At 37.3% G+C, this 140,937-nt stretch overlaps 12 protein-coding genes and 1 pseudogene across 28 annotated transcripts; 3 read left to right on the forward strand and 10 right to left on the reverse strand.

The window, feature by feature from the left end:
• The first annotated feature begins 4,854 nt into the window (after positions 1–4,854).
• Positions 4,855–8,107, forward strand: LOC111798144. Its single transcript, XM_023681131.1, has 4 exons — positions 4,855–4,995; positions 5,082–5,158; positions 5,255–5,345; positions 7,897–8,107. Exons 1-4 carry the CDS (start codon positions 4,967–4,969, stop codon positions 7,925–7,927), a joined length of 228 nt encoding a protein of 75 aa, XP_023536899.1. The 5' UTR covers positions 4,855–4,966; the 3' UTR covers positions 7,928–8,107.
• Positions 8,108–13,556: 5,449 nt separating this feature from the next.
• Positions 13,557–23,768, forward strand: LOC111798874 (annotated as a pseudogene).
• A 6,380-nt stretch (positions 23,769–30,148) lies between these two features.
• LOC111798070 (myb family transcription factor EFM-like) lies at positions 30,149–33,298 on the reverse strand. Its single transcript, XM_023681025.1, has 4 exons — positions 32,730–33,298; positions 31,981–32,637; positions 31,505–31,581; positions 30,149–30,753 (listed from the first exon to the last, which is right to left on the reverse strand). The coding sequence occupies exons 1-4, from the start codon at positions 32,938–32,940 to the stop codon at positions 30,244–30,246; spliced, it is 1,455 nt and encodes a 484-aa protein (XP_023536793.1). The 5' UTR covers positions 32,941–33,298; the 3' UTR covers positions 30,149–30,243.
• Positions 33,299–41,360: 8,062 nt separating this feature from the next.
• Positions 41,361–44,965, reverse strand: LOC111798279 (probable inactive receptor kinase At2g26730). Its single transcript, XM_023681331.1, has 2 exons — positions 43,048–44,965; positions 41,361–42,104 (listed from the first exon to the last, which is right to left on the reverse strand). The coding sequence occupies exons 1-2, from the start codon at positions 44,315–44,317 to the stop codon at positions 41,455–41,457; spliced, it is 1,920 nt and encodes a 639-aa protein (XP_023537099.1). The 5' UTR covers positions 44,318–44,965; the 3' UTR covers positions 41,361–41,454.
• An 830-nt stretch (positions 44,966–45,795) lies between these two features.
• LOC111799106 (ABC transporter G family member 32-like) lies at positions 45,796–55,422 on the reverse strand. Of its 2 annotated transcripts, XM_023682512.1 has the most exons (25): positions 55,301–55,422; positions 54,909–55,196; positions 54,420–54,540; positions 54,242–54,330; positions 54,068–54,152; positions 53,773–53,932; positions 53,442–53,518; positions 53,307–53,360; positions 53,031–53,121; positions 52,637–52,938; positions 52,275–52,556; positions 51,571–51,887; positions 51,322–51,482; positions 51,138–51,241; positions 50,884–51,043; positions 50,176–50,298; positions 49,970–50,061; positions 49,563–49,895; positions 49,185–49,475; positions 48,411–48,494; positions 48,187–48,320; positions 47,875–48,102; positions 47,617–47,788; positions 47,285–47,539; positions 45,796–46,249 (listed from the first exon to the last, which is right to left on the reverse strand). In XM_023682512.1, exons 2-25 carry the CDS (start codon positions 55,181–55,183, stop codon positions 45,977–45,979), a joined length of 4,263 nt encoding a protein of 1,420 aa, XP_023538280.1. In that variant the 5' UTR covers positions 55,184–55,196; positions 55,301–55,422; the 3' UTR covers positions 45,796–45,976. The 2 variants fall into 2 exon arrangements, with proteins under 2 accessions (XP_023538280.1, XP_023538279.1); XM_023682511.1 differs by lacking the exon at positions 55,301–55,422 and having other exon boundaries at positions 54,909–55,283.
• A 7,576-nt stretch (positions 55,423–62,998) lies between these two features.
• Positions 62,999–67,031, reverse strand: LOC111798834 (serine/threonine protein phosphatase 2A 57 kDa regulatory subunit B' kappa isoform-like). 4 transcript variants are annotated; one of them, XM_023682176.1, is made up of 4 exons: positions 66,924–67,031; positions 66,753–66,813; positions 64,522–65,814; positions 63,305–63,682 (listed from the first exon to the last, which is right to left on the reverse strand). In XM_023682176.1, exons 3-4 carry the CDS (start codon positions 65,671–65,673, stop codon positions 63,326–63,328), a joined length of 1,509 nt encoding a protein of 502 aa, XP_023537944.1. In that variant the 5' UTR covers positions 65,674–65,814; positions 66,753–66,813; positions 66,924–67,031; the 3' UTR covers positions 63,305–63,325. The 4 variants fall into 4 exon arrangements, with proteins under 4 accessions (XP_023537942.1, XP_023537944.1, XP_023537943.1 ...); XM_023682174.1 differs by having other exon boundaries at positions 62,999–63,682; positions 66,753–67,027; XM_023682175.1 differs by lacking the exon at positions 66,753–66,813 and having other exon boundaries at positions 66,884–67,026.
• Positions 67,032–74,539: 7,508 nt separating this feature from the next.
• Positions 74,540–78,451, reverse strand: LOC111798693 (palmitoyl-acyl carrier protein thioesterase, chloroplastic-like). 3 transcript variants are annotated; one of them, XM_023681996.1, is made up of 7 exons: positions 78,214–78,451; positions 77,000–77,500; positions 76,752–76,885; positions 76,232–76,345; positions 75,770–75,938; positions 75,554–75,622; positions 74,540–75,363 (listed from the first exon to the last, which is right to left on the reverse strand). In XM_023681996.1, the coding sequence occupies exons 2-7, from the start codon at positions 77,492–77,494 to the stop codon at positions 75,091–75,093; spliced, it is 1,254 nt and encodes a 417-aa protein (XP_023537764.1). In that variant the 5' UTR covers positions 77,495–77,500; positions 78,214–78,451; the 3' UTR covers positions 74,540–75,090. The 3 variants fall into 3 exon arrangements, with proteins under 3 accessions (XP_023537764.1, XP_023537765.1, XP_023537763.1); XM_023681997.1 differs by lacking the exon at positions 78,214–78,451 and adding an exon at positions 77,634–77,884; XM_023681995.1 differs by lacking the exon at positions 78,214–78,451 and adding an exon at positions 77,649–77,883.
• A 3,374-nt stretch (positions 78,452–81,825) lies between these two features.
• Positions 81,826–84,346, reverse strand: LOC111798377 (glucan endo-1,3-beta-glucosidase 8-like). The gene is made up of 2 exons (XM_023681476.1): positions 83,729–84,346; positions 81,826–83,049 (listed from the first exon to the last, which is right to left on the reverse strand). The coding sequence occupies exons 1-2, from the start codon at positions 84,082–84,084 to the stop codon at positions 81,942–81,944; spliced, it is 1,464 nt and encodes a 487-aa protein (XP_023537244.1). The 5' UTR covers positions 84,085–84,346; the 3' UTR covers positions 81,826–81,941.
• A 1,016-nt stretch (positions 84,347–85,362) lies between these two features.
• Positions 85,363–91,108, reverse strand: LOC111798376 (tRNA (guanine(37)-N1)-methyltransferase 2). Of its 4 annotated transcripts, XM_023681473.1 has the most exons (12): positions 90,788–91,108; positions 90,502–90,599; positions 90,226–90,330; positions 89,454–89,516; positions 89,174–89,247; positions 88,132–88,606; positions 87,924–88,040; positions 87,373–87,570; positions 86,241–86,347; positions 86,085–86,159; positions 85,908–86,000; positions 85,363–85,454 (listed from the first exon to the last, which is right to left on the reverse strand). In XM_023681473.1, exons 1-11 carry the CDS (start codon positions 90,880–90,882, stop codon positions 85,938–85,940), a joined length of 1,470 nt encoding a protein of 489 aa, XP_023537241.1. In that variant the 5' UTR covers positions 90,883–91,108; the 3' UTR covers positions 85,363–85,454; positions 85,908–85,937. The 4 variants fall into 4 exon arrangements, with proteins under 4 accessions (XP_023537241.1, XP_023537242.1, XP_023537243.1 ...); XM_023681474.1 differs by lacking the exon at positions 85,363–85,454 and having other exon boundaries at positions 85,704–86,000; positions 87,373–87,531; XM_023681475.1 differs by lacking the exon at positions 85,363–85,454 and having other exon boundaries at positions 85,704–85,983.
• A 2,621-nt stretch (positions 91,109–93,729) lies between these two features.
• On the reverse strand, positions 93,730–103,242 carry LOC111798378. 4 transcript variants are annotated; one of them, XR_002815696.1, is made up of 16 exons: positions 103,110–103,242; positions 102,794–102,871; positions 102,484–102,533; positions 102,324–102,377; positions 101,803–101,855; positions 101,609–101,681; positions 101,387–101,448; positions 100,811–100,879; positions 100,428–100,533; positions 100,140–100,210; positions 99,650–99,750; positions 99,184–99,279; positions 98,833–98,900; positions 98,475–98,520; positions 97,972–98,104; positions 93,730–93,970 (listed from the first exon to the last, which is right to left on the reverse strand). XR_002815696.1 is itself a non-coding variant. In XM_023681477.1 (15 exons), the coding sequence occupies exons 1-15, from the start codon at positions 103,176–103,178 to the stop codon at positions 98,024–98,026; spliced, it is 1,077 nt and encodes a 358-aa protein (XP_023537245.1). In that variant the 5' UTR covers positions 103,179–103,242; the 3' UTR covers positions 97,956–98,023. The 4 variants fall into 4 exon arrangements, 1 of the variants encoding a protein (XP_023537245.1); XR_002815698.1 differs by lacking the exon at positions 93,730–93,970 and adding an exon at positions 97,620–97,855; XR_002815697.1 differs by lacking the exon at positions 93,730–93,970 and adding an exon at positions 97,620–97,863.
• Positions 103,243–105,000: 1,758 nt separating this feature from the next.
• LOC111798876 (3-hydroxyisobutyryl-CoA hydrolase-like protein 3, mitochondrial) lies at positions 105,001–112,325 on the reverse strand (the record flags this gene model as incomplete). The annotated part of the gene is made up of 10 exons (XM_023682225.1): positions 105,001–105,280; positions 106,345–106,446; positions 106,772–106,899; positions 107,472–107,650; positions 107,876–108,005; positions 108,375–108,471; positions 108,585–108,719; positions 110,321–110,385; positions 110,491–110,592; positions 111,989–112,325. Coding segments are annotated over 10 exons (1,374 nt in total), but the record flags the coding sequence as incomplete, so codon positions are not given.
• A 5,759-nt stretch (positions 112,326–118,084) lies between these two features.
• Positions 118,085–124,134, forward strand: LOC111798515 (probable ADP-ribosylation factor GTPase-activating protein AGD14). Of its 2 annotated transcripts, none has more exons than XM_023681721.1 (15): positions 118,085–118,344; positions 118,787–118,895; positions 119,135–119,196; positions 119,375–119,462; positions 119,573–119,634; positions 119,743–119,839; positions 119,985–120,431; positions 121,223–121,733; positions 121,815–121,921; positions 122,022–122,189; positions 122,300–122,404; positions 122,504–122,572; positions 122,928–123,099; positions 123,190–123,238; positions 123,534–124,134. In XM_023681721.1, the coding sequence occupies exons 2-15, from the start codon at positions 118,797–118,799 to the stop codon at positions 123,670–123,672; spliced, it is 2,175 nt and encodes a 724-aa protein (XP_023537489.1). In that variant the 5' UTR covers positions 118,085–118,344; positions 118,787–118,796; the 3' UTR covers positions 123,673–124,134. The 2 variants fall into 2 exon arrangements, with proteins under 2 accessions (XP_023537489.1, XP_023537490.1); XM_023681722.1 differs by having other exon boundaries at positions 118,085–118,314.
• Positions 124,135–124,787: 653 nt separating this feature from the next.
• On the reverse strand, positions 124,788–131,851 carry LOC111798516 (probable serine incorporator). Of its 4 annotated transcripts, none has more exons than XM_023681724.1 (14): positions 131,783–131,841; positions 131,576–131,666; positions 129,972–130,250; positions 129,497–129,570; positions 129,253–129,412; positions 129,144–129,168; positions 128,907–128,996; positions 128,407–128,578; positions 128,253–128,326; positions 127,856–127,925; positions 127,479–127,550; positions 127,236–127,375; positions 125,924–125,997; positions 124,788–125,200 (listed from the first exon to the last, which is right to left on the reverse strand). In XM_023681724.1, the coding sequence occupies exons 3-14, from the start codon at positions 130,162–130,164 to the stop codon at positions 125,139–125,141; spliced, it is 1,206 nt and encodes a 401-aa protein (XP_023537492.1). In that variant the 5' UTR covers positions 130,165–130,250; positions 131,576–131,666; positions 131,783–131,841; the 3' UTR covers positions 124,788–125,138. The 4 variants fall into 4 exon arrangements, with proteins under 4 accessions (XP_023537492.1, XP_023537493.1, XP_023537491.1 ...); XM_023681725.1 differs by having other exon boundaries at positions 131,816–131,832; XM_023681723.1 differs by having other exon boundaries at positions 131,576–131,851.
• Between the last annotated feature and the right edge of the window lie 9,086 nt (positions 131,852–140,937).

Consider the following 140,937-nt stretch of genomic DNA (forward strand, 5'->3'; position numbering starts at 1 on the left):
GGGTCCCTATTTCGTCACGTCCCAAGTTGGGTGTGTTTTTTTGTAATTGAAAATGGGGAAATGGAAGTAAGAATACAAAATGATGAAAGAGATAAAGGGCAAGATGGGTGTGTTTTTTTTTATCCTTGAGTTACCATTAACAATAGTTGAATAAGGTATGGAGAGTGACAAGTGCTCGATATCCTCTAATTTATGCTTCTTCTTGCTTATGCCTTTAGCACATGCTATCTCTGCAGAACATGTCCTGCTTCCTGTTTACAACAAATATTACAACCTTCATTCAATTGTTTTTTCTCTCATCATCATGTTTCCTTACCCTACCATTAACTTCTCTCCTTCTTTCTCTCTCTTGTTCTTTCAAATTATCTCTTTTTTGTATGCAAATAAACATGATGGTCTGTTTCCCTTGATGAGTCCCAATCTTCACAATTAGTACCCCATTCCCCACCATTCTTTTAAAAATTTGGAGTATGTGAGGGTAGATGGGTTGAAGGGAATAAAAACATTGGTAAAAAGCTTGAGAAATTTCCTCACTTGGATCGAGTCATTATGTCTTGCTTTGGAATGCTCAAAGGGCTCAACTTGGCAGCTGTTGTCTTCAAAGACATAGGCATATGGGCTATGAAAACTCATCAAAGAAAGCCACAAGGCACACATAATAACTTGAAAACAAATAGAAATCTGGTCAATGAATTGAAATTACCCTAGATTTAGGTTTTTTCTTTTTGGTTTATGTAATAGGCCGGTCCAAGCCCACTTCTAATAGATATTGTTCTTTTTGGGCTTTACTGGCCTTCACTTAAAAATTTTAAAAGTGTCTAGTATGGAGAGGGTTCTACAGGAATGATTTGTTTCTTTTTGTAATTGATGTGGGATCTCACAATACACTAGGTGGTGTGTCAGCGAAGACATTAGACCCCGAAGGGGGTGGATTATGAGATCTCACATCGATTGGAAAGAAGAATGAGTGTCAGCAAGGACGTTGGGTTCCGAAAGGGGTGGATTATGAGGCTCCCACACCCTTATAAAAAAATGTTTTGTTCCTCTCTCCAATTGATGTGGAATCTCACAATACACTAGGTGGTGTGTCAACGAAGCCGTTGGGCTCGAAGGGAGGTGGGTTGTGAGATCCCACATCGATTGGAGAGAGGAACGAGTGTCAGCAAAGACGTTGGGTTTCGAAGGGAGTGGATACTGAGGCTTCCACACGCTTATAAAAAAAATGTTTTGTTCCACTCTCCAATCGATGTGGGATCTCACAATACACTAGACGGTGTGTCAGCGAAGTTGTTGGGTCCCGAATAGGGGTGGATTGTGAGATCCCACATCGATTGGAGAGATGAACGAGTGTTAGCAAAGATGTTGGATCTCAGAGGGGGTGGATTGTGAGATCCCACATCGATTGGAGAGAAGAACGAGTGTCAGCGAGGACATTGGACCTCGAAGGGGATGAATTGTGAGATCCCACATTGATTGGAGAGAAGAACGAGTGTCAGTGAGAACGTTGGACCTTGAAGGGGGTGGATTGTGAGATCCCACATCGATTGGAGAGAAAAACAAGTGTCAACGAGGACGTTGGACCCAAAGAGGGTGGATTGTGAGATCCCACATCAATTAGAGAGAAGAACAAGTGTCAATGAGGACGTTGGACCCCAAAGGGGGTGGATTGTGAGAATCCCACATTGATTAGAAGAGTGAGTGTCAGCGAGGACATTAGACCTTCAAGGGAGTGGATTGTGAGATCCCACATCGATTGAAAAGAAGAACGAGTGTCAACGAGGACGTTGAACCCTGAAAGAGGGTGAACTGTGAGATGTCACATTGGTTGGAGAGGGGAACGAAACATTTTTTACAAGGGTGTGAAAACCTCTCCCTAACCGATGTAGTTTAAAAACTTTGAGGGAAAGTTCGAAAGTAAAATCCCAGACAGACAATATCTGCTAACGGTGGCGGGCGGTTACACTTTGACATCCATAATTCTTCTCTCACTAATTCACCATCTTATCTCATCATTTGCTTATACCAACAACCAGCAGGTAGCTAGCTACCAAATTGAAAGCAAAACAAGGCCCATTCATGATAATTAAACAAAGCATCAGAGAAAGCCAGGATATCAAAACACATATAGAAGGAGACCCTTTGAAAGACACACTTTGTGATATCAATTTTTAGGCATTGCCCAAAAAATGAGACTCAGCTGCCACTGCCACTGCCTACCGACACTGAAAACCACTCATTTTGCCCTTAAAAACCTTCAATTTCATCTACTCTCTCTTTCACTTTCGGACCATTTAATTTGATAGGGTAATGAAGCTGAATCCCCCACCTTCTAGGGTTTTTGGACACTGTCCTTTTTGGATCCGCCCCACATAATGTAAACATGATGGCAATGTTCAACATCCCCTAATTCATATATTTGAGGTTAATTCTAATTTGGAAATTATTTCTTTTATGACTCCAATGGGGTACCCTACAAATGAAAGGGAAGGTTGTCCATAGAGTTTCACAATTGTGACGATTCTGTTCTCGTTAGGTCTCTTAACGTAATGTTGCACCTATGTTGGTCATGTCTCGTACCTTAATAACATTTTAGTACACCATTTGCTAGCAAACACCTAAATCTACCAATTCCCGTTTGTAATTCTAATAGATGATCTTTGTCGGTAAATCCATTAGTTTAAATTTTGTATCTAATACATCACTGTTCTTACTTCCCTCCCCTAAACGTTTATGCTACCCTAATGGCCTAAACCTACTTAGATCCCACATGAGACCATCTTCTATCCTCTAACTAACACAATCAATTTACTATGTTGGTATTAAACAAGATCCGTCATATTATCCTTTTTCGGATTTCCCTTTCAAGCTTCCTTCAAAGTTTTTATAACGCCATTGCTAGGAAGAGGTTTTCACGCCCTTATAAATGATGTTTCGTTCTCCTCCCTAACCGATGTGAGATCCCACAATCCATCTCCCTTCAGGGCCCATCATCCTCAGTGGCACTCATTCCCTTCTCCAATCGATGTGGGACCTGGGTTTTTTGGGCTTTCTCTTTCGAACTTCCCCTCAAAGTTTTTAAGATGCGTATGTTAGAGAGAGATTTCCACATCCTTATAAAAAAAAATGTTTCATTATCCTCCTAAAACGATGTGGGATCTCACCGTTTAAATTACGAAAGTCGACTATTTGACACAATCTTCGAAGTTGAAAGACTAATTACGAGCTTTTCAAAGAAAAGGAATTGAATAAGAAGAGGTAGAAGGTTAAACACAACCAAAGATGTGTGATGATTTAGTGGGGAAAACGAAAGAGGTAGAAGGTTTGGGAGATGGGGTTGAAGCCGACACCGACAAGGACAAGGACAAGTCCTACAATAATAAAAAGAAAGAGAAAGGTGGGCCTTGTGAAGGGGTGAAGAAGATGAGATAATAAGGGTAGGGGGAGGCATTGTTGGGTGATTTGGAGGGTAAGTGAGAGACCCAAAAACAAGTGGGAATGTGTGATATTTGTACTTGTTCATTGATGATCATGTTATTCAAAACCATGTGGGTTTCACATGATTGGCACGAGCTGGCTAGGTTTTTGGTTATGTCGTGTTTCTTGTTCTTAAATGTTTTGTACTCCTAGTAGTTGCCTTTCTTTCTCTCCATTTTTAACTCTCTCTGTCCCCCATTAATGGCAGATTCAGGAACTTCACTGCCAAACCTCTGAGCCACCTTCTTCTCATCCATCGCTTTACATGTTTTTTCTTCGATATCGTTAAAAGTATCTAATAAGTTCTTGGAAATCTTGTATGAATTTAGCCTGTAATAGAACTCTAAGCTTTCTTTTTTCAACAAAAGTTGAACATGTCATGGCTCTATTAGATAAAAAAATTTAAAAACGTATATATTCAATAGTTTTTAAAGTTTCGAGACTAAATATATAAGAATTTGAAAACTTAGAGGTGAATTCTTGATGGAATTAGGGTAGTTGGCTACGGAGGCTGATCCAAGCCTTCTCCAAGCAGAATTCGTATTTTGGGTGAGTCTCGAAGACTTATTCTGACTGAAACTCTTAGCTATCGATGATTTGAGTTCCCTTGTTCAAATCAATATCTATGTCAAGCTTCCCACCTCTGAATTCAAATCCACTGGCAATGAGAATCCCAAATCGAATTTTTTGAATAACATATCGAGAGATAATTGGATTTGTACCAATTGTTTACTTACAATGGCTTGAACGAATCCGACACTCTTTCTGTTGAAAATTGTGATATCCCACATTGGTTGGAGAGGAGAACGTGAACCTTTCCGTTTTAAAGCCTTCAGGGGATGCTTGAAAGGGAAAGCTCAAAGAGGACAAGATATGTCAGCGGTAGACTTGGGCCGTTACAAATGATATAAGAGTCAGACATCGGACAATGTGCCAACGAAAAGGCTGTTTCCCAAAGGGGTAGACACGAGGCGGTGTGCCAATAAGGACGTTGGGCCCAAAAGTAGGTGGATTTGGCAGGGATCCCACATCAATTGGAGAAAGAAACGAGTGTGACACGAGGACGTTGAGCCCAAAGAGGACAATAAGGGTAAACATTGAGAAGTCACTTTTAAATTCTTTGACTTTCTCAGTAATAAAACCTTTGACTTTTGTATTTGTTTGAATTTCTTATATTTATAATTTTATAGAAATATCTATCGACGTTAATATTGACATCGATCAATTCATAATTTAATATTTTTCCATTAATGTATGGTTTTGCAAATCATATTACTTAAAAATTTTAACATTTCTTCACGGCCCAGCCCAAAGTGCTGCTTCTTGGTTTGGATCACTTCATAAATTTGGACCAACGGACCAATTTTTGGTGTAGCGCTTAACAAATAAGCAGATCTGATCAGCTGTAATCCTAGATTTTGTAGTTCCATTCCTGTGGGCTGAAGTTGATTTTCCAATAGCCGCCGCCGCCGCCCGCCGCCGCTCCTCCGCCATGGCCTCCCCCTACGATCCCACTTCTCGGTCAGTCTATGCAAATTCCTTCTCTGTTTTCTCATAGATGTTCGATTCATGTTCATTCGCATTAATATCGCTTATTGTTGAAAAAGGGAGGCGTTTCCTAAGAAGAAATCAGCCCCATTCAAGTTCTTGGTTCCTCTCATCTATGCCCCTGTTCTTCCTCTCAGTAAGTTTAATTTTCTGGGTTTCTCTTTTTTTCGATCATTTTGGATGATTTTCAATCTGGGTTTGTTCGAATTTGAGTTTAAATTATGTTTTTCAGTTAGAATTGCGCTGCGGAAGAATCCTGTTGTGAGGGATCGGCTTTTCACGGCGGTTTTAGCTGGTGCTTTTGCCCATGGCTTTTACCTGGTGTATCCTTTTATCTCTTGCATTTTCTTTGATCATTGTTCATATCATATTGCATTGCGAATTCTTGAATCTTGTGATTTCAATGTTTGTCCGTTTGGTTGTTGTTGATCTGAGAATTGTGTCTCATCATCATTTAGCTTAGAGTTTGAAATGAAATGGAGTAGTGTTACGGATTTGTTGATTTCGATTGATCTGTGCGATTACCAGTGATTTTGGCTTCATGCAAGCTAGTTGCAACCTACAATCCGGACTAGGGATGGGGTTTTGGGGTTATCTCACCCTCGTAGGTTCACGACCTTTTGTCCTAGCCATTGTAGCATTAGGGATGGGTTTTTGGAGTTAGCTCACCCTCACAGGGTCACAACCCTTTGTACCAGCCCTTCTAGCATTAGGGATGAGTTTTTGGAGTTAGCTCACCCTCGTAGGGTCATGACCCTTTGTCCCAGCCATTATAGCAATAGGGATGGGTTTTGGAGCTAGCTCACCCTTGCATGGTCACGACCCTTTGTCTTAGCCATTGTAGCATTAGGGATGAGTTTTTGGAGTTAGCTCACCTTCGTAGGGTCATGACCCTTTGTCACAGCCATTGTAGCATTAAGGATGGGTTTTTGGAGTTAGCTCACTCTTTCAGGGTCACAACCCTTTATCCCAGCCATTGTAGCATTAGGGACAGGTTTTTGGAGTTAGCTCACCGGGGACAGGTTTTTGGAGTTAGCTCACCCTTGCACGGTCACAACCCTTTGTACCAACCATTGTAGCATTAGGGATGGGTTTTTGGAGTTAGCTAACCTGTGCAAGGTCATGACCCTTTGTCCCCGCCATTGTAGCATTATGGATGGGTTTTGGAGTTAGCTCACCCTTGAAGGGTCACGACCCTTTGTCTATCCATTGTAGCATTATGGATGGGTTTTGGAGTTAGCTCATCCTTGCAGGGTTACGACCCTTTGTCCTAGCCATTATAGCATTAGGGATGGTTTTTTGGAGTTAGCTCACCCTTGCAGAGTCACGACCCTTTGTACCAGCCATTGTAGCATTAGGGACGGGTTTTTGGAGTTAGCTTACCCTTGCAGAGTCACGACCCTTTATACCAGCCATTGTAGCATTAGGGACGGGTTTTGGTGTTAGCTCACCCTTGCAGAGTCACAACCCTTTGTACCAGCCATTGTAGCATTAGAGACGGGTTTTTGGAGTTAGCTCACCCTTGCAAAGTCATGACCCTTTATCCCAACCATTCTAGCATTATGGATGGGTTTTGGAGTTAGCTCACCCTTGCAGGGTTACGACCCTTTGTCCCAGCCATTATAGCATTAGGTATGGTTTTTTGGAGTTAGCTCACCCTTGCAGAGTCACAACCCTTTGTACCAGCCATTGTAGCATTAGGGACGGGTTTTTGGAGTTAGCTTACCCTTGCAGAGTCACGACCCTTTATACCAGCCATTGTAGCATTAGGGACGGGTTTTGGTGTTAGCTCACCCTTGCAGAGTCACAACCCTTTGTACCAGCCATTGTAGCATTAGAGACGGGTTTTTGGAGTTAGCTCACCCTTGCAAAGTCATGACCCTTTATCCCAACCATTCTAGCATTATGGATGGGTTTTGGAGTTAGCTCACCCTTGCAGGGTTACGACCCTTTGTCCCAGCCATTATAGCATTAGGTATGGTTTTTTGGAGTTAGCTCACCCTTGCAGAGTCACAACCCTTTGTACCAGCCATTGTAGCATTAGGGACGGGTTTTTGGAGTTAGCTCACCCTCGCAGAATCCCGACCCTTTGTACCAGCCATTGTAGCATTAGGGACAGGTTTTTGGTGTTAGCTCACCCTTCAAGAGTCACAACCCTTTGTACCAGCCATTGTAGCATTAGGGACGGGTTTTTGGAGTTAGCTCACCCTTGCAAGGTCATGACCCTTTATCCCAACCATTCTAGCATTATGGATGGGTTTTGGAGTTAGCTCACCCTTGCAGGGTCACGACCCTTTGCCCCAGCCAGCCATTGTAGCATGTGCTTTCTCACCGATCTTTGAGTTTGTGAGTGCATAGGCTGTTGGGAAAGCCACCAATGCATATTACCATTGGATGAACATGTAGGTCAATCGTGGAGAATGTGGTTACTTTTAGGCATGATTGTCTAGTGTCTCGAGACTTAAGCGATAGCTCCCGAGACGTATCCATAGGTTTTTTAAGAGAAGCTCCATGGTTATTGCTTATTGTCGAATAGTTACATCCCGTGTGCAAGTCAGAACACTTCTCTCTACCAAAGACATTTAGTTATGTTTTATAGCCAAACGTCATCCCGAACTTAAGCTCGGGAAAAGGATTATTTGGAGCCTTGTGCATTTGGCTCTTGCAATCTCATTAAGCAACGAGTTGCGTGGAAACGCTTGTAAATACTCGAGCGTTGGTCTTTGCTTGTCGTGAAACTTCTCGGAAAGACATACGATGGTAGTTTTGAAATTTGGTTTAGAATTCAAACGCTTATAAAATAAAAGCTATTCCATTTGCATTGTCATTCATTTTATGTATAATATGCGAGTTCCTTGACGTTTGGATGTTCAGAACTGATATCTACGACGCCGAGAGCAAGTGATCCTTGGATACCCATAATTCTTTAGTATCATAGCTTACTCCAATGGTAATAAATACAGTACATTATTGATGGATGCTCTTTGTTTACTCAGTCTCTGAGCACTCTGCCTTTGAAAATTTTGTGTATTACTTGCTACACTTCATTATTGTTCAAATCAATTAATGCTTTCCTTTTTCTTCATTTTTGTATTACCTGTCTTCATGGATATAGTATATTACATATTACATCGTGCATAACTCCCATGCAAACAAGATATGTTCTTTAGAACATAACTAATAAGAGAGAACAAGAATCATTGTCTCTTCCTATATCCTACATCGGTTGGAGAGGAGAACGAAACATTCCTATGAAGATGTGGAAATCTCTCTCTAGTAGACGCGTTTTAAAACTGTGAAGCTGAAGGCGATGTGTATCGGGCTAAAACGGATAATATTTGCTAGTAGTGGGCTTGGGTTGTTACAGATGGTATTAGAGTCAGGCATCGAGCGGTGTGCTAATGAGGATGTTGGGTCCTTAAGGGGGTGGATTGTGAGATCCCACATCAGTTGGAGAGGGGAACGAAACATTCCTTATAAGGGTGTGGAAACATCTCCCTAGTAGATGCGTTTTAAAACCATGAGGCTGACGACGATACGTAACGGTTAAAGCGGATAATGTCTGCGAGCCATTTGTAACAGTCCAAACCCACTGTTAGCAGATATTGTCATCTTCGGGCTTCCTCTCAAGGTTTTTAAAATTTGTCTGCTAGGGAGAGGTTTCCACACCCTTATAATGGGTGTTTCGGTCTTCTCCCCAACCGATGTGGGACCCCAAATCCACCACTCTTCAAGGCCCAACGTTCTCGCTGGCACTCGTTCATTTCTTCAATCGAAGTGGGACCCCTCAATCCACCCCTTTGGAGCCCACCATCCTTGTTGGCACATTGTCTCATGTCCACCCACCTTCAGGGCTTAGCCTCCTAGCTGACACATCGCTCGGTGTCTAGTTCTGATATCATTTGTAATAGCCTAAGCCCATCGTTAGCTGATATTATCCTCTCTGAACTTTTCCGGTTGGTGTGCTTTTGGCAAAAGGCATCCAACCAACCCCTTTCGATCTTTAACTGCACCATCTTCCTTTGGTAGGTCCCTAAAAAGATGCTAAAAATCACTTTTTTAGCCTACTTGGTGAGCTAACGTTGGCAATGTGTCACGCACACCATGTTTGATGAGTTGTGTATGGAAAAAGTGCCATATCCTCGTGACACTTTGTGTTGGATACTCTTTGTTGCACTTTGCCCACAATCCTCCTCGTGTATTCCTTGTGCCTTCACAAGCCCTACCAGTTAACTTTTCCCTCTATTTAAACCCCCTTCTCTCATTCTTTATCAATAACTCAATAACTCAATCCAAATTGCTATCACTTATCCTCTCTCTCAACATGGCTCTCGTTTCTAAGTCCATTGATTCAACGATGAGGAATCATGTGTATGGAGATGTCGAACATAGACAATTTTTTTCTCCAACGTTTGTCTTAGGACAAGAAGGAGATGATGACGACGACGATGATGGAAGCTACGACTATGCTCCAGCAGCATGAGCCTGTAGTTGTCGAGCTTAAGAATAGACGTTGACACGGCATTGAGATTTTAAATGATTTCTTCGTTGTATACGTGTACGTGTCGTTTGACGCATACCATCCAATATGTGTAATTTGCCCTTTCATATTCTCAAGAGTCTCTTCCTTGTCAAGTGCTTTATAGTATGCTTTCAAAGGTATTTTGAGGTGAACATATTCGTTCACCACTTCAACCATCAATTGGGTATATCTCTTCTTATTTGGTCATTTTGGGACTCGTTTATATTAACATATTTATTCAAAATTGATTGGTTTAGTCAATCCGTTCAATACAAATAAGTTCTTCTTTCATTTTTTGCCATACGGTTGGTTGCGAGAGATGTGGATGAGTTGTGATTTATTCTTAATAACAAAGACTAATAGGCTATGCGAGAAGAAAAGAGAGACTAATATTCTTCGAGCTAAGCATTTGAACTATGAAATTTTTGTAACTGAGTCACCGAAATGAAAAAGAAAGATGAATCTTGCTGATATAAGTAATAACTATCGACTATTTTAACCAATTCTTGACCATCATATTTTCAAGATCGTTCCCATTTAGATGCGATATTGGTTCATTAGTTTACCCTTCTTTCATCCGAGTGTCACATGCCTCCTACTTTTGCCTTAGTTTGTCTTTGAGTGTCATCGTACTTGGAGAAGTTCTACTCTAAAACTAACTAAAACGAACTGTTACAACTCGATTTTCAACACTTCATAAAAGAATCCACAGAAGTTGTACTCTAAAACTAACTAAAACGAACTGTTACAACTCGATTTTCAACACTTCATAAAAGAATACACGTTGATCGCAGCTCAAGACAATTAAATAACATGATCATGTTGTAGAAAAAAAAGGGTATGTCAGGGTTATTAAGTGTCAAATATAAATTCCAAATCAATTGTAGTCAAAATATCTAAATTTTATATTTTCTATCCACCACTTGAAAATAGCGTAACGTTTATAATTCAGCACGAAATTAAACTACTAATTCTCGGTTACTAATTCTCAGTTAATTAATATAATTCTCTCTTTGATTTGAGCTAAGTAATGTTTTGAAATCGTATTAAAGTTGATAATTTTAAGTCACCACAAGGCTGTGATGAACGAGTAACCATAACAATAAAAATAGTTGTCATCACTTATATACCGTAATCGTAATGGTAACTGTAACCATGATCTTTCTGATATCTGGTCAATGTGAAACTTTGGTTTAGTTGCATTCTCAACGGTTAATATCTCGAGAAGTACCTCACATTTTTTCTTTAATTATATTTAATAGGGATAATCGTATATCTAAAAGTGGTTACCGTATCTCTTTACTTATAATTTAATATTGACTATTGGGAAGCTAAGGATCGAAATAGTAATGGAACAACTTCCTCATGTAGGTCCCTTGAAAAAGACTAAGAATCTCTTGCTCTTTTTTAGCTCACTTGGTGAACAAACGTTGGCAATGTGTTAAACACACATGTTTGATGTCTTGTCTATGTGAAAAGTGCTACATACATGTGAGAGTTTGTGTTGGACACTTTTAGTTGCTCATTATCCACAATCTTTCATGTGTATTCCCTACGTTCCAAAAGCTTACCAATTCCCTTTTCCCTCTATTTAAACCCGTTTAAGTTTCGATTCGTAGCTCAATCCAAACCCTCGAACATCTTTCTCTAGATCGATTCCCTCTCTATCTCTTAACATGGTTCCCATTTCCAAGTTGATAGCTTCAACGATTAACAATGATACCCATGGAGATGTCGAGTATAGACCTTTCACTACTCTAGCACTTGTAGTAGGATGGGAAGGAGATGACGATGATGACGACGACAATGGAGATTACGACTACGCTCCTGCTGCATGAACCCTAGCTTTTGAGTTTATGAATATTGACATGATCAATATAGAGATGTTATGAACTTATGCATAACTTTTTTTCTCGATATCTTACGTTAAGAGTATATGTAATTTGCCTTTTCATATTCCTAAGAGTCTATTTGTCCAATACTTTATGATGAGCTTTTAAAGTTGGTATTTAGATGTGACTATGTGCCTTACCTATGTTCTAACGACAATGAATACATTTCTCATTTTCTTTGGTCTTTAACAATAAGCTAGCAAATCTTTAAATGTCCTAACACAGTAACATAATCAGTATCATTCATATTGCAAGTTACTAAACTACTATGAGAGCGACTCATCATGACGGTTCACGATTAAAGTAGAATATAATAGCATAGCAACATACTAAAAAATTAAGTATGACAATTAGTCCAATGTATATTGTTAAGTGTTGGAATTAATCTCGTCGAGTTCGTTGGAATTAAATTATTGTGTAATTGACCATCACGCGTATGACTCACACGTTAATAGGAAACAAAAAAGTACAACGATTAACAACAACATTTAACAAAGAATAGAAATGCAACATTTAACCAAACATGTTCGATCAAGTTAAAAGCTTAGGATGATTGCAATTCTTAACAAGGTAAAATGACTACGACAACACTTAACAAAGAACAGAGAACTGAAGACAACCTTTAACACATTGTGTAACAGTCTAAGCCCATCACTAGTAGATATTGTTAGTTTTGACCCGTTACGTATCACCGTCAAATTGTGTATCAGTTTAAGCCCACTACTAATAGATATTGTCCATTTTGGCCCGTTGCATATCGTCGTCAGCCTCACAATTTTAAAACGGGTCTACTAAGAGGGAGTTCCATATCTTTATAAGGAATGTTTCATTCCTCTCTCCAACCGATGTGAGATCTCACAATCCATCTCTCTTGAGGGCCCAACATCCTCGTCGGCACACTCCCCGATGTGTAACTCTGATATCATTCGTATTAGTCCAAACCCACCACTGTATTGTCATCAGCCACACGGTTTTAAAACTTGTCTACTAGGGAGAGATTTCCACACTTTTATCAGGAATGTTTGGTTCCTCTTTCCAACTGAAATGAGATCTTGATGAAATTAAAAATTTAGATGTGTGAATTTTTTTGGTGTCTTCGTGCATATAGTATAATACATATTACATCGTACATAACTCCTAAGCAAAGAAGATATGTTCTTTAAAACATAACTAAAGGGACAACAAGAATCTTTGTCTCTTCTTCTACACTCAACTATCAACATGAAAACCATATATATTTTTTTGGCAAAAGGCATCCAACCAACTCCTTTTGTTCATTAATTGTGCACTCTTCTTTTGGGTAGGTCCCTAAAAAGATGCTAAAAATCTCTTTTTTAGCCTACTTGGTGAGCTAACGTTGGCAATGTGTTGAGCACACCATGTTTGCTGAGTTGTGTATGGAAAAAGTGCCATATCCTCATGACACTTTGTGTTGGATACTCTTTGTTGCACTTTGCCACAATCTTCCTCGTGTATTCCTTGTGCCCTCGTAAGCTTACCTTCAACTCTTCCCTCTATTTAAACCGCTTTCTCTCGTTCTCTCGAGCTATCACTTTCCCTCGATCTCACAAACATGGTTGTCGTTGCTAAGCCCATTGATTCAACGATGAAGAATCTCGCACACGGAGATGTCGAACATAGACACTTTGTTACGTCAACATCTATCTTAGGACGAGAAGGAGACGACGACGACGACGATGGAGGATACGACTATGCTCCAGCTGCATGAGCTCAAGCTACCGAGTCTTAGAATATACACCGACATGATCACTAGTGGGAATGAGATTTTAAATGGTTGCTTCGTTTTTTTTCCTTTTAGGGAAATACGAGATATGTCTCTTTGAGTTCACGATTCTCAAGTCTAATCTCAATTGTTAGACTGAATACCCGTTTGGGCTTTGTAAGCTATGATACCATATTAAATCATCAATATACCCAAAAGCTTAAATTGATCGGTTATATGAATTCTTCAACACTCCTCTCACTCGTCTTGTTTCGTATGTACGCTTTGCGTTAGCGGATTTGGGTTTTGATTTTTTGTAGACTATAGATTACAAAAATGTGTTTCATTCGATTGTATTCGAAGCAATGCTTCACAACTAGTGGTCTTGTGATTGGTTATGCTCTTTGTTCTAGCTTGCTTGCTTGTGATAAACAAGTTTGCCATTACCAAATTTAACTATCCTGGCCTTGGAAACCAGCCATGTCCATCTAAGCTCACATTTGTGTCATTGCTGATAATTATGGGTGGAGCAGTTGGGTATGTGGCTACAGATTCTGCATTTACTTTGACTGCTTGTTCATGGGCGTTTGCTTATTTGGTGGCTATTAGTACTGAGATGGTTTATATCAAACGCATGGTTACAAATCATGGGCTGAACACATTCGGTTTTGTTTTCGGCCCAGCCAACCACTAGCAGATATTAGGCTTTTCCTTTCAGGCTTTCTCTCATGATTTTTAAAACGCGTTTGTTTGGTAGAGAGAGGTTTCTACACTCTTATAAAGAATATTTCGTTCTCCTCTCCAACGATGTGGGATCTCACAATCCAACCCCCTTCGGGACCGAGCGTCCTCGCTGGCACTCGTTCCCTTCTCCAATCGATGTGGGACCCCCAATCCACTCCTTTTGGGGCCCAACGTCCTCGATGGCACTCGTTCCCTTCTTCAATCGATGTGGGATTCTCAATCCACCCCCCTTTGAAACTCAGCATCTTTACTGGCTGGCACATTATCCGGTGCCTGACTCTGATACCATTTGTAACAGCCTAAGCCAACTGCTACCCGATATTGTTTTCTTTAGGTTTTTCCTTTCGGGTTTCCTCTCAAGGTTTTTAAAATGCGTTTATTAGGTTAAGGTTTCCACACCCTTATAAAAATTGTTTCGTTCTCCTCCCCAACCGACATGACATCTCACAATCCACCCCCTTCGAGGCTCAGCGTCCTCGCTGACACTCGTTCCTCTCTTTAATCGATGTTGGATCCACAATCCACTCCCCTTCGGGGCCCAGCATCCTTGCTGGCACACCGCTACGGTGTCCATCCCCCTTTGGGGCCTAGCATCCTCGTTGACACACCACCTAATGTCTTCCTCTGATACCATTTGTAACCGTCCAAGGCCACCGCTAACAAATATTGTCATCTTTAAGCTTTCCCTTTTGAACTCCCTCTCAAAGTTTTTAAAACGTATCTTGCTTGGTAGAGGTTTCCACCCTTATAAAAAATGTTTCGTCCTCCTCCCCAACTGATGTGAGATCTCACATACAATAATCTGATTTCCTTGATCTGAGCTCTGTTGAAATGAATGCTCGCTCTGATACTAATTTGTTAAAATAAACACTCACGAAACTATGAAGGAGATGTAGAGAGGGAAGAGACAATCTGAAAAACCTTTTTCCATTGCTTTGTACTTTTGTTCTCTACACTTCTATTTGCTGTTTTGCTCTCCTTTTTACCATGCCAAAACAAATTAATTTATAGGTTTTATAAAGAATCCATAAACGGACACTTTCCTAAAATAATGATTGGTCTTTCATTTTTTTTTTCTTTTACTTTTTAGTCAATTTCAAAAACTTACTAAAATTAACAAAATTAAAACTACTTTTCACCATTTAAGTTTATACAAAACTACTCTATAAACTTAAATACTTTTTGCATCTGTGATGCCAATCATCTTCTTGTATTTGTCGAGAAGTACTTTCGGTAGCCGTTTTGTAAAGATGTCCGCAACATGATCCTGACTTGCCACATGCAGCAATTCCACGTTTCCTTCCTTCACATGGTTTCGGATAAAATGAAATCGAACGTCAATGTGTTTGCTTCTTTCATGGTTTACTGGGTTTTTGGCCAACTCAATTACTGATTTGTTGTCAACTTGTATTACGGTTTCACCTCGTTGCTTTAGCTCCATCTTACTCAACAAATTTCTAAGTCATATTGTGTGACACATACACCAAGATGCTGCCACATACTCAGCCTCACACGTCGAGAGTGTCACGATCGATTGTTTCTTTGAAAGCCAAGTAAATGTTGTGTTGCCCATGAAGAATACATAACCCGATGTACTTTTTCGATCGTCTATGTCTCCGCACCAATCACTGACAGAGTAACCGACTAACTTGTAATCTTCTATTTTTGAGTAGAATAGCCCAAGTGACACCGTTCCTTGAATGTATCGTAGGACTCGCTTCAACACCTTCCAATGTGAATAGATTGACTCCTCCATGAATCGGCTTATTATGCCGACACTTAATGAAAGATCTGGCCTTGTACATGTAAGATAGTGAAGGCTTCCCACCAGGCTCCAGTAACTATTTGCATTTACTTGTTCTCCTTCATCGTACTTTGAGAGTTTTGCACCTGGTNTGTGACACATACACCAAGATGCTGCCACATACTCAGCCTCACACGTCGAGAGTGTCACGATCGATTGTTTCTTTGAAAGCCAAGTAAATGTTGTGTTGCCCATGAAGAATACATAACCCGATGTACTTTTTCGATCGTCTATGTCTCCGCACCAATCACTGACAGAGTAACCGACTAACTTGTAATCTTCTATTTTTGAGTAGAATAGCCCAAGTGACACCGTTCCTTGAATGTATCGTAGGACTCGCTTCAACACCTTCCAATGTGAATAGATTGACTCCTCCATGAATCGGCTTATTATGCCGACACTTAATGAAAGATCTGGCCTTGTACATGTAAGATAGTGAAGGCTTCCCACCAGGCTCCAGTAACTATTTGCATTTACTTGTTCTCCTTCATCGTACTTTGAGAGTTTTGCACCTGGTTCCATTGGTGTTGATATCAGGTTGCAATTTTTCATCTTGTACTTCTTCAAAATCTCCTTTGCATATTTCTCCTGTGATATAAAAATGTCTGTCTCTCCTTGTTTAACCTCCAAACCGAGGAAAAACTGTCGACCCTTGGAAAAACGTCGACGAAAAACAAACGGCCGAAGAAAGTTTCTTCGAAGAAATAATAGCGGAAAGTAAAAAGTGAGAGGGAGAGAATTTGCTGAAGACCCGATGTTTATTTCTCATTCAATTGAATTCTTTAAATAACAAACCTAATTACAAAAATAGAAAAGTGGGCGAAAACTTCGCCCAAAGTTAGCCAAAAATGGCCGGCCAAATTTATGCTCTTCCATTAGCGTGAATTCAGAAATTTAAAAGGTCAAAACAACTTAACTAAATTTAAGGACCATAGCTTTTATTACTTATATCTACCTTATTATTTGAACTCCGATCTTTGAGCGTGGTTCTTCAAATTTTACCTGCGCCAGGGACTTGGTGAAAATGTCTCCAAGTTGTTCCTCTGTTCGGATGAAATCAATCTTGATGAGCCCTCGATCTGCACATTCTCGAATGTAGTGGAATCTGATTTCTATATGCTTGCTCCGATCGTGCAAAACTGGATTTTTTATCAAGGAGATCGTAGCTTTGTTGTCCACGTATAGCATTGGTGGATCNGTGTGATATAAAAATGCCTGTCTCTCCTTGTTTAACCTCCAAACCGAGGAAAAACTGTCGACCCTTGGAAAAACGTCGACGAAAAACAAACGGCCGAAGAAAGTTTCTTCGAAGAAATAATAGCGGAAAGTAAAAAGTGAGAGGGAGAGAATTTGCTGAAGACCCGATGTTTATTTCTCATTCAATTGAATTCTTTAAATAACAAACCTAATTACAAAAATAGAAAAGTGGGCGAAAACTTCGCCCAAAGTTAGCCAAAAATGGCCGGCCAAATTTATGCTCTTCCATTAGCGTGAATTCAGAAATTTAAAAGGTCAAAACAACTTAACTAAATTTAAGGACCATAGCTTTTATTACTTATATCTACCTTATTATTTGAACTCCGATCTTTGAGCGTGGTTCTTCAAATTTTACCTGCGCCAGGGACTTGGTGAAAATGTCTCCAAGTTGTTCCTCTGTTCGGATGAAATCAATCTTGATGAGCCCTCGATCTGCACATTCTCGAATGTAGTGGAATCTGATTTCTATATGCTTGCTCCGATCGTGCAAAACTGGATTTTTTATCAAGGAGATCGTAGCTTTGTTGTCCACGTATAGCATTGGTGGATCGCTTTCTCTCCCGATGAGTTCTTCCATTAGTTGCGCAAGCCAGACCCCTGTGTTGCTGCCATCAAAGCGGCGATGTATTCTGCTTCGCAGGAAGACAAAGCAACTACCTTCTGTTTTGTTGATTGCCAGCAGATCGCGCCGCCTGAGAGGAAGTAGATCATTCCGCTGGTGCTCTTACGATCATCAATGTCACCGACCATGTCACTATCACTGTAGCCGACCAGCTTGAGTTTCTCCTTTCCTCTAGTTCCGACTACGTAGCGCAGGATGCGCTTGACAGCTGCTAGATGCTCCTCCCTAGGTGCTTCCATAAACCTACTCACATATCCAACAGAATAAGCAAGATCAGGACGAGTGTTTACCAGATAGCGCAGACTCCCGACAATGCTGCGGTAATTGGTGGAGTCGACTGTCGTCGTAGTGCCGGCCTTCCTTAGTTGGAGCCGGGCCTCCATTGGTGTCCTTGTAGGATTACTATCGGCAAGTCCAGTTGTGTTCAGGAACTTCTTCACGTACGCACTTTGGCAGATGGAGATGCCGGTAGAATTTTGTTGCACTTCGATGCCGAGGTAGTAGCTGAGCACGCCGAGATCGCTCATCTTGAAGTTCTTTGACATCTCCTTCTTGAACCTTCCGAGGACTTCCATGTCGCCTCCAGTGATTATGAGGTTGTCGACGTACACTCCCACGATCAGTCGCTGCTTGCCATGGCCGTGCGTATACATGCCATGCTCAGAAGCACAGCGCTTGAACTTCAGTGACAGTAGGGTACTGTCGAGCTTCGCGTTCCAGGCTCGTGGGGCTTGTCGAAGCCCGTAGAGTGCCTTGTGTAGGCGCAGTTCCTTACCGGGGTTGTCGTTGTCCAGGAAGCCAGGTGGTTGTCGGACGTAGACGGTCTCCTTCAGCTCTCCGTTAAGAAAAGCAGACTTCACGTCCATATGGTGAACCTCCCAAGAGCAATGTGCCGCAATTGCCAGCAAAAGACGAACGGATTCTAACCTTGCCACCGGCGCAAATACCTCTTCGAAGTCCACTCCTTGCTTTTGGATGTAGCCTTTCGCCACCAGACGAGCCTTGTGCTTCATAACTTCTTCTTTTTCGTTGCGCTTCAGTTTGAAGACTCATTTGAGCCCTATGGCTCGGTGTCCCAGCGGCATATCCTCTAGACTCCACGTCTGGTTCTCGGTGATGGATGTCATCTCCTCCTACATTGCCTTCAGCCAGCACGGGTTCCTTTCTGCTTCGGCCAAGGTGTTCGGTTCATCTGTGCACTGATGGCATGCAGTTCGGCCACTTCTTCGAGCTCGTGCGCTGCCAGTATCGGTGGTTCTTCACCTCCTCCCACTAAGTCGTCCATCCTCTGATACCTGACCACTAGATCATCATCGTGATCGGCATCCAACGTCGAATCCGTAGTCCGTGGTGTTGCGAACTCCACTGGTTCAGGGGGTGCACCTGCTGGCGGCAGTGACGGTTCCTGATGCTGGGCTCCTCCTTCTTCCGGCTCGGTGACGAGGTACTCCACCGTGAATTGATTTGGGTTGTAGTCTGCCTCGATCACGTCGTTCCACTGCCAGAAGGTGCCTTCGTCGAAGATGACGTCGCGAGATACGTGAGCTCGCCCCCCTACAGGATCATAGAGTATGTACGCCTTGCTCCCAGGTTCATAGCTGATGAAGACGACCTTTAGCCCCCTGGGATCGAGCTTGGCGAGGTGGGGACGCGTTACCTTCATGTATGCGACGCAGCCGAACACGCGGAGATGATGTACAGCTCGCTTTTTGTTGTACCAGGCCTCATATGGTGTCTTCCCGTCGAGGCTTCGGGTCGGTGACCGATTGAGGAGATAGCCGGCCGTCATTACCGCCTCTCCCCAAAATATTCCAAGCATCCACCACTCCGTTCTGTTGGGGGAGTAGGGTGTCGTTGTATGCCAAACTCGTCGCAGTACTTACCGAAACTTGCCGAGGTGAATTCTCCACCTCGGTCTGTGCCCAGCACTCGCATCTTCTTCTCACATTCGGCCATATCGCCGTGTACAAGCTCCAACGGCTCATCGACGCGGTAGAGGATGTCCGAGACGAAAAGGTGTGCACCTCTGTTTGTCGACGATCATCGCAGGTTTTGAGTAGCTTGCGCTCGATAGAAATGAGAAGCAAGCGCCTGCCTCATCAGGTTGACCCAGGCTCGCTCACCCTTAAATCTCGACGACAATTGTCACTGATTATAGCTCCTCCTCGGAGGGAGATGCAAGCACACGACGGCGGCGTGGGGGAGAGTGTAAGTGAGCCTGCCTGAGATGGACACCATGATGTGTGTATTTTCGCGCTCTGCATTTTCTTCTACTCGAACCTGAGACCTGTGGGTTGTTAGATCGACGCTCTAACCACTTGAGCTATTCAACTTGACTATTGATAAGGTTGGCTCCTCCGCAATGATATACCACCGATGGCTTCAACCGGACTCTGATACCACTTGTTGACTCTTGGCAAAACGTCGACGAAAAATAAACGGTCGAAGAAAGTTTCTTCGAAGAAATAATAGCGGAAAGTAAAAAGAGAGAGGGAGAGAATTTGCCGAACACACGATGTTACAAAAAGAAAGAGTGGGCGAAAACTTGGCCCAAATTAGCCAAAAATGGCTGGCCGAATTTAGACTCTCACATGAGCTTGAATTCAGAAATTTAAAAGGGGAAAACATTAATTAGGGGACCAGAGCTTTTATCTAATAAAAACTTCAACAAGCCCAAGTCTGTCATCTCAAATTCTCGTGTCATTGTGCTTTTGAACTCTTCTATCATTTCATCATTGTTGCCTGAGAAAATGAGGTCATCGACATAAAGAGCGACAAGTATCACATTACCTCCACTCTTCTTTGTGTAAAGTGAATGTTCGTGGGGACATTGCTTGTACCCGTTCTCCTTGAAGTATGTATCGATGCGAGTATTCCATGCTCGCGGTGCTTGTTTCAATGTGTAAAGCGCCTTCTTCAATTTTAGTACCTTCTTCTCTTCTCCAATTTTCATGTACCCGGGAGGTTGTTCGAGGTATACTTCTTCTTCAAGCACACCATTCAAGAATGTTGACTTCACATCCATTCGAAAAATCGGCCATTTGAATTGGGCTGCTAGGAAAATGAGCAATCGGATTGTCTCCATTCTAGCGACCGGAGCAAACACTTCGTCATAGTCGATTCCCGCCTTTTTCTTGTATTCCTTCGCAACAAGTCGCGCCTTGTACCGCTCAATCTTGCCTTGAACATTCACCTTTTTCTTGAATACCCACTTCACACCTATGGGCTGACTTCCTTCCAGTAATTCTGTCACTTCCCATGTGTTGTTGCGATGAATCGCTTTAATCTCCTCATCCATGGGAGTTTGCCACTTCGTGTCTCGCACCGCCTCTTCAAAGCTGATATTTTCAGAATCTACCAGAAGACATACAAGGTGTACCTCATTTGTTGAGTCATACAAATCTCACAAACTTCGCATTTTGGGTTGTCGTTGTTCATCTTCATCATCATCGGAAGTTTCTGAGTCTGATGGTGCACTTGTTGGTGTAGCGACTAATGATTCTCCAACTTCGATATTAACTTCTGTCGAATTGTTCTAGTCCCATTCGCTTGCTTCATTTACTCGCACATCGCGACTCACGACACCATCTTGCTAATCGGGTCAAGTAGTTTGTATCCTTTTGTCTTCTCATCATATCCAATAAAGATATACTTTTTGCTTTTGTCTTCGAGTTTCGTTCTTCGTTGATCCAGTACGTGAGCATAAGCCACACTACCGAACACTTTGAGATGAGAGATTGTAGGCTTTTGTCCGCTCCAAACCTCTTGTGGTGTTTGATCATCTAACTTCGCATGTGGACATCGATTCTGTACGTAGATGGCACATTACACGACTTCTGCCCAAAATTCCTTCAGCATCCTTTTGCTCTTGAGCATTAGCAAACCATGACGAGAATGGTTCAATTCTTTCTCTCAGCCACACCATTTTGTTGAGGGGTGTATGGTGCGGTTAGAAATCGCCTTATGCCTTGCTCCTCGCAGTACTCCATGAAAGCCGTCGAAGTATACTCGCCAATTCTTTCTCTCAGCTTTCAAAGTCCATGTTTGGTAGCCCATGTACCATATTCTTTTTCGCTAACTCCTTTAGGCCCCCATGATGAAGGTGACCAAAATGGAGATGCCACAGTAATGCCTTGTCTTCTACATCGACTTGCAAACACTTTTCTCGTATGCTTCTTAAGTTCAATTTGTTCATCCGATTTCTTCCTATCTCGACTCGAGCAACCAAACGTTCTTGCTTATCCTTCAAGTGTAGCAGGCTGTCCTTTAAGAATATCGAGTAACCTTTCTCTGTGAGTTGCCCCATGCTCAATATGTTGGTCTTGAGGTCTGGTACATAATAAACATCTTGGATTGACCCCATTACACCATCCTTTTGAAAGAAATGTGTCGTACATTGGCCTTTGACCTTCACCTTTGACGCATCTCCAAATGACACGTGACCATCTTCATTCTTTTGCATCTCTTTGAATAGGTACTCGTGACCTCACATATGGTTGCTTGCCCCTGAGTTGAGGTACCACAAAGTGTGATTGTTGATGTTCTCTTCATCTTGAGCCATCAAAAGAAGACTTCATTTGTTATGTCTTCCAAGGCTAGGTTGGTTGTTTCTTCCACCTTTTCCTCGGCTCGATAATCTCTTGCATAATGATCCATTCTGCCACAATTGTAACATCTGTCGGAGTTACAATTATTTGCATAGTGGCCATATTTTTGACATTTGTAACATTGGATGTTGGAATTATATCCTTGACCGCGTCCTTGATTGCGTCTTCTTCCACGCCAATTTACTTGGCTCGATAGTCTCTTCTCCTCATAAATTTCTTCACTTCTGTTGCCTTGACTACCTCGACCATTCCCGCGACTTCCACGACCTCTACCTTGAATATTTTGAGAGTAGAGTACCTTTTCATCCTTTATTGATGCCTTAGTCTGAAACGCTTGATCGAGTGTCTCCTCCTTCTTTTTCTTACGTTGCTCGTGTGCCTCGAGAGAACCGGCGAGCTCATCAACTGTGAACTTCGCTAGGTCCTTTGACTCTTCTATCGCACATACAACATTCTTGAAGTTGTCGGTTAACGACCTCAAGATCTTCTCCACAACCCGCGTCTCGGGTAACATTTCTCCATTTCGATTTAGTTGATTTGCCACGGTATGTACGCGCGTAATGTAGTCAGATACATTTTCTGATTCCTTTATCTTCATGCTCTCCAACTCGCCACGTAGATTTTGGAGACGCACGTGCTTGACTCGGTCGGTTCCTTTGAACACTTTTTCTAAAGTGTCTCACACTTCTTTTGAAGTAGTTGCCCTTGCAATCTTCTCAAAGCCCGACTCGTCAATAACCCGGAACAGCATGTATAATGCTGCCTTATCCTTTGATCGCAATTCTTTTAGCGCCTTGTTTTGCGCCGCTGTATAACCCGTGGTATCCTTTGGTTCTTCGAAACCTTCTTCGACCACTTCCCATGCATCTTGAGAATCGAGAAGAGCTTCTTCAATTCTCGTAGTTCGTCTTCATTAATCGAGGTAGCGACATTTGTCTCATCATATTCGCCATCAGCTCTGATACCAATTTGTTGAAATAAATGTTCGATCTGATACTAATTTGTTAAAATAACACTCACGAAACTGTGAAAGAGATGTCGGAGAGACAAGAGACAAAAAATATTCAAAAAAACCTTTTTCTATTGCTTTGATACTAATTTGTTAAAATAACACTCACCAAACCTTTTTGGCCTTTCATTTTTTTTCTGTTGGCCTTTTACTTTTACATTTTACCACTCAATTTCAAAAACTTACTAAAATTAACCAAATTAAAACTACTTTTCACCGCTCCTTTTCAAGTTTATTCCAACAAGGTCCAACAAGTTCCTCCGTTCTGGTTTTTGATGTTTTTTCTGCCTTGGGTTCAAGTGGAGGAGATTGGTTTGAATACGATGCGTTTTATGCAGTATCCTTATCTTGTATATTTGGTTTGCTGCAAGAAAAGCCATTTCTTCTACTGCTTTCACAATTAATGGTGTGGTTTGGTCTGCCTCCTTTTCACAATTTCAGGTGGTGTTCTCTATCAGCAGTCAGTAACAACAGGAGTTAGAAGCGTCTCAGCAACAAGAAATGAGAATGATCTTGAGAAAAATCAAGGCAAGGGAGTTCTTCCCGGTAAACTTTCCTCTGTATAAGGGTTATAAAGAAATGTCTCTCTAGCATACGTGTTTTAAAAATTTTGAGAGAAAGTCCGAAAGAAAAAGCCCACAAAGGACAATATTTGCTAGTGGTGGACTTGGACTCTTACAAATGGTATCAGAGCTAGACACCGGGCGGTGTGCCAGCGAGGAAGTGGACTGTGAGATCTCACATTGATTGAAGAGAGGAATGAGTGTCAGCGAGAGGGGGTGTGTATTGTGAGATCTCACATCGATTATAGAGGGGAACGAGTGCCAGCGAGAACGTTGGGCCCCGAAGGGGAGTGTATTATGAGATCCCACATCGATTATATAGAGGAACGAGTGCCAGTGAGGATGCTGGGTCCCGAAGTGGGTGGATTGTGAGAGTCCATATTGGTTGGAGATCCCACCTCAATTATAAAGAGGAACGAGTGCTAGCGAGGACGCTGAGTCCTGAAGTAAGTGAATTGTGAGATTTCCCATTGGTTGGAGAGGAAAACGAAGCATTGTATGAAAACCTCTCCCCAATAGACACGTTTTAAGAATGGAAGCTCAGAAGTGGGCTTGAGTTGTTACGAGGTTGGTTTGGTGTGTTAGTTCTCCTACTCCGTAATACCCTAAACACAACCCACTTATATTCTCTTTGCTTTCTAAATAAATCTAGCCAAATTTGAATGAACCATATCTTATGAACTGGAGTCACGGCACAGCAACCATAGGACTTCACTTCTGTTGATATTTATGAATGATCACCAGAAATCTCGAGAGAACAGCTCCCATCCTTAAAATAGTGAAACATATTGCAGTCTGTACAACCTTTGAGATGGACTTTCTAGTCGTATGTTTGTGAAATCCCACGTAGATGTGGAAATCTCACCGTGAGCAGATATTATCCTGTTTGGACTTTGCTTGAGGGAACTCTCCAACCGACCTTGGATCTCATAAAATTTTGAAATCTAAGTTGTAATCCGTTTCTTTTTTAAACGAGCTCAGCTTAAGAATCGAGCACCCTAATCGTTCGAATTATAGTATGGAGAAGCGTCCTCAGAGACGGAGTGGGCACAAATCCCTTGGAAGGGGGCGCCAGAGAGTGTGAGAGTCCTATTGCGCTCGGACCCCGTCGCACCACGAGGTGCTGTCAACGAGTTAGGTCGTTTGAGAATGCAGCCCGAATTGTACCGTAAGTTATGTCCAAGGCTAAATATAGCCGAGAGACTAATAACAAACAACTTTTGACTCTACTACTTTTGATTACGAGGATATCAAACTTTAGGTAAGTGATCACCATGAGTTAAATCTCCCGCCTCTAAACCTTTTATTTATTACATCATCTTTGTTAACTATTAGGTCGGCTCATAATGATTGTGTTGTAATCCTTTTTTAAGAACATTTTGACATATTTCAAACAGTATTCCATGATGAGTGTCTCCATTAGGGCCTTCTCGAGAGGGTTAAGGTTGTCACGTCTTATAGACTTAGTACATGTTTTTTTTTTCATACTTATTTTACGCTTAGAACGATCTTTAGTGAATTTGGTATGATACTAAAATGAGAGAACAAGTTTTCTGAACTAGTTAATGACCGTCGTCTAAAAGAGGAAAAAAAGTGCAATGATACACCTATGGAAAATGACTCGAAAATGTCCCGAAAATGACAGTGTTTAAGTTTGATTTTTTTACTAATAGTATGTGTCAAATGCATCAAATTTGAACGTTCTTCAGAGTTTCGTTGAAAAATATTGAAAGAAACTTAGTTTTTTCACATAAGTAACTAAGAGTCTCCATTTGGGTCTTCTCGAGAGGGATAAGATTGTGAGGTCTTATAAACCTGAGTACATGCTTTTTTTCTTCCTTATCATACGCTTAGAACAATCTTTAGTGGATTTGGTATGATATTAAAATTAGAAAACAACCATTCTAAACGAGTTAATGACCCTTGTCTCAAAAAAGAAAAAAAGTGCAATGGTACACCTATGAAAAATGACTCGAAAATGGCCCGAAAATGAAAGTGTTTAAGTTTGGTTTTTGTACTAAACTTATGTGTCAAATGCATCAAATTTGACCGTTCCTCAGAGTTTCGTTGTAAAATATTGAAAGAAACTTAGTTTTTCACATAAATAATTAAGTGTCTCCATTAGGATCTTCTCGAGAGGGTTATGGTTGTGAGGTCTTATAGACCTGAGTAAATGCTTTTTTTTCTTCCTTGTTTTACGCTAAGAACAATCTTTAGTTGATTTGTTATGATACTAAAACGAGAAAACAAATTTTCTGAACGAGTTAATGACTGTCTCAGAGAGGAAAAAAAGTGCAATGGTACACCTACGGAAAATGACTCGAAAATGGCCCAAAAATGAAAGTGTTTAAGTTTGGTTTTTTTACTAAACGTATGTGTCAAATGCATCAAATTTGAACGTTCCTCCGAGTTCCGTTGAAAAATATTTAAAGAAACATATATTTTTCACTTTGCGGTATGTCAGTGAGGACGATGAGCCTTGAAGAAAGTGTGCCAAAGAGGATACTAGGCGGTGTGCCAGCAAGGCCGCTAGATCTTGAAGGGGGTGGATTATGAAGTCTCACATCGATTGAAGAGAGGAACGAGTGTTAGTGAGGACGCTGAGCCTTGAAGGGGGTGGATTGTGAGATCCCACATCGATTGGGGAAGAGAATGAAACATTTTTTACAAGGGTGCGAAAACCTTACCGCTAGCCGATATTGTTCTCTTTGGGCTTTTCTTGAGGAAACTCTCCCACCGAGGTGGGATCTCACAATTAGCACCTTCCGAGGTGCATTGCTTCACGCTAGTATTTTTCCAGCTTCTTTGAAGTTCTTTCCCATGAGTTCGCACCAAAATTTTGAAATCTAAGTTGTCCGTTTCTTTTTTTAACGAGTTCAGCTTAAGAATCAGGCGCCCTCAACGTCCAAATTGTAGTATGGAGAAGCGTCCTAAGCGATGGATCGAGTACAAGTCCTCTTGAAGGGGGCACCGAGAGGGTGAGAATCCCGTTGTGCTCGAACCCTATCGCACCACGAGGTGCTGTCAATGAGTTGGGTTACTTGGGAATGCAGTCCCAATAGACGGTAAGTTCTGTCCAAGGCTAAATATGGGCGAGAAACCGATACCATTACATGATCCTTGTTAACTATTAGATCTGCTCATAATGATTGCGTTGTAATCCTTTCTTTAAGAACATTTTGACATATTTGGAACCGTATTGGAGGATGGCATCATTAAAACTTGTGTGGACATAATTTAGGTCATGTTAATAGCAAACTTAGGTAAAATCTCATTCAAAAGTGAATTGTGGACAAGATATACTGCAAGAACATAATGGGATGCCGAGTTTGGGGTTCGACGAAAGTGGATGAGGAGAATATGCTTTGAGTTGTGATTGGCATAAGATGGTCATGGAAGAAAAAGTGTCCGTCCAAGTGCATCAAAAGGTACATTTTGAAAAGACATTTTAGAATTTTATGCTCAACCATTTTCTCTTGTTGATGGAGTTAATCATTTCTTAATGCTTCCAATATACAAGTTTCATGATTTGGAAGAACCAAAGTATCTTGCTTTAAAAAAATGTTTAATAAGTTCTTAAACTTTCAATTTTGTGTCGAATGTTCCTAATGTATAATGTTAACTGACTCGTTAAATATAAAGACCTATTAGACATAATTAAAAGTTTAAGTATTTATTAGACACTTTTAATTGTTTAGAGACTTAGTGGATATAAAGTTGCAAATTTAGACATTTATTAGATACTTTTTATAGTTTATAGACTAAATAGACACAAACTTAAAAGTTTTGGGACTACACTTGTACGTTGATGTGAGATCTCACATCGGTTGGAGAAAGAGGGGAACTAGTGTCAGTGAAGACGCTAGCCTCGAAGAGTGGTGGATTGTGAGATCCCACATCAGTTGCAGTGGAACGAGATATTCTTTACAAAGGTGTGGAAACCTCTCTCTAACATGTGTTTTAAAAACCTTGAGGGGAAACCGGAAAGAGAAAGCCCAAAAAAGATAATATCTGCTAGTGGTGGACTTGTGCTGTTACAAATGGTATCAGAGCCAGATACTGGTCGGTGTGCTAGTGAAGATGCTAGACCCCCAAAAGGGTGGATTGTGAGATCTCACATTGGTTGCAGGGGAACGAAACATTCTTTATAAGGGTGTGGAAACCTCTCACTAGCGGATGCGTTTTAAAAACCTTGAGGAGAAGCTTGAAAGGGAAAAGCCAAAGAGAATAATATCTGCTAGCGGTGGGCTTGTGTTGTTACAAATGGTATCATAGCCAGACACCGGTCGCTGTGCCAGCGAGGACGCTAGGCCACTAAGGGGTGTAGATTATGAGATCCCACATCGGTTGGAGAGGGGAACGAAACATTTCTTATAAAGGTGTAGACTGGCAGACGCATTTTAAAATCCTTAAGAGGAAACCCGAAAGGGAAAGCCGAAAAAGAACAATATCTGCTAGCGGTGGGCTTGGGCGGTTAGAAATGATATCAGAGCTAGACACTGGGTGGTATGCTAGCGAGAACGCTAGGTCCCCAAGGAGGTGGATTGTGAGATCCCACGTCAGTTGGAGCTGGGAATGAAACTTTCTTTATAAGGGTGTAGAAACTTCTTCCTAGCATACACGTTTTAAAACTCTCGAAGAAAAATTCAAAGAAGACAATATCCGTTAGTGGTGCCTTTTATATTTGGAGAATGACATAGAATATAGTGAATGTTCAGCCGGGAATGGTCCAGACAAGCCTTTCTCGTCGACAGCAAAATGAAAAGAAAGAAAAGTGACTGAGAGAATGAGGTGGTCTCGTGGTTACAAGTAAAGTTTGTGAAAGCAAAGAGGAAATTAAGGTGGAAAGTCTGAAGCCAAAGAGCTTTCGGTGCCTTAAAAATCTTCAGATTTGCTTAAACAAATGAGGCAAAGGTAAGCCACCCTACCCCATTTTCTCTTTTGCTTTTTTGATCTCTTGCATCCTTCATAATCATTGAGCAATTATTTACCATTGGACTTGCCTTTTCCTTATAGTTCCAACTAAGATTCACGTTCGTTCTACGAGATGTTAACCATTACAAAACGTTCCTTTCACTTACGTTTCCACTTATCTACCTATGACCATATTCCGACATCACGAGTTAGGTGACAAACATAAGTGATTGAATTGCTCGGATAAGGAAACGTTTAGGGAAGATAAACTAATGTTTGTAGGACTAAGAAACTCTCGAGCTATTTTATCTTTAACCTAAATGTATTTATGTAATGTAACGGTCTAAGTCCACCGCTAGCAGATATTGTCATCTTTGGACTTTCCCGTTCGGGCTTCCCCTCAAGGCTTTAAAACGCGTCTGCTAGGGAGAGATTTCCACAACCTTATAAAGAATGTTTCATTCCCATCTCCAACCGATGTGGGATCTCATAATCCACCCCTTTGGGGACATAGCGTCCTCGCTAGCACACCGCCCAGTGTCTGGCTCTGATACCATTTCTAACAGCACAAGTCCACCGCTAGTAGATATTATTCTTTTTGGGCTTTCCCTCTCTGGTTTCCCCTCAAGGGTTTTAAAATGTGTTTGCCACAAACATGTTTCTACACCTTTATAAGAAATGTTTCGTTCCCCTCTCCAACCGATGTGGGATCTCACAATTCACACCCCTTAGGGGCCTAGCGTCCTTGCTGGCACACTGACCGGTGTCTGACTATAATACCATCTGTAACAGCACAAGCCCACTGCTAGCATTTCGTTCTCCTCCCCAACCGAGGTGGGATATCACATGTAAACACTGCACAAAGAATTAAAAAAATTTTCTTCTATTTATGAAAATTGCACCGATACAAAATAGTCATTTTTTTTTGGTGCAATAAATACGAGAACAGAAAATTGATTCTTTAACCTCGGGAAAAGGTAATTAATATCTTATTCATTAAGGTATGCATATTTTTATTCTTCCAGAACAGAACCGTCATTATCGTTATCTATAAGGGTAAAAACGTCCAAAAAAGACAAAAGTAAATAGCATCAAAATCTAATATCCACTCTTTTGTGAATTGGAATAAATCTCATTATAACATACAGAAGGAAAAAGAATACAAATTCTCACTTTTTTTTCCTTTTTTTTTTTTCTTTTTCTTTCTTTACTTATGATTCCTATTTATAGTAATTCAACCAAATATTGCAAATAATAATTAATAATTCTAATATAAAATAAGAATTTAAATAAAATTAAATTAAAGAAAAAGAAAAGCACACAAAGATTTAGGAAGAAAAATAAAAACAAACATTTGGGCTTTTATTTTTATATTATGCCCTCATTTTACACTTTCAAAAGTTAATAAGAATTAATTATAAATTAAAATGACATATTTTAAGAAAAAAAAAGAAAAAAAAAAGACTCTCTTCCTCTAATATATAATATAATATATATTTATAATTCTAATTCTTAAATTAATTAGTCTAAATACCCTAATCACATCATAATTACTTAAATAACCTCAGAATTTGAGTGTAATTTCACTCCCGTTGCTTTCCTCACCGGCCTCTTGCCTCAGCGCCGCCAAGTTCCCCTTTCTCTCTCCGCCACCGTTATTTTCTCCGCCGCTCTCGGCTTTCCAGCTGCCGCTGTCCGACTTCCCGCCGTCCTCGATACTCTCCGATCGACCGCCATTTCCTTGCCCTTCGGATTGAGGCGAGCTTTGGGCTTGAGCGGCTGCGGCGGCGGCTGCCTTGTACATGTTCAGCTGCTGGTGGAGCGCGTGTTGGTGGTGGAGTTGGTGGTGTGGCAGCGGTGGCGGCGGAGGATAGAAATCTTGGTGCACTGGTGGTGCACAGTAGGATGTTGGGTGTGGTGCGTAGAGTGCCGGAGCTCCTCCGTGTGCGGCGGCAGCCGCGGCAGTAGCGTATTCTGGTGGAACCCATATGCCACCTAGCACCACCAGCTGCGGCGCCGGAGCTCCGGCCGCCTGTGGGCTTGGACTCGGTCGTCTTGTGTGCAACCTATACTTCTGTGTACATAAAGAAAAAAAGAGAGAATCTTTATGCATACAAAAACTATATATATATATATATATATTAAACAATAAAAACATAATTTTGTTTAAAAAGTTGAATTTTGTCAATAATTAGACAAAAGCTCAAACTAATTTTATGAATTCTCTTAAATAATCTCGATAAAACGGGTCTCACTTGTTGAGCTTTGAAACCGTTGACTCTGTTACCTGACCTTCTTGAACGAGACGACCTTGATTTTGATCTTTGTTTACAAGAGTTTCTAATAGATCAATTCGTAACTTCCTAAAAATGTGCTTAAACCATTTGAGGAGTCAAAACAGCCTTAGAAGTTCAACTAGAGCTCACGGAGTAGTTTCAGCACTTACCCAGAACCTATCGAGACATTATAACACTTCCCAAGACTTCCAATATCGATAGATTCTTACTGCATTAATTTAATTAGTTCAACACTTCGTAAAAGACTCGTCATCTCATTTTAATTAGTTAAATTAACTCAAGAAAAGTACAAATATCTTAATCCTTGAAGCATACGGGAACAAACAAGTAACAGATTTAATAATAAAATAATTTACCTCGTCCATAATATGGACGAAGATCGTGAACATATTATTTTTTTTTTTTAATATGCATAGATTAAATAGACACGAACGAGAAGATACCCGTTAAAAATTTATAATTAAACGTAATTATTTTTAAGATATATTTCAAATATATATTTGAAAATACATAGAGAGAGAAAGAGACCTGCAGATGGCTTTTAACTTCATCGTTGGTCAAACCATCAACCTTCATCAGCTCCCTGATTTGCTTTGGAGTGGCAACTATATATATTTTTCCATTTAAAGAAAAAAAAATACAAATAAATCAGTGAAAATTATTTTAAAACTAAATAATATGATAAAATAATGAGAAAAAAAATATAATATAAGCTCCCAAAATATCCTAAAAAAACCCTTAATTAATCAAAACTCTCCAACATCATGTATAAAAATCATTAATTTTCCCGAAAAAAAAACACAAACATTTAACTTCACAAGGACAAGACATACATGTTCTTCATATAATCCTACTTTAATTTTTTTTTTCTCTTTTTTTTGGTCAAATTGAATAAAACCTCTCCAATCTAAAAAGAAGAGAAATTTGATATAAAAATTCAAAGAACAAAAAGCTCAAATTAGAATCTCATAAAACCAATTCAAAAGCAATTTTCTTTTACTCACCTTGTGAACCACCAAGCATTTGAAGAGCATTAACAAATCGCCGGTGCAAATCCGGCGACCAGCACCGTCTAGCTTTCCGGTGAGTGTGATTAGTAGAATTGTTGGTATTGTTATTAGCCACCGTGGAGGAAACATTACTAGTCGTAATTTGTCCATCTCCAACCAAATTCACTTTTCCGGCCACCAAATTAACATTTTCCGGCTGGTGGTGATCGGAGTTATCTACGCACTTATTCTCATCAATCTCTTTCCGATCACCACCGCAGCCGGCGGCGAGCGCCAAATCGGGAAGCTGAGAAGAATTAGAATTTTGGGTATTGCTCAAAATTCTATCTTTTGAAAAGGGATGAAAAGCTCCACCATTATTGCTGTTGTTGTTGTTGTTTCTTTGAAGCTTTGGGATGAAGCCAATTTGATGATCAATAATTGCGTCTTTTGAAGAGGAAAGATTTGGTTTTGTTTCATCATTTGTTGTTTGGCTCCAAAGTTGAGCTGATATCATCCAATTTGCTTTATCAGAAATGCTTGAAATTGTTTCTTGCCCTTCTGGGGTTGATTGTTTGAGTGGAATGAACTCTTCAAGAACAGGCTTTGAACCATTTTGATGAATATTGTTTCCTTTGCAAGCTTGCAATTGCTGTCTAGAACTCTCCAAAGCTACAAATTCATTCAAAAACACCATAATTCAATTGAAATTCACACACCCAATTGAAAATTTGAGGCAATAATCATGAACAAAATGATAGTACCATTGGTTAAAAGTTGCATGCAAAGAGGAAGTTCACGTTTGAAAGCATCAATTTTGAGTCTTTCTCCTTCAAGACGAGATAGCAAATCTTCAAGTTGCTTCTGAGTATGATCTTGAGAAGGCATAGCCACCTGATCTGAAACAAATGATTTGAGTAACATAGAGTAGCTGTTAGGCTTGCAATCAAGGCTAAGTTCTGGTGGAGATGGCATTTTTTTGTTCCTAAGGTTCTTGAAATGGCTTACAATTTCATGGGAAACAAAAAAACAAGAGAGAAAGAGATTAGTGTTTGAATTGTTCTTGAGATTGTAAGGGTTTCTAAGTTTATTGCTTATGAAACTCAAGGAGGATCAAGAGGGAATAAAGGGTGTGTGTGTGAGAGAGAGAGAGAGAGAAAAGCAAAGGGGATAAAGAAGAAGGGTAACTTCTTGCAAAGAAGAAAGCTAAAAGAGAAAAACAAAGAGAGAGATGCTTTGATAGAAGGAATCAAGGAGTCTGACATTTAGAGGGATCATGTGCTTAGGGCCTGGTTTTGGAACCTTTGAGAAACATTAGGGTTTCTTTGTTTGTGTGTAAGAGAGAGAGAGAGAGAGAGAGAGAGAGAGAGAAGGGGGGAGAGAGAGAGAGAGATAGAGAGAGAGAGAGAGGGAGGGAGGGAGAAGAAACGTATGAAGAGGGGCGANAGGGGGGAGAGAGAGAGAGAGAGATAGAGAGAGAGAGAGAGGGAGGGAGGGAGAGAGAGAGGGAGAGAGAGAGGGAGGGAGAGAGGGAGGGAGGGAGGAANGAGGGAGAGAGAGAGGGAGGGAGAGAGGGAGGGAGGGAGGAAGAGAGAGAGGGGGAGAGAGAGAGAGAGAGAGAGAGAGAGAGAGAGAGAGAATTCAAAAGAAATCACTAATACAAAGCATGGATTCTTCTTCTTTCTTACAATTTGTGCCTTTTTTTGCCTTTTCTTTTTTGGCCATTCTTTAGCTCTTTAAGAGGCCTTAGGCTTAGTTTCAATTCTTCTATCTTACTTTTTTGATTTTTAACCAAAGGTATTATCTCTTGAATGTTTATGATAAATTATGTATTTATTCATATTCTCTTTCTCTCTTTTTCACCCAAAGTTTCAAGTTGTCATTTTTCTAATGCATATCTACAAGCTTATCTCTTCAATGTTTATGCTACATGGCTAGATCCAAATGAGCCTTTTGCCTCACTATGTGTCTATCCAACCCATGCATGCAACTTTCTTTTGGGTTCCAAAAGTTGTTTCCTTCTTAAACTTTGTGTATTATATTAAGTACAAAGGTTATAGGATTGAGTTCTTGCTCATATCTCTATGTTTGTATGATGTTATCGATGCTAAATGTGAGTTCTCACATCGATTGGAGAGGAGAACGAATCATCTCTTATAAAGGTATGGAAACATCTCCCTAGCAAACACGTTTTAAAACTGTAAGGCGGATGACGATATGTAAAAGGCCAAAGCGGACAATTTCTGCTAGTGGTGAGCTTGGGCAGTTACAAATGGTATCAGAGCCAAACACCAGGAGATGTGACAACGAGGACGCTGGCCCCCAAGGGGGTGGATTAAGATCCCACATCGGTTGGAGAGGAGAATAAAGCATCCCTTATAAGGGTGTGGAAACCTCTCTCTAGCAGACGCGTTTTAAAACCATGAGGCTGACAGAGATACGTAACGAGCCAAAGTGGACAATATCTACTAGCAATGAGCTTGGATTGTTACAAATGATATCAGAGTTAGACACCAAGGACGCTAGGCCCCCAAGGGGGTGAATTGTGAGATTCCACATCGGTTGGAGAGGAGAACGAAGCATCTCTTATAAGGGCATGGAAACCTCTCCCTAACATACGGGTTTTAAAACGGTGAGCCTGATGACAACACGTAACGAACCAAAACGGACAATATCTGCTAGCAGTGTGAACTTGAACTGTTACAGCATAAGTTAAGTTTTTGCGCTAAAAGATGTTATCTTTAAATATAGACCAATGATCTCCTTCCATCGAGATGATCCTCGATTACTTAGGTCGTTCCATAACAAGAGTGAGAATATCGTATCTTTACCAAAACATTCATAAATACAATATAATTAATATCTTCTCTCTAAGAAAGGAATATCTAAGTTCCAATTGTAAGGCTCTAAATCAAGAGCAACACATACACAACTCAACTCACAAAGCTTCAAAGTAACACAAAAATGAAGCACTATTGTGAAAAATCTACCCTAAGAGTTGAAGAATCTTCTCCAATTTTTGCTACTACTTACTTTTTAGGAAGTGGGTTGGAAGGTAACAAGATTCTCACTCACATTTACATTATATTCCTTCTTTTGAGTTCATATGTTCTAAACAAGAGCTCCTACTTTCTTCAAGAACCTTCATCATTCATGAGTTTCATCTTTAATTCCAAATTGATTTTGTGTTCTTCTTTTCAAATCTTGTATCCTAAAAGATTGAAATGAACAGCTACAAAAAGTAAGTGGCCATGCATTCTTCATACCCATTATTAATTACTTCTTTTCCCTTTCCTTTTTTTAAATCTCTTTCTAAAGTTCTTAGTTCAAAGCAAGACTTGGGTTGAGCATAGATTCTCCTTTGGCCATACACAAATTATAGGTTATAATGTCATTCACCCTTTAATAAATCATTAAACTTCAATTTCTTTCTCGTACATCCAACCATTCTAAGCTAATAGTTAAAGTATTTCAACTTTATCATATAGTTATGACTAATATGAATTAGAATCGAGTTGCTATAGCGATATTTAACCTTTAACACGGTAACTCCCAAGGGATTGAGTCAATACGAGGGTCAAGAGTATCTAAACTCCTTAAACCCTATTTGAGTTTCAAATACAATTTCGAAAGCATACCCTACTCGTTTTAGTTTTTCAAACTTAACAGCAAACAAAGAGAAGGTTGGTTTTGATCTTTGATCGAAGTACACCGAAATGCAAAACCAAAATAGATTGGGCACTCACAAAATACACGTTATACTAAAATACTTTAATCACAATACTTTTTGATAGCGATTTAAAGGGAAAAAGCACTAACGATTCTTGTCCTTTAGGATTAATAGCTTTTCTTAGAAATGCTCCGCGATTAATAAAAATCATATGAAACCTAAATCGTGTAATGACACGTAATTATTTCTAATAATTTATTAACCTTTCAATGTATGATTGTCGAATCTCACGATTCTAACGTGATGCTTAACGTTCGGGTTTGAACAAGTCGAGCTTATTGATTCACAAAGAAAATGTAAATGTAACGATCTAAGCCCACCGCTAGCAGATATTATCCTTTTTGAGTTTTTCCTTTCGGGCTCCCCCCAAGGCTTTAAAACGCCTCTACTAGGGAAAGGTTTCCACACCATTATAAAGGGTGTTTCGTTCTCCTCCCCAACCAATGTGGAATATCACAGTGAATAACTATCAAACAGGTCATTCAGTATCAAAAAGACAAGTCGGGTCATTCAAAATCGAAACGAAAAACAAGTGGAGTAATGTGTAGGAGTGTATGGATATGTTGGAATTTTGATGGATAAAGAAAGAAAGTTAAATTTTGTGTGTGGGAAATGGAAAAGTTGGAGATTGCATCAAATTCTCTTGCACTGAAACAAAGAGAAAGAGGAATGATGATGATTTTGGTCACTTTCTCACCCTCTCTTCTCTTATAAGCTTCCAATACTCAACTTTTCTGCAGATTCTCTCTCTCTCTCTCTCTCTCTCTCTCTCTCTCTGTGTTTTAGGGTTTTTAGGGTTTGTGAGGGAGAGATTTAAAAAGAATGGCACAGAGAGATTCTTTCTTGTGATGACACGTGTACAATTATTCCCTCTAAATCGTCCTTCTGAATATCCTTTCTGTCTGGATGAAATATATTATGTAGTAAGGAATATTCTTCCACTCGGCCCCCATTTTCTTAGTTTTTTGTTTTCTCTTTTAGCTCCTTTTACTTTGTTTATTTTGCAAAAGAACCCTTGTATTATTCTCTTATTGCACTAACGACATCGAGCGGGTATTCTTATTGCACGTAACAACACGAGCAACGAGCGAGTAGAAAAACTTGGGATTCAAGTTGGATGGCCCATAGAAGCCAAACACTTTTTAGGATTTCTTACGTTTTTAATGTGAATTAGATTAAAGAGGAACGAATACGAATTGAACCAGGATGTGATAAGCTAAAGGCATGCATGGAACGTACCCTCTTGAGTGTCGACCCTTGGCCTCATAGGCCAAGGTTAAACCATTGCATTTGAGTAATAACTCAAGATCTTCTTTCTCTTTTTTTGCCTCATGGCTCGTTCTTTCTATGTTGGTCTAAATTTGTCTCGTGTTCATCTCGTTCCCCTTAGTTTCGCCTCGATTCTTCTTGGTCCAGTTTATTTAGAAAGATGAAAATTAATTTCTAAGAGAGAGATTTTTTTTTTTTTCAATTCGACGAAGAAAAAAGGGGAAGAAGAACCTTCTGAATAATTGGTTGGAGAATGAAAGGGACCAAAAAGCCACGGGAGGGAGGGAGCTAGAGCTGAGCTGAGCTACTACTAGGCTTACCGGAGCACATCCCTTCTTCCTCAAAAACCACTCCCATTTGGATTGGGCCTTTTCGCCTTACCTCGAGGGCTTACAAGTCCATAAGCTCAGCTTACAATAATTTTGGTATTCAGTGAGCTCTAACCTATCGGTTTCATAACCACTAAGTTTAAGTCAGTTCTTCACCTTTTAACTCTATTCCCTAACCTGAACCTATTAACCTGACCATGAATCAACCCAACCCAAAAATTTACGGTGGGTCGGGTTTAGTTCATTATTTAATAAGAGTTGTTTGAATTAAAAAAATATACCATCCGAACAACTAGACTGAGTCTAAAAAATGTCCCAACTCAACTCGACTCGACCCAATCCACAAAAACCCGTAATATTCTATTTATTTAGATGGGTAAAAACAAGTTGAGACTTTTAGCTAAGCTTTGGTTGGAAAGTTAAGAGATTCTTATTTAAGTATTATAAAAAATATATTTTTCTTTTTATACTTTATATTTAAATGTATACAAAAATAAATAAAAATATGCTTAAGTAGTGGTAGATACTTATCATTAAAGTTAAAGAAGATATACAGATGAAAGAAAAGTGAGATTCTATTATTCTTAACCTAATTTTTTACTGTAAAATTATACCTTATTGCAATTTGATAAACCCAAAGCTCAGAAATTCAAACCCTTATTCAATGGATTATATGAAATATTCTTAAGCTTTGACAAAAGCCATCGATGGCAACACTTGTGGCCTATAATGCCCTCTCCATTAGAATCATTTATTGCTCTTTACCAATACTTGATGTTAAAACCCATTTGTGTTATGCAAAAAAGATAATATTCTCTAAATCCTTGGCTTTTGATTAATCGCAGATTCGTTCGTTCGTTCTTCGGATCCTAAATGTTATGCTATGACATCGATTCTTTTGTATCGTTATGATATTATCTACTTTGGTCAAGAATATATATGTTCAACTACTACTAGCTCAGCTCGGATCGAAACTTGCTTTGATTTGGTTGGTGGGTTTGGCTCGTGCGATTTAACCTAATACCTTACGACATGAACAGATGACACTGACACCCGTATATCACTAGTGTTCGTATTTCTGAAGATACCCTCTCTTTCAAGACGATTCGTTTTCAAAGTTGGATTTGAAAAATCTATTGGTATTGACATTTTTGTTAATTTAAGTATAACTCAACTGATTGAGAGATATTGTAACAGCTCAAGCCTTCCGCTAGCATATATTGTCCTCTTTGGCCTGTTACGTATGGACGTCAACCTCACAGTTTTAAAAGGCGTCTGTTATAAAATGTTTTGTTCTCCTCTCCAACTGATGTGGTATCTCATACATATACTCTCAACAACGGTAAAAATTTAAATCTCTCCACTCTATATGTTGTTGAACTAAAGAGAAACTAGACATTTTTTTGCGCTAATCAGTATGAAACTTTGGTTGACACGCCTTTACGATTGTAGCTAGTTCTAATGGATTGAGGAGCAATGCTAAGCTCGGACTGAAAGGGAAAAACGAACCCTAATCATTGCAAGTTGAACAAAAATATTATTATTAGGTCAATTCGAACGTAGAATAAATTTTTTATTTCATAGTGAACGGTTTTGTTTCGCGTAGCTATCATAAATAAACAAAAAGTTTGATGCTTTTAACAACCATATGAATGGTTCCATATTAGGTTAAGGGAAGTTGACCAAAACATGTTTTTGAAAATGGCAGCTAAAGAACAATTAGCTAAGAGAAGTGGAGAATGGAATTAGAATCACTTTGGTCGGCCTCTATGTGATCTCAATTGCAAAAAGATGAAGAATTCATGCATGGGAAGCTAATAAAAAATAAAATAAAATAAAATAAAAACCTTTTTTTTATTTTTTATTTTTTATTTTCAGTGAAAATGCATCAAAGATAGTATCTGATTTAAGCTCCATACGACGTCACATTCTAACGCTACAACAAACGAGCTTAAATTCTAAAAGATTTTATACGATTAGCCGTAAATATAATACTTTGAAATAAATGAGTGAAAACCCTGAACGTATAAAGAAAACAGTGAGTAAAAAAGCTGAGTCGCGATCAACATTTTTCAAATTCATAGTAAAAGATGTCAAAGTTCAACCAATCTGGGATCTTATAATCCACTCCCTTTGGGGTCAACGTCCTCGCTAGCACACCGTTCAATGTCGGGCTTTGATACCATTTGTAACAGTTCAAGCCCACTACTAGCAGATATTGTCCGCTTTGATCTGTTACATATCGTCATCAGTCTCACAGTTTTTAAAGCACGTCTGCTAGTGAGAGGTTTTTTCACACCCTTATAATGAATGTTTCGTTCTCTTCTTCTACCGACGTGAGATCTCACATTAACATATCATTTCAGTGAAAAAACACGTCCCTAATGTTCTTTCTCAAACTATTTTCCTCTAATTTTTAAAAACTTTCTGGATCATTTAATACTTGTTTGGTAGTCGTTCTCTCTCGACGCTCGAGTTTGTTGATTATACGTCGTCAATTTCAAACGTCATTCTTCAAATTGATTGGTGTTCCAACTTTTATATGTTTTCATTAGCCAATTATGTCTCCTTTTTTTTCCCCCAATATTTTTCACCACTCTATGATGCCTACTACTCAAAAGCCCACAAATGGGTTGGGCCAATCAAATAGATGAGACTTATGGGCCAGAAAACATGGGCCTGGGCTTGGATTTTGATGGCCGACCATGAGAGCCCACGTTTCAATTAAAATGTGCAATTTTTTATGTACGAGAATAATGTTAAGGTTCCTAACCACCGAACATAACTAACTTGTTATGTAAGGTTGGTCGGGCTTCAATCTGCAAGACTCCATCAAAATCAGTCACTCCTAGGTCGGAAGATTCGTTCGTCGATTAATATCTCTTCTAATTTATCGATTTTTCGAGATAAAAAAAGTTAGAAATTTGCTATAATCAATAGCTCTATTTAGATCGAAAAGTCTAGACTAGAGTTGACGACTTGCGAAGAGATAAGGTTCTCGATATGGACGACATTTCAAACCAAACAATGTCGGCTAGAGATTGAGCTTGATTCGGGAGCTAAGTTTTGCTAAGGCCTTGTTTGGACGATCAAAATTAACCCAAATTTAAATCTAATGAATCATTTGATGTGACACACGGTAACATCTATATGTCCAAACATCTAAGGAACGTTCAAATTTGATGAATTTAACACATACGTTCAGTAAAAAAATAAACTTAAACACTTTCGTTTACGGGCAATTTTCGAGTCATTTTCTATAGGTGTACCATTGCACCTTTTTTCCTCTTTGAGACGAGGGTCATTAACTCGTTCAGAAAAGTTATCTTCTCGTTTTAGTATCATACCAAGTCCACTAAAGATTGTTCTAAGCCTAAAATGAAGAAGAAAAAAAAAACATGTACTCAGGTCTATAAGACCTCACAACCTTAACCTTATCGAGAAGACCCTAATGGAGACATTTAATTACTTAGGTGAAAAAACTAAGTTTATTTCAATATTTTTCAACGAAACTGTAATGAACATTCAAATTTGATGCATTTGACACATACGTTTAGTAAAACAACAAAACTTAAACACTTTCATTTTCGGGCCATTTTCGAGTCATTTTCTATAGGTGTACCATTGCACTTTTTTTTTTTTTTTCTCTTTGAGACGAGAGTCATTAACTCGTTCACAAAAGTTGTTTTCTCGTTTTAGTATCATACCAAATCCACTAAAGATTGTTCTAAGCGTAAAATAAGGAAGAAATAAAGTATGTACTCATGTTTATAAGACCTCGCAACCTAAACCCTCTCTAGAAGCAGTAAAACTTGAAAGCAACTTTTTTGAATTTGAAAGTCCAATTTTCATTAATGTTGACAAGTTTTAAATATTCTATCAACCTAATCCTCAAAATCACATAAAATATATCAAATATATTCCGAAAATAAAGGAGAAAAAACTCCTACTCCGAAAATATTATTAGTTTACCATATATATATATATATATTTGATATTTTTTTTAATTTGCTATTTCCATATTCTTGTAATTTATTTGATTATAAATAAGATAATTTCACACCATCTAATTATCTAACTGTAGTCAATTAAGCAAACATTCTCACCATTTAAATACACAATTTGAAGGACACTCTTTTTAAGTTTTTCCCTTTTCCTTTTCTACGAAGGAGTTCTCCATTCCGCCGACGACATGTTAACATCAGAGCCTTTAGAGAGGTCATCGGAAGACAGGCGCAATCCGTCATCGGTCTCACTTATGTTCATATCTTCGATCATCCGTACAACTTTCGACATTGTCGGTCGTTGATCGGGGACGGTGGAAACGCAAGACATTGCGACTTGAAGCAACGGAACCATCTCTTCTTCAATGTTGTGGAATCGCATCAATTCAACGTCGAAAACCTCCGCCGTCCATTCCTCCTGGACGACGGACTCAACCCACCGAGGAAGGTCGATGCCGTCTTCGCCGAGAGACTGTTGGTTGGGGGCTTTACCGGTCAAGAGCTCGAGGAGTAGGACGCCATAGCTGTAAACGTCGGATTTGAAGGTGACTTTTCGGGTTTCCAGGACCTCCGGCGCTCGGTAACCAGTGAGACGATTCGGCGGCGTGGCGGTGGTGAAGAATGGGTTGAGGCCGAAGTCGGTGATGCAGGCGTCGTGGTGTGGCCGGAGAAGGACGTTGGAGGATTTAATGTTGCCGTGAACCAGGTTGCAGGGGTGGTGGAGATGGGCAAGTCCCCTGCCCACGCTTAGAGCTATTTTCATTCTTGAATCCCAATCTAATGGTGTCCTGCCGGAGCCTCTGCTACCTGTACCATGCAAATTTAACGTTAACCCAATGAACCAAACGAGTATTCCACATCCGTTCGAGAGGAAAACAAAACACTCGGTAATCTGTGCAAATTTCTCACTAGTTTCAAAAACTTTGAGGGGAAGCAAGGACAATATGTGCTAATCGTGGATTTGGACTTTTACAAATGGTATCAGAACTAGACATCGGGTGATGTGTCAGCGAGGAGGCCGAGCCTCGAAGGGGGTGAACACGAGACGGTGTGCTAGCAAGGACACTAGACCTCGAAGGGGGAGGATTGGGGGTCCCATATCGATTGGAGAGGAGAACGACTGTTAGGGAAGACGCTAAGCCTTGAAGGAGGGGTGGATTGTGACATCCCACGTCGGTTGGGGAGGAGAACAAAACATCATTTATAAGAGTGTGAAAACAATGGATTGTGATATCACACGTCGGTTACGGAGGAGAACGAAACACCCTTACACCCAGGTGGATTGTAATATCCCACATCAATTGAGGAGGAGAATGAAACACTCCTTATAAGGGTATGGAAACGTAGGATTGTGATATCCCACCTTGGTTAGGGAGGAGAAACGAAACACCGTTGATAAGTGTATGAAAACCTCTCCCTAACAGACGCGTTTTAAAATCTTGAGGGAAACGCAGAAGGAAACCTCTCCCTAACCGAAGCATTTTAAAATCTAGAGAGAAACACAGAAGGAAAAGCCTAATGACAACATTTGCTAGTGGTAGACTTGAGCTAGTACAAGTTAAGCATCAATATGTTCCAATTCAGCACGAAGTCGAGGATAAAGCTCTAAAAGCACAACTAAACTATCAGAAGTACGGGAGAGTGTAGCGATCACGAACCGTATATGACTCAAAAGATCAGTACTCTAGACATAAGATTATTTTTAAAATTATATAATTGGTATAATTAAGTTGAAGGAAGAGGTACTAACCGTGAAGGCTCGCCGACAAATTTCCGGTGGAGATATAATCAAAAACCAGCAATTTCTCATCATTGGAGAAGTAAAAAGCTCGAAGCGGAACCACATTTTGATGTTTAATCTTCCCCAAAGCTTCCATTTGAATCTCGAATTCCGTCTTCGTCGCCGCCACATCCTTCAGCCGCTTCACCACCACCGTCGTCCCTTCTTCCAGCACCGCCTTATACGACGTTCCCACGTCTCCTTTCCCCAGCACCTCCGCCGAAGCCCTCAACAAATCCTCCAAATCGAAATTGTAATTTCCCCCTTCGAAGAACGTCAGCTTGTTCCTCTCCGCCGCCTCCACCGACCCTCCGGTAATGTCGTATTTCGACGACGACGTCCCGGCCTCCACTATGGAGATTGCTCTCGCCGCCGCCGATGGCTTCCGGAACTTCGCTGGATGGTGGGAGTGGCGCCGGATACAGAGGAGGAGGAGAATTGCAGCGAAGACACCGCCGATGATGATCCCGATTATGGCAGCTGTGAACCGGTTTTTTGGTTTCCCGACAGTGACGGCTGGTGGGTTTTGTGGCGGTGGTGCTGGAGAGGTGGATGGGTTGCAGGAGGGGAGTGGTCCGCCGCAGAGATTTAGATTTCCGGCGAAGGAGGAGGTTGGGAATTTCACTAACGGTTTTGGAATCGAGCCGTTGAGTTTGTTGTTAGAGACGTTGAAGTTTGTTAAATTAACGGCCGAGATTCTCGGGATTGAACCGGAGAACCCATTGTTCTGCAAGAAAATCCCCGTCAAGTGGGTCAGATTGTCGACGGCCGCCGGAATCGTACCGGAAAAGTTATTCGACGACAAATCCAGCCTAGTCAAACGAGTCAAACGAGTCAAACTGGGCGGAAACTCGCCGGAGAATGCATTATCCTGAAGATACAGATTCTGCAGCATTACCAAATTAGAAAAATCCGACGGGATCTTGCCGGAGAGAAGATTAGAGCGAAGGCTGAGAACTCGAAGCTGAGTCAATTTGCCAATCGTGTTGGCCGGAATCGTACCGACGAGGCCAGCGCCGGGCAAACGGAGGGAATAAACAAACGACTGATTGGAATTACACTGAACGCCGATCCAATTACAGACGGAATTGGAGGTATTCCATTGATGCCGATTGGCGTGAGGAGCTTTAGAGAGGAAATCGAGAAGGGCCTGTTTGTCCTGAGTCGGCTCCGAGTTGACCCACTGAGTCAGAACAAGAACAACAACAAAAACAGAGCAAAGAGAAATTGCAGACGCCATTGTCGAATTACAGAGACAAAACAATGGTTTTCCGGCGAGAAGCTATGAGTGAGGAGGAAGAAGAAACAGAGGAGAGCAGTAATGGCGGCGAGTAGCAGAGGACAGTATTTGGAAACTATATATAAACTGTCATAGTGAGATCAAAGGAAGAAGATGAAGAAGAAGAAACAAATACAACGCTCTGTTTTTTTCCCATCCTCACGCTCTCCTTTAACCCAATACAAGTAGAGTTATTGTTGGGCTAAATTTGCTAATTCTCTCAACTAAAGTGGGTGTTTTTTTACCCTAAAATTTAAGGATTTCTAACTAAGGGTGTTACTTATTGGTTTTGGGAAACTTTTTTGGACCCATTTTGGATGGGTGACCCGAGCCATCCAAGTAGTGTTTACAACTTCACGAAGAGAAAGTATGGTGAGCTCCACATGTCAAGACAGATACAAGAGGATGGTGCATTATGTGGCCGAAGAGAAGGGTGCATCATCCAACATACCAAGAGTGTGCATTGAAGATAGGTCGAGATAGATGCAAAGTTCGAGAGAACAAGACGACACGAGTGCCGAAGACAAGCTCGAAGAGGATTGGGTAGGCTTTGGTCCATAACCTCAGAAATCGGAGTTTTGATACGAGTTTCGGCATGCAGTTCGAGAATTAAGTCCGTTGACATGAAAGATGAAAGCTCACCAAATTTGGTGTCAAACAAATACTCAACGAACTATGCACGAGGCGGTATGTCTGCTTGTCGAAAAGACATCTACTTAAGAATTGAAAATGCCGCAAAATGTACTATAGGAAAAGGCATGATGTTGGCTTTCCACCACTCCAAGGCCCTGTGGCCTAAACGAGCTACCCTGTGGCACATGCATGTGTCAGCGTGTGCGAGCATCACGGGAAGAGTGGGAAAACCATCTTCCTTTGCAAAAGGGTTTTTCAAGGACAATACCGAACGACACGGGTGTGTCAGTATTGCACCCCAGCCCATGTGTCAACTATCTTAACGGGACATCACGAACATTCATCCATTGGAGTTCACTCGAACGTCGGACTCTTCCATGTCCATACTACGACATACATTCCAGATAGTGGGTGCATAATCTAACCTCTAACACATAAGTCATACCCACAATACTAGTGACAATGAATATACACAATACATAACTAAAATCTTATAAAGTTCAAATATCAAACAACAATGCATCACTAAAATCAGTTACAAACATTAAATATTCTTAATATTTTTAAGAGTAGTATTAGGTCGAGTTGGGCCGGGTTGTAACCTCCTTTTCAAGTTGATTGGGTTGACCCGACCAAAACATGCAACTCATTAATCTAACTGAATTTTCAATTTTTTTAAAAATTCAACTCAACCCAAACCGGAAAGAAATCTATGTTTGAATCTCACGTGAAATTCTTGAGCTATGCTTGAATGGTTCTTCATTTTTCTGTTTCATTTCATGTAGGCTGCAACAAATGAAGACGATGAAAGGGAAGAGAAGGAACATATTATTACTTTCTATGTAGAAAAATCCGAGGTAGAAGTATACAATGAGTTAATGAGTTATCTGTAAGAAACATATACTTACTATACAGAATCTATAACCTTTGTCATTGCATTGTTTATAACTTCAAGAATTTGTTTATAATCAAAATCAAACTAACCTCTCATCTCCTTTGGAAGTTGAAGGATTTTATTGCAAAAGCAAAGATAGTGGCAAAAAACAAGCAGAAACCGAATACCATGATGGCAGCTACACCTAGGAAGTCATGTCTAAACCCGAAAACGTGCTTCAGAACGTCGTGTATCGCTATCGAATGAATTCCATCGGATAGCTTTACCAGTTTATTGTCATCGCCATATTGTGATACTTGGAGTCCATATAAACTCCATGCCACAGGATTAGCCCAATAATACCATCTCCACCATATTGGGATCCTCTGCAAGTAGCCAACTTTAGGTCAGCTCAAAATCAATATAAGAATGAAGAGAAATAGAAGTGAGACCATGTTGTGATTTTTTTTTTTTTTTTTTTTTTTTTTTTTTTTTTTTTTTTTTTTTTTTTTNCACATCAATGGGGGAGAGGAACAAGTGCCAGCGAAGACGCTGGTCCCTGAAGGGGGGTGGATTGTGAGAATCCACATCGATTGGAGAGGAGAACAACACCGATTGGAGAAGGGAACGAGTGCCAACGAGAACGCTGGGCTCTAAAGAGGGGTGAATTGTGAGATCCCACATCAGTTGGGGAGGAAAATAAAGCGTTCTTCATAAGGGTGTGGAAACCTCTCCCTAACAGACGCGTTTTAAAAACCTTGAGGGGAAGCCAAAAAGAGAAAACCCAGATAGGACAATATCTGCTACTTGTGGTTTTGGGCTGTTACAAATGGTATCAGAGCCAGACATCAGACGGCCAGTGAGGACGCTAAGTCCCGAAGGGGGGTGAACACCAGGCGGTGTGTCAGCGAGGACGCTGGACCCCAAAGGAGGGTGGACTGTGAAATCTCACATCGATTGGAGAAAGGAACGAGTGCCAACAAAGACGCTAAGCCCCAAAGGGGATGGACACCGAGCGGTGTCCAAGTGAGAACACTAAGCCCGAGGGGAGGGGGGATGGACACTATGCGGTGTGCTAATGAGGACGCTAGACCCAGAAGGAGAGTGGATTGTGAGATCCCATATCGACTAGAGAGAGGAACGAGTGCCAGCGAGGACACTGGGCCTCGAAAGGGGGTGGATTGTGAGATTCATATCGACTGAGGAGGAGAACGACAAAGATTTCTTTCCGTTAGCGAAATGGGGCAGGGGCGGGAGTATATTCCTTGTCTCTGTCCCCGACCCCATCCAAATCCCCACTCCACCTCACTTTATATATATATACACACAATATTAACTTATCATATATTTGTATTATATACATATTACTTTATCACTCAATTGTAGAAGACTATATTACAACAAAGCTATTACAGTATTACCTTATGAGGAATCATGAAGCCACTGAAGAGGTTCCAAAGCATATAAAAGGGAGCAGCAACGATGGCACCCACATTATGGTTTGGTGTGATAGCTGTTGTCATCATTCCGTAGAACGTGAAGTATAGCAAGGTAAAATACATAAAGAAAATATACCAAATAAACTTCAAAGTTGTCCAGTCAAATGCAGCCATGGAGTAGAAAATGGAGCAGTAAATAAGTGTCTGTGCAAACACATAAGGGAACTCGATAGCCACCTACAAAACATAATGCATTAGGAAACTTTCAGGAACTCAGTTACCATAAGGTACGCATAAAACATCAAGAGGAGTACCTGAGCAAATGCAAATGGTAATGCAGAATACAATCCAGCAGCTCTCTCTCGATATGATACAAATCGCTCAATTGAAACAACTGGTTGAACGGCAGTGGCATTGGTGATTCCAATGAAAAGAACAGCAGCATAGAGGGATCCCATGGCATTAAATAAGTCTTGTTGGGTCTCTCTGTGAAAAGATAAAGATTATAACCATTTAGGACTTCAAGTTCATCGCAAGATAAGCAAGAAAGGCGAATTCAGAGTAAAAGAAACCTTTTGGCACCAAATCTCCAACATATTGTTCCAAGCATCAAAGAGATGATAACAGTGTAAAAGAATTTTACTGCTGTATACTGTGGGTTACGCCAGTAAGACAAATTCTGTTTCCATAGGCAAGCTAAGAACTGATTAAAAGGTGACTGAGAAAACTTTGTTGGGAAGCTCAGTTCTTTTGAGTTACCCATTGGCCTGCTCAAGGTTTCGATCAAGTCTAGATTGCGTCTGAAGAAAAAGTGAACCTGGTTAGTTAAAGAAAAGGTATATAAAAATTTAAAAAAAAAGTTAAAAGAATGAACTGATGCATACTGGAATAGCGTTGATCTCCGGTAAATTTCAGCAAAATCCACCCCAAGGCGACTTTCTTCAACTGCAGATGTAACTTCAAGCATCCATGCAGCTGGATTATACCCCAATTTGATCTTTGGCACTCCTTCAACAGCCTGAATAATATACACTGAGGCATCTGAGGATTTGTGTAGCTAAAAATATCTAGCAGCAGTTGGTTGAGATGCGTCTATAAATGATTTTACCTCAAAGTACTTGATAAGTTCACAAGATTTGGGCCCTAATGGACCAGCATAAATGAGTTCTCCTCCACGCTTCATTAATAAAAGCTGCAGAAGCATAAAATGTCATCATTAAAAAGACACTTCAACACAATGTCGAGGATCGTTGGGAGGGACTTCCACATGGGCTAATTTAGGGAATATCATGGGTTTATAAGTAAGGAATACATCTCTATTTGTATGAGGTCTTTTGGGAAAGTCCAAAGCAAAGTCATGAGAGCTTAGGCTCAAAGTGGACAATATCATACCATTATGGAGAGTCGTTATTCCTAACATGGTATCAGAGTCATGCCCTTAACTTAGTCATGTCAATAGGATCCTCAAATGTCGAACAGATAAGTTGTGAGGCTCGAAGGTGTAGCCAAAAGTGACTTAGGTGTCGAACAAAGAGTGGACTTTGTTCAAGGACTCCTGAGAAGGAGTCAAGCCTCAATTAATGGGAGGCTGTTCGAGAGCTCCATAGGCCTCAAGGAATGCTCTATAGTGTACTTTGTTCGCAGGGAGGATTGTTGAGGATGGTTGGGAGGGAGTCCCACGTTGGCTAATTTAGGGAGTGAGGTATACATCTCCATTGGTATGAGGCCTTTTGGGGAAGCCCAAAGCAAAGTTACGAGAGCCTATGCTCAAAGTGGACAATATCATACCATTGTGGAGAGTCGTTATTCCTAACAAACAAAGAGTGGATGGAGGCAAAACAAGTCTTCAAGCAGAAAGGAGCATAAGAAAAATGGAAATTACCTCGTCAAAGGATTCAAAGATATCTATGCTGGGCTGATGGATTGTGCAGACTATTGTACGTCCGGTATTGACAATGTTCCTCACTGTCCGCATGACAATGGCAGCAGACCTAGCATCCAGCCCTGATGTTGGTTCATCCATGAACACTATGGATGGGTTCGCTACAAGTTCAACAGCTATTGTTAATCTTTTCCTTTGTTCTGTTGATAAACCATCAACACCCGGTAGACCAACTAAAGCTCCAGCGAGTGGAGTAAGCTCAACAAGTTCCATCACCTCATCAACAAAAGCCTGCACAAAAATAAACTATCGTTGATCAGTTTATGTTAATTACACACACGGTAATTACTTTAAAGTTGATCATCAATCGAGTTTTACCCTCTGTGTTTCCAAGTCAACATCTGAAGGTAATCGCAGCCAAGCAGAGAAGAGAAGTGATTCCATAATGGTCAAACATGGGGAGTGAATATCTGTTTGTTCACAGTAACCAGAAACTCTAGCAAATGTCTCTTGCTTTTTGGGATAGCCAGATATATGTATGCTTCCTTCAATGACTCCACCAGTTTTTCTACCAGCTAATACATCCATAAGGGTGGTTTTCCCAGCTCCACTGACGCCTAGTAGTGCTGTAAGCACACCTGGTCTGAACGATCCACTAACATTAACCAAAAGTTGCAATCTGTCTTCTGTTACCCCTTGTTGATTCAGCTCCTGAAGTAATACTTCAGATCAGATAAGAAACAAATCAGAAATACCCAAAATAAAGAAATGGATTCAAATCTCACCACGGGAACGTCAACGTAGTAATTAATATTGCTGAAAGACATAGAAAGTTGTTGGAAGGGAAGTACCATCCCTCTCTGTTTAAAATACTTTCCTGCCAAATTGTTGAGATGGTGAAATTATAAAATTAGTTTGACATTGACAGCACTTGATGAATGGCTAAGGAAAACTATACTACGTTTTTCAAACAGGTTAATCAGATTCAAACCATTCAATGGCCCCGAATTCTGCAAATAATGTCTCAACTCAGTAACAGTAGTTTCTCCTTTCCTTCTTTTCTCTCTCTCTTGTAGTTCTTCCTTGGAGACTACAGCTTGGCTTTTACCCAAAGCTGTGGACAAAAAGGGTGAAGCAACAAATCAGTAAACATTAGTTTAGAAACCAATTTACTCTAACAAGATATTGTCCTCTTTCGACTTTCCCCTCAAAGGCTTTCCTGCTTTCCTGCAAGGCTTCTGCAAGGCTTTAAAAGCCGTCTGTTAGTGTGATATCCCATATTGGTTGGGAGGAGAACGAAACACCCTTTATAACGGTGTGTAAACCTTTCCCTAAGAGACCCGCTTTTAAGCCTTGAGGAGAAGCCCGAAAGGAAAAGCCCAAAGAAGACAATATCTACCAATGGTGGGCCTGGGCCATTATAGCTAGGGAAATGTTTCTACACTTTTATAAAGAATGCTTTGTTCTCCTCTTCAACCGATGTGGGATCTCACAATTCAAGCAAGAACAAAGCATTCCTTATAAGAGTGTAGAAATTTTTTCCTAACAGACGCGTTTTAAACATCGTGAGGCTGACGGCAATACGTAACGAGCCAAAGTTGACAATATATGCTAGCGGTAGGCTTGAGCTGTTACACCTCTTGTGCTAACATAGTGCCAGAAATAGAATAATATAATAAAGTTATAATTGATTGCTTACGTTTAAGGTATGCCAGGAAGAATGTGAATAGCGTGTTGAGGATCACTGTATATCCCAGCAAAGCACCAACACCGATCCAATACCAATAGCTCTCAGTAAAAAGGCTGCGTGCTTTAAGTAAAGATACTCCTAGTGACATGCTTGTGTTCTTCCCGTCGCTCTATCCAATGAATAGAGAAAAAAAAACCAGTTCAACATAACTAAAACAGATGTGCATCGTGGGTATTTAACAGTTGTAGAAGCGAGAATATTACCTTATCCCAAGAGTGCCCAAGAAACTCATTAACAGATGCAGCATTTTGGGCGTACATCAAAGGAGACCACCAGAAACCCCATATCCACCATTTTGGTATGCGATCTGTTAGAACAAAGGAAAAGATGTGATTCATGCACGCTTCATGGGTTAATACATTGATATAGAAAATATGCACTATCAACCTCTTGAAATAATGTATCCTCCCAAAGCCATAACAACCAACATAGTAAATGATCCAAAGGTATTGGCAACGATCATGTTACGGCCCAATGATCCCATGAGGCGAAAGAGTGATATAGACATTTGATGCAGAGAAAAGAACAACAAAAATTGTCGCAAGAATCTGCATATTCAGAATCCATCCATGTCAACATAGTTATCATTATCTCTCTCACCAAATTCAAAAGGAATACTCAATTTTAACCACTTACCTAGTGATAGCAGGATCATATCCAATCACATAATACGTGACAGCAACCCAGATACCAGATTCCATGAGTGAAACTGGAATACTCAAGATCCAAGCAGGAAGAGTATAACCCCAGCTTGGATAAAAGTGCAAATCCCTATGCTTGTAAAGTACAGGGAGTTTGGCCACTAGCATTGAGACCTCTGTAAATCCATTAAAAAGAATGATGACAGTAGAAAAGTAGAGTGCCCCAAGATAAATTCCTCCGTCATCAATTGTGTCATGATCCATTGTTGTCCGGAAAAAAACACTCATTGTAATCAGCGCAACCAATAGTAACTGCACAATAGAAACAATGAGGACAACATTACAGATAAGTTTAGAATGGTTCAATAAGTTGGAAGTTGTTTTTGTCGAGGATGGTTGGGTGGGAGTCCCACTCCAATGGGTTTATAAGCGAGGAATACTATCTCCGTTAGTATAAACAAGAAGTCCCACGTTGGCTAATTTAGTGGAAGATCATGGGTTTATAAGTGAGGAATACTATCTCAATTATAGTTGTTACTATAAACCCATGATCTTACACTAAAATAGCCAAGGTAGGGCTCCCTCTGAGATATTGTTCCTCACTTATAAACCCATGATCTTCTACTAAATTAGCCAACGTGGGACTCCCTCCCAACAATCCTCGACATATAAATCCAAAAAGAACCACTTCATTATTACCTGAATAAATTTAAAAACGTAGATGAACGAGTTTCGTTTCATTAATAGCCTTAGCAATGAAAAGCTGGTCTTAAGAAGATCACGCCTCTTTACTCCATATTGAGAAGATGACAAGGAAGCTGGATGGTTATATCGTCTATCAAAAGGAACTTCCAGTTCTTCTGACAAATTCTTCCCAATGTCATACAAACGAAAAGCTTTGGCAAACTTTGCTGCGGGGATAAATTGGTAAGGACGATCAGGAACTGCCCAATACTGCTCTTGATCCTTCTTTGATATAACCTACAGTCATCGTTGAGTAGTAAAAACAAAATCAGCAAAAAAGTAGTGGGAATTTACAGTTCAATATGTATACTGCTTACTTCTTGCAAAAAGTCCGCAACATTCTTTCTGTTGGGACAGGTGAATCCCATACATGCAAAGAAATGAAGAACAGCTTCTCTGGGTCCCTGGTATATAATCTGGCCTTCACAGAGAAGTATAACATCATCAAATAACTCATAGGTCTCAGGAGCAGGCTGCAGCAGAGAAACTACGGTGGTTGAATCAAGTGCACAGGTAGAATGCCTAAGATATTTGATAATTTGATAGGTGGTTGAACTATCAAGTCCAGTTGATATCTCGTCCATGAATAGAACTCTTGCAGGACCAATTAGTAATTCGCCTGAACTCACACATTGTCATCATCAATATTCATATTAATATTGTCATCATCATTACTCATATTAATATATTCATCAGTGGGTGGAAACAAACCAGTCGTAAGACGCTTCTTTTGTCCTCCAGAAATCCCTTTCAGCATTTCATCTCCTACCAATGTGTCAGCACATACATCCAGTCCTAAAATCTTCGCAGATATCAATACTTCAGGTATGGTGCAATGACTTCATGATATAGTAAGTGACATGTTTATATGGCATAGTAAAAATGTCGGTGTCGAACTCGTGAACATGTGAAAATGTTGATGAAAACGTCGACATCCCGATAAAATTTAATATTCTGCATTGAATTAAAAAAGCATCTTGGATGTACCTTCATAATGTACTCCACCACAAGGCTTGTCTCTTGACCCCCTAGAGCCAGTGACTAGAAAGAAAAATAGAGCAATTAAAAACAGATAGTAACAGAAGAAGATAAAAGGAAAAATATAAATGAAGTATCATGTACCTTCATAAATATATCAAGATCTTCATCAGGTTTTATCCCTGCAATCTTTTCCCTCCTTGCTAGTTCCACGAGCATATCTGCACAGTTCAAATTGTTAGGAATCACGAATCTCCACAATGGTATGATATTGTCCACTTTGAACATAAGCTCTCATGGCTTTGCATTGGACTTCCCAAAAAGTCTCAAACCAATGGAGATGTATTTCTTACTTATAAACTCTCATAATCATCCTCTAAATTAGCCAACGTGGGACTCCTCACAACCATCCTCAACACAAATAAGTATTAAAAGAAGTAGTAGCTGTCACAGTGAAAGGTGTTTCATTGCTTACCATATTTGAACCCGACGCCTTGGCAACGCCCTGCGAAATCGAGAGTTTCTCTAACAGTTATTTCTGCAATATGTCGGTCCTGCTGACTAACATAAGCTGCTGTCCTCTGAGGAACAAACTCATTGAAGCCATGCCCATTATATGTTATTCTCCCTGATTGCTGACCAATGAATTAAGAACAAATAGTTTTAAAAACAATGGAGAAGTTAGGCTTAGATGTTACTCCAGCAGAATGCAACAGGACATGCAAGCTCGTGATCTTGCAGTGAAATGAAAATTTTCAATTATTCAGTACCTGCAAATCACTTCCAATGCGACCAGCAAGGGCTTGAAGAAGAGTTGTCTTTCCAGAGCTTGGGGGACCCAATAACAAAGTCATTCTACAAAAGAGCTCATGATCTTGTCACATTAGAAATAGAAGCTTAACCAAAGATTCAACCTGTATTATGGATAGAACAAGAAAATTTACTTGGAAGGTCTTATAATTCCACTGATATCGTCTAAAATTGTCAACTTGCTTCTCTGACCTCTGTAAATTTTCAGTTGCCTAAGAAGTGCCTAGCACAATGTACAAGAATTAATTAACATTCAAAAGAACAGATTTCAAAGACATTGTTCATGAAATTGATCAACAAAAAATGACTTACCTCTGTCATATTGCACAAGAAATTGGGAATAGTCGGCAGAGCTCTGGTTCCAACGTGAACAAACGACTCTACAGTCAAATGTTCAAATCTAACCTCAATCTTTGGGAACTCTAAATCAACTCTGCGAAGAACAAAGTGAGAGAATGTTAACAAATTTAGTGATCACAGTAGTACCATAATCATGAAAGTTACAAATTCACAAGCCAATGATAAAGCAAAATTCAGGGGGAAAAAGAATTGATCAATGGGCCCTCGAATTAACACGATCTCAAACATCTAAAAGGTAATAATTCGTGGAAAAAACAGCTACGTGAAGCAAACAAAGAACATTTCAACTAGTAATCATACGCCACTTGGCTTATCAATTAATAAGGAGCAAAACTGAGCTATAATCCAAAAGGTCGTCAAGAACCAAAAAAAGTTCGCCAAAGAGAGAGCAGCAAATGCATGAATAATCAGAAATTAACAGAGAAGCGGAATTAGAGTTACGCATGAAAACGCCGTCGCATTCGTTGAAAGAACATCTCCGGATCATCATCAACCGAGCTAACCAATCGATCAATAAGAAGCTTCTGCTCCTGAGCCTCAAGTTCACTAACATCAACCTCCTTGGTATCTCCAACAATGTTCTTGAAAATGCCTTTACGAACACGCGAATATGTAGGCAGCCTTTCGAGCGCCGCCCACCGGAGCGCCTCCTCGTCTTCTTCCTGCTCCCTAAACGACTCCGTCCGAATGAACACGTTCTCCGCCGTGTTCCACATGGAGAGCCGAGATCTATGAGCTCAACAAGAGAAAGAAAACAGAGAGAGAGTTGGAAATGGACAATGTAATGCTTGAAGAGAAGACTCTAACATTGGTGAATCCGGTGCTTCGTTTACCTCTTTGTGTACTAATATTGCCCTAGAAATGGGTGGTTGAGCTCTGCATTAATGGCTGCTTTAACCTTCTCTCTCTCTCTCCCTCTCCCTCTCTGTGTTCAAAGTCGTTAGCTGAACTCTCTCTCTCTAACTCATAGCTGTTGCGGACTTGTAAAGCAGAGAGGATGAGCAGTGAGAAGGAACATTTAATGGCCGCGGGAAGAACAGAGCGAGAGAGAGAGAGAGAGATCGTAGAGCATTACAATTCCCACTCTCGCGCGTATGAAAATATTAACTACTCGCCACCATCACCAAGTAATCCATAATTGTTATATTAATAAATAAATATCAAATATTTACCTGTCACAAATTCTCTTCAAATATTCTTAATTTTTATAATAATCTTAAAAATAAGATTGGATTGTAACTCTATTTTTTAGTTGGTCGAGTTGACCTATCAACTTGTAAATCGACCCAATTTTTCGATTTTCTAAAAATTCATCCCAACCCAACATGATTTTGAGTCAGGTAGTTCGAGTTCATTGGGTTCTTGGATTATATAAACATCCTAAAGTTGTATGACCGTTTTTAATAACTGTCAAATGAAGTTCTAAATTTTTTTTATTTCTCTTAATAATCATTAATACAAAATGGAAACACTTTTATAATTTTCACAAATTTAAAAATTTTAAAAATAAAAAGGCTAAATTTGTAATTTAAAAGCGAGTGTTTTAAAAGGACGGTAATCGCGCGTGGGAATGGAAGGTGGGAGAAAGATTTTGATTAAAACGGTTGAGATGGAGTGAATTGACTTTTATGCCCCTGAAAGGGTGGCTGTTTTTAAAAGGGCGGGTAAATGTCGTCAGTTTTGTAGGGTAGTGGAAAAGGACAAAATTGGGATTTTGAAAAATGGAAAAGAAGCTTTGGCTTCGTGGTGGTTCTATCACTCGAGCACGTTTGATCAAATGGTAACCCTATCATGTGACAATCTACTTTATAATAGTAATGGCACCGTATTTTTTGGTGTAAAGTTTTAATTTTTATTTTTAATATAATAATTTTGAAGCAATTTAGAGCATCGGTCTGGTACCACTTGTTCGAATAACGAGTCTCGTCGTAATTGTATCACACGCTAAGAACGTCTAAATTTTTCACGAAAGCATTAACACTTCTTGTGAATGTCTCTCTAACTGCTAGTGAACGTCTCTCTAACAGACGTGTTTTATAACTGTGAGGCTGACGACGATGCGTAATGGGCTAAAGCAGACAATATCTATTAGCAGTAGGCATGGACTGTTACACAAACCTAGTAGACACCCGCTTACATCGTCGTCATTTGAGCCATTTTTGCTTCCCGGTCTAACTGCTAGTATTACCTATCACTAAGTAATATACATAATGCAAACGAGTGTGTGAACAACCAAATGATCGTTACCTATCGCTGGTAGACTAGTCGATGATAGATCTACCATTGTTATACCTTAGTTATTGATAAATCTGTCAATGATATACCTCAGTCATTGATAGATTTGTCGCTCGTAAACGAAATTATTTGAAAATACTTTTAAATTGTGTAATATTTTTATTAATTTGTAATATATGTATATATATATATATTAATATAATGTACTAAAAAAATGTATTTTTAAGTATAAATATAATGAATAAAAGGGAAAATTGAGTAGGGAACATAATTCATGCTCATCATTTAATGAGTAGGGATCAAACCCACATGGCATTCACTTCCTTAAGTCAAAGGGCAAAATTATGCATGTTTATGCTAAAAACGACTCATATTTATATCAACGACTGAGTTTATATGATCGCTAATACGAGTATAACATAACGACACGTATCGTTGATCAAGAGATCAAGAGTTTCTTTAAGAGTGTACGAGTTGAGTTGGATTGGATTGGTTTAGATTTTTTTTTTTTTTTAACTAAAATGAAATTTTGGGTTAGTTGGGTTGGTGACCCGAGTAACCCGAGTAGAGTTTACGATCCAACCTAGCCCTCTATTTTCAAGTTGAATTGGGTCGAGTTATCGGATTATTTTTTTAAAAAAAATCATATTTATCCACCATGCACGTTAAATTAGTAACTAAAATCTCATNACTTGTTACCTTTGTAACTAAAATCTTATAAAATTCAAATATTAAACATTTACAAGTTACAACTCGAGTAGAGTTTACGATCCAACCTAACCCTCTATTTTCAAGTTGAATTGGGTCGAGTTATCGGATTATTTTTTTAAAAAAAATCATATTTATCCACCATGCACGTTAAATTAGTAACTAAAATCTCATAAAATTCAAATATCAAACATTTACGAGTTACAACAGCATCACTAACATCCATTATAAACATTAAATATTTTTAATTCTTAAAAAAAAATAGGCTATGATTTTGGTTGGATTGACCCAACATAAAAAATGTCAACCCCTAAACGAAACCGATAGTAATAGTATTAATTCCGAATATTTTATATTTTTATTAAAAAAAAAAAAAGTGATAAATAAACAAAAATAAAAAAATGAAAAATGAAAAAATTAAATATGTTGAAGGGTTGAGAGGGGAAAGAAAAAGTAAAGTATAAAATTGTAGCATGTTTTTATATTATTTATTTTGAAATTATGTTTGGTTTATAGGTGAGAATATTAATGGGAAATTAAATGGAAGTGTGACTAAAAATATAATTTTAAAATTTTAAAATTTTAAAAATAAAAAGAGAAATAATTGTGAGCATAAATTAATTTCATTTATTGCTATCTCAACTTGTTCCTAAAATTTCAATCTTTCATACAACAATAACAAAATGTCCAAAAATGTGGCTCTCAAAGTCCCTTTTTTTGCCCACTTCTTGATGTGGCCTAGATTTATGGGTTATTTGGGATTTCATTTATATATATATATATATATATATTGACTATACAACGAGATATAACGTTTTAATCAATTAGTTTGTTATATTAGCAGATATTGTTCGCTTTGGCCCGTTATGTATCCTCATCAGCTTTATGGTTTTAAAACTAGCCTATTAGGGAGAGGCTTCCACACATTTAAGGAATGTTTCGTTTCCATCTCTAACTGATGTGGGATCTCACAATCTATGGGGTCAGCGTTCTCGTTGGCACACTACCCGATGTCTAGCTTTGATACCATTTATAATAGTTCAAGCCTATTGTTAATAGATATTGTCTGTTTTGGTCCGTTATGTATCCTCATTAGCCTCATGGTTTTAAAATGCGTCTACTAAGGAGAGGCTATCACCTTCTTATAAGAAATGTTTCGTTCCCATCTCCAACCGATGTGGGATCTCACAATCTACGGGGTCAGCGTTCTCGTTGGCACATTACCCAGTGTCTGGCTTTGATACCATTTGTAATAGCTCAAGCTCATTGCTAACAGATATTGTCCGTTTTGGTCCTTTACGTATCCCCATTAGCCTCGTGGTTTTAAAACGCGTCTACTAGGGAGAGACTTTCACCTCCTTATAAGAAATGTTTCGTTCTCATCTCCAACCGATGTGGGATCTCACAATCTACAGGGCCAGTGTTCTCGTTGACACACTACCCGGTGTCTGGTTTTGATACCATTTGTAATAGCTCAAGCTCATCCCTAACAGATATTGTCCGTTTTGGTCCGTTACGTATCCCTATCAGCCTCATGGTTTTAAAACTCGTCTATCAGGGAGAGGCTTCCACACCCTTAAGGAATGTTTCGTTCCCATCTCCAACTGATGTGGGATCTCACAATCTACGGGGCCAGCGTTCTCGTTAGCACACTACCCGGTGTCTTACTTTGATACCATTTGTAATAGCTCAAGCTCATCACTAATAGATATCTTCCGTTTTGGTCTGTTACATATCCCCATCAGCCTCACGGTTTTAAAACGCGTCTACTAGGGAGAAGCTTCACAACCTTATAAGAAATGTTTAGTTCTCATCTCTAACCGATGTAGGATCTCACAATCTACAGGGCCAACGTTCTCGTTGGCACACTATCTAATGTCTGACTTTGATACCATTTGTAATACCTCAAGCCCATCACTAATAAATATTGTCCATTTTGGCCCGTTACTGCTGTCAACCTCACGGTTTTAAAATGCGTCTAATAAGGAGAGGTTTCCATGCCCTTATAAGGAATATTTCGTTACCCTCTCCAACCAACGTAGGATCTCACTTAAGTTTACTAAAATTAAAGAAGAAATTAATTTATACCCTTAACATGCGAGTAAGATTCCACTTTGAAATTATTCGACTTATTGAAATGCAAGGATTAACACATAATCAAGTGGGTAGTAGCAGTTCCCTGTAAATCTCCATGCTTCGGATTCAGATTAAGATTCAAAGTCTAAATTTAGCACCTGTGTGCCCGACATTCGCACGTTTAACTTTGGAATTCTTATAATCGAGCCACCGAAAAAAAAATCACTTTGTTGATATATGTAGTGTGATGTCCCGAGGAGAACAAAACATCCTTTTATAAGGGTATGAAAACCTTCCCCTAGTAGACGCATTTTAAAGCCTTGAGGGAAAGCCCAAAGAGAACAATATCTGCTAGCGGTGGATCTGGGTCGTTATAATAATTTTATTAGATGATGAAATATTAAACTATATAATATAAAAATGTTTGGTTGAAGGAGACACGTCTCCATATATATTGAAAAGAAAATGTACAAAAACTTTAGGTTAATAGTTGATATGCCTAAATTAAATACTTTTAACCTAAAGTTTGATAAAAGTTGACAGGTTTTGGAGCTATATCTAATGGGAACATATATCTACCAAAAAGTGAAGTTGATCATAACTCATGGCTTGGACTTAGCCATAACTTATAGAATGTTAATGCTTTTCAGCTACCTTCATTAAAATGCATTTGGTTACCTATAAAATTTTATTCAATAGATCTTCTTTATTTGCACCAATTGTTTGGTGAAAGAAATTTATAGAGTAGTTGGATTTGACTTGAAAAAGAGATCTAGAATCGATACTCGTTCGATGGTAAGAACGATGAACTTCTACCCATCTCGATATATTGTCTATTTTAGACGTAAGTTTTTGGATATTTACTTTTAAAATTACCCGAAAAGTCTGATACCAGTAAAGATAATTTGTCTTCCTTAAATAGTCATGTTCTCCTCCCCACTTTCTATGAGAGTTTGCTCTGCCTGTCGAGCTTAACTGTAGATCACTATGACTATGTAATTGACGTATATCACCTTTGTTTTCGAGTATGATACTATGAGATCCTACATCGTTGGGGAGGAGAATGAACATTCTTTATAAGAGTGTAGAAACCTCTTCATAGCCCAAAGGGGACAATATCTGCTTGATAACGGTGGGGTTGGACTAAGATACTGTCTATATTGGTGGAATCACGTAAAAGGCTTCATACCAAGATAGACAATTGTCTTCACATATATGCCACAAATTCACTATTCTAGGGTGTTGGTCGAGATAGGTTGGGTAGGGGCTCAAAGATAGTTGCCCCATCTATCTCTCTTCCACCCTTTCCCGTGATATACAGTACTGCACAATTTCGAAGGTGAAGGCGAATTTCTTGATTGTTTATTCAAAAAAATGTTGAATTCTCAGCTAGCTCTTCCCTTTTCCCAGCTCACTCATTATGCGAAGTTTCCCATGAATGGATGATGTCAATACCTTGATAGCACCCCCGTCAACCCAAGCTTCATTCAACGTTCAGTCCCTTCATGTAACCCACGAAAATAGAGAATTGGGTTAGGTTGTAAATTCCATTTGATTGTTCGGGTCTCCAAGTTGGGTTGTGAACTCTATTTGGGTTATTCGAGATACCAACACGACCAACTCGAAACTCCTAACCTAATTCATGTATACCCTTAAGTTAACTATTATTGATTATCGATTATCGATTTGGGTAATTTGTTGAAAAATGTAGGCATTAGTTTCTTGGAAGGAATCCCTTTTGGTGGTGAATGGAATAAATGGATTAAACTTGAAAAGAAAGAAAGTTAAGGTTTATATATGAAAAGATTTTCCCCTTTGGTAAGAAGTTTGTTACTTAGTGCTCACGCTTTCTTCTTGCCTTTTATGTCCATGCTAAAATCAAAATCAAATCAAATCAATAATAAAATTAAATAAATAAATATGTTTTTGATTCTCCAAATTTTATAAAATATTCATTATGGTTATTATCTTTATTATTATTATTATTATTATTTTTTATAAATGAATGAGGTATACATACAATTTCCAAAAGAGCTCTCGTATAAAGATCCTCATTAATACGTAAATCGATGGTATACCACCATTGACAAACACCAGAATAAGCGATATTCACTGGGCCAAGAGCACCCCCTCGAGTAAAAGCTTCGACGGCCGGTTGACCAAAATGAGGATCCCAAATTGCATGAGCAATAGGTCTTACATGTAAAGGGTCTTGTACCCATGCTTCAAAATTGCCTTGCCAAGCTACATGAAAGAGATTTCCGGAAGTCCACAGAAAAATTATTGCTAATTGCCCGAAATGCGAAGCAAAAATATTCTGATAAAGACGTTCTTCAGTAATATCATCATGACTTTCGAAGTCATGCGCGGTAGCAATACCAAACCAAATACGACGAGTAGTGGNAACGGGCAGTTGACCAAAATGAGGATCCCAAATTGCACGAGCAATAGGTCTTACATGTAAAGGGTCGTGTACCCATGCTTCAAAATTGCCTTGCCAAGCTACATGAAAGAGATTTCCGGAAGTCCACAGAAAAATTATTGCTAATTGCCCGAAATGCGAAGCAAAAATATTCTGATAAAGACGTTCTTCAGTAATATCATCATGACTTTCGAAGTCATGCGCGGTAGCAATACCAAACCAAATACGACGAGTNAAATGAGATCCAAAGTATATAAACTCAAAGGTTAAAATGGTCATTAGAAACAAAAAATAAATAAATAAATAAAATAAAAAAAAATTTAAAACTAGCTAGTAGACATAAGTTCAAATCTTGTAAAGCCACCCTAATAGATGCATTTTAAAAATTATAAGACTGAGGACAATACATAATAGATCAAAATAAACCATATTTACCTAAGGCAATAGAAAAAATTACGAAATTGCCCCCACGAAATGAAAAATATTACGAAACCACCCCTACAAAAATTCGAAAATTGAGGTAAAAAAGTTAGGAAGCCAAAAAGAGGTGGGGGAAGTGGGTGGGGGAGGAAAATGATATTGTCGGTGAAACGGTGGCGAGAGGAACACAATTATTGTACAATCTATCGTCCTTTGGAAAAAGAGCCAAACTTACTGTCACCCTAATGCCAGAGATCTGAACTTGGCTGGTTTTGTTACCCTTCAATTGCCCCCTGTTGCACAGACCACCCATCTTTCCCTGCTCCTCTCACAATCACAGCCATCCATTTTTCATTGGACGGTTCTGATTACATAACATCACAGATCCATTCATCTCATCAGGCTTGAGATTGTCCTAATGTAACTATATGGCTTGGAAATATGAAAAAATTAGCTTTCGGGATTAAAAACAGGGCTCAAGTCCACCGCTAGCAGATATTGAAAGTACATCTGCTAGGGGAGAGATTTCACACTCATATAAAGAATGTTTCGTTCTCCTCCCTAGCCGATGTGGAATCTCACAAGAGTCTTCCTTGTCTCCGTCCCCATTTCGTGGGGATTCGAGACGTCGGAATTGTAGCTAAGAAGAGAAGATAAAGACATTGAATAATTTTCAGAAGAAAAAAGAAGCTCAAAGCTGAAGCCTTCAAAATGCTTCAAGTGGAACTCAAAACCACAAAATCCCCATCATTAATGAGATATGAAGAACAGTGAAGAAACACACTGTTTGATTAAGGATACAGATTTTTTTGTGTGGCAACCAAAGAGGCTGCTTACCCAGCACACCTGTACAGACAGTTTCAGCACGATCTGATCATCAGATCATCCATAGCTTGTTTATCGCAGCATCTCGGGTAATCGATAACTTGGTTGAATCGAATAACTCGATCCTTGGTACTGCAAGTAGAACTACTGTGGTTTTGTTGAGATCAAGTGATTAGCCAGTAACTGCACATGTTGCTGGTTCTACCAGAAACGAAACGGTAGTAGATACGAGTTGTGGAGTCGCAACATTCTCGAGCTGCTCCCATGCCAATTTCCTTTTCTCGGCTGCTGCAATCGACCTCGACTGTTCCTCCTTCAAGTCAAGCTGGCAAGCAAGCACAAGTTCTTCATCCATGTCATGGACTAACTTCTTCACATTTGAAGTTAGATTGAGTATAGCATTGTTCCAGTGCTTTTGTGTATTCCGTTCAAGTGCTGGGATGATGATGGGAATGATTGTTTGACGGTTTTGTGCAATAAGATTGATGATGTGTTCGTTGTTCCAAAGCAAGTGAGCTTTCTCTGCCACCTAAAAGAATTGGAAAAATAAACAAATGTACCTATCAGAACTAAACTAAACGCTCGAAAAGATGCACGGTCACGTCGAATCACCATAGACTAGATCTAGGATGCTCGAATTTGGAAATACTCCTAATTCTTCATATTTATGAAGGAATTAAGCCATTTGAAGCTCAGCCCAAGCCCAGGCCCACTGCTAGCCGATATTGTCCTCTTTGAGCTTTCCCTTCCGAGCTTCCCCTCAAGGTTTTAAAACGCGTATGCTAGGGAGAGGTTTCCACGCCCTTATAAGAAATGTTTCGTTTTCCTCTTCAACCAATGTGGGATCTTACAATCCACCCCTTGGGGGCTAATGTCCTTGCTGGCATACCACCCGATAACGGGCTTTGATATCATTTGTAACAGCCCAAGCCTACTAGGAGACATTGTCCTCTTTGGATTTTCCTTTTTGGGCTTCCCTTCAAGGTTTTAAAACGCGTTTGCTAGTGAGAGGTTTCCACGCCCTCATAAGAAATGCTTCGTTGTCCTCTTCAATCAATGTGGGATCTTACAATCCACCCCTTGGGGGCCAACGTCCTTGTTGGCACACCACCCGGTGACTGGCTCTTATATCATTTGTAACAGCCCTAGCCCACTGCTAGTAAATATTGTCCTCTTTGGGTTTTCCCTTCCGGGCTTCCCCTCAAGGTTTTAAAACGCGTCTAATAGGGAGAAGTTTCCACACCCTCATAAGGAATGCTTCGTTTTCCTCTCCGACGGACGTGGGATCTCACATTAACCCAACAGCAAGCAAAATCTAGTGAAACAGCAATATAAAACAGAGCCTTGGAAACAAATCAGTAAATATACCTGGTAATGAGAGCTATTCAGGCAATATCCGAGTCGCCGAAAGAGACGAACCATGATCTTCTGGAACTCAACCATGGTGATCATTTCCAGAATCTCTTCTATTTCACTTAAGAACATCAGCTCTTTCTGGCTATTTGTTAAAGGCCAATATCTTAAAAGTCCCTTTATAACTGTACTGGCCAACTTGGGATCCTTATCTATAAACTGTACAATACAATATGTTAATTGTTGATGATAAATTCCGACTGATTTTGGTCTGTGAAGAGGAATTAATACCCTCCATAAAAATGTCTTGTGTTCCTCCTTCAATGGCAACGCGAACCCGGTAATCACACTACCAAAAATCTCCAAGAGTTCTGCAATTCCATTATGTCGCTCGGTCTCGAAAACGAAACAGTACATGACATTGCTAATACCTTTCCTAATGAAAGGCCTGTGTATCATGAATTTCCCATAGACACGATGAAGGATTGTTTTCAAGCAATCTCTTTCTCTAGGATCATCAGAATCAAAGAGGTCGAGCAATCTCAGAATGAAAGCATGATCAAGATATTTTTTGGCCACTTTTGCATCTAATGAATTGCTGCTGACAAAATGAAGTAGTAGATCATATACATTTTGCAAAAGCGACCAAGCCGGATCAAATATTGGTTCATCATCCTCAGTTTCTCCACCGGTCGAAGTTGAGCGAGATTTCGGAGGGAAAACACGAAAAAGATTAGCAACACACAACTTACACACTGCTGAAATAGCTGTCTCAGTGAACTTTGCAGATCCAGAGGTAACGAAATCGACGACATCTATCAACATCTGACGCTTAAGATCTTGCTTCTCCATATTGTTCAAATCGAAAACCTCACAGCAGTAGTTCAATTTACTGATAAACAGGTTCTGCTTTTGTGGATTTTGAACGTCTTTGAATGACAAGTGGGGATCTACTGCTTCTGCTCCTGCTGCAATACTTGCAGGGAAAACTGCTGAAGAAACACGTTTGACTACATTTAATTTACTTGAGAAGGCACTCCCTACATTTGTACACTGGAATACATGCCCCAGACGAGAAGTGTTGTTGCCAGAATCATTCGTTGCAGCATCGGTCGATTCCGACTTCTGCAACTTCCGAGGAAGTTTGCTCAGAATTTGCTTAAGCATGGTGAGATGCTTCACGATCAGGAACACAAATACGTTGAATCAAGGTGGCTGGATAATTTCAGAACATGATTTTTCTCTAAAAATCTTTCCTATCTTTCATGATACATCTGAAACTTCTCATCAGCAGACTCTATGGTGTATCTGCAGTCATAAATTAAGAAAAGACTATTCAGCATGCAGGATTCAAGGAATTCATATAGAACTCTTTAGATCATAATTATAAACCTGGCATCAACTAATGGAAGATTTAAATTGCAAACACTGTAATCAAAATGAGATAAGAGAATCCCCAGATAACTTTGAAACCTTAGCTATGAAAAATGAAAAAACAAATTACAGTACGATTTGAATCATCAGGGAAAGCTATCAGGAACGAAGTGGAAAAAGGTGAAAGAAGAAAGAAAAGGAAAGAGTTGACAAGAAAGAGGAAAAGAAGGAATGGGAATAATTTCACGCGCCAATGGCATTCTGTACAAAAACTTCCATCGAAAATCCTTGTGGCATAGAAAAATATCTCTGGAAACAAATTCCTTGTAAGCTGAAGCTCAGCATGATTTGAAAAAGAAACTTCCGTTAGAATTCACCAAAAAGCAAACAAACAAGTCTCCAGACACAACAGAAGCCCTTTCCAAAGTTGAAATCAAGAGACATTTGCCCCAAAACTCAACCCTGAACCATCAAGAACAAGAAGGAAACCGAAAAAAGAAGAAAAAGAAACGCTTCTTTTCATCAAGTTCAAGCAAAAGGCGGCGGGAAATCCAGATTCAAAGCCAGAAAAGAAGTCCTAAACCACAAAATCGCGATCAAAACGGCGGACCGAACCACAGATCTAGCGAAAGAAAACTGGCAACCAAGGAAAATTCGAAGCTGAAAAACAAAACCGATGCACATTACAACCACAAAAACAAACAAACATCAGCTATCATCTTCACAAACAAGTAACAAACAACATCAACGATCATCTCCATAAACAAGTAACAAACAACCTTCCAATTACAACAGCAAGCAACTCCACATTCAAAAGAAGTTCAGCAATCAAACTAGGCAACAAATTCAAAGACAAAAAGAAAGAGAAAGACCTGGAACAGGAATGCAAGAAGGAAGAAGAAGAAGAAGAAGAAGAAGTCGAACTTCAAAAACCTAGAAGAAAAGAAGAGCACATGGTACTGAGTAAGAAACTGAACAGTTGTAGAGAAGATCAGAGTCAGACATAAACATGAATCCAGAAGAAACTTGCAACGATAGGTTACGATCTGAATCTGATCTCTCCCTTTTCAACTCGGAAATGAACCTCCATGAAAATGGTCTCTCAAACAGAGCTCCTCGAATCAAGAGAATAACTTGTATGGCATTTTCTGTCCTCCAAAAACAATTTTAAAAATTAAAAAAANACCAGTTCGCCAGTCGTCACCACCAGAAATTAAAAATTAATTAAATTAAATTAAATCTAATCGAAAATATTAATTTAGTGAATTTTAAATTTTGTATAAATAAAATTCTTATTATAATGAGGAAATTTTAAATTTTAAAATTTTAAAATGAATTTAATAAAAAAAGAAATGTTATTAAATGAGAAAAGTTGAAAAAAGAAAATTATTTTTTTTATTATTAAAAGAAATTAAATGGGTCATTGAAGTCGGAATATTCTTAGACAATGTTGGTTGAGTAATGATAATTTTCATTTAGATCTAAATTAGAATTTTGTAATTAAAATTAAATAAATAAATAAATTTTATTGTTGTTTGGTTACCGAGAAAGTGGAGTAGAAAATTTTTTTTTTTTTTTCCGGGAAAATTACGGATTTTGAATTCCCCAATGATTTTTATCACTATCCCAATGTTATTCTTGGGCTAATTTTTTTAATTATAACTTTCTTTTTTTAATTTTCATAATATTTCTAGAAATAATAATAAAGGTAAGCAGTCTGATACATGAATGAACTGAAATCGTATTTAAATCAGATATGTTTATTTTACCTGCGAGCTCGGTCACGGTCATGCTCGTCCAATGCGTGTTGCCCGTGGCCGCATGCCCATGACAAGCCCAACCCTTTATGTCTTTTCATATTCTAGTGTTTTACTTTTGTATTTCTAGGAAGTATGACGTTTCAGAAATATCATATCTAGGTCTGTCAGACATGAAATGTCTCAGAATGTACTATAGGTGGATACGACTAGTTGTCAACTTCTCCCTACCCAAGGTTATATACTGTAAGCCGTTGTTATTTCTCTCTTGCTTGCTTATATAACGTCTCTTTCAAAAATCTCTATTTCGAAAATCTCTCTCTGCTCTCGTTTTCTAAAACCTTCTCTTAAAACCGAGGCTAGAGGCTCGAGCATACGTCGCTTGGCCGTAGGCGATGCAAGAACAAATTGGCTTAGCTCACTTGTCGTTGGAAAGTGAGTGTCGCACAATCGCAAGTTCGCTGCTATTAAAGTGTAATTGTGACACTCGACACTCTGCGGGAACCCTCTCTAAACGGGGAGGGAATTCTCCATTTAGACGGAGAATGGGATGGGAGTTGAGAATATTCTTTTTCCGTTAGATAAATGGGGTCGGAGATGGGATTATATTTCTCATCCCTGTCCCGATTAATATATATATTTATATATTTTTAAAAATTTAGGAATTAAAAAAAAAGTATTTAAAACTATGGCTAGCGTATAAAATTTGTCCAACAATAAACCTATGAGTCAAAATAAAAGTAAATATGAATTGACTTCACGTACGAGTTGGATAATTAAATTTCAATAATGGTGTTCTTACAAGGAAAAAGAAAATTTATGAAGGTATTATTTTATACTATTTTAAGGAAACATTAACCAACAATAAAACAATTATTTTTTTGTTCTTATATGCTTTTCAACCATTTTAATTTTCATATGAAAAAAAAAATGAAAAAAAGGTCCACGTAATATTTGAATTGTCAGAGCCAGACACGGGGTGGTTTTCACACCCTTATAAGGAATGTTTTATCAAAGCTAGACACGGTGCGGTGTGCCAGCGAGGACACTGAGCCTAGAGAGGTGGATTGTGAGATTTCACATTGGTTTGAGAGGGGAACGAAACATTCCAAACTTCTCTCTCGGAGACGCATTTTAAAACTGTGAGACTATAACGAATGTTTTATCAAAGCCAGACATGGGGCGGTGTGCCAACGAGGACACTGGGCCCAGGGAGGTGGATTGTGAGATCTCACATTGGTTTGAAAGAGGAACGAAACATTCTTTATAAGAGTGTGAAAACTTCTCTCTCGCAGATGCGTTTTAAAATTGTGAGGCTATAAGGAATGTTTTATCAAAACCAGACATGGGACGGTGTGCCAACGAGGACATTGGGCCCAGGGAGGTGGATTGTGAGATTTCACATTGGTTTGAGGGGGGAACAAAACATTTCTTATAAGAGTGTGAAAACTTCTCTTTCGCAGACGCGTTTTAAAACTGTGAAGCTATAAGGAATGTTTTATCAAAGTCAGACACGGGGTGATGTGCCAACGAGGACACTGGGCCCAGGGAGGTGGATTGTGAGATTTCACATTGGTTTGAGAGGAGAACAAAACATTCCTTACAAGAGTGTGAAAAACTTCTCCAGACGCATTTTAAAACTGTGAGGCTATAAAAAATGTTTTATTAAAGCCAGACACGGGGCAATGTGTCAGCGAGGACACTAGCCCAAGGAGGTGGATTATGAAATCTCACATTGGTTTGAGAGGGAAACGAAACATTTCTTATAAGAGTGTGAAAACTTCTCTTTAGCAAACACGTTTTAAAACTGTGAGGCTAACGACAATACATAATGGGTCAAAGCAGACAATATCTACTATGGGCTTGGGCGGTTACATTTCCACACATTTATACGAAATACATCGTTCCCTTCTCTAACCAATGTGGGATCTCCTATAGATGAACCGTACTAGATTTGATCAGCCATGTTAGTAGTAGCGTGCATCGAAGTCATCATCTTTGGAGGATAGTCTTGTGTGTAGTCATTAATCATATTGGGAAAGAACAGAGCTCATACCTTCACGGTTTGAGCTCTCCCCTCCTAAGACTATCTCGTATCTTATCCCGCCGTTGCTTGTCCCAAATCGAATCTGATTCTCGTAGAGCCGATTGTACCAATACCCATTAGAAATATACATCGACATCATCTACAACAACGTTATGATCGTCGAAAGAACATAATGATACACAAAAAGCGGAAAAGGGAAAGAAAGAAGACAAAGAAAGAATAGTGAATTAGGAAAGGATTAATAATGGTTTAGTAATGATTAGAAGCAAAGCATGGTTAAATCTCCAACAAACCTGATTTCATACTCAATCTTAATATAAAAGTAGCTTTTCTTCTTTGTTGGGATTCAATCTTCCATCCTTTTCCCCCTCATTCATTTTCACGTCTCATCTACTAAATTTATGACTTAACACTTCCCATCATTNTTAACGGTGTTGATTTTATTTTGTCGATTATCTAACGGCTCTGATTGAATTAGATAAAAAAAAAGAACGACACTCAAATACGTCAACTTTCGTCCAACATTCTGATGATTTTTTTTGTACTGTAAGAATATTTTTTTAACCTTTTATAAAAGGTAAAAGATAAATATTGTAGCTTCTTTTTTTTTAAGAAATGTATATAAATTTTAAGTATATTTTATAATTTAATCTATACTAAATTAATATAAAAAATATAACCTTCAAAACTTTCAAATAAAATTAAAAATACTTTAAACCTTAAAAAATATATATATATTCTATTAATTTTGGATGAAAACGGTGATGTCTCATATTTGGCTGGGAGGAGAACAAATCACCGTTTATAAGAGTGTGGAAACCTTCCCCTGGTAGACACGTTTTAAAAGCCTTGAGAGAAAGCCCGAAAGAAAAAGTCCAAAAAGGACAATATCAGCTAGCGGTGGATCTAGGCTGTTACAAATGGTATCAGAGCCAGACACCAGACAATGTGCGACAATGTGTCATCCTTCTCGCTGTTCTCAAGGTGTCATCCTTCTCGCTATTCCCAAGAGGGGTAGATACAAGGCGGTGTGCCAGTAAGGACGCTGGGCCCAAAGGGAGGGTGGATTTGGGGACGATCCCACATCAATTGGAGGAAGGAAAGAGCTCCAGCGTCTCGTTGGGTCCCGAAGGGGGGTGGATTGTGATATCCCACATTGGTTGGGGAGGAGAACAAATCACCATTTATAAAGGTGTGGAAACTTTTCCCTAGCTGACAATATCGACTAGTGGCCCGTTTAGAAAACGGTTATCGGATGAAAATAGTTATTTATTTATTTTAAAAATGTCATTAAACTTTTAAAAATATTTAAAAAAAAAATTAAAAATTAATATATATTTTTTAAACAAAATACTAATATGATAATTAGTAAGATTATTTATTTAAGAGAATAAAAATATAAAAAATGAAAGAGGAGAGAGAAGGAAGGACACGTGGAGAGTTATAATTGGTGAGGATTTTAGTAGCACTGAAACCGAAAATAAGAGCGACATGACCATATGGCTTGCAACTGAGTTCCTGCAAAACCAGTGAACTTCTCCGCACACGGTTTTTCAAATTTTGTACGTACCCCACATCCCTTCCCGACCGATTTTTTTTTTTTTTTTTTTTTTNGAATTTTAGATGTTAAAATATATTTTAATAAGATTAGAAATAATAATAATAATAAATACATGATTTCTTTAATTGAAATCTTGAGTACGGGATATTACTAAAGGTATCAGAGTGGTATGTCTCTTAATAAGATGTAATTTGAGGATGAACCAAGTTAGAAGCTAGTGGGCATGTAATAACTGAGTAACGAAACAATACGTAAATGAATTGAGATTACATTTGAATGAGAGTGATCCTGAAGATAGAATGGTCGAGAAAGACTTCAAATAATTGAAGTTAGTACCTATACTAACAAGGTATACCATTTTTTTTCAGTGGCTCAATTATTGAAACCCTAAAGTCAAGCATGCGTTGCTTGGAGTAATAATACGCTGGGTGTCCTCCTACAAATTTTCCTGTGAAGCATGTATGTTGAAATATTTTGTATTGGTCTCTAGGATTAGCAAACTACTATAGGCAGTTCATCGAAGGGTTTTCATGACGAGTCGCTCCATTAACAGAACTCGTGAAGAAAGACCACAACTAGTATTGGTCTTTAGGATTAGTAAACTACTATAAGCGGTTCGTCGAAGGGTTTTCACGACGAGTCGCTCCATTAACAGAACTCGTGAAGAAAGACCACAACTAGTATTGATCTTTAGGATTAGTAAACTACTATAAGCGGTTCGTCGAAGGGTTTTCACGACGAGTCGCTCCATTAACAGAACTCGTGAAGAAAGACCACAACTAGTATTGATCTTTAGGATTAGTAAACTACTATAAGCGGTTCGTCGAAGGGTTTTCACGACGAGTCGCTCCATTAACAGAACTCGTGAAGAAAGACCACAACTAGTATTGATCTTTAGGATTAGTAAACTACTATAAGCGGTTCGTCGAAGGGTTTTCACGACGAGTCGCTCCATTAACAGAACTCGTGAAGAAAGACCACGACTAGTATTGGTCACTAAGATTAGCAAACTACTATAGGCGGTTGGTCGAAAGGTTTTCACAACGAGCCGCCCCATTAATAGAACTCGTGAAGAAAGACCACTATTGGTCATGGTTAGATGAATGTCAAAAGGGTTTTGAGATCTGAAGTCAACCATGACAAGGGGCCCTGTCCTCAACTTGGTAGACGTCTCTAAGCCCTTCGAAATAGAGACAGATGCATCCGACTTTGCTTTTGGGGGTATCCTTATCGGGTTTGACGTGAGATGGGATAATCTTTACTTTTAGAATCACTTTCAAACAAATAGGTAATATGGTCATCTCATAAGAAAATATCGGAACCACAAACATGTAGGGTTACCTGGAGTCTTAATTTGACCGTATTACTTTTCGAAAGTCATTTAGCCCTTTTTTTTCTCTTCTTTTAATTGATAAGGACTCATACATTTCCCATTTCCAAATTATTTTAGGATCTAATTTTAAATTAACAAAGACAACTCCACTTTGCCACAATGCACTTTTTATTTTAATTTCTAAAAAGTACACCAAAAAATCACTATGTGATGGGCCATTTTTAGATCTCATTCTCTCTATAATTCATAATTTTTTTTATAGACATATTTAAATTATTGAAATATTTATTGGGTAGTCTAATTTTTTTAAATATATATATACTATTTAAATAAAATGGGCCTAAAATATTCAAACTCTTCCTTGTTCACACACTACCATTTTAGGCGAGAGATGAGCATCTTCATTTCTTGCCTTTTGGCACATGGAGACACACTTTTTGATGTTTTCTAAATTATTGGACCCTTATTACACTATACATTATCATATGTTTGTAATTAGCTTTTGTTGTTGCCAAAACTAGGATGGGATAATGCACTCGTAATTTGGATGTATGGTTTTGACTTGTTGTTATAAACTGACCATATCCAGCCCGTTTTTGGAGTAATCATTTTTAGTTGCCGAGTACCGAAACATTGTCTATTTGATCTTGTTGGGTAAATCTCCTCTTGATTTAAAAAGATGGAAGTTGATTTCTAGGAGTTAATTTTACATGTTCGTCGAGAAAGATGAAAACCAATGTCTCAGGAAGCTAATTTCAAACGCTCCGAGTATTTTTTTAGATTATCCTTAAGATTGTTAATCAAATCCCATTCATATGACTATTTTCATTAGTTTTTCGATCTCTTCTATCTTTACGATTATCTATAAATTTCTTAGTGCTCAATAAAATTTTGCAACAATCACTTCGGTCTTCAATATATCTAAGATTCTCCTCTAAAAAAGATAAGATTGATTTCTAAAAGTAACACTCAAATCCTTGAGTTAACCTTTACCATGGTAAGATTATTTTTATCATCGAAAAACGACTATAAAACCCACCTTTCAAATTTTAAAATATAAAAATTGTTTACAAAGAGGACTTTAATAAAACTGAGGAACATAATAAATGGATGACTCCACCTTAATGACCAACAATCATAAATACCCATGCTTTGAATATATGATGTAATTGATTAAGACCCCCATGATTTCTTTGGCCACGTCAAATAATTTATTCATTTATTTATATTTTTTTCAGTTTAAAGGTCAAAGGATTCTTTTAGAATGCAATAAAATTGCATCATTAATTTCATTAAAATAAACCCACATCACCCTTTCAGCTAAACCTGCCAAAATGATCATATATTGAGTTATTAATGTCATCAACAAAATAATACCTCTGACCCAGCCTGTATTAAAAGAGCCATCAAAACCAATTATGTCACTTTTCACCCGATTCAACCTGCTCAAATCTAATATTCTACTGTTACAATCCATCAAAAAGTACTATTACAATCAATCAACATGAACGAACGAACAAGAACGTAACAGATATATACTCTCAACTAAAAGTTAAGACATCCATATCTCCCTAACGGTACTATTACAATCAATCAACATGAATGAACAAACGAGAACAAAACAGATATATACTCTCAACTAAAAGCTAAGACATCCATATCTCCTAAACGTGCAGGAGACACGTCTGAAACCAACTCACGCACATTCAAATAGAACGCTTCAAGCTAGAAAAATGGAATTTTTTTTTCTTCTTGAACACTTCCCAAACATATGCACAAGAAACAGCAAGAAAGCATGCTGTTTTAACCCCTTGAGGTAATTTTCTTTTTCAATCAATTTCGAACCAAGTAAATATTTACCAATCTACTCAAAGGCCAGGCAAGTAAATCCAGAAATCCCATATTCAACAGTTCCAGCTTCCTAAGGAAAGTTCTAGAAAATGCATGAAAATATACAAATCTTACCACTGGAAGTAAATTTTTACCCACCAATTTCCAAACAGGATAAATATTTTACCCAGTCTGCTCAAGGCAAGCAAGTCCAGAAATCCCAACATATTCAAATTGACAACGACCACTGAAGGTTAAAAAAATGGAAATATTTCTTCTTTTTTCTTTTTTCCAACTCCCAAACTAAAGTTACAGAAAATATACAAATCTAACACCTCGAGGGAAATTTTTTCGCAATCAATTTCCAAACAAAAATATTTTCAATCTGCTCTGAGACAATCAATCAGCCAGCTGTGGGACACACATTGATTGCAAAGAAACTGATCAAGCTGAGCAACATAAACATAATACAGTAGCCTTCTGGGACAAGGGGAAAATAATAGATAAGGGCTAATTACAAAGAGATTAATACTTTTTTTTTTTCTTTTTCTTTTTTGTTTATCAGCATAGAGGGAGTGAGAAAACATACCTATAGACGTATATATCAGAGAAATGAAAGCAGAATTTTGCGCAAACCATAGATGTAGCAGGAGGCCTCTGCTGAGAGATCTTGTGTGGCAGCTTAAATGCCATGGTCAGCTGAAATAGTGTTCAGAAACCTAACATTGGTGCCAATTTTAGGTCTCCACTCTGTTCTTCCTCTCACAATCTCAGCCCCATTCTCAAACCGAAGCAAGTGATTGCACGCAACGTCTCCAGCAGTTGCCAGAGTCCCAACATCCGTGCCAGTGACAGCAGTAAGGGACTGCAGGACACTGTCCCTCGCGCATTCCCTCCGGTACTCCAAAGTGATGGAAGAAAGTTCATGACTCTCTAAAATTGGTGGCGGGGCACTCTTTAGACCATCAGCATTGTTTTCCAATCAAAGAGAGATACAGCCAAGCTTTAGAAGAATAGTTGACGGTATAACATTTTGGAGATATGTATTAGAAAGTATATCATTATTTTGGCACAGTAATAGATGAGAAGGAACCATGAATCAGAGTAAGTCTTAAACAAGGATAAGCAATGTCAGTTTTATCTACCTCAAGAATCCAGCCAATGTACTTCACATTATTAACATGCTGGTTGACATCTAAATCACTCCATTTAGGCTGCAGTATAGAAATGTACGCATTGTGAGACGAGCACCACGAAAATTATAATTGAACCAACTTCTAACTTTAAAATCAAGAACATAAACATCCAATGACAACTTTCTTTTTACGAGCAACATATTTAAGTAAAATGAAATAACTTACAGTCAAACCCCTTTGAACATAATCAGCTGTGTCACCATCAAGTTTTGAAAGTCTCCTGTCATCATTAATAACAGGAGAAGAATCCGTAAAGTGTGGCTCTATTTCACTCCTCACTTCCTCAGGAATCTTTGACAATTTTCTCGTCTCTTTATTCATCATGACCCAAACACTTCACATTGCAAAAATAAAACTATATGAGTAAGCAACAATTTCAATACAAAGACCAATTACAACTAAGATTAACAAAGGCGTATCTAGTTTACCCAAATTGGTTTAGATTCTCTATGAAACACACATAAGAGAACTTTCAAGTTATACATCCCTCTATCATTTGTAACGAGAATTATTCAATCATAGGCAAAACCAAAACTGGTCAACTTTATAATTCATGGGTGGATAAAAATCACAATAGGTGTGACGAAAAATGAAAGCATTTTTCATCTGAAAGGGGAAGGAAAATACCTAGAAGCTCTTGTTAAAGTGTCACCAGTTTTGCAATCATACACCAGCCAATCACGGCGCATGCCATTCTTTCCAGAAGCACTAACCCAAGTGTCCACTTGAACAGTATCACCCCTGTAAATATAGCAATCTCCAGTATCTCATGCATAGGTTCGATGAAAGACATAATCAAAGGTCATCTGAAACAGAAGACACACTATTTGCCACGCTCAAAAACTTCCACATCAAAAAGAAAAATGTAAATTGAAGAGCATGCCAGTGATTTGTTAGTCTGTAATAAGTTTAGTATTTCTTCTACGGTTTATTGTTAGACGGTAAAGTGAAGTCAAAAGATTACATAGTTGCAAGGAATAGTAACTCACTTCTGTTCTCGAAGTAAGATCATAACTCACAAGTGTTTTTATTAACAATTAAAAAAAAAAGTCACAAGTGTTTTTATTAACAATCAACACAAAAAATCACAAATGTTATAATGAATTAATCTTTAGAAGTGTATACTTCATGGAGAACTTAAATTTACCAAGTAGGGTAACGGTCTACCATAATCTGCATCTTGGTAACTACCCATATCAGGTTCTTTTTGCACATTTCTGGCGTAGAGCCAAATCCATCACCAAGTAGGCCAGCAGTTTTAACATGATTAAGGGCAGTTTCCTGCATACAAATCCAGAGAGTGGAAGAACTTAACCTCTTTCATAAGCATACATGGTCTTAAATCTAACATCTATTCACAAAAACACAAGAATCCATCTCCAAATCCCTTTGTACCTGTAAATGATTCATTAATGTCTCTATAGAAGCTGTACGATCGGCACCTATTTCATAAGATCTAATAGAGAAGTTCTGGGTAAACACAAGACCATCCTGTACAATCCTTCCGAAATCAAATGGGTTCATAAGCATGTCAGGCCGCCTAGGTTTCCAGTCAAGCATCATCCATTGCTTCTCAGCTGCTAAAAAGATGGTAGTAATAGCCGCAAGAAGCATGCTCCAGTCAGGCAGCTGATTGATAAAAGTTCGGGGGTGCGATGATGGGAGGTCATCTCCAGCCCTGACACCACCCACAGGTTTCACTGAGCTTCCATTTACTTGGGTAGGAGCTTGGGCATTCGTCTTCACCTGAAGACATCCAGAAGACACAGATTTTGACTTGATTCCCCCCAAATTCCCAGAGCCACCTCGAACTTTGGTGTTCTTTGCTCCAGAGTCGGGAGATGAAGAAGGAACAGGATAAAATGCGGATGTAGCAGCAGTTGCTACCATGATGAACTACAAACATCAAAATCAAACACTTCAGTATATCAACGCAATAATAGCTGCTAATCAATGAAAGATTAAAAACAACGGGAAGCCAATATCAGATTCTGCATCTTTAGTGGAATATAACATATCGAAAACACACCCAATGAATTAGCACCTGATCAGTAAGAATTGAAGACAACGCAAAGAAAAATTGACGATGAAGTGTAGCAAATCCTAGACCAAAAGGTTGAAGGTCCTTATAATTGAAGGCACCCAAAAGTAGCCAATAGCAAGCAGACTACCTAAAAGAACCTTGTCTTCAATTCGCATGCCTACTCTGCCCACTAAACAACCAAAGACAGAGAAAAGCAGAAAGCTCATTCCGAAGTGAAGGAATAGTACAAAATCTCCTAGAAGAAACAAACACATGAACTAAAATTTTATTTATCAAAACCATGTGAGAATCGTACAGTGACTTAGGGGTGTAATTATGACCTAGAAATGAGAAACTACACATAAACACGTAGACAAAAAATAAACAGTTTCCAAAACGACGAATGTGAAGTAATTACGCGAATAAATGACTAGATACAGCACAAAATTAACTCAAAAACCAAAAATCCTACGACAACATCTTAATTCCAAACATATCGTGTTCAATTTCTCACCAAACGAAGAACACATCCTCCACATTCTCCCCAATCTCAAAAGAGAACAATGAAATAACGTCGAATCCATACCTTGAACAACAAAAGAAAATGCTCAAACCAATGGTCTCGGAAATGGTGGCTGGAGAAACCAAATCCAGAGCAACAGAATGCAGCAAAATGGCTACAACGTCATTACAGATCAACAATCCCTTGTTTCTCTCGTCGATTTTTAGGGTTTGCGATCTTTTCCCTCTTTTACGGAGCTCCAAAATTCGTTCCAAAAGCAAATAACGATACGAGACAGAGAGAGAGAGATGTGTATGCGAATGAGAAAATCCCAAATCCCTCGACGGGATATTAAGAAACCACCTGTCCCGGTCCCGCATTTCTTTCATATTTCCAAATTACCCCACTCCTTTTCTTTTATTTACATTTTCACCCCCCTAGTCCTTTTCTTTCAACGTTCTCTCCCCAATCACCACCGTCCTTTATTGTTGCTCGCATTTATAGTTGGAAATATTTATTTCCACCCCTTCCTCTCAACTTATTTTCAAAAATTCCCCACCAAGTTTAAGAATTACCTTTTAACCCATCTAAGGGGTGCTTGTTGCAATTTTTTAAAAATATGATGCCAGTAAAAAGTTTTTTATTTATTCAATTTAATATACTAATTATTTACATATTTATTTGAGAATAATTATTAATATTGATAGCTAAATTAAATTAAAATTTAAAACATATTATTATTTTATTAATAAATTATTATAATGGTAAATCTCATTTAATATAATTTATTCTACCATATATAATATTTGATTTGGACGAAACATTTATTTATAATTTATTTAGATTTATTATAAAATAAATTTAAAAATTAAAATTTTAAAGTAGGAAAACTAAATTAAAATTATTTTAATAATCTATTATATAATTAATAGATTATATTTAAATGGGTAGCATTTTAGGTTTATGTTACAAATTTTATTTGGATTTATTAAAAATAAAAAGAGTCATGATAAATAATTTGGTGAGAAAATTTTAGTTATTGGATTAGGCATTGATTTCTTTTGACAAATGTAAAATCCTTTATTTATTATATTAATTTTAGAAGCCCTATTAAAATTAATGCCAAATTAGTTGGGAAACATGGCATTGTTTCTATGAATATATGGTCTTTGTTTAATCCAACAATACAATATTAAGGTTAATAATTTCTCAAACTACAAATAAATAGATTATCCGAATAATGGTTAAATTGACGGGTTGAATATTTGGAAGACAACCAAGCCTACCGCTAACAGATATTGTCGGAACTTGCAACACCTAAACCCACCGCTAGTAGATATTATCCGCTTTATCCCGTTACGTATCGTCGTCAGCCTCACTGTTTCTCCCCTTTAGGAGCCCAGTGTCCTCAATGGCACAGCACTCGGTGTCTAGCTTTAATACCATTTGTAACAACTCAAGTTCACTGTTAGCAGATATTGTCCGTTTCTGCCCGTTATGTATCATCGTAAGCCTCACGGTTATGAAACGCATATGTTCGGGAGAGGTTTAGTGATGCCTCACATTGGTTGGGGAGGAAAACAAAATACCCTTATAAGGGTGTGGAAACCTTCCCACGCGTTTTAAAGCTTTGAGTGGAAGCCCAAAAGGGAAAGTCCAAAGAGAACAATATCTGCTAGCGGTGGATATGGGTCGTTACAAGTTTTCATATTCTTATAAAGAATGCTTAACAACTCAACTCTACCCAACCTTATTCTATTTTAAGGTTGTTATGAATATTAAAAATATTTGACACTCGTAATAAATGTTAGCAAGGCACAGTGACTTATGAATGTTTAATATTTGAGTTTTGTAATATTTTAGTTATTAATTATGACATATATCATAAATAAGTAATGTAACGACCCAAATCCACCGCTAGTAGATATTGTCCTCTTTCGGGCTTCCCCTCAAGGCTTTAAAACGTGTCTCCTAGGGGAAGGTTTTCACACGCTTATAAAAGGTGATTTGTTCTCCTCCCCAACCAATGCGGGACATCACAATCCATCCCCCCTTCGGGACCCAGCGTCCTTATTGGCACACCACCTCGTGTCTACCCCCTTTGGGGAACAGCAAGAAGGCTGACACATCGTCCGGTGACTGGCTTTGATACCATTGTGATGTCCCACGTTGGTTGGGGAGGAGAACAAAACATCATTTATAAATCATTTATAAGGGTGTGGAAACCTTCCTAGCATATGCATTTTAAAGCCTGGAGGGGAAGCCCAATAAGGACAATATCTACTAGCGGTGGATCTGGGCCGTTACAAATCCAAAGAGGACAATATCTGCTAGCGGTGGTTTGGGCTAAGATTTTATTAAATAATTTTTTTAAAATGAACAAATATTTGATACAACCTAGTCTAACTGGAAAATAAAGGGTAAGGTTGGGTTGGGTTGTGAGCTCTATTACAGTCATTCGAGTCACCGACCAAACCAACTCGAAATGTTGAGCTGGCTAAAAAAATGTCTCAAATCCAACCCGTGTATGCTCGTACTATAATATTTAAAAAATTCTAAATCTAGTTTTTTTTAGGCTAAGCTCTAGGGCGAAAAGTGCATTTAAATCCATAGAATCTAAGAAATGGGTACAATAAATATTGGTGATTTCTAAGATTGAGACCATATATTATACATGTGAAATTTGAAGGTGACATGTTTCTAAATGAACAATTTATTTGTTGTGCATTAAAAGCAAATCAATGAAATTATGAAAATTGCCATAATGTAGAATTTTCATTTTTTTTTCTTTTCATGGGGTTTTGCTCATTTAAATGCCTCACATGTATAATTAATGCTTGTTATTTGTCCAATTGAGTTCTATTGAACAAGCAAGTGCATATGCTCCAAGGAAATAAAAAAAGGTAAACTACATAAGAGCAATTTTTCAATGTGTGAAGAAATTCAATGATCCTTTGTCAAAAGGGAGAATAATTAGGAATAAGTGCACGTTTTTTTCTACTTATTGTAGATTTACACGTGAATAGAAGTAAGATTATCTTTATGAGACTTCACGTTGGTTGGGAAGAGTAACAAAACATTATTGATAAAGGTATGAAAACTTCTTTCCACGCTTCAGAACTTTGAGGAAAGTCCAAATATGACAATATTTTCTAACAATCGGCTTGGACTATTACAAATGGTATCAGAGCCAAACACTGAGCAGTGTGCCTACGAGGATGCTAGACCACGAAAGGGGTGGATTGTAAGATCCCACATCGATTGGAGAGAAGAACGAGTACCGGCCAATGGTGGAGTGTGAGATCCCACGTCAATTGGACAAGGGAACAAAACATTCTTTATAATAGTGTGGAAACCTCTTACTAGCATACACACTTTAAAATCTTAAGGGAAAACCCTAAGAATTTTTTATAAGGATGTCGAAACCTCTCTTAGCAAACGCGCTTTAAAACCTCGAGGGGAAGCTCGAAAAGGGAAACCCATAAGGGGAACCCCAAAATGGATAATATCCCGAGCAAGTCGTAAGCATTCGTTATAAGGGTATAGAAACCTCTCTCTAGTAGATGCCCTTTCAAACATTGTGGGAAAACCCAAAAGAGAAAGTCCAGAAAGCTCGTTGTCTGAAATAAATTTACTACATGACCCGAGCACCAAAAAAACAAATAAAACAAAGCAAAGATTTGCATCTATTATACATAAGCAGCAATTTGGCAAAAGAAGAATTCTATCATATAATCCAATAGGAATCAATGTTCATATGGTAATGTACACAAAACATAGAGAAAAACATGAACATTGCTTCTCTTTCCCAATCATTCCAAACACAAAAACACCACAAATCCCATAAAGATTGCAACCAGAAGATCTAGAAATGAAGAAGAAGAAGAGTTATAATCGATCATAATAGGGAACTGGCAGTTCCCATAAGAAGGATCTTGTTCAGTCACCATAGCCAAACCAGAAAACTCACAGTTCCATCTCTTTTGGCTGTTCATTTGAAAGTACATATTAAACGCATAAGAAGCATTTCCTTCAGCAGTTAATTGATTGCATGAAGATCCATATTCCAAAGCAGTGCAATCTGATAAGCTACAAGCATAATCAATATTATCAGCCAATCCTTCCCAATCCTTCACATTTGGGTTCAAAACACACCATTTTTTATCCATATATTTCACTCCTTCAACTGCTATTAACCCCTTTTCTTGTTCTGTTCCTGACAGATCCAGTTCATATTTTGGCTTACCATCGAATTCAAAGATTCCCCAATGCCTTTCAAAGCTTCCTGGCTCTATGCTTTTGGCATTTTCATCGATCAGGCTGAAGAGATAGACGTCAATTACGCCGACTCGAGCTGGCGTTCCCTCCCCACTTAGAGCGTGTCTCAACAATCCTTGGTTGAATCGTTTGGCGTCTTGGATATTGGCGTGTTTGTCGCCGTCCGTTGGCCACCCGATTTCCCCTACTATGATCTTCATGTCAGGATATCCTGCTTTTGTTAGAGCTGAAACGAGCGTGTCGAAATTGGCATCGAACACGTTGGTGTAGGTTAGATCTCCGTCTTTGATGGGCTTGTATGTTCCATCAAAGAATGCAAAGTCTATAGGGAAGTAGTCATTGCCATAGAGGGAAAGGAAGGGGTAGATATTGACTGTGAAAGGTGCATTGTTTATGGATAGGAAGTGTAGAATCTCGATCGTTAAGTCTCGGACTTCGGGCCGAAAATCGCCTGCAGATGGAACCGGGTTTGAGTCCGGGGAGTTGTAAATATCAGCATTGAAAGGAATAGTAGCTTTGACCTTTGATCCAAGCCCTGCATCATTTAAGGCTTGCTGGATATTCCTCAGGGCAGGCAATGTTAACTGAAGATAAGTGCCATTGTAGGACTTCAGAAAGGGCTCATTGCCTACTGCAACATACCTGCAAAACAAGTTTTCAATTGAATTTTATGCCTGCTAGTAGACGTTATCCCTCTTTGAGTTTTCCCTCAAGGTTTTTAAATTGCGTCTACTAGGGAGAGATTTCCACACCCTTATAAAGAATATTTCGTTCTCCTCCTCGACCGATGTGGGATCTCACAACCCACTTTCCTTCGGGGCTAGTGTCCTCGTTGGCACTCATTCCCCTCTTCAATCGATGTGGGACCCCCAATCCACTCCCTTCGGGGCTCAGCATCCTTGCTGGCACACCGCCTCGTGTCCACCCCCTTTGAAGCTAAGCCTCCTCGTTGGCACATCGCCTGATGTTTGGCTCTGATACCATTTGCAACATCTCAAGCCTACCGCTAGCAAATATTGTTCTCTTTGGGCTTCCTCTCAAGGTTTTTAAAACGCATATGCTATGGAAAGGTTTCCACACCCTTATAAAGAATGTTTCGTTCTCCTCCCCAACCGAAGTGAGATCTCGCACAAATATAGAACTAAACAAAGAAAATGGAGAAAGAAACAGATTGGTATTCAATGAATCGATCTAAAATGAAAGCAGCAGCAGAAACAGAGGAAATCATGAAGTGGGCATTTCATCAAACACCTTAAGTGCACAAAATAAAACACAAAATGCAAAGTTCATAATGTAAGATCAAGAATCTTCAATACTCAACTTGATATTAACACCACCATGATAAGTATAAGCAGTAACATTAGCATCCACCCAATAAGCAGCAGCCTTAGAATCCTCACTCATAATTTGCAGCATTGAATTGGGAAGAGCCAACATAACTTCAATATCAGTTCCAATAAGCGCTTCCAAAATCCTATCCTCAGCTTCAAAGAGCTTCAATTTAAGAAAACCATTTTCTTGAAGCATTTTAACAACTTTCTCTGGTGGGAGCTGGTGAGTCGCCATAGTTCCCCAGTTCACTCCAACACTTTCCCCGTTTGGGATAATCGTCAAGAACAACAAAAGAATTGTTCTGAGTATGAAATTCCTGTGGATTTGTAATTCAAACTTGGACATTCTTTTGCTTCTTTGAATCGGAATCTTTGAATAAAGAAGGAATCAAGAAAGGAGGAAGAAATAAGAGGTCTGTTTGGAGATTCAGAGGAGCTTCATGAGGAAGGAGAAAAAATGGAGTTGGATTTCAGAGAGACAAATAAAGGAAAGGAAAAAAAAAAAAAAAGATTCGTTACTTAATTCAGTTATTCAGTTATGGTGGTGCGCACAGCTGCAATCGCACGTTGGCTCTTATTTTTGTAAGCAGCTCAATAAAAATAATAATAATAATAATTAAAATAATAAATCAAAACAAAAAATATATACATGTCCCTGCCCAATTCACTACCGTGCTTTATTTATATTTATATATATATATATATATAAGTGTTATAATATTGATATTTAAATTTTTTTAAGTTATGCTTGTATAATATTATATTATATTTTTTTTTTTGCTTATAAAATATCATTGAATTTATTTGAATAATATTATATATATATATATATATATTTTTTTTTTTTTTTTTTTTTTTTTTTTTTTTTTTTTTNTTTGAATGTAATATATTTTTTAAGCAAAAAATTATGAATTAAAAAGACTATTTTAAATAAATTTTTTTAAAAAATAAAGGAAAATTTCAAGCATGAAAATTTAAGTAACTACAGGTTGGTGGCTACCTAAGGAAACTCCGATTCGATCTGCCTCGACTTGGAGGCATCTACCCTTATCCCGATCGTCGAGGCATCTACCCTTATCCCGATCACAAGGGGAGGTTAATTCCTTTTTCTGTAAACTGGTCGCTGGTTGATTTGATCGGACCTAGGACATGCAAGAGCCCAGCCCGGGAGGACGGAAAGGACACTGATCCGCCCCCCGACTGGGAGGAATCTACCTCATCCCAATCACAAGGAGAGATTAACTCCTTGTTCTGTAAACCGATCGCTGGTTGATCTGATCGGACTCAGGACACGCGAGAGCCCAGCTCGAGAGGACAGAAAGAACACTCTACAAAAATTCGATCCATGCAAACTCCCTATGGAGAATCTCCACTCTAATCTCTATGAAAATAAATTGAGAATCTTACAAAGATGATGATTGAAACAGTTGGCAAAGACCGGGACGGGGAGGAACTATGCTCATATTAGGTCTGATCGAATATTATGATATTAATTTTCATTTTCAAAATATTTAAAATCATTTAAAAAAAAACATATAATTAATATAAGAAATATTAATTAATAATGCAAATTGTGATGATCAAAAATGGAAAAAATGAATAATTTTGAAGAAGAGTTGAAAAAGAATGCTCCAAGTTGCAGACTTTCCAGCCAATGTCTACGTGAAATGTTTTCATCTAATCTCTCTCGCTTGGTTTCTTTCCCAAAGTTCATCCCTTTATCATTGCAAAAGGAGGAAGAAAAAACGGATCAATCAAAAGCTAAAAGAGATTGCCAATCTTTTCATAAAGTTAACCACCAATTTTGATTTCATTTTTTAATAAAGTCCGAAAATAGTCGACCAAAAGTCGACGTCCCACAAAAGATATAACACACGTTAACGTCCATTAATATCTCTAAAATGTTTCAATTCTTTTCTCATAGTTCATGTGTTAGTTCATGTGTTAACGAGATTCTAGACTATATATTTCAATCATAGTTCATAAATTTGTGTTAATGAGATTCCAGTTGTCTGAACTAAAATGAACCGATACTAGATGTATAGAGACTAAAAGCTTGCCTAGTACACCATATTAGCTAGCTTGTACATCTATATCGCATTAACGACTACGAATTACGATCTCAAAACTAAGAAACTCAGTATGGATGAATAAGAAAAACGAGCCAACCTTAGAATCCCGGTAGCAACGGGATACAATTCAGCTAGTCAACTCTTCGTCGAAGCATTGTTGTGGAAGCCTAAAGCTTAAACAATACATTGCCTATCAAAACAAAGAACATAAGAAAGAAAAGGCAAGTGTTAAGAACAATGGAAGTAAGCTAAAAGAACAAATAGAGAGCAATACCTTGTTTGGTGCAACGTCTCTGACTCTGTGAAAAATAGGGTCTTGGATTTTGGCATTCAAGGCAGACTCGGCCACCTGCGATGAACAGTTAAGAAGATAGCATGAGAAGAAAGATGATCTTGCTAGACGAATATGAAAATAGGAGTCTGAACATACCGAAATGATGAACTCTTGATTCTCATTTGCTCGCATGAAGCAATAACAGTGAATCCATGGAAGGGAGCCCTTCCAGTACTTCCTCGGAATCGAGCGCCTAAATGCATCTGGTAAGAAAATGCCGAATATTCTTTGGTGATTAAACAAACAAATTATCGTTACAGATACAAAACAAGAGCATGACATGTAAAAAAGAGTAGCATACTAATATTGTAACAGTCGGTTGGATGATGGAAGTCCCACATCGGCTAATTTAGGGAATGATCATGGGTTTACAAGTGAGGAATACTAACTCCATTGGTATGAGGCCTTTTGGGGAAGCCCAAAGCAAAGCCATGAGTGCTTATGCTCAAAGTGGACAATATCATACCACTGTGGAGAGTCATGTTCGTCTAACACAGCCCAAGCCCACCGTTAGCAGATGTTGTTCTCTTAGGCTTTCCCTTCCAAGCTTCCCTTCAAGATTTTAAAATGCATCTGTTAGGGAGAGGTTTCCACACCCTTATAAAGAATGTTTCGTTCTCTTCCCCAACCGATGTGGGATCTCACAATCCACCCCCTTCGAGGCCCAGCGTCCTCGCTGACACTCGTTCCCTTCTCCAATCGATGTGGGACTCCTTAATCAACCCCCTTTCAGAGCCCAGCATCCTTGCTGGCACACCGTCTCATGTTTACCTCCTTCAGGGTTCAGCCTCCTTGCTGGCACATTGCCCGATGTCTGGCTTAGATACCATTTGTAACCGCCCAAACCCACCACTAGCAGATATTGTCTTCTTTGGGCTTTCTCTTCTCGGCTTCCCATCAAGGTTTTAAAACGCATCTGCTAAAGAAAGGTTTCCACACCCTTATAAAGAATGATTCGTTCTCCTCATCAACTGATGTGGGATTTGCTAGCGGTGAGTTTGGGTTGTTACAATCAGATAGGACAATATCTACTAATGATAGGTTTGGGTTGTTACATATTTTTCCCTTTCCATAATTTTCCCTCTAATCTCGTACCGACAGAGGTGGGCTACCTAACATTGATACTTCCCAAGTTTCAATTCTTCCTCCAACATTAAAAAATGTATAGGAATATGCATAACAACCACGACAAGGTAAATGAAATAAACCCGAAAAAAAGCGTTCATACCGAGAAAATGTAAAGCAGAAGCGGGGAGGTTCATAATCACATGATCAACATGCTCCCACGTCTTAGCATGAGATATTTCGGACCCCTTCAACCTCTTGTTACTGTTTCCTTTTCTCTTACCAGCTACACAGATGGAAGCATCATCAGCTATTCCCTTACCAGCTACACAGATGGAAGCATCATCAGCTATTCCATTATCTGCAACAATTTTAAGAAGAAATGATCTTTCATGGTTCAATAACAGCCAAGCCCACCGCTAGCAGATATTGTCCTCTTTGGACTTTCCCTTTCGGGTTTTCCCTTAAGGTTTTTAAAACGCATCTGTTAGGGAGAGGTTTCGACACCCTTATAAAAAATGTTTCGTTCTCCTCCCCAACCGATGTGGGATCTCACATACGGTGATGAGCAACATGCTATAAATTCTCAACGTCGAGCTGTCTTAATTGCTAAAGGTGTAGTAGATTTAATTTATAATAAAGATATAAAACATCTATATTCATTTCCCACAAAGAATTTTTTATAGCCCTACTTGGATTTGATGGGTATCTTACCTTTCTCACAGCATTCTGAGGATCTTTTAAGAGCAGCAACAGATACATCAGCACTCCTTGAGCCTTCTACACTTTCATCGCTAGTTTTAACACTACCTTGGACTTCCTCCACCTGAACTGAAGCAAGAATGAAAATTAAGATCGTCGATACACGATCTCTATTATGAAAATTTCCTTCAATGATGATACTAAGCGGTCCCTCCGATACCTTTCTCACAAGCTTTTAAAACTGAGGCGACAGATTCCGAATTACATTCATTGTCTGGCACGGTCATCAATTGAGAAATGAACTTCCTAGCGTCCAAATTATGAACATGAACACGATCACCGACTTTATTGATTTCTGCATTAATCTTCAGATATCGAATGCTATCCGGGTTCAAGTCATTGGCATATACTATACAGCCTTTCTGGGCAGCTGGAATAGCAAAAGGACCAATACCGGCGAACATGTCACAAATTATCTCTCCTGGTTGGAACAGTGAAACCAGTCTTATGTGTTCATGCTCTAATCTTGAGTTCCAGTAGACCAAACTGTAGTCAAGCTTAAAAGTTGCTCCATATTGCTTCACTTCTGTTTCCATATCATTCTCTCCCTTCAGAACTTCAAACTTCGGAACCCGAAACTCATTTGTTATCGACCCCACTTTATTTACCACTGTTTTGATTCTCGGATAATTTTTCTGCAATTATATTTTGAAAAGAAATCATTACAAAGGAATAAACGAGCATAGTTCAACGATTAAAAATTTTCAACTCTCTACTAGAGAGGTAGGTTTCAACCTCCATACCCCACGTAATATTCAAAAGAATTAGTTATAGAAAAGTTATTATAGGGAAAATGAGGGGGACAGGGACCAACAATGGCACTAAAAGCAATAAAGAAATCTGATTCTTGCTAAATCATTAGCAATTCAATTTTTGAAAAGGGTACCCCCACACACGCCCTCGCCCCCNTTGGGCCAGGGGGTGGATTGTGAGATCCCACATCGGTTGGGGAGGAGAACGGAACATTTTTCATAAAGGTGTAGAAACCTCCCCCTAGGAGAGGCATTCTAAAAACCTTGAGGGGAAGCCTGAAAGGGAAGCCCAAAGAGGATAACATCGGTTAGCGATGGGCTTGGGCTATTACACAAAGACACTTAAAAGCATTGAAAATGAAGTAACAACTATAGTATAATGATCATTTATTCACAATTTACGTTTCAAATTCATTGGAAAAAATGAGTAAATGGATCTTGATGACGTACATCGTAAATAACCTTCGCAATGACTTCCTTATAAGGGAGCAATTCGTCGTGTATATTAAGGTGAGCTACGTGACCTGTAAAATCACAGAACAACATCACCTCACTGTCAGTCATTGTAATGAACGAACAAGGTTAAGACCAATAAAGAACACAGAATCATGCTGACCGAAAAGCCATATAGGAGAAGAAACGAATGCACGTAAAAGCTATAAAGAGCACACGAAAATGTAGGGTAGAAAGGAAAAGGAAGGCAAAACATGGCAATGGCTTGAGTACTTAACTATTGTTTCAAAAGATGATGGCACTTCCACTCCATGAGGCAGAATCTGCTTCAGTACATGATCTACATAAGAACCACACGCTAAGTTAGCCGGCCATGAACAAAATGAACACATCAAATGTCAAGTAAACGCACATATATAATAGTTTAAATTATCACTGAAAAGTAGAAACGGTATATGCAATCATCATAATATCAAACAGTCAAAGACAACATACAACACTTCCCGGACTGGAAGTCGAGAACAAGGTCATGACATGATGTTTTTACGCAATGAAAGGTCCCAACATGATTGCTTGTGTCTGCATTTCCCGACCTCAATAGTGGGACTACTTACTCAATATTTCTTAAAATACTCGAGCCATGTACTACTCTTATTTTTCAAGTTAAGGTAAGTCATCCCTGTACGAAAAACGACAAACCTAGAGTATAGATNTAAGACGGCGGCGACGGGACTAGGGTTTAAAGCTTAAGCAATCAGTTCTCTACTTGATTACACGGCGTCGTTTTGAGTTAACATAANTTTTATTTAAATTCATATTATCTTTTTTCCGCTATGTTGCCCATAACAATATTGTTTTAATGAATTTATTATAAATGTTTACGTCCATAGCATCGTTATGAAATATTTCCAGACTTTTACGCACATATTAGACACGTCATGCATGTAGTGACATCTCTATTTTATAAAGAAAAATAGGGTCGTTACACACAATGCGTCAAGTCAAACTTGCACGATGCATAAAATAAAAGATGGGATTATTGAAACTACCTGTTCCCCAATAAGAATATCCAAGAGTTAGTGAATAAGGAACTAGTTCAATCTCGCATAAACCTTTCAGTTCTTCAAGCTTCATTTCTGGAATTTCGGACAACTCTGAGCCATTCAAACAATCACAAGATAGAAAAAGGTGTGATCTAAGGACCAAAAAGGGAAGAAGAAACGCAGGATGCCATTTGAAAGAGCTTTGGCTCACAGAGAGTCTTATTAAAGAGCATAATGAACAGAGAAAACCAAGTCAGTAAGTGCAAGGACAGAGAATTTTACCTGTAGATTGAACTTTTTCCGATAATATAACATACCGATTCTTATCACATGTTGGATCTTCCGTAACAGGTTTAATCCGGGGCCTATCAATTAAGTACCTAAAAATTTTACAAAAGAAACGAACTGAGACCGAAGAACAATCTACCTTCAAAACGAAAGGCAATATCGAAACAATATTTTCAAGAAAATAGAGATTGTCGAACTCGGATGAGAACGATGAACAGTTCAACTAAGAAACGAAGAAATGTACAATTAAAACTACTAAGCAACAAAAAACAAGACGTACCCGTTCAGTATTTTAATGGCGGATTTACAGAGTTCCCTGGGAATTCTTAGCGCCCAGAGTTTCAAATGCACATCGAATTCGCTTTCGTCCAACATTGGTCGATTTACAAGTTCGATTTTCCTCAATAATCGATAGTAGAACAAAAAAAACACCGAGCTCAATGAGAATTTCAGATCAGAATAGCATAATTATCGTCCTCCGGCAATAAAAAAATTGAAAAGAGATGAATAAGCTCGGAGATTTTCGCTGGTCGTGGGGAAGATTATGAACGCAAACTGTCGCCGGAGACTGAGTAAAGACGGCGGCGACGGGACTAGGGTTTAAAGCTTAACAAATCAGTTCTCTACTTGATTACACGGCGTCGTTTTGAGTTAACNTCGTGGGGAAGATTATGAACGCAAACTGTCGCCGGAGACTGAGTAAAGACGGCGGCGACGGGACTAGGGTTTAAAGCTTAACAAATCAGTTCTCTACTTGATTACACGGCGTCGTTTTGAGTTAACATAAGATTTGGGCTGAACCGCCGGGGCCCATGGGCAGTAAGTTGGGTTGGGCTCTTCACAGTTTAGTTGATATTTTTTAAAAAAATATAAAAAAAATCAATTCGATTTATTAAAATTAATAGGTAAGCCATTTCTCGACTAAATTTGACAAAAATTATTATTATTTGATTTATGTTTATATTAATGTTTTTTTTTTTTTTTACTGTTTTTTTTAATGTTTACCATGTATTTTTTAGATTTAAGATTTAATTTTTTTTAATTAAATTTAGCAATATACTAATAAATTAAAACGGAAAAAATAGTTTTTTTTTTTATTATTTTTTTTTTTTATAAATAACTAATGTTTTTCTATTAAAAGTTATGAAAAATGGTCCCTCACAATTAAAAAATACCCTATTTTTAAAAAATATATTTAAAAGTTGGTGCTCTGTTGGGTTTCCACTCACGGACAAAAAAAGATTGCAGTTGATTTGATGATGATCGAGTGACATTGCTTTTTCAGCCCGAACACAGATCGAGGGACATTGCTTCTTTAGCCCGAACACAGGAATCCTCCTCGACCCATAACAGATAGAGGAGGATTTATTCAATCACAAAGTTTAGGCTCCTAGAATATGAATTGGGATTTCCCTATTGGGCTAGGTCATTTCGGGCAAGCAGATCATTTCTAATGAAGAGAATGATTCAAAGTTCTTGCAGAGTGGAACCGTGCAGTACCAGGTACCAGATACGAGATAGATCTTCCAACGAACAAGTATTTTCGCATCAAGAATTCTTTGCCGACGAAGAGATGCCAAGAGTTATTTTTTAAATACATTTTTAAATTTTTTTCAAGGTTTGACTATATTTTTTAGATTTATTTAAAGTTTTAAGATATTATTAAAAAATTTAAAGATATTTTTATTAATTTATTTGTAATCATAGTTCTTGAAAATTGTAATTTTCTAATCATATTTCCAATTCTGTTGCCCAGTTCTTCATCGCACAATCATCAGGTTAAATTTCAAACTGAGGGAAACAGAAAAGTTCAATTCCTCCAGAATTAGACACTAATTTCTACAAACGAATCCATGAAGACGAGAACTAATCTCTTCAACTATGTGTTTCCATTGATGAAATTAATTTCATAAATAAGATTCAACAGATGATTCTCGATCACAGAGTCCGATTTCAGATTTAAACAAAAGAAAACCTAAATTTCTCATCAGTTTATATACAAGTATCCGTCGAATCAAATTCGTCAACGGTTCAATATCACAGTAAAATCAGAAGGAAAAAACAAATCAAATTCGAAGAGAAAACTCGATTTAGTTTTGCTTGCCTTCAATTTGTCTCTCCTCTGCCGATTCAAGAGAAATCTGCTCGAAGCGGACGAATCATAGCGCTGCGTTTTAACATTTGGTGCAAAATCAAATCGAAACTCCGATTAAACATTTCTCCACTCCAATTCGTCAAGAATCGGAGTTAAATTCCAATCGGAAGCTCTTGCGAACCAAACAGAGCGTTGATCGTCACGTTCGGAGGCGGAAAACAACAATCGACGGTGGAATTAGGAGATTTAATCATGAATATCGCGATCTTGCCAACATAGAAGCATGGAGATGCAACGGCCAAGGATATAGAATCTGGTTTTCTGTTGCTTGATCATCCGCAAGCACCGCTTTCGGAAACTGGTTTTCCGGCAGGTTCTGAGGCGGAGTTGCGCTGACTGAGAAGAGAGTGCGGTGGACATGAGAGGAAACACCGGTGGCCGGAGGAAGAAGAGAAGAAGGAGAATTGTGAAGAAGGACGGAATTGGGGAATGGAGGTCGAGGAAATGGCGTGTATTTATAGAGGACATAAGCCCTGAAGTTTACGCTGTCGCCACTCGTAATTCATTTTAAGGCCTTTTTTTCTTCCTTTACTTAAAATAGTCCCCAGATTGTGATGTCAGCTTGTGGACAAAAAAATATTCACCAATTGACATTATTACCCTTCCAATTGGATCCATTGTTTTCTCTTTATTATTAATTTTTTTAAAATAAAATAATGGTTATAGTTAATATGGTTGTAATTTGCAAAAGGTCAATAATTATAAACTCTTTAGCCACACAATTTATCATAATTTTTCTAAATATTTATTCTAATTTTTTTAAAAAGTTATTTTTCAGTAATTACTTTCAGAGCCACTTAAAATCATGTATTCTCCTAATAAACACGTTTTAAAATCACGAGACTAACGAAGTATGTAACGAGCTAAAGTAAACAATATCTGCTAACAGTGAGCTTGGGTTCATTCATTAAATTTTTTTTGTCGGAGTATTTTAATGATTGATTTGACGGAGATATTATTTTAAATTCTTATAATATCACTTCTTTAATTAACGTCAATACCAAGAGTCTTATGCTAATTTCTAAGTCCTCAAACATGAAAAATGTTTTTTAAAAAAATCCCTAATTTAATAATAAAAAAGAAAAAAGAAAAATATTTTCTAATGGATAGAAAGGAAAGGGGTATTTTGGTCAAAAGGAGAAACAAAAAGTGTGGTCAAAAGGAATAAAAGGAGAGGAACCATGTAGGAAGGTAACATAGAGCGTGGGCCCCATGTTAGAAGCCTTTCGCTATTGTCCGACGTGGCACTTGACTTTATTAAACCCACGTGGAATTTCGGCCACTGTCGGCTTGTGAGTGCCGCCATAACTGCAAGAGGGAAAAATAAAAAATAATAAAAATAATAATAAAAAGCTTCGTCGTCGGTAAAATATTAAGCTTATCCCCTGGGAAATGGGTCGAATCAGCATGGGGTCATAAAGGCCAGAGTCGTCAAAAACAACCGTCCCCTTACCCGTGTGCTCTATTTAAATATTGTTATTCGTAATCAACAAAAATTATAAACTAATAATTACATTATTTAAAAAATTTGTAACAATATCGATTAGTCGGTTGAGATATAATATTTGAAGTATATATTATTTATGAAATATATCTTAATATTATTTTTTTATGATTTTATTATGCCCTAAACTTAGTCGTGTCAATAGATTGGTAAATCCTCAAATGTCTGACTTCAAAAGAAAAGGAGTCAAGCCTTCTCGAAGGCACAGTAAAAAATGACTAAGACTATAAAGAAATCGAGCCTCGATTAAGGAGAAACGTACTTTGTTCGAGGGGAGGTGTTGGATGATAAAAGTTCCACATTGGCTAATTTAGGAAATGATCGTAAGTTTATAGTAAAAGAATACATATCTTCATTCGTACAAGGCTTTTTGGGAAAGCCCAAAACAAAATCAAGAAAGCTTATGCTCAAGGTAGACAATATCATATCATTGTGGAGAGTTAGTGTTCGTCCGGCACTTTCAATTTAAAAATAAAATTTAAATTAATTAATTTAAGAGATATTATAAACAAATAGAATCTTAATTGATACGTCTGAACTGAAGTTTATCAAGTAGAATCTGAATTGATAGAATTATTAATTTAATGTTTTATTGATACAACCTCTCTCCACTAATTAAAGGTATTTATTTATTTATCCTATTATTTAATTAATATATTTAATTAATTCTTTTTAAAATTCAACAAAAATGGGGAGATGACCTTTCTTTTTGTTTTTCAATTTTTTAAATAGCCAGGGAGATGACCCTTGGACTTAACAAAAAGTTGTTTAGTTATTATATATTTGAAATAACAATAATCGGAAACTTTAGAGTATTTAAAATGGATTATATTTACTTTAACTGACCTCATTAAGTAATAATTTGACTTTATAAATAAATAAAAAATTAATTTTCAAAATTTGAGGATTAATACTTTTGTTCATACTTTTCTTTTGGAGTTTTAGTCATTTTTTACGATACTTTTGTTCAATATTTGAGGATTTTATTAGCATGGCTAAGTTTAAGGCATGACTCTGATACCATGTTAGATGAACATAACTTTTCACAATGGTATGATATTGTCCACCTTGAGCATAAGCTCTCATGGCTTTGATTTAGGCTTCCCAGACCTCATACCGATGAATATAGTATTATTTGATTATAAACTCATGATCATTCTCTAAATTAACTGATGTGAGACTTTCATCCAACACCTCCCCTCGAACAAAGTATGCCTCCCCTTAATCAAGGCTCGACTCTTTCTTTTGGAGTTTTAGTCATTTTTTACAATACTTTTGTTCGACATTTGAGGATTCTATTGGCATGACTAAGTTTAAGGCATTTCTCTGATACCATGTTAGATGAACACGACTCTCCATAATGGTATGATATTGTCCACTTTGACCATAAGCTCTCATGGCTTTGATATAGGCTTCTCAGCCCTCATGCCAATGGAGATAGTATTCTTTGATTATAAACCTGATCATTCCTTAGATTAGACGACTTAGACTCTCGTTCAACAAATTTAAAAGATAAAAAAAAAAGGAAAAAAAACATTNTCATAATGGTATGATATTGTCCACTTTGACAGCTCTCATGGCTTTGATATAGGCTTCTCAGTCCTCATGCCAATGGAGATAGTATTCTTTGATTATAAACCTGATCATTCCTTAGATTAGGCGACTTAGACTCTCATTCAACAAATTTAAAAGATAAAAAAAAAAGGAAAAAAAACATTAAAAACATGTAAGCTCTCATGGCTTTGATATAGGTTTCTCAGCCCTCATGCCAGGAGATAGTATTTTTTTATTATAAACCCATAATCATTCCTTAGATNTAGTGTTGTTCTGAGCTCAAGCATGGATAAATTAGAGGTCGTAGAATTAAATTTGGTAGTTGCTTCTTTCATTGTTCCCTTTTTCAGTAGTTTATGACGAAGACATCATGTTATCCTTGCCAAGGATTTGTTACTTTTGTTCCTTCCCTTTTTTAAAAAAAAAAAAAAAAGGAAAAAAAGAAAGAAAAAAAGAGTAGACATGAAATTTCGTTCTCAACTATGACTGAGTTGGTAACAATTAATGTTTTATTTCTTACCAAAATAATCCAAGTGTGGGGATGTGTATTTATGCTTTGAAGTCATGAAAAGGTGGAATGAAGAAATCAAATATGAAAAAGAGGAAAAAGAAAAATGAATGAAAAGAGAATCTGATTCTATTTGTAAAAAGAAAAAGGAAAAGGAAAAAGATTCGAACATGAAACAATTGGGCAACTTGGGGTGGCATTTGTGTGGTAGATTAAAGGAACTTAGAAGGCAGCCCCCACAAAATTCCAATGGGATGGAGGAAATTCCCTCAGCTGCAAAAGCTGCAAGGAGCAGGGGGGATGATATGACTGGCTAGTCAAAGTTACCACCCTCCACCGTCAACATCAAGGCTAATCCTTAATTTTCTAGGGCCCACATTAAGATATCATCCACCCCCTCAACAACAACAATTACAACTTTAATTAACTAAATGATTATTATAATCATGAGATGGGATTTTCAAGAAATCATTAATTATTTAAGACATTCTCACATCTCACTACAAAAGCACAACAATTATTTGTTTTATTAAATAAAAAAAAGGGGGCAATTATTTAAATATGAATTCGTAACCGTGCAAGCCAACCGCTAGCAGATATTGTTCTTTTTAAAATTTTCCTTTCCAGCTTCCCTTTAAGATTTTTAAAATGCGACGACTAAAAAGAATCCACACCCTTATAAAGAATGTTTCATTCTCTTCTCAACCGATATGGGATCTCACAATCTACCCCTTTCATAGTCCAACGTCCTCACTGACACTTGTTCCCTTCACCAATCGATGTGGGACCCCAAAATTCTCCCCCTTCGGGGCTCAGCATCCTTGTTGTCACACTGCCCTACCCTCCTTTGAGACTCAACCTATTCGCTGGCACATCATCTGATGTCTGCCTCTAATACCATTTGTAACGGCCCAAACAAACCGCTAACAGATATTGTCCTGTTTGGACTTTCCCTCAAAGTTTTTAAAACACGTCTGTTAGAAAGAGGTTTCCACACCCTTGTAAAGCATGTTTCGTTCTCCAATCGATGTGGGACCCCCTAAAATCCACTCCCTTCAAGACCCATCATCCTTGCTGTCACACTGGCTCGTGTCCACCCCCTTTCGAGGCTCAACCTCCTCGCTAGCACATCATATGATGTCTGGTTTTAATACCATTTGAAACAGCTCAAACCCACCGCTAACAAATATTGTCCTTTTTAGACTTTCCCTCCAAGTTTTTAAAACACATAGGCTAGAAAGAAGTTTCCACACCCTTGTAAAGCATACTTAGTTCTCTTCCCTAACTGATGTAAAATCTCACATAAATATTTAAATACATAATTATATATATCATAATTAAACATAATAAGTTAACAAATTCATAATATTACGGACATTAAAGGGAGAAGAAAAAGGAAATAAGCTGTCGTTGAGCATTCTAGAAGAAGACAGAAGTGTCCTATATTTTAAACCACAAAAATTAAAGGGTTTTGTCCTTTATACGCTTGGCGGCTAACGGATTAGGTTGGGAGTTCAATATGATTTGCCCTTTTCCTCTCAACAAACAGATTTATATTCCTTTTTTCTTTCTAAAAGAATAAAAAAAAAGATTTATATTTCTCTTGGTGTCGTCAACTATCAGCAGCCTACAAATCTTGAAAGGGAGTTTCCTTTATTATTATTTTATTAAAAATAAAAAACGTGCTGTAATATATATTTTTCTAATATTATAAAACTCAACGAAAATTAAATGTATGGGTACCTTTAGAATACTAGCGGTTGAAAAGGGTTCACACAAGATTTGAAGCTCGTATTTATGATTTGCTATGGTAATATTTGTCGAGCAATTTCTCGGAGTACTCTCCGAATGTCAGAGCACAATTTGAGGGAATGAACTGCAAGAAAGTGATAAAGAAAATTAAATAAAGTTGCCCACACGAGCTCAAAAAGATGGTCTGACTCTTTTAACGAGACAACCATTAGATAACTCGTAAAATATTATATTTTGTACGAATGATTATCGTCCTGATTCAAATCTATTCCCTCTTCAATTTCTACAAAACTATTTATCAACCATTAGATTTTTTTAAATATATATTAAATTAAAAATGTGCAATGATTGATGAAGTCTAAAGCCAGCCCCACAATGTCACATAGATGACTTATCTTGAGCTACCTTATACGAATATGATTGATTAAGTAGCTTTCAACCTTCTTTTGACCCCACAACAACTGAATAATTATGATTACGTTCGAACTAAATACCTCTTTATGAATATGAACCTCGTCAGGAAAATTGAGCTTTTGATCCCTGAAAAACAAAGGAAGGAAATGAACCGAGTAAATTAATAACAGTTGGATATATGTGAGTCACACATTTCAACTATTCTCACGAGACAACTGTTTGACCTTACTACATTTAGTTGTTATGATACATTGAGTTGTTATGATAATTCATAGAATTCATTATTTCTAAGTCTCGTATTATTTACATAGCCCTTATAATTACGACTTCATAAAAGCTTAACCCTCCTCAAATTTTAACAATTACCAGAGAAAATTAGGAGATTTAAAGATTTTAACATGGGATTAACTTCATCCTTGAGTCTGAGTAAGAACATACCAATCGGGTTGCATGAACAGTGCAAATGTGGAGCGTTCGAGATTAAAAGCTTCCGTCCCTTTAGGTGCCTAATGAAAATCAGAACAACAAATCATCAAAATTTATTCATATTATTAGTAAATAGCTTGTCAAAATTCAAAAAAAGAAAGAACCAAAACCATTAAACACAATATGCCACACGAATCATTGTATAACAAACAAATAAGAAAGAACCAAAACCATTAAATACAAGAACCGTGTTCTACGCTAAGTATTTGGAAAACAAATCAATATATAAACAAATAAACAAGTATCTTATGATGTAAAAGCTCATCCATAGGCTAAAAGAATAAATGGCCAAGAGGAAAATACCCGAACACAATGTGGTGTTGCACACAAATAGCCGCTGGACAAAATCTCTGTAGTTTCGCCAATCTGATACGCGATTTCATTTTCTCCATAATAAACCTATGAATAATAATGAGGAGACATTATAAAATGATTAAAATAAGAGAAAATTTTCTAGTTTTCTCAAAAAAAAAAAAAAAAAAAAAAAAAAAAAAAAAAAAAAAAAAAAAANCCGTTTATACTCTTCCCTACAGTAGCTAAATATACTTAAAATAATAATAATAATAACAGTTTGCATCAGGTCGGGTCGGGTCAGTTTTCTCCTCAGCCAAAGAGGACCTGATTTGGTCGGGTTTTCTGCAAAAATGAACATTTTAGGCTCCTATGTATTTGAACTAGCCTCTTTAGTGTTTAGTGTCACAATCGCACTTGACTACGACAGTTGAATATGTGAATGAAAAGCTATCAATGACAGAGAACAATAGCCTACTTTAACAATTTCATCAGCTCTTGTCCGGACATAAAGGCCAGCAGCACTATCAGGGCAAGGTATCTCCCCACCATCTCTTGTAAACATTGCACAGGTTAGACCTGCAAATTAAACTGAAGAAATTTAGACATAAACAAAAATGACAACAATCATAAAGTTCGAACCTGTCATTGCATCTTTTTTCTATCCTGATGTGTCGTTTTACAAACTTATTGAGAATTTCTTCCTTGGATGTTTTTGTTATTTTTTCTGGTACATAAAATGTACCTAAGTCCAAGCTCATTGCTAGTAGATATTGTCCACTTTGACACGTTACGTATCACCGTCAGCCTCACGATTTTAAAACACGTCTACTAGGGAGAAGTTTCCACACCCTTACAAGGAATGTTTCGTTCCCCTCTCCAACTAGTGTGGGATCTCACAGTACAATTAGAAGGTTTTCAAAGGGTGGGAGGATGATAAAAATAAGATAAGAACAAAAACCAACTACCTGTTAGTGAACCATGATCTGTATGCCATCCACACCAAGAGGATAGATTATCATTATCTTCATCAGAAGTGCTGCAAGTCATACTTTAAAAGGTAAGCAATTCCCAAGTAAAAATTAATTTTACCCCAGTTGGGCAAGATTACTACCATGACCATGTTCTCAATCCCAATGTATAAAATTAGTTTTTTAACCAAGAAAATTTGAGATTTACATCTTCAGAGACAATGATCTTAAAAAACAGCTGAAATAATTAGCAATGGTAAATTGCAACATTGATAGGTATATAACCTCTGGTTTGCTGGAAAATAATAAAGCAATCGCCCTTTATGACACCGGGAGTTGAGAAGTATCTTTTCAAGGGTTTCATCCTCATGCAGTTTCATCATTTTAGCAGCTGTCCATAAACAAATCAGAAACTGACAGCGTAACTGCAAATACCATAACTAAATACAAAAGGAGTAGGAATATTATAAGCATAATGGAGCATATCTTTTCTTAACAAAAAATGCAAGAAACTTCCATCAGGATTCTCCATCTGTTTAATCAAGAAGCCTCTTCACTTTTAAGGAACCAATTGTTCATGCAAACTTATGCTTTAGAAAACAACACCACCAGCATTCAATTGAATAGTTTCTTTATTCGAGCTAAGTTTTCAACAGGAGAAAACTCACCATATCGGTCGCAATGATATGCCAACATCAAACCAACATCAAGAATCAGCTTTCCAAGAGCTTTGAAGGCTGCAAACCAATTATCAAATCTCATTAATAAAAAAAAATCGATGTATCTAAACATAACGTATACAACTAATCAAGGTGAAAATTTAGAACAATCAGAAGTTTCTACCAGTGGATTAAAACAGAAAATAAGAGGATAGAACAATGCATAAAATTTATGAGCTTTTCTGGTATGTTCCAAATGATGTCTGATCATAGATGTCAGATTCAAACATAGTTTTCTCAGTCAAAACATACGTATGGATACAAGTGGATAAAGCAGCAATTTCCAGAAATAAAACAAAATGAATAAAATACCCAAAGGTTAAAGTAAAGTTGCAAACATAAGAGAAACAGTTTCAGATGAATTGAAAGTTAGCATATTCTGAAAATCATCTTCTACTATTATTTGTTAATCTATAAGAATGGCATGGAGGCAAAGTCAAGCAACAAATTAAATGGATTCCCGTTGCACAACAATAAGTCTCAATTTTGTAGCAAATAAAATCACATAATTCATCTAGTGTATACCTAATTCAAGTTCTGGGAGTTCTTTAGTAGGCCAAATATTTGAACCACAGTATGATGGATACCTGAAAAAGCAGATGGTGAATGATAACATACCAATAAATATGATTCATTTTTACTTAGAAAAAATTGAAAAGAACTAAAATGAAGGAACATAGATTAAGAGTCCAGGCACGAAAAGTGACATGCAGAAATTAGCAGCTGAACTAGTGAAGCTACTACTACCTTTGAATTAAAGATGCATCCGTTGTTGGGCTATCCAATATCGGATTGGCATAGAATGAGCCTTTCAACAAATCTACACAGTCGAAATACATATTAGAGATAGATTTTACCCACAAATGCTTTTAATCTACACAAAAACTAAAATCCAAATGGAAAAATAAGCTGAAACAGTGTAACATATAAAAATCGTATACCAGGCTTCCCAGATTCAAGTTTCTCTTTCCCATGGCTCCATCCAAAATTATACCTAGATGAACATGAAAAGAAACAGAAGGTCACTGCAAATTAAACCCAACCTTGAGGCTATGTCTCAACAAATTGTCTTAAAAACAGAACTAATTGCATTCATTACAAAGTAAAACAAGATAGCACCCCCGGAAAGAAGATATCTCCTGCATGAGTTTTATAAATAAAGGGCCCAAAACTAGTGCGATTAATTTTGAATATCTAATATAAAAATTTCAGATTCCTAGCACAAAAATATAACAATGCACTGCTATCTAAAATGTGACATAGGTTACAACGTATTTTATATATTTAGAGATTCGCTAAATTCACTTGACATTTAAGGACTTTATAGGATGCGTAAATTTCTTAATAATCATACCCATGCCATTAAGTGGATTAAACTTCAAAGCACATCAAAGTGATTGATAATAAACAAGCAACTGATAATTTCAGAGATGGGTGGCTTCAGAAGCATCATGAGAAGTACCTACTATCCGGGTCTTCCAGCTCCTTCTTCGCATCTTCTGGTAACCTAGCTAATCTTAGAAGGCAGAAATTTCACCAACGAATGCATTAAGTATCAGCTGAATTACTCAAAATCTTAAAGCGATCAGAGATAGCTAGCAGTTCCATTGATCAAATTATACCTCGATGAAAGACGTAGAAGGTCCTGCCGCAAGGAGGGAAATCCAGGGACCTGCGATTTGAGACCCATCCCAAGATAAAACTCCGAAAATATTCGTAGAAACCGTGTATGATCAATTACATCTCGAAATCACGTATTTCTAATGACTAAAAAGTAGCAGAATATTTAGGATAAATAAAACGAAAGGTCAAAGAAAGTTGAAATAGGATTAATGGATAGTTTACGCCATCAGTATCAGATTGAAGAACAAGAAGGTCAACGACAAGAAAATACAGAAATCGACAATCTATGAGTGTGTACGTGTAACATACATCAGAAACCGATAGAATTCCCAGCCCCTTCGGTCCGAATCCTTCTTCAATCTTCGCCGACAAGTCAACAGTCCGATCCTGTGTTCATCAAATTCCACCAACACGTAAAAAAAACATTTGAAAATTACTCGTTACGAATTAGTATTTATATCATGCAGGATCGCCATGACAAAGAAACAAACATCTCAAACAGAAAACTGCAACTAAAAATGGCAACGAAAAGGCAAGAACAAATCAAAATGATTCGAGAAAAATGAAGTTCGGTGAATCAGTCTGAACTTTCTCGATTCCCAAACAATGGCTCAGATTGACTTACTTGTAGCTCTAAGTACGATATGGTGACGGTTCTGACGGCCGGAAAAGGGGACTGAAGTGAGGAAGACATAGTCGTAGAGAGAATCCGGCGGGAAGATTGATGAATTGAAGAACGATGGAGAATGAAAAAGAGGCGGGACGAAAGGAAATTTGGCAGGTCGTCACTTTTTATATGGAAATGGAGCCGATGACGAGGGAACCTCGTTCGTTCGTACGTGTGATCATCCAATTTTAAAATTTTAAATTTTAAAATTTTAAAATAATATGAGACAAATTGAAGGAATATTTATTAAACTTAAAATTTTAATTTTCATTGTGTTTTGTTCAGAATTTTAAAATATACATTAATTTTAAAATAAAAACTATTTATGAAATCCATAAATTAGTTATGAATTGTAAAACTATTTTGAACCACAATAATTAGTTATCATAACTAATTAGTTTTAAAAACTTTCATAAATAGTTTTTTAAATTAGTTATGATATGTTTATCTTAATTTTAAAATAGTTTTGAAAAATAAATTAATGTATATAAAAACTATTTTAAAATTGAAGGAATATTTATTAAACTTAAAAAATAAATTAATTTTTCTAAAATAAACTATTTTCATTTTTTTCAAGTGGAATCCATCATATCTTTATCTTTCAAAACTTATTTTTTCTAAAATAAAAATAGTTATCAAACAATTTGGTTTTTAAAATTTTATATGAATTTTGAATATACATATTACAAAAATACCCCTAAACTTTTAAATGTTTTAATAATATACTTAAAATTTTTTTAAAAAAATATAAAAAAATACTCTTACCATTAGTTTTTTGGTGTTAATCGATAATATTTTTGTTTCAAAAATACCATTAAAGGCAGAAAAAGTTTCAAGAATATCCTCCAATTAAAAAAAAAAATTAAAAATACCCATAAAATTTAAAATTAACATTAATGCTCCTTGCTTTTATAGAAACCGTTAAAAAAAAAATTATTAATGTCTATCCGCAACTCATAATCTCATAAATTATAACTTTCAAATTTTTTAAGCATTTTTGTAACGACTTAGATCCACCGCAAGCAGATATTGTCCTCTTTGGGCTTTCCCTTTCGAACTCGCCCTCAAAGGTTTCTGCTAGGGGAAGGTTTCCACACCCTTATAAATGGTGGTTTGTTCTCCTCCCCAACCAAACTCGCCCTCAAAGGTTTCTGCTAGGGGAAGGTTTCCACACCCTTATAAATGGTGGTTTGTTCTCCTCCCCAACCAAACTCGCCCTCAAAGGTTTCTGCTAGGGGAAGGTTTCCACACCCTTATAAATGGTGGTTTGTTCTCCTCCCCAACCAATGTGGGACATCACAAAAACGCGCTAGGGGAACTAGGGGAAGGTTACCGCAAGCAGATATTGTCCTCTTTGGGCTTTCCCTTTCGGACTCGCCCTCAAAGCTTTCTGCTAGGGGAAGGTTTCCACACCCTTATAAATGGTGGTTTGTTCTCCACCCCAACCAATGTGGGACATCACAATTTAAGGGTGGTTTGTTCTCATCCCAACCAATGTGGGACATCACAATTTTTGAGACGTGTAAAGATAATTTAAATTTTTAAAAATAAGTTTAAAGATGTTCTTAGAATTTTTTTTTTTTTTTTTTAAATAAGGTAAAAATGAAAATTTTTAATATTTTTAAAAAAAGTCTCACTCCATAACTCCACACCTAATGGTAAAGATATTTTTTAATATTTTTTTAAATTTAGTTAAAATGTAAAGTTAAAAGGATATTTTTTTAGACGTCCTAAAAAGATAGCCACATTGTTCTAACTTGCTCGAATAATTCCTCGAAAATCTGCTTGGTTTGCTTATATTGTTGTGGGATACAGCAGCAGATTGAGTGGAGTTCTTTATCAATGGGAATTGGATTCTGAAGCTGTTGAAATTGATTCCATAAAAGAAAGTATAAACATTCAAAGGGCAGTCTTGGGAACTTATTCGTATTCGAGGAACAGTTCAAATATTTACCAAAGTTTACAAATTCTCCAGTAATTTTTTGTTGCTCCCTGCAGTTTTAAGCATCTTCTGATGGCATTTTTGTAATTCAGACTTCTAATTCAGCCATTGGACTTAGAGGTTCCAAGAGGGAGTCTACTTCTTTCTCATCAACATCTTCCAAGGCTGATGGATTCCACTTGGGATTCTGCCACATCAGAATTTCAAAAGAATTAAGCTCTAAAATATATTACACATTGGTTGGAGAGGAGACGCGTTTTAAACTTTGAGGGGAAGTCCGAAAGAAAAAGTCCAAAGAGGACAATATTTGCTCGCGGTGGATCTGGGACGTTACCAATGGTATCAGAGCCAAACATTAGATGATGTGCCAGCTTTCTCGCTCTTTCCCAAAGGGGGTAGACATGAGGCGGTGTGCCAGTAAGGACACTGGGCCTCGAAGGGGGGTGGATTTTGTGGCGGTCCCACATCGATTGGAGGAAGGAAAGTGTAACGACCCAGATCCACCGCTAGCAGATATTGTCCTCTTTGGGCTTTCCCTTTCGGGCTTCCCCTCAAGGCTTTAAAACGCGTCTGCTAGGGGAAGGTTTCCACACCCTTATAAAGGGTGATTTGTTCTCCTCCCCAACCAATGTGGGACATCACAGAAACAGTGCCAGCGGGACGTTGGGCCCCGAAGGGGGGTGGATTGTGATGTCCCACGTTGGTTGGAGAGGAGAACAAAACATCATTTATAAGGGTATGAAAACCTTCCCCTAGCAAACGCATTTTAAAGCCTTGAGGAGAAGCCGAAAAGAGGACAATATCTGCTAGCGGTGGATCTGGGATGTTACAAGTATCCTTGCTGGCACATCACCTCGTGTCCACTCCCCTTTAGGGCTAAGCTTCTTCGTTGGCACATCACCCGATGTCTAGCTCTTATACCATTTGTAAGAGACCAAGCCCACCGCTAGACGACATTGTCCTCTTTGGGCTTTCCCTTCGGGGCTTCCCCTCAAGGTTTTAGAACACATCCACGAGGGAGAGGTTTCTACACCCTTATAAAGAATGTTTCGTTCCCCTCTCCAATCAAGGTGAGATCTCACCGTCTATGAACTTTCAATGTCTAATAGCTCCCAACTTATTAATTTTGTATCTAATAAAAAAATTTAACTTTAAAATGCTCGTACAAGAGAACCCATGAGATGCAAAAACGAACTATCTTTCTATGAAAAAAGAAGACTAAATTTGGGAGGCGATTGAAGAGAACCTAACCTGATCCTTGTCCACCAAAACTGCGCGAACTCCTTCAGCGAAATCACCGCGCAGGGAAGATCTTAAGGCGATATGATATTCGGTTCTCATAACACCATTGAGCTGCATACCGCTCACATAAAGAAAAAGCGTGTCACTATAAAAACTCTGTCGAGATCATCTAGTAATTTTCACACAAGAATATGAAAGGCGTGCCAAAGAGCCTGAATTTAACTAGTTAGAATTTAGAATTTCTCCTTTTTGTTCCACTTACGTGGAGCAATCCAAACTCTAGACAGAATATAAAAGAGCAAAACCCTTTTTGAACTCGGAAAGATGGGCGTAGACTCGAACGTTCATGGATATATAAGAGAAGCAAAGCAAATAAGGTATATAGCGTGAAACGAGGCTAAGAAGAAGATAGCATAAGTAAAATCGGCCAACTCACTGTGGATAATTCGTTGTTACTACTTCCAAGTGCAGCAGCAACTTTGGAGAAATACTTTTGTGTCAATGCCAATGAAAAGGGCGCGCCTTTTCCGATTCCTTGAAGAGACTCTTTAGCCCACTCCGCCACTGCAATAGAGAACATGACAATCAGTGAGCGAATGAGCGAGGGCAAAGCAAAGAAGAACTGAGTAGGGCAATTGCCTCTTGGTTTATCTTCGAATAAAAAATGCATACGTATAAATTTAGATTAGATATAAGTAACCGTCCAAGCCCACTGCTAGCAGATAGTTTTTTTTTTGCTTTCCCTTTCGGGTTCCCCTCAAAGTTCTTAAAACGTGTATGTTAGAGAGAGGTTTCCACATCCTTCTCTCCAACCGATGTGGGATCTCACAATCCACCCCCTTCGGAGTCCAACGTCCTCGCTGGCACTCGTTCCCTTCTCCAATCGATGTGGAACCTCCCAATCCACCTCTCTTCCGGGCCCAGCTTCCTTGCAGCACACCACCTCGTGTCCACCCCCTTTGGCACATCACCCGGTGTCCGGCTTTGATACCATTTGTAACGGCTCAAGCCTACCGCTACAGGTATTCTCTTCTTTGGACTTTCCCTTTCGAGCTTCCCCTCAAGGTTTTTAAAACGTGTTTGCTAGGGAGAGATTAGTCAAAATCCTATTAGATACAAACTTGTAAATTAGGTACCTGAAGAATTTGAATCAAGTTGTTGTTTCTTTAATTCTTCAACCGTTTCCATAACAGACTTGTCAGCGCCAAAAGATGAAGTTATCTGAGGTAAAAATGACTTCAAACTTGGTGGAGACTCAGGATCGCTACTGTATTTTGCCAGGAGTGTTTTTATATCCTGATGGGGATCCTCGGAACTGCAAAAGAAAAAAACAAACAACTAACTACTTCACAATCAACTGTCACCGGTCGCCGCTTCATCGGGTTAAACCGTGAAGAAGCAAAATAGCGGAGAAATTATTAGAGGAGACCATTACAATGAAGCTGTTAGTTTTAAAAAGACAACTACGTTATGGCAGCTTCATTGAATAATTTTTTTAATAAACGGGAAACTTTTGGTAAAAAGATGTTCGAAAATGTACAAGTTGGAAGTCAAGAGTCCTTCTTTCAGCGAGCCCAAGTTCCCGGACGGGACGTAATGCGTTCCGAGACCAACATATAGTGCATCAGATGGCGTTGAAATTCTTTTACCAGTCAGTCCAAGGTATGCCCCTAAAAAGCCAACAGTGATTACAAAATAAAGCACACTAAAGATGATTATACATACAATTATGTTCTAAATTAGGAAAATAACATCAGATCATATACATTAGGTGGTAAAAAAAAGGGTTTAATAATAATAATAACCATAATGGCAAGAATTATGAACAAAAAATGTGATGTCCCACGTTGGTCGGGGAGGAGAACAAACCACCCTTTATAAGGGTGTGGAAACCTTCCCCTAGCAGACGCGTTTTAAAGCCTTGAGGGGAAGCCCGAAAGGGAAAGCCCAAAGAGGACAATATATGCTAGCGGTGGATCTGGGCCGTTAAAAAAAAAAAAATTACTGTAAAATATATAATAGTAGACATGATTATATACCAACTGATCCTTCTCCTGGACCTTGAGCTGCAATGTATGAAAATCCAACATCTGGGAACAAACCAATTCCATTTTCTGGCATGGCAAGAAGAGTCCTCTGAATTAAAAACAAATATGAATGAACATGAACAGTTAGGGACAGGAAAGATAATCTTGGACCGATATAAGAACAAAAGACATGTGTCAGCGCAACGAGTAAGATATATATACCTCTGTTATGATTCTGTAACGGCCATGACCTGATAAGCCAATCCCGAAGCCCATTGTTATGCCATCCATGAAGGATAAGTAAGGCTTCTTGTAATCAGCAATTTTGCATATTAAAGAATACTCTGCTGTAAATACCTGACAGATAAATATCATAATGACTTCAAATGCAACATAGTGTGTGACAAAATTACATTTGATTCAAATGTAAGGTATCTAATCATCATAATAAAACGATCATTTGCATTCCAAAGAACTTTCTCGCTGAGAAAAAGCATCAACTGTCCAAATTGGAGGACTTAGAACTGGCAACAGGTCCACTTTGTAACAGCCCAAGTCCACCGCTAGCAGATATTGTCTTTTTTGGGCTTTTCCTTTCGAGCTTCCTCTAAGAAGAAGCGGTAAAGCTAAACCTTGTTACAAATGGAAATACAATATAATAAGGAATAGTGATATATATCTCTCCCCCTTGACCACTTACGATATTTCTTGATTGAAACTTGATTGATGAATTAGAGTGAACTGTCAGACTCTCTTTCAAGCTCTTGTTCCAGTCTTTTTTGTTGAGTCAAAGTAACGGAAGAACCCAGTAGTGTTTGGGTTTGGTTAGTTTGTTTCAAGACTTAGGAGAAAAGCTTAAGCAAGACAAGATGCGCGCGTGAACTCACTCTTTTCCCTGCTCACTAACTCTTTCCCCTTCTAAGTAACTCACTCTTTTTTGGGCTTTCCCTTTCGAGCTTCCTCTCAAGGTTTTTAAAACGCATCTGCTAGGAAGAGGTTTCCACACCCTTATAAAGAATGTTTTGTTCCCCTCTCCAACCGATATAGGATCTCACAATCCACCCTTTGGGGTCGATGGCACTCGTTCCTCTCTTAAATCGATGTGGGATCTCACAATCCACCCTTTGGGGTCGCTGGCACTCGTTCCTCTCTCCAATCGATGTGAGATCTCACAATCCACCCCCAATTCGAGGCCCAGCGTCCTCGCTGGCACACTGCCCAATGTTCACCTGTACTGACCCAGATCCACCACTAGTAGATATTGACCTCTTTGGGCTTTTCCTTTCGGGCTTCCCCTCAAGGCTTTAAAACGCGTCTGCTAGGGGAAAGTTTCCACACCCTTATAAATGATGGTTTGTTCTCCTCCCCAACCAATGTGGACATCACAATTCACCCCCTTTCGGGGCCCAGCGTCCTCGCTGGCACTCTTTCCTTCCTCCAATCAATGTGGGACCACCCCCCCTTTGGGGCCCAGCGTACTAGCACACCGCCTTGTATCTATCTCCCTTCGAGGAACAGCGAGAAGGCTGGCACATTGTTCGGTGTCTGGCTCTGATACCATTTGTAACGACCCAAATCCACCGCTAGCAGATATTGTCCTCTTTGGGCTTTCCCTTTCGGGCTTCCCCTCAAAGCTTTAAAACGCGTCTGCTAGGAGAAGGTTTCCACACCCTTATAAATAGTGGTTTGTTCTCCTCCCCAACCAATGTGGAACATCACACCACCCCCTTTGGGGTTCAGCACTCTCACTAGCACAACGCCCCATCTTTGACTTTGATACACCATTATTTTATCACTACAAAAATATATTCTAGCTCAAATCCGCCCCTCCTCAACCTACTTTCAGCAAAAAAAAATACTATGCAAAGATGAAGACAGATAAACAAGTAAATGCAGGTGGTAAAATATAGGACTAAACAAGAATCATGGCAAGAATAATTTAAACAATAATGACAAACCTTCTGCACAAGAGAAGTGTTTTTGTCCTTTTGAATTTCAGCTACAACGCCTTTAATATCCATTCCTGCATGAGTGATAAATGACCAAGCAGCAATGAAGTTATTATTATTAATTCCAGTACTTTTATATAATCATCATGTTTATCAATAACAGTTCCTAATCCTTTTACCTGCACAAAAGGCACGAGATGAGCTGCCCTCGACAAGGACACATTTGACCCTTGGATCTTCCTCCCATTCGTCAAGATACCTTTTGTATTGTATATCCATATCTGCATCATCGAAAAACTTTAATACAGAAAGGAAATCATAATCATAATTCATACCAAACCATAAGAGATCAGATCATATTAGAAGAACAGCGAAACCAATACTTAAACTATGCAATCTTCCAGATATTACTGTCATTATATGTAGACAAATTCCATTGATTTAAAGTTACATTAAAATCTCACTAAAACCTCGGACGAATGCGATATTCGTAGTTAATATTTTATAATTTTCTCTAGATTATTCTACTTTAATACGTTGTAATATTATGCCATAAATAAAAAGCAAGATCTAGGTAGAGAAATTCACTCAAAAACCCTACTGTTGTGGCAATCATAATGAGATTGTTTGTTCGTCGGGACCATGTAAATAATAAAGGGCTTAATATTGGCTACTGATCTCGAATTTAGTATCCTAAAAGTTACCTTGACGCAAAATGTAGTAAGGTCAGATGACGTTGTTTCGTGAGAAGACTCGAGGTATATATAAGCAGATCAGACCAGACATGTATATAAAAATAAAAACAAAACATCCGACAGGCACTAAGCAAGGAGATGCCTCTCAAAGTATTGGATCTTCTATGCTCATAAATCACACAGCAAAGAGTGGCACAGACTCGTCGGGACAAGGGTCGTAAGCTAAAAGCAGTTGAATTAAGTAACCTCAATCACTTGATAGGAGCCAACTATTTGCTATGAAAAAATCTGCCTATCTCCAGAAGCTAGAGGGATTTCTCACCGGACACGATAACTATTTGAAGAGGGGAACGAAGCACTCCTTCTAAGGGTGTGGAAACCTCTCCCTATAGGATGCATTTTAAAACCTTGAGGGAAGTCCAAAATAGAAAACCCAAAAAGACAATATCTGCTAGTGGTGGACTTAGACTGTTACAAATGGTTTCATATCCAGACACCGGGCAGTGTGTCGCGAGGACGCTGGCCCCCAATGGGGCGAATTGTGAGATCTCACATCGATTGGAGAAGGGAACGAAGCATTCCTCGAAAGAGTGTGGAAACCTCTCCCTATGGGACGCGTATTAAAACTAGACAATACATGCTAGCTGTGGATTTAGGCGGTTACAAATGGTATTAGAGTCACACCAGGTAGTGTATCAACTAGGACGCTAGTCCCAAGGGGCTGGATTGTGAGATCCCATATCGGTTGGAGGAAAACGAAAGATTCCTTATAAGGGCGTAGAAACCTCTCCTTGGGCTGTTACACTATTTCAATTTGCTATGGTGACTCTCAAAGTATTGGGAGCTCTCCCCGATTTACAGCAATTAAAAACCTGAGCACTGATCCTAAATTGCTAAAAAAAGAATCAACATTATGAAGCTAAACTCCTAAATTTCACGAGTATTCAGATATAATAGAATCAAAATTATGAAAGAAATTAACCTAAGTTCATGGCATTGAGAGCTTTGGGGCGATCGAGAGTGATAACCGCGACGCCATTCGGATGAACACTGCCCTTAACAAACTCATCAGCACCGGCCATGGCCGCCAAGGTTCGCTGGGATATGGAATTGATCTGGCAGAGACTGAGTGAGGGAAGATTACGATAGAAGGAAGACGAAAAGGATTTGAGTACGAACTGTGAAGCTCTGAATCCGAGCAAGTTTGGCATGTTTTTACGCGCTATACTTTTTATCCTTTGGCGGGTAGGCGGAAGAGACTGGCACAGGTGAGAACTGGAAAAGGCAGGCCTCCTCGATGACCAGCAGAACGACGTCGTTTACTTCAAGTTTCTTTTTTTCTTAAAACTTTTTAATTGGAAATGACCATTTTCTTTTTTCTTAATTATATTATTACCTTTTATTTTTAGTTTATATTATTTTATTAGATGATTTGAAATTAGTCATTTTAAATATATATATATATTTTTTCTTTTTTTTTTTAATCGCAGTTATAATTGTTCATTCAAAATAATTTTAAATTAATCTAAATTTATAGTGAACACGATTTAATTTATTAATTTTTTCAAATATGAAATTGATTTTGTTCCACGAAACATTTCCTTACTTTGTATTAGAAAAAAAAATTTATTCATGATTTTTAGTTTAGCTACGTGATTTTCACATGTTTTCGATCATGTGTAGGCAATAAAATATTTATTATATCTTAAAGTTGCGACGACTCTCGGTTCATTAAACTTCATCCAATTCTTAACTTAATTTCTATATATTTTAAAAAATTTATATTCGAACGTCAATTTAACAATCCATAATTATACTAATAAGCATATTATTACTCGATATCGATAATGAGTCGACCTAATTTTTCTTTTTGAGAGTGGAATCGTCCTTCATTCCATGGCAACCTATAATTATTGTTATTTGAAGTTATTTTATTTTATTTTATAATTTGTTATGGATTTATGACGGACATAAATCTTTAACAGAGTTAGGTTAGGATTGAGTTAGGTTTGTGGAGACTTTTAGTTATTAATTCTTTTAGTGAAAATAATACTATTTTTAAATTCTATTTTTAGAATAGGTAACTTCGTAAGATGATTATAATCAAAAGATTTATCAATTTCATCTTAATTTTTCATTTATTTTGAAATTCAAATCATGTTCAATTTTCCTTGGACTGACTGTAAATAATTTTTTCTTGTTACATAAAGAGTCCGAGGAGGACGAGTTTATATTCTTCATTTCTGTCCTCACCTAATTTTCAGCTTTAATATAAATATATTTTTCAATCCTTATTTTTAAATATATATATATATTATTATTATTATTTTTCTTTTTAACCATAATATTAAAACTAAAGAATATGTGTGCGGTAGATTTCTGTATTAAAATTTTAATTTTTAAACATGGGAGAATATTTGATTATGATTTTTAAAAATAATTTTTAATAAAGATTATATTAAAATTTTAAAAACATAAATTGAAAAAAAGTATTCGTGGGAACTCAATCCAATTTATATATGGAATTATCGTCCCCATCTTTGTAAAAATAAATAGATTTGGCGAAATAAATAAAGACGGAGAAGACTTCTTCATCCCTACGCCATCGGATAGATATCTCTAATTTGATTTGTAACTATGGTAATTTTGTTGCTCGTGGAAACTTAATGGTACACGTACGAACATGGATCATTTTTTATATTAAAATTGATACCAATAAAAAGTTATTTAAAATTGAAATACATTTTTTAAAAAATCAATCAAAATTAGTCATTCATTTTTTTTTTTTTTTTAATTTTTTATTTGTACAATCAGAATTATAATTGTTCTTTTAAAATAGTTTTAAATTAATCTAAATTTATATTCAACACGATTTAATTTATTAATTTTTTCAAATGTGCTTACGAGAAATTAATTTTGTTGTAGAAAACGTTTCCTTACGACCGTATTTATTTAGTTTAGCTATGTGATTTTCACATGTTTTCGATGATGTGAAGGCAATAAAATATTTATTATATTTAAAGTTGCGATGACTCTCCGTTGTGATTTTCACATGTTTTCGATGATGTGAAGGCAATAAAATATTTATTATATTTAAAAGTTGTGATGACTCTCGGTTCATTAAACTTCATCCAATTCTTAACTTAATTTCCATATGTTTTAAAAAATTTATATTCGAACGTAAATTTAACCATCCATAATCATACATTAACCATATTATTACGGGACAGTGATAGTGAGTTAACCTATTTTTTCTTTTGAGCGTAGAATCATCCTTCCTTCCATTGCAACTGATATGAATAACGACCAAGGAATTTTCATACCTCAAGGTTCAATTACAAGGACGAGAGCCAAGAAGCTACAACAAACCTTATACATTTATATTCAAGCTATGGTGAGCTCATCAAAGGAAATTCTAAAAGACGTTGGAGACCTCCCTTATATGTTATGCAAAGTTGAGGTTTAAGACAGAGATGAATTAAATGCACTTTAAGTTGCATTTAATGAACTACGCTGAATTTATCCAATAGTCCAAGGATGACTAATAAGCACATTTTATTATTTGCATTATTTAATTATAGTTTAACTATTTGTTTTCATATTTAAGCTAGTTTTAAATATAGGAGTTAGGGTTATATTGTAACCCACATAGGTTACTATATTCCACCACTACCATTTTAATATGAAGGTTATGGGTATTTCTCATTTACTAGCCTATATTCCACCACTAGCCATTTTAATATGGAGGTTATGGGTATTTCTCATTTATTAGCCCATTCAATTTTGGAGTTATGTATCGCATACGTTAAGGTTTGTAAAGGCTATATTGTAAAGGCTATATAAATCCTTCTTTTCTTTGATTAGAGATCACATTTTAGAATTAAGAATAGAATTTCTATTTTAGCTTTGTTGAGNTTCCATTGCAACTGATATGAATAACGACCAAGGAATTTTCATACCTCAAGGTTCAATTACAAGGACGAGAGCCAAGAAGCTACAACAAACCTTATACATTTATATTCAAGCTATGGTGAGCTCATCAAAGGAAATTCTAAAAGACGTTGGAGACCTCCCTTATATGTTATGCAAAGTTGAGGTTTAAGACAGAGATGAATTAAATGCACTTTAAGTTGCATTTAATGAACTACGCTGAATTTATCCAATAGTCCAAGGATGACTAATAAGCACATTTTATTATTTGCATTATTTAATTATAGTTTAACTATTTGTTTTCATATTTAAGCTAGTTTTAAATATAGGAGTTAGGGTTATATTGTAACCCACATAGGTTACTATATTCCACCACTACCATTTTAATATGAAGGTTATGGGTATTTCTCATTTACTAGCCTATATTCCACCACTAGCCATTTTAATATGGAGGTTATGGGTATTTCTCATTTATTAGCCCATTCAATTTTGGAGTTATGTATCGCATACGTTAAGGTTTGTAAAGGCTATATTGTAAAGGCTATATAAATCCTTCTTTTCTTTGATTAGAGATCACATTTTAGAATTAAGAATAGAATTTCTATTTTAGCTTTGTTGAGAGCTAAACTTTCTTTGCAAATTCTTGTGTTTAGAATTTGGATGTAGAGTCATTCAAGTGGTATTGATCAAACCTCTTGTAGAGTGATTCGAATCACGAGTTTAGAAACGAATTTTCTTTACTCTTGATCTTGATCATCAAGGTAATCCGTTCCATTCTTTTCCTTGGGTTGATTTCCATATCAACAACCTATAATTATTGTTATTTGAAGTTTTAAGATTTTATTTTATAATTTGTTATGGATTTATGACCGACATAAATCTTTAGCAGAGTTTTAGTTAGGATTGAGTTAGGTTATTTTGTTTATCATAGTTACTATTGAGTTATTGATTTTTTNCTACCATTTTAATATGAAGGTTATGGGTATTTCTCATTTACTAGCCTATATTCCACCACTAGCCATTTTAATATGGAGGTTATGGGTATTTCTCATTTATTAGCCCATTCAATTTTGGAGTTATGTATCGCATACGTTAAGGTTTGTAAAGGCTATATTGTAAAGGCTATATAAATCCTTCTTTTCTTTGATTAGAGATCACATTTTAGAATTAAGAATAGAATTTCTATTTTAGCTTTGTTGAGAGCTAAACTTTCTTTGCAAATTCTTGTGTTTAGAATTTGGATGTAGAGTCATTCAAGTGGTATTGATCAAACCTCTTGTAGAGTGATTCGAATCACGAGTTTAGAAACGAATTTTCTTTACTCTTGATCTTGATCATCAAGGTAATCCGTTCCATTCTTTTCCTTGGGTTGATTTCCATATCAACAACCTATAATTATTGTTATTTGAAGTTTTAAGATTTTATTTTATAATTTGTTATGGATTTATGACCGACATAAATCTTTAGCAGAGTTTTAGTTAGGATTGAGTTAGGTTATTTTGTTTATCATAGTTACTATTGAGTTATTGATTTTTTTGATCTAAATTTTCAGATAATAGAAAATAATACTATTTTTAAATTCTATTTTTAGATAGAGTAACTTAAATAACTTGAAATACTATAAGATAGATTATAATTGAGAACTATCAAAAGCTTTATCAATTTCACCATAATTTTTCTTGTTTTTTTTTGAAATTCTACTCCCGTTCAATTTCCCTTAGATTGACCGTAAATAATTTTTTCTCAGTTACAGAGTCCGGGGCGAATTTATATTCCCCATCCCTGTCCTCACCTAATTTTTCGCATCACTTAATATAAATATATGTTCAACATGTATTTTAAAAAATATATATGTATGTATATTTTTACTTTTTTACCATAATATTTAAACTAAACTAAAAAATATGTTCAACCATACATTTCTATATTAAAATTATTAGGAGAATATTTGATTATGATTTTTAAAAATAATTTTTAATTAAGATTACATTAAAATTAAAAAAAATAAATTGAAAAAAGTATTTGTGGGAACTCGAATTATTGTCCTAATCTTTGCAAAAATAAACAGATTTCACAAAATAAATAAAGGCGGAGAAGACTTCTTCATCCCTATGCCACCCAGTAGACATCTCAACGGTAATTTTGTTGCTCGTAATTACACGAATCATTTTTTATATTAAAATTGATACTTGATTTAAAATTGAAATACATTTAAAAAAAAAAAAATCAATGAAAATGGACGAGTCAATTAAGACGGGCAGAAACAAAAAAGACCGCCAAAAATTTAATTGATTTGACGAAATCATTCAAAATACACCAACCAGCCCTTCAAATATTTATTGAATTTTTTTAGTTTCACAAATTGACCGTTAAATAACTGTTATCCATTCAAATAATAACGTATTTGGAGTAAAAAAAAAAAGAAAATAAAATAAATTCGTAGAGGAATTTTAGTAAATAAAATATTTAAAATTAATTTTTTTTTTTGTTAATTAGTTAAGATATTTATATATATATCTTAACCGACCCTACCCGAGTCCATAATTAATGGGCTTGGGCCCAAAAGATTCTTAATGGGCTTCAGTCACCACTGAAACCAGACGCAATACCGACTTGTCGGCTTAAAACTACACCAATGACTAATCTCAACCCTTCAAGTTCCGACATGTCGGTCTGTTTGNGTTAATTAGTTGAGATATTTATATATATATCTTAACCGACCCTACCCGAGTCCATAATTAATGGGCTTGGGCCCAAAAGATTCTTAATGGGCTTCAGTTACCACTGAAACCAGACGCAATACCGACTTGTCGGCTTAAAACTACACCAACGACTAATCTCAACCCTTCAAGTTCCGACATGTCGGTCTGTTTGTTACGTTATTTGAAAACGGCGCAGCTATAATGACTAAAATAGTAATTATAGAGAAATGGAAGGGCAAATAGTTAGACGACAGTTGCCAATTCGAGGACTGTCACAGACACAGCAAGCAATTTCGACAATAAATAAAAGACTTTAAACAGTCCAACGCCATGGAAGTCGGGCGTGCGACAAATGTGGGAACAGGATAATTACTCTACTCACGAGAACACCGTAAAATATCCCAGATCCATCCCATCTCTCCCCTCCAAAACCCCCCGCCCCCTCTCTCTCTCTCTAGACAATTTTAAGGCAAAAGCCGAAGGGAGTTTTTAAGCTCTTAGCTGTACAAGAGAAAGGCCATAGTTACCGATACTGAAGAAAAAGGATCTGCAACTCTCTCTCTCTCTCTCTCTCTCTTCCTCTCTCTTCTTTTTCGTTCTTTCTTTGTTTCTAAGTTGCTGGTGGATCGATTGAGCTTTCTAGTCGGCTTGAAAGGCTGCTGCTGAACAAGAAGAAGTAATAATCGTGTTTTGTCTGCTGATTTCGGTCTGTTTTCGATTTTTCGTTTCAATTTTTTACTTGCCTAGGTTTCTATGGACGTTCTTTGTTTTGATTCTACTCGTGTTGTTCAGTCTAGGAGAGGTTTTGCTTTTCCAGATCCGCTGTGTTTGGATTCTTGGACTTTTCGTTGTTTAATTGAGGTTTTGTTTGATTGCTGAAAAAGAAATGTGTAATTGAGATCGTTCATTGTTGACTTCTCCAATTGTGCATTCGGATTTCCTTTGCTTTCTTTTTTAATGTACTGTTCTTGTAATTGATTCATCTTTTGAAATGAACACCGGATAAAACGTTGTGTTCGCGTTTTCTCTACTTGTTTTGTGAAACATATTCGATAGACAGTGATTTTAATGTGGAGATTCCATTTGAGTTCGTCTATTTGGAGTTTATTGTTGATTGTCTTGCTTAACATTGATCTCAATTGATGTAGGTTGGCCTATATGGCGAATCGAGTGAAGGAGGATGAGAAGAACGAACGGATTATTCGCGGTCTCCTGAAGCTTCAGGAGAATCGCCGGTGCATCAACTGCAACAGCCTGGTACACTATTACTGCCTTTCTCACTATCATGTTTCTTTTCGTTGTATTTGGTTGAATGAAGTTAAATATTCGCTTCGTCGTAAAGAAATTCCAGTCGTTCCTTTTGACCTCTTCTTGATTTTTTTCTTCTTAAAATCGTAAATCCATGAAAGGAAGTTAGAATGAACATTTAGAAGTCACAAGACCTTTGGCTACAATGTTCACGTGAAATTAAATCAATTTTACTGAAACACATGCAGGGACCACAGTACGTCTGCACGAATTTCTGGACGTTTGTTTGTACAACTTGTAGTGGAATACAGTAAGCGTGCATCGTTTTTGTATTTGTTCAGTTTCTCTTCTATTTTCGATTTCAGATCCTCCAAAGTCACGCAAATCAATCAATGGTCATATAGTTGCATTAATCGCATTGCTCAATACTTTCTTCTATTATGTTCATTTAATTGGTAAAAACTTACTTGATTTCACTAATCAAATAGCCGTGAGTTTACACACCGGGTAAAATCAATATCAATGGCCAAATTTACTTCTCAAGAAGTCAGCGCCCTTCAAGAGGGTGGAAATCAGGTATGCTGCACATGTATGTTTACTTTTGTTTCCAAGAGTCAGCTTTCCACTGTTAAGAATCCTGATGTTCTCATATTTTTCTTTTATGTGATCTCTTTTCATGTTCATAGCGTGCAAGGGAAATTTACTTTAAAGAGTTGGATCCACAGCGTCATTCTTTTCCTGACAGCAGGTCATTCTAATTTACTTTTTACTTTTTAAATTTTTAAATTTTTTTTGAATGCTATATTGTTATGTTGGCCCCAAAGGATGTTGTACTGAAATAAACTTTTCTTTCCAGTAACGTTATGAGACTCAGAGACTTTATTAAGCATGTTTATGTGGATAGAAGATATAGTGGTGATAAAAATTTTGACAAGCCGCCTAGGGTAAAATCGGTGAGATGCCCCCAATCCTTCTTTGCTAACTTCTCTAAGATGAATCAAGCAGTAACTCTCATCATCTTGATTCAATTCTTAAGTTCAGTAATGTTTCATTTGATCATGATTCTAAGTAACAATCCAATCTTAATTGAGGACACAGGGTGAGAAAGAGGAATATAATGAAAATAGGAGAACAGATACATATCGAGGAGGTTCTAGAAGCCCACCATATGAAGACCGCCGTTACAATGAAAGATCTAGTCCTGGTGGAAGAAACTTTGATGGTAGAAGAAGTCCAGGATCTGATCATGAAAATCGGCAGTTTGGTGATTTTATGAGTCCTTCTCGTCCTGAGGTTGTGAATGATTGGCGTCGAGAAGACAGATTTGGAAATGGAAAAAGAGTTGAAGATGCAAGATCATCTGATGGAGATTCAAAAATTGGAGGCAGGTCACCCGAGCAACCTAATGATCTGGATGCTTCCAGTCCCCCCATGGTGCGACCTGTTAGGGATATTTTGGGAGAGAACGTATCTCCACTTCGTGTAATTGAACCACCAAAAATTAGTGGTGGTAGCAAGGCTGCTGATAGCTCTGTGCATAAACAGGTGAGGCTTTCTTTAATGAGCACATAAATTCTATGTGTGCTTCATATTGCTATCCAAGTGCCCCTTTCCCTCTATTCTGTGTTTATCTGCATGTTAGTTTCCATAAAAAATTCCCTTGTCATTGACATTTCCTTCTTCTGAGATTTGGTATTTATCGATTTTTNCATTTAAATTCCAACTCATTCAGTACGTTTCTTGTTATCTCAACAAGAGCCGTCTCTATGATTGGCAATTAAGTTTTTGTGTCTATCCAATTAAAAATTTTGGACTTAGTTGTACTGTATGCTTTCAGGCTGTAACGTGATAAAGTGTGGGAGATTTAAGTTTACTGTCTTAGGAGAGGAGTTAGAATGATTTTGAGATTTATGCTTATTAGTAAATTCTCAGGGAAGTATTTTTAATTAGCTTTTCTTATGAAATTGATTTATTTTTATCCTCATGTTTGTGAGAAAACTCCATGTACAGCAACTATGGATCCTTATGATTAATTGCTGCATTCTTGATCTGTGTCTTGTTCTTCTGCTCTTTGTTGTTAACCCCTAGGCCTCATTGCTTAACAATACCTCGGTCTTCAAACACTCTCTCTTCTCTGCCACTGCTCATAATATTGAGCTATTCACAACCTTTTTTAACATGCTGCTTGTGAACCTGTTGGTGTTAGCTCATCAGTTGTCATTCTATCTTTGAGTGATTGTCAGTATTATTTTCCTTTGAGATTACTCTTGCCTTTTTCCATTGTTACTGGAGTAAATCATACGTGAATTTATACCATGTATTATTTAAATTTTCAGAGAACTGCTTCTTCCAGTAGCTTAGGGTCCATCAGTGAGAGCGTCGTGGAAACTAAATTGGAACCTTCTGGAAGTTTAATTGATTTTGATGCAGAGCCTGAACCTATTGCTTCAGCAGTTCCACAGCCACCACAAAGCTCTGCTCCACAATCTGTAACACACGCAGTGAACTCTAATAACGACAACAATTGGGCATCATTTGATGTCCCTCAGGCGCCTCCTGCTCCTGCTCCTGCTCCTGCTCCTGCTCCTGCTCCTGCACCTGCTAATGTTGGCACATTAGAATCTGTACTTTCCCAATTGTCAGTTTCAGCTTCTGTACCTGGAGTTTCTGGATCACATGGTGCTGTTGGTGCTGTACCTACTGCACCGATGAGCAACATGACGATGTTGCCATCTGGTTTTGATCCTTCTTTTGGATCAGGAGGAAACACCCTTATGCCTCCTCCCTTTGCTGGCGGGGCACCCTCAGCTGCCCCAGGGGCTGGCTTGTCAACATTTCCTCCATCAGGTGCTTCATTAGCTGGCCCTTGATTTATACTAACGCAATTAGTCCATACTGGCTAAAACTGCTTTTCATGTTCTGGTTCAGGGCAATGGTCTAACATGCAGTCACAGACACATTCTTTATTTCCTGGTGGTAATTCTCAACCCGGGGGTCAACAATTTCCGCCGTCAATTGACGGATCCATCAATCAGGTGGTTTTTATGTTGTAGACTTGCTTGGCTCTCTATTTTGGATGCTATGTTGTTTAAAAGAAACATTATTCATTTTGATCTTTTTGACGGTTTCTGGTAGCCATGGAATGCTTCACTTTCTGCTAATTCTCAAGGACCTCTAAGTAATCCAGCAGCACATGCCCCCGCACCCCAAGATTTTTCAAGTCCTGCGCAGGGGACAGCTTCTGGTGTACCACCAACTTCTGCACCCGAAGTAAAGCCAAGCGGGAGAAAAGAACTACCAGCCGTAATTACTTCTCCCTTCTCTTTCGTGCTCCATTAATTAAATAATTAATTTTGGTTTTTGTTGATCTCCTTGCGTTCTATTACAACTGCCAAATTCCCAATCGTCTGCAGGATCTTTTTGCTCTTAATTACTCATCGTACCCTGCACCAGTCCCTGGGTGGCATACTATTCCGTCTCGTCCCATGGGATATGTAATGCCATATAATTCTCCAATGGTATTTTTCTGTCTGAAACTACTAAGTTCATCGTTTGGGAATTTTCACGAAGATTTCGACTTAAATCTTGATGACTCTGAATTTTCATTCACTTTGCAGCCCATGCCAAGTTTTCCACAACCTTCAATATCTACAAATCCATTCGATCTCAGCAGCGAACAATCTCAGGTATGTTGATGTTAATTTTGACATTTGGCCTTTTGTACTTTATATAGTTGGTGTATAATCATGTCACTACTGATTTAGATTATTAATACGCTCCTTCAACAAGAATTCACAACTTAAAATTCTTCTAGTATTTTAATTCTAGCTCACTGTTTCGTTGAACATCCATACTTCTGTAAACGTTCCTTATATCAGCTAACAAATTGAATTGTGACGATTATTCATGGTTTACTCATTGGTAATTTACGTAGTGTGCTTTGAGTTATAAATCGATATAACCTTATCTTTCTGTTATTTATTTTCTGAATTTCTTCTACAATTTAAGATGCATCTCTAAATGCATTTGCTTTCTTTGCAGTTCCCTTCAATGGCACCGTTGCAAAATGCTTTACCGAGTGGGCAACCCGGATCAAATTTAATACGTACTCCCGGCTATGGTAATCCTGCATCAGCATGGATACCACAACAGCCACCATCTAACTTATCACATTTGCCTCCCCAGGCATCATATCCATCTACAATGCATTCAAGTAAAATGATCCCATCCTTTTAACACCACGAGACACGCACGTAATATATTGCAATGCTTGATGTGCTAAAATTCTGCTTTGATATCCCAGGGCCGCCTTACATGGGACAGCAAGTAGCCAGTAATGTGCAACCTTACAGGTAATTATTGTTTTCATACACAAAAGCAGACTTAGACACTCGCAGTTCTTAAAAAAAGAAAAAAAATTTGTTCCGCAAAATGGATTGCATATGAAAAATACTTATTCATATCATAACCAGTAAGAACTGGCATTCGTATCGAGACTCGAAAAGTAATCGGTTATTGGAGAAAAATCTTTTTACTGGAAAGCTTTAAATGATAAATTATCACATTTAATGGAGTCTGAACAATTTTCATATGTACTATGATTTGGCTACGAGTTTTCACCTAATGGGGGATTAAAATTTATTTCAGGCATCCTGGACTTGGCAACTATGGAAATGAGGGAGTCGCTCATGGGTACACGGATATGAGCCAGCAGACAGCTGGTAGATTCCCAGCTCCTGCTACTCCGAACCCTTTCTCGTCCACCGGAGGTAACCCATTTGGCTAGTTAGAGAATGGAATAGCCCTGGCATTGTCTTATTTGCTCATACCATCAAATCCCTCGGTGAAAAAGTTTTGGTATCCATTGTAATGCTCTTATTATAATCTGTTTATCCCTTGAGATAAAAGAGAGTCAAATTACCTGATTGGCGCTGTACATTTTGTTTGATATCCGAGGGGGGGGATCATAAGAGAGGAGTCAGAGTATAGGGGTTTCAACCCAGATTTATTTCAATGGTGGAGGCGTAGATTATTTTTCTAGGCCACGGTGGTGATTTTAGGTGTTAGTAAGGGCGTTTCCGACGGGTTATTTGTGGTTTTATTTACGAACTTCCCCTCTCAAATTGTATAATTTGTTTTTTTTTTTGTGTTTCTTTTTTCACTCTTTTTTGTGAATTACATAATTTGTTCATTGCTGTGAGTTACTATTATATTGTTGTCTGGAAGAATTTGTAGCAGACAGATCAAATTGCAGGCTTTGCAGCGACGGTTCAGCGAACTCTGTCTATATACTAAAGGTGTTGAGAAACCATGTATGATCTTTCTCTAACCTGAACCGCTTCAATATTTTTTTTTACACATTTGCTTCTTTATTTTCTAGGAAGTACTTGGGAGAAAATGATTTTTACACGCCTAACACTTATTTTCCAGCAAGTACTTAGGAGAAAATCAATTATTGTTTTAGCTAGTTGAGTTATATCTTAGGATAAACTCGAACCTCTTACCTTATTTGAAAATGTTTGCCTGAAATTGTTGATTTGCTTCATTCTTGTGTATTTTATCAAAGGAAAAGGTTTCTTTTTTTTTTTTTTTTTTTTTTTTTTTTTTNATGGCTACACTTCATTTTCTAGGCACATTGTTTAATTATTGTATGTATTTATCTAAGCAAAATGATTTTAAATGTGAAATACTTAAGGAGAAAATCGAGCTTTTTGACCTCATTTGAAATTATTTGTTGTTTAGGTAAAAATTTGAAAGTTGTTATATTTTAACTATACTAGTGAGTTATGTTCAATTTTAGTAGTGATTGGTAGAAAATATTTTCTAGGGGTAATTCTTATTTCTTATATATTCTTATATAATTGATAGTGATTTGCAATTAATTACGTTTAAACATCTTACAAAAGCTTTATTGGCAGTTTTCTAATTTGAAATTTCTAATTTTATAATAATATGGTCCATAAATTTAACAAGCTGGTGTATATTTACAAATGGGACAATATGTTAGGGGGCTACAATAAATTTTTTTCTTTCCTATTTGTGGAGATGCCTATCTTTTCGGGTGGCATTGAGAAATGGAACAAATCCAATCATCAATCAAAACTAAATAAAAATAGGGTTTTTTTTTTTTTCTTTGTGTGGAAATTACATGTTTTGAATTTTGCAGTCGCTTAATCACAGCAGCAAAGCAAGGAATATTGAGGGTGTTTGCAGCCACGCAACGAATGAATATGGGGCGAAGGTCAGTGCTTCTCATACAGCTCCTACTATACTCTGCCTGTTCTTCCATATCACTGGAGCCACCACCATCCATACTGCCAAAGTAGTTACGAAGATAATTTTTTAACAACATTTAACCAAAACAAAAACTTCTAAAAAATATATTTTAAGAAAATAAAAAACTCCATTTTTTTAATTGGACAATAGAATATTGTTTTAAAGATAACTTATGGCTCACATTTGATCACTAGTTTTTAGTTTTCTATTTTTAAAAATATGGTATTTTTTTCTCCAATTTTATTTATTATAGTTTTCATCTTTTATAGAAACATTGGATTTTTTAGCCAAATTTTAAAGACAAAAATAAAATTTTTAAAAACAATGAGTCTATTTGATAACCATTCAATTTTTTATTTTTTACAATTGTTTTTGGTTTTGATAATTTCTCTACATTAAATATATTTTTCATGAGAAAACTTTTGAATTTTTAACCAAATTTTAAAGACAATAATTTTTTTTTAGTTGATTTGAATTTTGAAAATATGTTTAGAGTAAATAACAAAAGAAATGAAGTTTATACAACCTTCTTTTGAAAAACTAACAACCAAATGGAGCCATATTTTTTAGTTTTAAAAACTACTTACAATGCTCAAAATTTGAAAGTGGAAATTACAACTTTTTCTCATAAGAAAACGAAAGTTGTCAAAGAAAAAATGTTCAAAACATCCTCTTTTATTTATTTTTAATTTTTTGCAAAAACATTTTTTTTTAAGAAACAAAACTCAAACCTAAACGGCGTTGTCAGAAAAGAAACTCACAGTAAACACAGACAGCGAGCCATTCATTCACAATCTTAACCCAAGTGCTTGTCCATCCAACGTCAATAGTCCACCTGCATTATTCAAAAGCGACCATCAAACGAAATGGAATCAACTTTTGGTCCCTTACTCATCATCAGCATAAACAACAATATAATCATGAATTATAGCATTGATTAATATTTATTAGGTGTCGAGTCTAAGAAAGGGCCCGTAGGAATCTTTGAGATGCCGTTTATCTGTTGAAAGGAAATGGTTAATGGAGTCTTAAAGTTAAGGAGTCAAGGAGGCAACACTTGGTGGGATCTAAAGCTGGTTTTGATCAACGGAAACAAAGGTAAAGAGATGGAACTTAAAGTCAGATTCTAGAATTGAAGTGCTACCTATTATAGTAGCAAGATTTGGTTGCCATTTTAAACTCTGCTTTGGTCATAAAAAAGGGGTATTAAAAGATGCAGGAGTGACTTAGTGGATGATTTTGTGCAACTTTGTCGTTGGTTTCTTTAAATCTTTTAATATTCTTTATAGAATTTTTACACTTTCCAACACATACCTAATAATGCCCTCTACACTAAATTATAAATTATAAATTTAGTTTGTGTATTCTTAAATTTTTAGAAATGGTTGATACATCTTTATATTTTTTATTTTATACCTAATAAATTTTTAAAAGCAATCAATATATTAAATTATAACAAACCTATAAAATTTTAAAAATTTATAATTTTAAAAGTTCACAAGGCTCTTAAAAATCAAAAAATAAATTTATAATTTGACCTAAATGTATTTTTGGGTACTCCACTACTATTATTAAAATTTTAAAAATTAACTAAAATTGTCTGTTGAGAAATTTTTAGATTAAGTTTTACCTTCTAATTTATATATACACATAATCTCTTAATTATGAAAATCAGATTTTATATGCATTTACTCTTTTAAGTTTAACTAAAGGAGACAATTTCCCGGTAGATACTTGTGAAGGGTCTAATTATTTTTTAAATTTTCATATGCATGCATATAAATAAATGGTTCTTTAACTAACCTACATCTAGTTTTGATCTTGAATACAATGTTTTAACCAACCTACACATCATTCCCCATATTAGTACATGAAAAAAGAAAAAAGAAAAAAGAAAAAAGAAAAAAGTAGGCAATGATTTAAATGTACTTTTATTTTAATAAAACCATTTCTTGAGCCAAGAATTTTATTTTTTAAAAAAAATTCTAGATTTTAAAGGTATAAATAAAGTATATATTTTTAACAAATCTGTGAAGTAGTGGACAAAAAAGGATGGGAGTGGGAGAAACTTACTTTCGAATGGGATGATGATGCGTATTCCAACCAATCAAAAGCATTGCAAAGTACATTGCTCCGGTGGCGAAAACCAAGTGGAAAAAGCCGTAGCCATATGGAACATCATCTTCTTCATCCGGTTTGTCATCCTTCCTGAGCTGCAGCTTTAATAAATTAACTCTTTTCTTTTTTGGGTGGGAATAATAATAATAATAATAATAATAATAATGAAATGAAGCTTTTTGGGAGTGCAGAACGCACCTGGAAGCATTTTGAGTCTATTCCGGTGGAGAATGTCGCAATAACCATTGCGAGTACAGCAACGATAAAGCTCTGTCACACGCGTTATGATTGTTTTAACTTGCGTAATAGTTGGACTAGAATGAAATTATTTCATAAAAATAGTAATTGGAAAAAAAAAAATTATATTTTATATTTAATGTTAAGGATTAAAGTGGAATTTTAAACGAAGTTTTAGTAGTGAAATCTTTTTGACCAAAGTATTTTGGAACTAATTTACAAAAATACCCTTATATTATAGTTGGCTATTATTGTTTCCCTAATAATGCATTTCAGAAGTACGTAGATCTTGAAGTTGATTGAAGAAAAAAAAAAAAAAAAAAAAAANAATATCTTACAATGATGGTTAGCCAGTCGGTTTTGGTTGAAGTCTCTTCATTTCTGACACACTTCCCTCCTCCTCGTTCACTGCAAGTTTATATTGTCCAAGTTAGTTAGAAATCGAGCATTTCTGGAATTCCTAAAAACATAACACAATTAATAACCATAACAAGGACTAATGTGAGTAAATAACAGTAGATTGGCCGGTGAATGAATTTTTGTAGCAGAAAAAAATAAAGTTTTAAAGTTGCAAGAGAACTCCGATTTAAAAGATTGAGCTAGTTCTAGTTAATTTGTTCATTTAATCCTAGTTCAACCGATTAAAATAATACATATTTGTCCTAAAAATCAGATACTTAGTTGTCGACTATATAATCATCTAGGCCTAAATGATAATCAAAAAGATCATCGTACCTTCTAATGGCACACCAGCAGATAAATACTATATAGAGACCCATCAGACCTGGAGTCAAGATGCCAGCATTCACCTGTTGTGGTCTTAGTTAGGAGAGTCATACAACAAATCATTCAGTTAAAGGGAAGTTTAAGAAATGAGATTGGAGCTTACTTTTGGATGGAGAGAAACGCTGGTCATGAGTTGAAGTAATACAAGTGTCCACGTAATGAAAAAAATGTTGAGGAAGCAAGTCGGTTGAGGCACATACCAAATGTACATCGAAATGATCCCAACCAAACAGATGACATATGCCATGGTCGCTAGTAACATGATGTGTATTTGACTGTAAGGAAATTAGCTCAAATTTAGAAGCCTGTCGCTTTTTCACATGTTATACTATCTTTATATTTTAGTCAAAATGCAAAGATCTAATGCTTGTATACATTTCACATTTTTTGACTGTCAGAACGCTTCTTCAACTAACTTTTCAAGATTCTTATTTCCTTTAATATATATTGTATAATAGATAAATACATCCATATATGTTCCTTTTTTGTAAGAAATAATTCATACCTGCAAAAAGTACTGCGAATTTTGAAATGTGACAGAGCTAATCAAAACTGAAGAATTAAGAGAATTTGGTATACAAAGAATGAGGCAAGGTAGCTTACCATCTGTCTGCACGCTTGTCGGACTGACAACAATCATTCAACCATGTTATAAAGCTTATTACGCTTACGAGCTGAATCAGGAGAAAGACCCTGAAAATGGTAAATAATTTAAACGTTACGTTTAAGCAATCGAAATCTTTTGGTTAAATTCTGAACATATTACACCAACTTCAGATAACAAAATATGAAAGTTTGGGTAAACTTTGAAGTAATGTACATCGATGTAAAAGAAAGTACCCGGCACCGAAATGTGCAATGGCCCCTGGAAAAATAGGCATAAAAAATTAGTTACTTCATGCGTTTTTTTTTTTTGTTTTGATAGAGAGAGAGAGGTGGGGGGACTAACCATACAGCCGAATAACGGTGGAAGGAAGCACAAAGGGAATGATCGTGAAAGCAATCCATAAGATAATCTTGGCAGACCACCATCCAGAATGCCAATTACTTCGGCGTCCTCGCATCTTCGAAGTGCCAGTTGTAGAAAGAAACATGGTGAAATAAAATATCTAAATAGAAGTTAAGGACTAGATATTGACCGTAGCTTGAAATTAAACTATAACTCAAAACACTGCTAATTCAGTTAAGGATACAAAGCAACCCAAGCTCACACGAAGAACTCCTTCAGCACCTAGACAATCACGCGCTCCGTGACATCCTTTTAATCCTATGGTCATTCTCAACACGTGTTAGATTCCAACAATGTGTAAATTTTGGAATGCAATGCATTGTTGATTATTAAGATAGTTTTCCTATGCTTCCAATATACATCTATAAATGCAAATATTATACCGAAAACTAATGTAGATATGATCAATTTCACGTTGAATATAATAGCGTAAAATCAGGACTACTTCGGATGAGAATCAAACAAACAATCATTTCCCACCCTAGATACTTTTAAATCTGAAAGAAACATGTTTCATTAAGTAGACATGAAGCCACATTTAAACAATACAAAGGAGATACAGTTGGGTTTAATAGAAAACAAGGGAAATTGTAGTATCAACCAGAAAGATGTGAACATTTACAAAAGTTTTATAATGGTTAGGAAGAAAGGAGTCTTACTTTCCATCTCTGTCAAGGCGCCACGGCCATAATCCCGGACAGCCCATGCCAACAAATTAGCAATTAGAAACATCAAAGCGTAAATGTATCTTGCCATCCAAGGATTGGACCAATTACGAAATTGGCTACACCATGTATCAGCCTTGAATATGCAACTCCCCTGAACGGAGCTTCCTCCGCCGCTTGTCTCCATGTCTACTAAAGCCAGACTACATTTCGTCCATTTCTGGTTGTATAGTATAATCAAACTGGGTTTTCTGTCCTGCTTGCTTCACTTCCCTGAAGCAATTACAAAGAGTTGGAAGCCATGCGGTAAGAAATCTCAATTACTAATCGTAAAATCTGAAATTAGGTGTGGGTTAAAAACTGAAAATTACAGTTTGAAATCTACCATAGGAGTTAGGAAATTAATTTATTGAGTCGTTATGTCTTTTGCTTTTGCTCTCGAGATCTGTTGCGTATTCATGTTTTTTAAATCTATGAAGCAGTTTGTGATGGATCAAATCAACACCATCAAGTGCACGTTTGACGCGGTTTGAGTTAATTTCACGCTTCAACAGGGATCCGGTGCCGCTGCTGTAACCCTACCTAAAAGGAAATTAATAAATAAATATCCGGATCCCTTCCGCCAGGTACGGCATCACATGCGCCTTTCGGCGATCAGCCGATAACCCGAAATTTCAACTCTATATTCCAGAAAAGCTGGTTCGTCGGGATACGTGCGAGCATCAGTCATCATCAAGTTTGAGCAATGGGCACAAAAGGCCTATTTCTTGGAGTTTTAAGTCCGTTGCAGGGGAATAACTTCTACCAAACTCTTTTTATGACGATTATACTCCTTCATTGAGTTTAAATTAGGATTAGAATAAAATAACCATTGATACTTTAACTCAGCTTGGTAATTGCATCTATGTGGGCTCGGTTCTAGGATCCTAGGCCAAGTTTCGCTAAACAGTACTGCACAGGCAGGGAAAAGAAGGCACTGCAGAAGACCAAATTTGAAGCAAAATGATTCTTCGTTTATCAGTTCTCAGCGGATGGCCTTCCTTTTACTTAAAATCTTCACTTCCGTCATATTAACTTCCAGATATGCGATAATAAACTTTTTTCCACCATAAGAACTTCTACAAACTGTGACTCTGTTCGTAAATCGGATTGCGATTAATATAGATCCGATCGTCGTAGAACCTTTTCTTTCTTCAGACTGAACAGGAAGAGTGACTAAATAGAAAGAAATATCTAGCGAAGAGCCTATTCGGTGGCCGGCGACGGAGAGAAAAGAAAAGAATAACTAAATTTCTTACAAAGCAAACCAACTAGGCGAAGAAATGCAGCACAGTACAGATCAATATCCTTTTCATTTTCAAATACACTATGCTGAAATCGAAGTTTGAATCGCAAATACTAAAACGATCTATTCGAGGCAGAGAAAATCTTTACCAGACCACAACACATTACCATCAGAGAACACATTTCAGAGAAAAACGTTATAAATCTTACAAATATCAGCAGTTACATCTTCAGAAAGCAAAACTTAAAACAGTTAACTAATTCAATGAAGAAGAGAAAGCAAATGCTGGAGGAAGAAGATGAAGAACACGAACCTGCAACAGATCCAGTTACCGAACTCGAGATCAGAAGATTGGAGTGATTGGAAACGTTAGTGCAGAAGGTTGAACTTCCGCCTCCTTCCTCCTGTAAAATTGTGCATCAAAATCCTTCCAGAACGAAGATTGCAAGCAGAGAGAGAGAGAGAGAGAGAGAGAGAGAATCTGGAATTCGCTTAAGGTGTTTGGGAGTTGAATTTATACAGAATGGAAGAGAGAAAGAGAGATTGCTTTTACGAAGGCTTGCTTTGCGTTGTGTGCTCTGTTTCTTTTTCCCGCCGTAAGCTTCTTATTTTCGCTTCTGCCTCTCTCTTCTCCTTTTATACTCGTCTCTGACTCATTATTTGTTTTTTTTTTTTTTTTTTTTATTCAGGATATTACTTCGTATCATTGCTGACACGCCCATCCCTCNCTATTAAAAAAAATAATAATAAATTTAAACCTAAAGAATTTTAAAAATTTGTTCTTAAATTAAAGAAAGGATTAGAAAAGAAACGTAATTTTTTAAAATTAAAATTTAAAATCTCTTCGGCGAAAAGCCATATTGAACAAGTGAAAAACGCTTAATTCGCTAATTATCTTAAAGTATTATAAATATACAAAAATTTTGAGGTCCCGTCAAAAACATTAAAACTAGAATCGATAAATTCACATAAAATTTAATCGTGACATATTTGTGATATAACTATAACATACTATGAATGATGGAAAATTGTTGAATTTTGATAAAAACATGTAATAGCTAAAACTCACCTCTAACAGATATTATCTGTTTTAGCTTGTTATATATCGTCGTCAGTCTCATAGTTTTAAAACGCGTTTACTAAAGAGAGGTTTCCACGCCCATGTAAGAATGTTTTGTTCCCCTCTCCAACCGATGTGGATCTCACAATCCACCACTTGGGGCCAGCGTCCTCGCTGTCACACCGTTCGGTGTCTGACTCTGATATCATTTGTAACAGTCCAAGTCAACAGCTGTCAGCCTCACAATTTTAAAATACGTCTATTAGGAAGAAGTTTCTACACATATATGAAATGTTTTGTTTCCCCTACCATCGATGTGAAATCTCATAATGAATGAATAAATAAATGTTTAGCTCAAAGTTTAGTGTACAAAAGGTCTCAAAGCAAAGCCATGAGAGCTTATGCTTAAAGTAGACAATATCATACCATTGTGGAGAGTTGTGTTCGTCTAATATGGTATCAGAGTCATGCCCTAAACTTAGTCGTGCCAATAGATTGGTAAATCCTCAAACATCGAACAAAGAATTCCAAAAGAAAAGGAGTCAAGCCTCCTCGAAAGCAGTAACAAATGACTAAGATTCTAAAGGAGTTGAGCCTCGATTAAGGGGAGACGTGTTTTGTTCGAGAGGAGGTGTTGGATGATGAAAGTCCCACATCGGCTAATTTAGGGAATGATCGTGGTGGGTTTATAAACAAAGAATACTAACTTCATTGGTGCGAGACCTTTTAGGGAAGCTCAAAGCAAAGTCACGAGAGCTTATGCTCAAAATGGACAATATCATATCATTGTAGAGAGTCGTAACTAAAAAAAATTAATAAATGTAAATAATGAAAAATAAAATAGGTTTTTATAAATAATAATAGCTTAGAATAAAGGAAAATTAATGAAGAGAGAGAGAGGGAGAAATTGCTTATTTATTTATTTATTTTTAATGTTTTAGGTTATATCATAATTTGAAGGCTTTTTTAAGAAGAAAAAAAAAACCCCCAGAAATTTAGCATAAGCTCCACATTATATGAGATAAAGCCAAAAAAAATCACGAGGTAACAAGTTAGGTTGATCATAAATTTTGCTTATAAAAGGCCAATTGTAACAAATTTGGAAAATAAATTAAAATCTTAACTAATTATATAATTCTTTAAAAAGCTAAATTAATTTGTATTTATTTAATTTATCAACTTTAAAAATTATTTAATACGTTCTTGAAATTAAAAAAAAATATTATAATTATCTTAATTGAAATATAATAACTTCAACCATAAAATTTTAATTTTGTTCATAAATTAAAAAAAAAAAATTGAATAGACCTTGTAAGGGTATGTAAATCTCTTCCTAACATACCGGTTTTAAAACTGTGAGGCTCAAGACAATATGTCATAAACTAAGAGAGGACAATATCTACTAATAGTGAGGTTGGATGGTTACAAATAGTATCAGAGTTAGACACTGGGCGGTGTGCTAGCGAGGACGCTAACCTCCAAGGGGGATGGATTGTGAGGTTCTACATCGGGTTGAGATTGGGAACCAAACATTTCTTGAGTATAGAAACATCTTCCTAGTAGACGTTTTTTAAAACCGTGAGACTAATAACGATACATAACAGACCAAAGTAGACAATATCTGCTAGCGGTAAACTTAGACCGTTACAAAATCAATGACTTGTTAAACACAAAAATCAAATACTTTCTAAATTTGAAGCACCGAACATGCATAAATTTAAAATTTTTAATTTAATTAGGAGAGATTTTTTAAAAAAAATAATATTTCATAAATTGACAAATATTTTTTAGTTTTTACAAAACCCATATTTTATTTTGAATAGCATTAAAGAGTTGTGTTAGGTCCGCTTTCATAGTCCATTAAAATTAATATCATAAGAATACTATGCACTAAAAAAATTTTGAAATTTAGGTATTACCCAAAAATAAATAAAAAGAAAAGTCAAAAGTAAATTAAAAAAAAAAGAAAAAAGAAAAAAAACCCACTAAGAAATTAATGGAAATGACATCTTCTATGCCTGCCTTTTAAAGTATTCTTATTCATTGAATTTCAAAGTGGATTCAAATTCATTTTTGCATTCTCTTGTTTAAATTCATTTTTGAAAATTTAAAACATTGTTTTTTAAACACTTTAAATTTATTTATTTATTTTTAAACAAAATGGCCGAGCTAGCCGATATTGTCTTCTGTGTTTTTTCTTTTGAGCTTCCCCTCAACCCGCGTCTAAATTTCATGCTCAAGAAATTGATGAAATAAGTTGGTACAACTCTGAGTAAGTAGAAATTTAGGGTCGTTAGTAACATTTGCTCTTATACCATTTGTAACGGCCCAAGCCCACCGCTAGCCGATATTGTCTTCTTTAGGCTATTCCTTTTGAGGATTTTAAAACGCGTTTGTTAGGAGAGGTTTCCACACCCTTTAGCAAATATTGTCCTCTTTAGGCTTTTCCTTTCGAGCTTCCCCTTAAGGCTTTTAAAACGCGTCTGAGAGGTTTCCACACCCTTTACCAGATATTGTTCTCTTTAGGCTTTCCCTTACTGGCTCTCCCTCAAGGTTTTTAAAACACGTAACCTAAGAGAGGTTTCCACACCCTTACAAAAGGTGTTTCGTTCTCCTCTCCAACTGATGTGGAATCTCACAATCCATCCCCTTCAGAGTCTAGAGTGTCAGACACTCGTTCATTTCTCCAATATAGGTGGGATCTCATAGTAATTTCTAAAATTTTTTACACTCAAAATATTTTTGACATTTTTTTTTTTTAAATTTAAGAGTATTATTAAAAATTTTAAAAATTTTGAGGATTTTTTTTAGATAAAATTTAAAATTAAAAATATTTTTATTAATTAAAAAAAAATAGTTTAAAAGTAACCATTCAAATTGGTTGACAGAACATTTAAACTAAATGCTTTTCCCTTATATGAATTAAGATTGGTTTAAACAACTAAAAGAAAAAGTATTCCCCAATACAATACTCTTTATTCTTTAGGGTTTGTTTTTCCTCATGCTTTTGGTCACACCAAAGCAAAGCTTCTTGGATTCAATCATCCCTTGCTTGTACAACTCTTTTTCATTAAAATGTTAAATAATGTCAAATTTCCATTTATTATTCACATTTCTTTTTCAATTATTTGTTCGTATTTAATTAATTTATTCATACCGTTTTCTATTTTATCTTCATTTATCTCTGTTTCATGTCGAATATTTTAAATTTGAATTCAGGAGCGGAAAGTCTTAGTATTCTCTTATATTAGCTGCAATATGACCCCGCTACTTGCAGAAGAGTGATTCTAATAGTAGTGAATATCCCCACAAATCAATACATTTTTTTTTTTTTAAATTACTTAGAAGTCACCAAACATAGAATTATTAAGTTAAGCACGATTAACTATGAAATTCCTATAATTGAGTCACCGAAAAGACACTTAATAGAATTATTTCAAGCTAGAATCGCTTAATTGTGAATTTCGTATTATTTAGTCATCGAAAATGAAGGTGTACCTTGTTAGTATAAGTATTTACCGTTCATTCTAACCATATTTTCATGTCATCTGGATCACTCTTTATTTACTCAGGTGTCACAAAACAAAAACGTGATTAGGTCATGGTTGTAAATTTATTTTTAAGATTTTATTTACAATTATGAAATCTCACATCCGTAGGAGATTAAAACAAGGGTGTGAAAGTCTCTCCCTAGTAGACGCGTTTTAAAACTGTGAGGTTAACGGTGATACATAACATATCAAAACGGACAATATCTGCTAGCGGTGGGCTTGGGCAGTTACAACTGGTGTTAGAGCCAGACATCGGACGGAATGTTAGCGAGGACGTTAGACCCCTAAGGAGGTGAAATTGCAAGATCCCACATCAACGTCCTCGCTAAGGAGGTGAAATTGCAAGATCCCACATCAGTTTGAGAGTAAAACAAAACACTTCTTTTAAGGGTATGGAAAGCTCTCCCTAATAGATGTGTTTTAAAATCGTGAGACTGATGGCTTTACGTAACGGGTCAAATCGAACAATATCTGCTAGCAGTATGCTTGGACTGTTACGCATTTTAAAATTGTAAAGCTGACGACGATATATAACAGACTAAATTGAACAATATCTACTAACCATACATCAATCACAGACAAAATCAAATTTGAAGATTTAAAAGGGGATTTGGATAAGAAGTTTATGAAGTAAGTAAACTAAATTCTGGTGGCTTTTTGTTTGAAGAGTAATTCGGTGGTCAAAGTAAAAGAGAAAAAGACAAGAAAATAAAATTAACGAATCTTTTTTTCTTAACTAATTTCTTTTATTTGGTCATCACCATTTCCTTTAATCTTTTCATTATCATTATTATTATTATTATTATTATTATTATTAATTCGTTATTTAAATTTTGGCAAAAAAAAAAAAAAAAAAAAAAAAAAAAAAAAAAAAAAAAAAAAAAAAAAANGCAAGTGCTTAGCATTCAGGCCGTTATTTTAATATATTTGGAATGTATAGTTTGTTTTATCCTCCACTTTTGTTTTTCCTTTTTGAACAGCTTACGTGGTTAGTTGAAAGCGCAATGGGATCCCATGATCGTCAATCAAGGAGCTTTTCTTATTTTCCCTTTAAACCTAACCAACCATTGTGCCTGAATACTTGAATTACTAATCCAATTTAACAATAATTCTTTAAATAAAATATCTTATTCTTTAAAAAAAAATTGTTTTGACCTTTGATTTGTCGTGATAGCTCTTTTATAGGACCGACTATGTTAGCCTTTGGACCGAATCTTTAGGATTTGCAAAGGCTCGACCACACCTATCTTGGGATCGTTCATCATACCCAGATTGATTCCTTTCTAACCTATTATTATTGGGTCTTAGGCTTTCGCACGTTACAGACTTAGTCACTTGATTAATTTTTAGTCATAACAATTTCAGAATGTTTAAAAGATATTTCTCTCAATCAAATTAGGTCATACAAGCAGTACAATAGACGATATCACACTGTTTATGTTAATACATCATATCGTCGTTGGGTCTTGCTTAGTCACTTGATTAATTTTTAGTCATAACAATTTCAGGATGTTTAAAAGACATTTCTCTCGGTTAAATTAGGTCAGATAAGCAGTACGTTAGACGAGATTACACTGTTTATGTTAATACTACATCGCATTATCGTTCAAATAAAATTAAAACTGACATAAACGTAACTCAATTGATTGAGACAATTGTCGTAATTATAATGACAAGAGGTCGTTGTGGGCAAAGTCATGCAACCACCCATTATAATGCTATGGAGATGCTTGATGTACTAGCACGACCTATATAATGTAAGTAGGTCAGCTGACGTAACTATCACGAGCTGCCCACCAATTTGCCAACGATAGTTGTGTGATTTGTACGGTGTAATTTCAAGTTAATTAAAATATGAGTAGGAATGCACCCTAAGTGAGTTTGGCCTAATTTTTAATTTTAATTTTTTTTAATTTTTTTTTTTTTTAAATTGTGGAAGTTTGGGCTAAATTTCAAAAATAATAATAAGTTTTTCTTTATTTTATTATTATTATTTTTTTTTAAGAAATAGGTAAGGGTTGAAAATAGTAGTTATTAACTTGATTTTTTAAAAATAAAAAATAAATAATTATTAAATGCAACTTAAATTACCCTAAAATGATTTTTTGTTAACTATAAACAATAATTATGATTATAGTTATTTTTAAAAATTGTTGTATTTCCAACTGAGTATTCCCTCAAACAAAATATCTTCTAGAGTCTTCGGTGTCACGTGAGTATATATTACCTTTTAGCGAGATCAAGTCAACTTCTTATTGGAGCAGACCGCTTGTTCAAAAACTCAAGCACGAATTTACCATGACTAACTATATTTACGTCGTCAGGACTTACAAATTCTTTATTTGGCACCAAAAGATTTTATTGACCCAGCCAAGTTAGGGCTATGACTCTTACAATGTTTGTTAGAAACGACCCATTTGGACACGTTGTGATATTCTATATTGGTCGGGGAGGAGAACGAAACACTTTTTATAAGGGTGTGGAAACTTTTCCCCAGCATACGCGTTTTAAAAACTTTTAGGGAAAGCCAAAAGAGGACAATATCTGCTAACAGTGAACCTCGGCTGTTACAAGTGGTATCAGAGCCAGACACCGGCAATGTGCTAGCGAGGAGGCTGTTCCTTAAAAGAGATAGACACTAGGTAGTGTGCCAGTAAGGACGCTGAGCCCCGAAAATGGGTGGATTTAGTGGAAGTCCCACGTCAATTGGAGAAAGGAACGAGTGCCAACGAGAAGAGCGGTATATTGCAAATTTTCGAGTTCAATAAATAGATAAAAGAGGATAGAAATTAAAGAAGTGAAGCCGAAAATTAAGTGGGAGACAACTCAACTTTGGAACAAACACATCAATTATGAACACAACAATATTATGAAAAATATTGAATTGTCGGATCTTTTTTCCCTTTTTCTTACGCAATTGTCGGACTGTTCCGATCTGATTGTCGTCCCAAGTGCCCGACATTAGAGCTGGCGATTTGCGATTTCAATCCCAAGGTTCTTTGTTTCCTCTTCATTCTTCTACCCTTGAGTCACTCAAGATTTGATTATCTTTCTCGTCTTGTCTCCAAACCGTACACTAATTTAATTGGTCTCGATCACTTTTTTCTAATAGAATGAAAAACAAAGAAGATTCTTAAACGATAGAGAATCCAATGACTTTGAACTAATTGAATAAAGACCGTCTGTTTTTCTTATTTGCGGTTTCTAACGACCGAGTTTAACAATCCAACAAATTCTACAATCTAAAATTTTAAAAGAATTAAACGACGGGTCGTATATCATTTGAGTATAATCACGAAGTTTAAGCACTAATGAGGTAATTAAAAGTCTCACACTTATTATGATGTTCCACATTGGCTGGGCAGGAGAACAAACGACCATTTATAAGGGTGTGGAAACCATAGTAGACGCGTTTTAAAGTCTTGAGGGGAAGCCCGAAAGAAAAAGTCCAAAGAGGACAATATTTGTTAGCGGTGGATATGGGCCGTTACACTTATATATTTTGTTAAACTAAAAAAATTAGTCATTTAAAATGGGGGCAATTATGTAAAAAGCTCGTTTACAAGTACATTTTTTGGAGCTCCAAATTGGGCCATTGACTTTTCGGTCAAAGCCCAATTGTTTAATGAGCTCAAGCCCATTATGCATCAACGGCCCAAACAAATCTGATCGAGTAGGCCCATTTATGTTTGAAATTATTTTAAATAAATAAGCTTCGTTTTCATCGAAAAATTGACTACATTTTTTAATTATTTTATAAATAATGTTAGTTTAATAGAAGCTCATTCTTCTCGTAAAGATAACCTTTTTTTATTTTTTTAAAAATAAAAATAAAATTAAAAAATAAAGTCATAACAGTCACCCATATCGAATATATAATTAAATATATTATAATTTCATAATATTTGATTATTGTAAAGTAAAAAAATAAATTCTCGAATTGTTTATTATCTTAAAGTTGTTAGCATATAGTTCAATTAATACAAAATTTATATTTTTAATTAAAATATTAAATGTTTAAACTAAGGATGTCCACAAGACGTAGACCGGGAAGCCTTCCTCATTCTATCCTCATAACTAGTTTCAATCTTCATCTCTGTCAAATTCTCAATTTATATTTGTGGCTATCGAACACGAGAAATATAATCTCTATTCTCATTTAGCTGACGATGAGAGATCTCTTATCGCTCTCTTCTGTTGATGATTATTAGGAGTGAGTCCTACATAGTGGAAGATCATTGGTTTATAAGTAAGGAATACTATCTCCATTTGGAAAGCCCAAAGCCATGAGAGCTTATGCTCAAAGTGGACAATATCATACTATTGTGGAGAGTCGTGATTCCTAACATGGTATCAGCGTCATGCCCTAAACTTAGCCATGTCGATAGAATCCTCAAATATCGAACAAAGAATTGTGAGCCTTGAAGGTGTAGTCAAAATTGACTAAAGTGTCGAACAAAGGCTGTAATACTTTGTTCAAGGGCTCCAAAGAAGGGAGTCGAGCCTCGATTAAGAGGAAGCTTATAGTGTACTTTGTTCGAGTGAAGGATTATTGGGAGTGAGTCCCACATTGCTTAATTTAATAGAAGATCATGGGTTTATAAGCGAGTAATACTATCTCCGTTGAGGATTATTGGGAGTGAGTCCCACATTGGTTAATTTAGTGAAAAATCACGGGTTTATAAGTAGAGAATCCTATCTCCATGAGGCCTTTTGAGAAAGCCCAAAACAAAGTCACGAGAGCTTATGCTCAAAATGGACAATATCATACAATTGTGAAGAGCCCTCGAAAAATATCGGTACAACCGTGCGCGAATAGGTAAGTGCCTCGAGACAAGAACGGGCTCACTAATACTCAAATATATATCCTCTCGAATTTCATTAAAGAAAGAAATATATGATTGGGTGAAACAATATTTTCACTAAACCCATGTTGTCTGATATCTTTAAAACATTCACATTATGCTGAAAAGGAACAGCTACAACCTGGATATTATAAAGTACATCAAAATATTAGTATTTGTCACAACTGCTCAATTATTTAGATCGCATGCAATCCAATAC

Source organism: Cucurbita pepo, chromosome LG07 (assembly GCF_002806865.2).
Source record: "Cucurbita pepo subsp. pepo cultivar mu-cu-16 chromosome LG07, ASM280686v2, whole genome shotgun sequence".
Lineage (NCBI taxonomy): Eukaryota > Viridiplantae > Streptophyta > Magnoliopsida > Cucurbitales > Cucurbitaceae > Cucurbita > Cucurbita pepo.

Bases quoted from the DNA above. Each gene is read 5' to 3' on its own strand.
- LOC111798070 (XM_023681025.1), bottom strand. From the start codon at position 32,940: ATGCCATCTCCACCAGAACTTAGCCTTGATTGCAAGCCTAACAGCTAC. The intron at 32,638-32,729 runs GTACTATCATTT...ATGAATTTGTAG, and splicing joins CATGCAACTTTTAACCAATG to CTTTGGAGAGTTCTAGACAG. The intron at 31,582-31,980 runs GTGAGTAAAAGA...AAATATATATAG, and splicing joins AATGCTTGGTGGTTCACAAG to TTGCCACTCCAAAGCAAATC.
- LOC111798516 (XM_023681723.1), bottom strand. From the start codon at position 130,164: ATGGAGACAAGCGGCGGAGGAAGCTCCGTTCAGGGGAGTTGCATATTC. The intron at 129,571-129,971 runs GTAAGACTCCTT...GAATGACCATAG, and splicing joins CGCCTTGACAGAGATGGAAA to GATTAAAAGGATGTCACGGA. The intron at 129,413-129,496 runs GTATCCTTAACT...ACTTCTATTTAG, and splicing joins GTGTGAGCTTGGGTTGCTTT to ATATTTTATTTCACCATGTT.
- LOC111798693 (XM_023681996.1), bottom strand. From the start codon at position 77,494: ATGGTAGCAACTGCTGCTACATCCGCATTTTATCCTGTTCCTTCTTCA. The intron at 76,346-76,751 runs GTAAATTTAAGT...CTATATTTACAG, and splicing joins GTAGACCGTTACCCTACTTG to GGGTGATACTGTTCAAGTGG. The intron at 75,939-76,231 runs GTATTTTCCTTC...TGCAATGTGAAG, and splicing joins ACTTTAACAAGAGCTTCTAG to TGTTTGGGTCATGATGAATA.
- LOC111798376 (XM_023681473.1), bottom strand. From the start codon at position 90,882: ATGTTGGACGAAAGCGAATTCGATGTGCATTTGAAACTCTGGGCGCTA. The intron at 89,517-90,225 runs GTAGTTTCAATA...GTTCTTATGTAG, and splicing joins ATATTCTTATTGGGGAACAG to ATCATGTACTGAAGCAGATT. The intron at 87,571-87,923 runs GTAAGATACCCA...AAATTGTTGCAG, and splicing joins CTCAGAATGCTGTGAGAAAG to ATAATGGAATAGCTGATGAT.
- LOC111798279 (XM_023681331.1), bottom strand. From the start codon at position 44,317: ATGGCGTCTGCAATTTCTCTTTGCTCTGTTTTTGTTGTTGTTCTTGTT. The intron at 42,105-43,047 runs GTTAGTACCTCT...TGCATGGTACAG, and splicing joins TTTGTCGGCGAGCCTTCACG to GTAGCAGAGGCTCCGGCAGG.
- LOC111799106 (XM_023682512.1), bottom strand. From the start codon at position 55,183: ATGTGGAACACGGCGGAGAACGTGTTCATTCGGACGGAGTCGTTTAGG. The intron at 53,933-54,067 runs GTACTGAATAAT...TTCATTGGTCAG, and splicing joins GCATTGGAAGTGATTTGCAG to CAATCAGGGAGAATAACATA. The intron at 49,476-49,562 runs GTAAAACTCGAT...ATTTTTGTGCAG, and splicing joins TTGACTTGGAAACACAGAGG to GCTTTTGTTGATGAGGTGAT.
- LOC111798377 (XM_023681476.1), bottom strand. From the start codon at position 84,084: ATGTCCAAGTTTGAATTACAAATCCACAGGAATTTCATACTCAGAACA. The intron at 83,050-83,728 runs GTTGAGTATTGA...CTTGTTTTGCAG, and splicing joins CATGGTGGTGTTAATATCAA to GTATGTTGCAGTAGGCAATG.
- LOC111798515 (XM_023681721.1), top strand. From the start codon at position 118,797: ATGGCGAATCGAGTGAAGGAGGATGAGAAGAACGAACGGATTATTCGC. The intron at 119,463-119,572 runs GTATGCTGCACA...TCATGTTCATAG, and splicing joins TTCAAGAGGGTGGAAATCAG to CGTGCAAGGGAAATTTACTT. The intron at 122,405-122,503 runs GTATTTTTCTGT...TTCACTTTGCAG, and splicing joins TGCCATATAATTCTCCAATG to CCCATGCCAAGTTTTCCACA.
- LOC111798378 (XM_023681477.1), bottom strand. From the start codon at position 103,178: ATGTCTTCCTCACTTCAGTCCCCTTTTCCGGCCGTCAGAACCGTCACC. The intron at 100,880-101,386 runs GTATACACTAGA...ATTGGTTTGCAG, and splicing joins ACTCCCAGAACTTGAATTAG to CCTTCAAAGCTCTTGGAAAG. The intron at 98,105-98,474 runs GTATTTAGTTCG...ACTTTCTTGCAG, and splicing joins AGGTTCATATTCATAAAGAG to TTCATTCCCTCAAATTGTGC.
- LOC111798834 (XM_023682174.1), bottom strand. From the start codon at position 65,673: ATGCTTAAGCAAATTCTGAGCAAACTTCCTCGGAAGTTGCAGAAGTCG. The intron at 63,683-64,521 runs GTATATTTACTG...CAATTCTTTTAG, and splicing joins TGAATAGCTCTCATTACCAG to GTGGCAGAGAAAGCTCACTT.
- LOC111798144 (XM_023681131.1), top strand. From the start codon at position 4,967: ATGGCCTCCCCCTACGATCCCACTTCTCG. The intron at 5,159-5,254 runs GTAAGTTTAATT...TATGTTTTTCAG, and splicing joins TGCCCCTGTTCTTCCTCTCA to TTAGAATTGCGCTGCGGAAG. The intron at 5,346-7,896 runs GTATCCTTTTAT...TTGGATGTTCAG, and splicing joins GCCCATGGCTTTTACCTGGT to AACTGATATCTACGACGCCG.